This window comes from Amphiura filiformis, chromosome 18, assembly GCF_039555335.1.
Source record: "Amphiura filiformis chromosome 18, Afil_fr2py, whole genome shotgun sequence".
Taxonomy (NCBI): Eukaryota; Metazoa; Echinodermata; class Ophiuroidea; order Amphilepidida; family Amphiuridae; genus Amphiura; species Amphiura filiformis.
In genome coordinates, this window is record NC_092645.1 from 2,704,349 (window position 1) to 2,848,527 (window position 144,179).

Sequence of the window (144,179 nt, forward strand, 5' to 3'; positions counted from 1 at the left end):
CTATCATTTACAACTAACTGGATCTATTATTTTGCTAATTAATTTACCTTCCTCGATTCTTAACTTTCCGTGATGAATTAATTCAAAGCAATAATTATTGACGGCAATGAATGTTCTAAAAATGTATTTTGTGGTATTTAGAATATTTTAATTGTCGTCTGCAATCGCTATCATCATAATTAAGTAAAAATGCAAAAATGACGAGCAAGGCATTACAAACTTTGGCGATTGCCCATCGTTTTCCAAAAGCGGTGCATCGCAGTCGCTTGGCGATCGAGTATAAATTCAGCTTTTTCTACAACCAACATTGAAAGGTTTTCTGTATTCTGTTTTGTGTTTGCCGGGTAATGACTGTCCTATCCTATCGGTCAAACATTAGTGTGATCATAGTAAATTTGTGACACAGTCAAGCAAAGCCAAGTGACAGGGAGCACAAGGTTTGAACCCTAGCTGTTACAAGATGAATACATATGGTTTCCAGTCTGTACTCGCTGCGGCAAGTTTTCTGCGGGTGATTCTGTTCCCTCTTGCTCATAAAACTTGACTTTCTGCCATCATGGTAAAGTTTTAGACCAATTTACCTATTGAATGATTGATACAAGGTAGCTGTATAATGGTGCAAATAGCATGAGTAGTAAAACAAACAACCAAGTGACGACAATGTTGGGATTGTGAAATTTTGGTACTATGAGATTTGATCAAACTACCATCAGTGCATGACCTAGATTGATAAAAATGATGGTAATAATTAAAACTGGTTGGAAATCATATCATTTGATCCCTTTATCAGTTTAAACACAGTTCATAAACAACATTTCTATCAGATTAGTAAGGTGTAATGTTGTGTTATTGAAGATAAAAAGAATGATACGAGTAGTCATGTCAGTGATATAATTCATACCGTAGCAGGGATGTAAGTTTTCTGTATTTTTACAGAATTCAGGTTTTTTGTAGTCCAGATTTACGCAATTTCTTTTATTTTTAGCCTGTTTTGGGGCTTTTTAGCCCGAATTTATGCGCTTTTTTCAGGGTTTTTTCAGGTTTTCAGGTTTTTTTCTTCAGGCTTACTTACATCCCTCTTAAAGGGATATTCGTAAATAACAAACTAAACTATCCCCACACTTATGTCTTTTCTTCTTGCACAAGGAGTTTTTAGAAAATTTACTGGCCCCATCAATGAATAAGCTAGACATAGCGTGTTTACATATCAAGAGAGACCAATGTTAATTCTTTATGCCAGGGGGTAAAGAATTCCTGTGCAAATCTATCAGGGAATTCAACCCGAAATACTGATGTATCCTTTCAGTTTTCTTCATCTTAAGTCGATATTTCTGAAAAAAATTGGTTTAAGGGGTTTTTCCTCAATTTATCAACCATTTGTAAGTGACTTCAGAAAATGTTACAGATTTCTTTGGTCCCCGACGGATTTCTGAAAGTCCTTTAAAGGTCCGTAACCCGATCGACATGCATCATCCCCGATTTTTTTCATTGTTGATGAGGTTTTGGTATCACATAATAGATACTATTTTTCTCATTGCTATCCTGAAATTTGACGCTCCAAGTCGATGTATTTCGGAGAAATCATGAAACACAGCGGTTTTACAGGTTACCAGTTTGTTCGCATTTTACACGACACGGGAGTTTTGGGTAGTCATAGAATGAAATCGGAATAGATTAGGAAGACTTCACCCCAGTACCAAATCGTCCGCAAAAATACATCAAATAGGCCCCTAATGTCAAACTATAGATGGCGCTATAATGATATAAAACAAAAAACAAAAATAAAGAAATACATAAGAGGCAAAATAAATAAGGAAACATGACCTATATTGTCAAGCATGATACGAGGAATATGAAAAAAATTATGAGAGCACCTCCCCCATTAAAAAATTAGTTAAAAAAATAAAACAAAGAAAAATCATAAATATGTGAAAATGTGCATCATATAGCTAAAAATAAAGAAATAATTAAGCGAAGTAAATACAGCATGGGCTATCTTGTCAAAAATGATAATGAGCGCAGTGATATGTAATGTTTTTAAGATTAATCAGTATGAATAGAGGGTATAAAAGTGTACAGGGCGAGCCGGTTTTCAGTGCCAAGGCGAACACTTCCTGTTTCCACCGGGACATGCGCTCGGCCGTTGTTTCGGGATGCCTGACCAGAATGCAATTCACAGCGTACCAGTGTATTGGCTTGCTAATATGCTAATTATTCACATTTATGCTGAAATTGTTCCCGTTTTCTCACATAGATTGATAAAGGGGACAATATTTGACATTGTATGTAAGTTTGAAGAGAATCCATATCCTAAACCGATAGGGTTACCCCCCTTTAATTGTGATACCATTCAAGTTGATATTTTGAACTTATAATCATAAATAATGATCTCTTTATCGAAATGTGTATTTAAGATATGTGAACAAAGATCAATGTTGAGCAAACTTTGTTTGTAGTGCATACTTTTATAAACTTAGTATTACATGGTCTGGAATCCAGAATTTGTAATGTGACTTGACCAGAGAAGATGTCATACACTTCCCACAATGCAATTCTTCCATTTCCATTTTGTACTGATTTGCTATCTAGTGCAACATGGGTCGATAGTGACAAAAGTACCTCAATGAACAGATTCACATCCTGGTCTTGCAAAAAAATGGGAGAGACATTTGATGAAATGAGGGGATGCATCATGTTGCAAAGGATTCTGGGAAGAAGGGTAAGATGTCTTCTCTATGACTTGGCTGAAGTAGCACAAACTATATTTTAACTTGCACATTCTTATTTTTATTCTTAAAAAACCTTGGTGAAAAAAAATCAGCTTTAAGGTCATTTATGCAGACCTCTTGTGTCGGATCTCTCTATCTGGCTGTGTGATCTTTATAGGAAAACATGTTTTTAATGTCAGCATGTAGACTGATATTGACATAAGCTTAAAAAGTTACCTTTTCAGAGTCTGAGTAGTCTATGTCTCTGCTCTACTCAGACTCTGAAATGGTAAATTTTTATGCTTATGTTTTAATGCTTTGTCGCCTTGCACAGAAATGCCATCTTTCACTGTTAATTACCCTATATTGAGTAATCCTTTGTTTTCTCATATTTAATGCAGGCTTACACATAATTCACTACTTAAGATTTTCCCCTTATTTGCTCAATGCTGGGTCCCCATCTCTTTGGTCCCACTGAATGAAAATGTATAGTTTGTATGCATGAAGCTTGAAGCTAAAAATCTTCTTTGATTTGCCAAATCAGCAATTGAAAGACTTTAATAAAAAGGAGTATTTTGTGATCCTAGAATCCTCTTTTTATGACATTTTTCAGTAGATATCCACAAAAAAAAGCTTATTTTCAAAATTTCAGTTGATTCCGATTTTGGGTTTGCGAGTTATGCATGATTACGTGTATTACACTGCTCCATAGGCCACTGTGTGTAATTCAAATTTTACGATATTTTTGCTATACAATTTACAAATTAATCTGCAAGAATTCTTTTTACATTTACATTATGTAGCCAGAGCTCCCATGTGGTATAAAACTCTTTTTGTGAGAAAAGTAGGGAGATGAGGCTGTGGATCACAAAATGCCCCTTTAAAGGGACTATATTCACCAAATCAGAAAATTTATGAAATTCTTTGAATTTTCCTTAAGAGTATAGCAATCTACTAAGGACCCCATTTGACATTTAATTAAAGCCATATTATAGCACTCTTCTTGTACATGATTTGTTATGTACTTTAGTAAACTAATATACCCTGCAAAAATGTTGAGTTGAGGTGCTGTAGTTTTGTCAAAATCTGAGATTTTGAATAAACCGCAGGAACCGTCGCTTTATTGTTACGAAATATTAGTCGAACGTGTACATGATGTGCATAACACAGTACGTACATGGCGTGTGGGCAGTTGTGACATATCAAAAGAACCGACATGACTCGCGTTCCAATGAGTGGCTCGCATTGGCGACATATGCGGTGGTATTAAATAGCGATTCTCTTTGTATTGCCATGTCTATTTGGGCACAAATTAAAAGAGGGCACTATGTGACAGTAAAAACTAACATTTTATACCAAAAAAATACAATTCTATTTCGTATGGAAATGTTATAATATGGCTTGAATGGTGTAGTATTTGGAGTAGTCTGTCCATACAGACAGTTACAGCCCCATGCAATTGAACTTACTGATAGGGATGTCAGTTTTCAGGCAATTGCCTGATTTCAGGCCTTTTGGTACTCCAAATTTCCGCACTTTTATTTATTTTCAGCCCGTTTTGAGGCTTTATAGCCCAAATTTACGCGCTTTTCAGGTTTTTCAGGCCACTTTCATCCCTGTGATACTATTTATGAGAGGTTCATGATGGACAGCCACAATTGTGTGATATAAAATTGTTGTGTAGTCCAACTTTTAAATGAAACTTTTATCTTTATCAAAGAAAAATGTAACTATTCTTTACAATTGCAATCAACTATTTCATGCTTTGTGATAACTTTAAATTTTAGGAAATATATTTTTGTTGCAAAATGATATGTATCGTTGTCCAGGAAAAACCTGCATGTACTTTTGGCCCTTGAACATGCTTAAAACAAAACTGCCAGGTTACATATGATGTTTTGCTTTAAACATGTTCACTTTTTCCTACTATACCATTGCAATTTTAGTGTTCATATTCCATTTTGAATGTAAATCATATTTACATATTTATAATATTTTTCACCCTGATGTGGCAGTGACATCAACGTATTGAGGCAGCTGTTTCGCGTGCGCATCTATGCGGCGTCTTTAAGCGTGTGCATGTGTACGCCAGCACTTTGAGCGTCCACTAGCTACTTGAAGATGCACCCATTGAATCAATAAAAATGGTATAGTGTCCTTCTAAAATAATTACCTATTACATAATGTATCTCTTTATTACATAAAATAATGTTCCATGCGGGGTTTCGACTGCAGACAACAAGTTTCAATTTTTTTTAAATTTCAAAAATAACAGAATTGTACATTTTCATGACCATAATTTGGAATTGGCATGAATCAGCATGAAAAAATGCATTATAATGACAAGCCTAGTATTGGTTCAGTGGTTCTTCAGATAAGTCAGCTTTGGCAAGATCACATTTTGCATCTAAACTCTTGATATGGTACTTTCTCTTTCAGTTCTTATGCACCTACTATGTATTTATTGAATAAATAGAATCATGTCTTTGAAATAATGAAACTAATATGTGATTCTAGTTTGTCTATATATGTCAGTTGGTGTCATGGAATGATCATCATTTTCATCATCATTGTTATCATCATTATGTTGTGGAGGAGGCGGAGTATAATTATGCCAAGAAAAATGTTTTGTTTTCCTGTTCAAGGCTTTAAAAATAGGATGGATTTGTCAGATATTTTTCTTTTGTTGTAATAGACACGTCAGAGCAAAGAAAAGTAATACCCACGTAATGTGTGTGTTTTCATACACAGGAACAGCCCATAATATTCAGAAGATTTCACACCACCAAATAGTATATATGGTTGTGCGCCCTTGAATTTCACTTCTCAGAATTTAAGCATTAAAATGAGCAGAAATTTGCATAATTTTAGCCAAATTTGGATTGGTCATGATTAGTAATATTAATTCCTGCAAGTGTACCACAGATGGGAGAGATCGAATAACTTTTAATGATTTTAAGCAGCCTTTTCTTTACAGAAACACCGGCATGGTTTTTGCCTGAAAAATAGGAAATTCCCAGACATCGTAGACTTTGAGGGCCAGTCGTAAAAAATAATGACGGTCAACCTATATTTTTTCCCAGCCAGAGGGATCAGGCAAGGGCTGATTTCAACCATCATAGCTGTCGCTTAAAACTGAGTCGAAAAAAAAAAAAAAAAATGACGTTTTCTTAAGGCAAATGTAGCACATATCTCTATGGGACTCTGATTTGGTGGTGTGAGATCAGAAGGATCATTTGTCTGAAAAGGGATTAAGTTATTAGGGTTTAAGGTATAGGATTAGGGATAAGGATTAGGTTAGTTTTATGGATAGGGTTGGTGTAAGGGGTAGGGTCAGAGTTATGATTAGAGTCTGGGTTATGTTTAAGGTTCTGTTTAGGGTTAGGTTTAGGGCTTAGGTTAGAGGTTAGGGTGAAGGTTAGGGGAAAGATTAGGGTTTATAACTAAGTTAGTGGGTTTCACGACTTACATTCCTTACATTATTAACCGACGAGCGGGGGTAGCAGTGGCGATGGTGGCCACCCCGATATTTAGGATTTTTAGGCCTTTTTGTACTTCCCCCCCCTTAAAATTGGTCTTGCCCCCGGCCCCCTTTACCCACCATCTGAAAAAGTGCTGGCTACGCCACTGTTGAGACTTGCACTCAAATCCTTGCTAAGGGTGTTTTTATGTGTGAAATCAATTTAACAAAATGTAATGAATCCTTACTATTAAAGGGTCATATTTGGAAGTCAATTCATAGGGGTGCCCGCAGGGGTGTTTGTACATCATTTACCTACTAGGCCTACATAACATGATCGATAGGCCTAGTCATGTACAGAGTAGTAAAAATGCTCCCTGCCGCGGGGTATGGTCAGCACCATGTCCCCAAGTGTTTGTCCCTTACGGACCGATATAGGTAAACAAACAAACTTATATTCTAATATTAATAGCTTGTATATTATTTATAGGTTATATGCCCTCAAATAGCAATAGGTAAAATAAAAATCGTCTGATGTTGAGAAGTATCCTTAAATAGTACCAATTCTAAACAGACCAAACTAATATTTACATTTTCCAAAAATAATCCTACCGCCCAATTGTGCAATTTATTGCTTATTATTGAAAAATACACGTAGTAACTTTTATCAAAAACCAAACATGACCAATATACAGTAGTAAAATGATAAAATCTAAATAAACACTTCGTGCCATACGGATGTCCAGATTATTATATTAAAGGGCATATCTATTGCAAAAACAAGTTTACATCCATTCGAAGAGAATAATTATTACGTTACAAGTTGACACTCGTTGCAATATTTTCATGCGTATTTCTCCTGAAAAAAAAAATGTGTTGGTAACGTTCGGGCCCGTTCGAAGCGAAATTAATTTTCAAGGCAGCGGGCTGAATGACGTAAGTAAATGAAAAGGAAACTATAGGGGAGAGTGGGTTAATCTAATCCCGAACACCTTTTCATTTAAGCCTATTACTACACATTAAAACAACGAAGATAGAATAAACCATACCAATATCAAGAGTGGAATTATTACCCGCCGTTCCCCTATGTTCACGATAACACATGAGCCTAGAGCTCTTTTCACGTTCATTCATGTATAAATGCGCGACCTTCAATGGTCAACAAAAAGTTAGCTACCGGCCCACTGAAATTGTTTATTTGCATAATAAATACAATATTGATCACGCTCAAATTCTAAGCTCAAAATATTCTTTTATTTTCTAGTCCAAATATTTCGCATGATGAATTGTAATATCACAATTTACTAATATATAATAAAGAAACGGCTGATTTTATATTTAAAACCATTAAATTTGTAATACCAGAGAAGATGTAAGAAAAGGAGAGAGAACAAAATTATATCCTTGAGATAATCCCATAGGTTATCCTGTCGCATCTATTTATAGTCCTTTATTCTCAAGTAGTTAGACATCCACTTGAAATATCCTGTGATGTTATGTGTGTGACCGCCCACGGTTGACTGATTTGCACTCCAGAATTGGAAATATGTTCAATGTTTCTATAGAGAATTTGTTGAAAAGTATGAAACGCGTGTGTTAAAGGACCTGCTGGTTGGATGGGATACCACAAGTGGATAATACAAGAAAGAAATCAAGTGTTGTAAATTTTCCCTCAGAATCCGCCCTTTTTGGTAAATATATAAATTTCAAAAGAAGAAATTTTTAGGATTTTTTTAGAGAAGTGGTGATTGTTGATCATTTCTGTTTTATTTTTTTAATGAATTTCCTGTCATTTCCTGTAAACCTATCAAAGATATTCTGATAATTGAAAATCTTCTCTATAATAAACAATAGAAGCTGAAAGTGACAACAAGTAGCAAAAATTGTAATTTGCCATGGAACTTCAGTCATATTTTATCTGAAATCTGACTGAATGACAGGGCCTTCATGTATGGTATGAATGGCATAATGAAATGCAAGCACTGACCTATCCCTAAAAGTAGTTATCTGTAACTTGTGTATCACACATGTCAAGGGTTCAAACCCTATTGTTAAGCGGCTAAATAGGGTGATTCATCATTTACTTTGAATGGGCGGTCTCACACATATTTTATTTGAGGATAGCTGGATCAACCTCCTCTTTCTTATATCTTCTCTGGTAATACTTAATTCAGATGTTTATTCTGAGAACAACAACGGTATACGTTCTATGCATTGAGAGTGTTTACAGTCCATTCTTTCAAAGCGGGCACATTTCATTTCATGACGTCAAACTTTTTTCTAGGTCAAATCTGTCTCGTTCGAAGGAACTCACCGCTTACAAGTTACAGTTGGTTTTTGCGGAATATCAATTTTAAATGACTTATTTTCTCAAAAAAGGAGTCATTTTCATTATCCTCATAATATTAGCTTGCCAATGATGTTGTCCGAGCAATATATATGCCCTTTAAAAAGAGCACTTGCAGACCACTAGATCTCAAGTTTGGAATATAGACAGTGCAGGATTGTGGTTTGCGCTTTGCACCATTCTCAGTATAAATAGAAATGTTACTTATCAACAAAGTTCATATTAATTTACACTCATAACAATGAACGGCGAGTGCAAACTTGTAATTCCTTAGGCCAAAAAAAGTGTTAGGTTGGCGCCCACAGCTCATTTACAGGCCACTCCTACACATTTTTATTGAGATTTTTAGTTTGCACCATTCTCAGTATAAATAGAAATGTTACTTATCAACAAAGTTCATATTAATTTACACTCATAACAATGAACGGCGAGTGCAAACTTGTAATTCCTTAGGCCAAAAAAAGTGTTAGGTTGGCGCCCACAGCTCATTTACAGGTTATAAAACGAGAGTAGTTTTTTATTATTCATCGATCTTTTGGGTTGTTCCCTTATGAAGCATATCGGTATATCATTTATAGATGGTCCTGTGTCACAACCTGGGGTACCTTTGTGTTACATAGTACCTTTGTGTTACATAGTAAAAAAATGAAATGGTTCAAACATTTTACCTACACATCTCATTTGAAGTGGTTCATCCTTCTGAGCATTTTGACACCTTTTTATGGAAATCGGTTAAAAAATGAGAGAGTGCGGGCAAAAACAATCACAAAGTAGGGAGGATGTAACCCCCCTCTTTTTCCACATTTACAATCATTCTGAGCAAGTATTGGTCTTTTAAATGAACTTTTGTATTTATTCACTTGGTTTAGATGTCTGGGAGTTCATTTAGACATTTTTTTACTAGATTCAAATTTTTAAAGGGGGTTTTAAATCAAATTTACAATATGAATCCCTCCCTCCCCCTAATCCTCAGCCACCCTTGGCACATTTCATGCCAAACGTCATAAGAAAATAATTTAAAAATATTTTAAAACAGGATAAAAACATGAGTAATATAGAATAAATTAGCCTCAATTTAAGACCTAATTGAATCTTCTAAGTGAAGGAATACTCAAGAGACAGTGTTTTGAAATCCAAACTGGACATCAAAATGTAACAAAGCCACCTTTTTGTGTACCCCAGTATATGGCACAGGATCAGATATTAGTGAATTGAGTCAATTGACGCAAACTATGGTAACGGTATTTATCATTCGATACAAATTGTACACAAAGCACTTGTGGTCACTGATCAAAGATTCCACTACGCATATGTGACTTGCTACTCCCCATTCCAGAAAAATACAGCACTAATTTTGGAGGATTAAAAAATATTATCAAGTTCTGCCAAATCAAACACAGCTCAATCCTAATCATTAATTTAGTCCTTCTAAGCATTCAAAATCTTGAATATATGCCGAAATTTTGCTCTAATTTTCACTTTTTGTGTTACTTTAATTAAATGGTTGGTTATAAAAATGAAACATGACTTTTCTAAAAATTAAAATGCATGAACTGAAATTAGTCTTAGTACAAGTCTTTGGGCTTAATTGTCACAGCATACAAAACACCCTAAAAACACATGTTTTTGGCCCTTATTTCTAAAAAAATTGGCCAAATATTAAAAATTGACTTTTATTGCTAGTTAGGACTAACTAAAGGATTAGGATTTAGCTATGTTTCTTTTGGCAAAACAGGATAATATTTTTTTAATCCCAAAAAATTAGTTCTGTATTTTTCTGGAATAGGGAGTAGTCTTGGAAAAGCCGAATGGATTTGAAAACAAAATTGGAGTTGCGTTGCCCCATTAATCTATTTTTTCTCAGATATAAGAATGGGTGTACAAAGTTAGTTTTTGAACTTTATGGGCTTTATTACTGCTCGCACTTTTTGGCAACCAACCAACAAAATTATTCAGCTTAATGTTTGGTCTTCGCAGAACGCTTTCAAGACTTGGAACAATTCCATAGGAATATTATTATTATCATCCAATTACTGAAATTGGACACATATAAAACAAAACTGAGCTAAACATTGATATTAGTTATTCTATTTCAGTCCGCGTATTTAGAGGTCTACCGGTCGACTGTGCCGAATACTAAAACCATAACTATTATAAAGTATCACTTTTGTTGGCCAATACTTAGAAAATAAAATGGCATTTTGGCATTTATTTGCTGCTTTCTTCAATCTACGTCTAGTTCTCGTCACAATTCTCTCATTTATTGTGGCTTATATCTTCATAGTGAAATTTCGACGTCCCAGTAACATCCCGCCTGGTCCTTGGTGTTTTCCACTGTTAGGATACCTACCAAATATCGCCGTCTATTCTCGGTTCTATGGTCTTCCGTTACCAGCCGTTTTACTTCAACTGAGCAAGAAGTATGGATGTGTCTTCAGTTTATATTTAGGAGATCAATTGTGTGTTGTTCTGAACAGCCAAGAAGCAGTGAAAGAGGCATTTATGAACCCCAAACTTAATGATCGACCAACGGCAACACATTTCCAAAATGACGAAGGTAAGACCGCGATTTTTACGTTATATTTTTAACCTTTTACTTTTCCCTAGACTTAATGAACAAACAATCAATCCACAAATGAAAGTCAGTTGGTTCAGAGCACTGTTAAACATTAAAACAAACGAATGAAGTACATTTTGTGCCCTACTCTTTCAATTTAAATAGTGTATGCGGAGGCGGATCCAGAGAAAATCATGCAAAATCAGCCTATTTTATAGCGACTTTCAGCCTATATGCTCCCCCTAATTTGACCTTTTCAGAAACCGTTCTTGGTATGGGCTATGAGGCTATAAGCCACATATCGAACATATGCAGCGAGCACACCCAGTGCAAGAAACATTTTTGCGAGCCATTTCGGCCCTTGGCCGAAACTTTGACGATCCCTTACAAATATTTGTGGGCCTGAATTAAACTTGCTTTTTTTTTCTGATGCTAAAAAACAAGTTTAATTGATAGTGTCTATTCGTAGATTACAATTGTATATCGGCGGCAGCCACTATCTTAATATAAAAGTTCTGTCAGGCACAGAGGATGTTTTCTTCTCCTTTTTCTTTATCTCATGATGTAAGTGTTTGGTCATGACCAATGGGGTTTTCTTCCCTTTGTTCATTGGCTACACACATTTTTCATTGCATTTTCTCACACTTGTAAAAGGGTTACGTTTTAATAACGCGCAGTTGTGATTTTCGCGGGCATTTGGCCCGAGGGTCCGCTTTATTTCTGGGCACACTACTAAAGATGACTGACACCTTTATAATATTGTGTGCAATTCTGAAATGGATTTCAAAAGGTGCCTTTGATTTTATGCTAAAAATTAAATTTCCGTTATAGTCTATTAACTTTGGTTAATTTCTTGTAGTTGCGCTTAGTTACCAGTGTTTCTTGAACTCTGAGAAGGAAACTTGTCTGACCATATCTCAAGAAATTAATTAAAACGTAATTGCATAAAGTCCGACAATCCAGGTACTAGGTGGAAATGTTATTGCTGTATATAGTAAAAGATTATTAGAAAAATTTAAGACCTGACCCTTAGCTATGATAATACGATTACGTGGCACTAATTGGCATATGAAATATAGAAACTACATGTATTTGACACGAAAAACTAGGGATGCGGCTCCAATTGTGTTGGGAATAAATAAATATACAAGTTCGAAAGCGCGCAAGACAATACTCATAAGGTAAATGTGTAAAAATGTACTTTTTTTTCTTTACAGCAACTGGTATTGTAAACGCATCAGGGCCCAACTGGAAGGCACAACGCGCATTTACGCTTGGAGTTTTTCGTCGTTTTGGCGTAGGAAAAGCTGTTTTCGAAACCCAAATCTGCTCAGAACTGGAAATTCTCTTCAAGCATTTTGAAGACCAAAATGGAGCAAGTTTTGATCCAAGTTCTCTGATATTAAACACAATTTCGAACATTACAAGTCTTGATACTGTTGCACACAGATACGAATACGGGGATAAGGAATTCAAAAATCTACTTCATGTTGAAGATCGTATTGTGAAGTTAGCGGGTACAGCAGGTTTCAAAAACATTGTCAAAATTCTTCGTCTCTTACCGTCAAAGGCGAATGAAATTCTCGCGAAAACAAAGAACGAGTTCATGGCGATAGTTAACGGTAACATTATGCGACGGAAGAACAAATTTGATTCGGGAACAATCGAGTGCTTGATCGATGTTTACCTGAAAAAGTTATATGAGAAGGAAAATCTGAGTGAGTACATTAATGACGAAAGTGTTGGTAGAACGGTGGCGTCTCTGTTTATGGCGGGTACAGACACGAGCTCCTATCAGATTCTCTGGGTCTTAGTATACTTGCTGCGACATCCTAAAATCTTTAAAAAAGTACAGGACGAAATTGACGACACAGTAGGGCGGGACCGGTTGCCTACTATGGATGATCAATGTGATCTGCCGTTCACTCAGGCGGTCATAAACGAATGTATGAGACTATGTGCAACTGTTCCAATGGGAGTCATGCACGCAGCGGCAGAAGACGCGACACTTTTGGATATTCCATACCAAAGGGAACGATGTTCATGGCTAATATATGGGGTGTTCATAATGATCCAGATACGTGGCCACATCCAGATAAGTTTGATCCGGGTCGGTTTTTGGACGACAATGGACATCTGGTAGAGAATGTGGATTTGATTCCGTTTAGTGCAGGTACGTAAGAAATTTATGCAAATTAGTTGATATCAGGATATAAAGGATATCAAAACGTTTTAATACATCCAGTAATATTTCAACTTGATGCAAAACATTATAACACGTATAATGTTATTTAATGTGTTGATAAAAAATTTGCAGTTACATTTTGACAACATTTTGAAAATGCTGTTGTAGTGTTTTTTCATATAAAAGATTTAAAACGTTTTCCTGACCTTTTATATGACCCGGCATTTATGTTATTAAAACGTTTTCCTGACCTTTTATATGACCCGGCATTTATGTTAAAAACGTTTTCCTGACCTTTTATATGACCCGGCATTTATGTTATTAAAACGTTTTGACCAAAACCAAAACGCGTTTTTAACACGTTTATAACGTTTTAAAAACGATTTTGTGTTTGGGTTGTAATAATGGCCAAAATTCCAAAATGTTAAGTTCACTTACTTATTCCAGTGTAAAAATAATTGGCATTTAAAATTCTGAATTTTTGAAACGCTAGAAAATTAGCACGAGTCCGGGGCACGAGTATTAGTGAAATTTTAAAAATCACAAAATTAAAAAATTCATAAAATGTTCCTACTACATGTATCTACTGTATAGGGTCAAATGTTCGGTATTATTTCTTTGACAACCAATGAAAATTAATATGTCTAGCTTCGCAAGTTTAAGCTCATAGTGAAGAGATGTGGGAAAAGGGGAATCCCAAAACCCTTTTTCTAGACCTACAGTATTAATTTGATATTATGGCCGGGATGAATTGTGTTTTTTAGTACATTACTTGCAGCTATCGCGTCTAACCTTCCTCACCGCAATTTGTTCATCGTTACAGGTCGACGTGTTTGCCTGGGAGAGAATCTAGCACGTATGGAGATCTTCCTCTTTATAACGCATATCTTACATCAGTTTGAGCTGGGTGTCCCGGAAGGCGAGCCAGGTCCGAGTCTAGAAGGGATCTTTGCGTTCAATTACTCTACAAAGCCATTTACAATGACGGCAAAGAAGCGCGATCGTTTCTAGTAGAAGTAATGATTATGTTGACATTAAAGCCATATTATAACATTTGCTGTTGAGGACGCCCTCACTGATTTTTTACACAATTATATTGTACTTTATTAAACCAATATACCCTGCAAAAATGAAGACTCTAGGTGCTGTAGTTTTGTCAAAATCCGATATTTTATTATTACGATGGAATTATTAGTCGAACGCATACACGATGTTCATAACACACAGTGCGGGACGGTGATCTACACAACAAAGGGTCGTATCATAACATGACCGAAGGAGTGGTACGTATTGGCGACATACGCGCTGGAAGTAAATTCCAATTTTCTTTGCTTTGACGTAGTTGTTCGGCTCAAAAATAAAAGGGGATATATCTGACAGTAAAAACTAACATTTTATGTCAAAGAAATGCTAATCTATTTTGTATGATAATGTTATAATATTGCATTAAATGATTGAAATTTCTCATAATTTTGTGTGTATTGGGCTATTCAAGAAAATAGATGCACACCTCTTATAGAGGAGTTCGGATTTCCGGACTTCTTATCCAGTTGTAATTGTTGGAAATCCAGACTCGTGTCCAAAGATGAAAAAATCCAGAAGAAAAATAGCTCCAAATCGAAAATCTCTAATTTAAGAGCTCATTTTTGGAAAATTTCGTGATTTTTCATTCATTTAATTGCATTTCCAAGCCTTTTCCAGTAGAAAGGAAACTCAGATTCTACAATGAAGACGACGATGTCGCATTATTATCACCGATACCGTACTCCACGGTTGTTTGATGGGATCATGTATTAGTTTTTCAAACAAAACATCATGTACAACCAAACATTAGGCTTAAACAGCTAAATGTGATATCATGCTATTAAATACAGATGTTTTTGAATCATTCTCAACTTTAATTTCACCTCTTTTACAAAATTATTCACTTTTATAGGAATTTTTAAAGCTTTTTCGGATATAAAATGTATCTATATTAATGACAAAATTGGTGGCGCTATTTAGTTACTGGAAATTACTCTTTCAAGCTTTTAATATAAATAATTCCTTTTATTGTTTGATAAAATATGTTTACAATATTTCCTTGTTGCTTGTTTCACCTATTGCAGCTGTTTTAATGGCAGTATTATAATCACTTACCCCTTGCAAATAGAGAAATTTGATTTAGGATAAATAGCGCCATCTATAGTTTGTATTTAGTTAATAATGAAGACGTACGCAAACATGTCACCTATTGATTGTATTTTAATTGGTCGTCAAGGTATTTCTTAAGCTACTACATTAGCTTTATTTCAATAAAATCGGTGGTCGACAGACCAAGATATGGCCAATTGTGTAAAGTAGTCATAAACAGCTTGGGCCACTTTCGTGTAAAAAAAGTGACTGAATTGAGTTGAATCATGAACCATCTGGTCGGCGGTCTTCAGATTGGCAATTTAAACAATGGGGGTATTTTTAGCGGTATTTTTATTTATGATATTTTGGAATAAATATTAACTTTTTTTTATCAAATTCAATTATAAAGAGAATTGTTTGTCATTTTGATTTTGGATCCTTGGTTCTCAAATGCCACGAATCCGCGATAAGGGGTATCGGGAGGGTCAGAGGGTGTCATGGTCGGTCAAGGGTGCCATGTTCCCTGCAAACATTACTTAAAAGGGCATTTCGTGATCCACAGCCTCATCCCCCCACTTTTCTCAAAAAAAGGTTGAGATTTTTACATCACTGGAAACCTCTGGCTACATAATGTTTATGTACAAAATATTTCTTGCAGATTAATTCGTTTAGCAAAGATATCGTGAAATTTGAATTTCGTTCTGGTGCACAAGAACGAAATTACAACGTATTGTCTATGGAGCAGTGTAATACACATGATCATGCATAACTCGCGAACGCAAAATCGGAATCAACTGAAATTTTGGGAATAGGTTTTTTCGTGGATATCTAATGAAAAATGACATAAATAGAGGATGCTAGGATCACGAAATACTCCTTTAAATGGGCCAATATTGGGCCCCGTGATTGGGCCAATAAATGCTTGCACACCAACGGCGAACTGGTCCAGTACCCAATCATGACTCTCATTCGCTTTCCCCACACTGGCTGTTCACTGGCATGATCAGCCAGAAAATATAATATTGTTCAATAAATTAGCACCAGTACTGGCCCAGTTCGACGCCAGTGTGCAAACATTTATTGGTCCAATACCGGGAGGTGGACAGTATTGTACTTTATTGGCACAATTTTGGTACAGTACTGCAATGTTTGCTGGGTTGGGGCAAAAAAGTGCGTCATGGGAAATACAGATGGGTCAAGGGGTGTCATGGTGGGTCATGGGATGTCAGGATGGGTTAATGGATATCTTGGTAGGTGAATGGGTTTCATGGTGGGATAAAGGGCGCAGGACAAAGGGTGTCATTGTGGGTCATGGGGTGTCGTGGTGAATCATGGGGTATCATGGCGGGTCAAGGGGTATCATGGATCATTTAGTAGTGTCATGGTGGGTCATGAGGTGTCATGGTGAGTCAAGTGTTAAACGGTTGTTCAAGGGGTGTCATGGTAGGTCATAGAGTTTTATGGTGGGTTAATGGCGTCTAGTATTCCGGGGGGGGGGAACTCCCATATATTGACAAACGTCATGTGCCCATGAAATGACCCCGTTATTTTTGGCAAATCCTACACCCAATGACCCCGGTTTTTCAGTAGCCTACACTGAATGACCCCCTTTTTTTGAACAATTTTTTTTAGTCCATTTTGAAAAAAAAAAGAAGAGTTTTGTCTATTTTGTACTGTAAAATTGAGTAAAAAGCATTTTTTTATTGTTAATGATGTGAAATTTCGGGCGCTCTCATACAAAATCACCCCATTTTTGACATTGCAAACACCGAATGACCCCTTTTTTCTGAAAATGTCTACACTGATAGACCCCTACTTTCGTACGCTGGTGGGCACAGGTACGTCACTTTCATATTCGAGTGCCCCCCCGGGCGTCACTTATATACGTGAGCATGGATCCATTGGCACGAGGTTCATATTGGTGCGTATGCACCAAATATGTATCTTGTTTGTGACTGTATGTACAAAGTTCAACGCCAAGCACAACGACACAACTCAAAGTTCATGTGATACAGAACATTATTGAATGTAACCATATGGTCGGATTACATAGAGCAGTCTGAGTTATTAATTCCTTAATTATCACCAAATATGTATCTTGTTTGTGACTGTATGTATGTACAAAGTTCAACGCCAAGTACAACAACACAACCCAAAGCCAGCATCCTGCTTATACAGAACATTATTGAATATAACTACAGGGGCGGATTATAATTGTAGTAATTTCAGCCTGTAAGCCACTGATATCATCATTTTTGCTGAACCATGAAATGGTATCAGTTTTAGTATGTTACTTATTAACTTACAAACTTACCGCACAGGCAGGTATGTCCAGAGTTTTTTCTCTGGTGTATCTGCCTATCATGTAATGTTTCCATTTGTAAATTAATGTTTAAATGTGCTAGTGTAGACTTAGTGTAGAATGCGTAATTCTTCGTTCCCCTGTATATTGATATATTAAGAATAACGATGCTTAAAAGCATCATTAATTTGATCTCGTGCGCTAGTTGTAATGTTTGAATGTTTCCATGTTCCAGTGTATGATGCGTAAGCCTCTTCCTCTGTTTGTATGATTATATTAGGCTGGCGGGTAAGCATCATTGATATCGTACACTGGTATGTAATGTGTTGTTTGTACTGTTCACCCTTGACTGCTCATATCCATAAGTACCAGACTTGAGTCCTGTTTAGCAGGGACAGTCTGTGTAGCTCAGTGGTAGAGCGCTCGCCCGACAAGCGAGAGGTCTGGGGTTCAAGTCCCCGCACAGGCAGGTATGTCCGGAGTTTTTTCTCTGGTGTATCTGCCTATGCATGTAATGTTTCCATTTGTAAATTCATGTTTAAATGTGCTAGTGTACGATGCGTAATTCTTCTTTCCCCTGTATATTTACAAACTTACTTACTAACCTTTTGGTCTGAAATGGACATATCTTTAAATGCCACGAAGATATGAAATCAAATGAAAGTGTCAAATGAAAGAGGAAGAAGTAAAGAATATAATTAAAAAAAAATTCCCACCCGGGGTGGCACTCATAATAAGCCCTTGGTCAATATTTATATGGGTCACCCCCCCGAGTGGTGTAAAATGAAAGAGAACAAGGTTTATTCCCTAATTCGTGAACTCAACCGTGAATAAAGCATTTTCAATCCCGCCCCGCCCCTCCTTGCATACCTGCAATAAAACATTAATATACACATATATTGGGGAGCACCGAGCTTCGGTTGATAGACTGAACTGGACGTTGCTGCGGATACAAGGAATAGGTAACACTTACCCTTATCCTGCTATCTTCCTTACCCAACTTCCATCCTATCAGCATCTTCCTGAAACACTCAAAGTTGCCTGTCAAGTAGTCTCCGAGTTAGAATTTGTTCCTCTGTTCTTTCTGGCATTCCTTCCCATCTCTTCCCTTTATGAAAATCAACACGTCCGTCATCTATCGTGCGATCTCAGTCAGTGAGCACACCACCTCACTCCGCGCCTCACCACACCTCCTATACCTTGCAAAACATTCTTATGCAAATCGTTAGCTTAGCTATTGATTGAAAATATATAAATGATATAATGTAAGTAATTTCTTCTCCACCGGTGGTCACATTCCTCATAACACCTGTGTCAATATTTATATTTTGGGTCCTTTTCATATCTTGAAATGCCAAGAAGGTATGACCCTAGAGTGGTATCAAATGAAAGAAGAAAAAAAAAAGAATAGAATAAAAGTAATTTTCCTACTGGGGATGACACTCCTCGTTAGACCTAGGTTAATATTTATATTGTGGGTCCTTTTCATATCTTGTATTAAAATTATTTTCCCCACCGGGGGTGACACGTACTCCTCATAAGACCCAGGTCAGTATTCCTATTTTGGGTCCTTTTCCATATCTCGAAATCCAAAGAAAATAAGACACTCCGCGTGTTGTCAAATGAAAGACAAAAAAAGTAAAGAATAGAAAAAAGTAATTTTCCTACCGGGGTGACACTCCTCGTTAAACCTGGGTTAATATTCATATTGTGGGTCATTTTCATATCTTGAAATGTCAAGAAGATATGACCCTGAGTGGGATCAAATGTAAAAATAAAATAAAACAGAATGTAATAAAAAATTTCCCCATTGGGGTGCTACTCCTCATAAGACTGGTAAATATTCCTATTTTGGGTCTCCATCTCGAAATGGTGACAGTGGTATACCACAATATAGTGCCGAAGCCACATAGTTCAGCTATGGTGCGGTTACCGCTCTATTTTCGGAACATTCACGAGTTTATGCTCCCAGCCTCCGGGTCTCAGTCCCATGTTTCTATCCCGGGTTTCTATTAAACCTGGCTACGCCACCGCGTGTCATCCTTTGGGTCATTCTGAGCTTCCATCCACTTTGCCGCTTGTTACCATAAACCTGTCCATTTCTGTATCCCTGAGTATTAAATTCAAGTGACACTCGGTCATCTCAAAGAGTTTTAGTTTTGGTTTTGGTCACGTGGTTTCCTATTATCCTGCCTAAGTTCTTGACTGACATCATTATCGATCTCTTTGTCTGTACCCTTTGTTAACAACTTAAAATTGTAGGAAGCATTTTCGAGTTTCATTTCAGTTCGTTACATAATCGAAAAACCGCAGAATATCAGGTTTGAAGATAGCTGTCAAGTTTTTAAATTTCGCAGTGCAATATTCACGAGCAGAGAAGTCGAACAAGTCCATCTACATTTGAAAGCATGGATCGATTTCCAAATTAGTCTTAGCTTATTGTGCTGTGAATAGATATAGACGAATCCAACGAGCCAAGTCATGGTCAGGATTTTGTCGGCCATCTTTGGGTCCCCGCAACACCAAAAACCCGCTTAAAAATCGATGTTACATTCTTTTGTGTTGTAAACTGTCATCATTCTTTTGTCTACTTGTAACACGGGTGATATAATGCAGTTTAAAATGCCCTCCAAGGCCGCATTATTTCACATTTTAGGTGAAATTGAGTCGACGGGGACCAACTTGGGCAGCCAGGTATAGGACTGCGTGAAATTGGATTCGTCTATAGACCATGGAAATATTCCAACCGAGTTTATAACAGAATAGACACTTGAAGACTACTCGAGTGTCTATTAATATGCATATCGCAGATCGAGAGCACGGTGGCCGAGCGGAACGGGCTACGACTCATAATCGAAAGGTTGCGGGTTCGAGCCCCGGTGACGCCATCGTGTTCTGCCCTTGAGTAAGGCACTTTATCTCGATTACTCCTCTCCACCCAGGTGTGAAATGGGAGCTGTTATGAATACTGTCCATTGAGCGCCGCCCAAAGGTATGAGCATGCCTTGCGCATTGTATGGCAGCTGACATATTCTAACGACGGCGGAATAAATGTGAAGCGCTTTGGTACATGTTCACATGTGAAAGGCGCTGTATAAATACTAACATTTATTGCAGATTGAAGTTATATTACAGTATAGTCTATTTATTCAAGTTATTTATCTATTGTGTGTGTGTGGGGGGGTAAGGGGAGGAGAAAGAGAAACAGATGGGAGAGAGTTTTGGAAGTTGAAAGGGAGTGGAATTTGGTGTACAGAATACATGTCACATGTATTCTGTACACCAAATATGAACTTTCTACTCTAGGCAAAAAATAACAAAAATCCGTAAATAGCGTGACCATTGCCATGGAAACGGAATAGAACTCGCGGGTTACAAATTTGACAACATGCAAGCAAAGATTCTCCAGACTCTTCAGAAACCAAAAAGATTGAAAAGTGGAGCAGAACCATAACACTTTTATGCCGGGAGGACACAGTAGGGTATATAACCATAAGTATAATAGTGGTCTATTGTGCTACTTAAGGGGGTACTACACCCATTGATTTTTTTTTTTTGCATTTTTTTGCATTTTGTGAAGAAATTACAAAAAAATTGGACAAAGTGGTATGCAAAATGAAGGGGCAAATCTTCTCGTTTTATTGGTGGCATCGGTATCAATGTAGCTTACATGCTTTTGAAGATAGAAGCCAAAAGGAGGTACATCACTGATGATTTAAATTCACTTCATTTTGGAAAGCTTACTATCAACGGATTTCGTTAAAATTTTGGATATGTGTTGCTAACACATTAGGGAAATAATGTTGATATGTAAAATGGGAATAAGTGGTCCCTGATTTCTTTTATGACTTCATGAACTTGGTGCTCCACAACTATCAAAAAACGAACCGGTTAAAATGCTTCTATTTTCAATGTCGAGCTATATTTTGTATTTTGAACTTGCAACACTATGTCACTGAAACTTAATTATAATTAAGCCATAGGTAACAGGTTACCACAACCACACTACAGCAATGTTGAAAAAGATTGTATTTTTGTCACATATACCACCATATTAGGTAGTTTTCCGTAAGCTTCATTTTTGTGATTTTGGTAACTATTTTATATTTATTTGCCCAATCCAACTCAACTAGGTAATCTAAATTGTACTCACCATTTACATCCCAAGGTATTTTAGTATATCCACCTCACACATTTCCATTATATATCCAGTAACAGACAAAATATCAAAATTGATGCCTCATTATGACATGTATGATATCACAGACTATCACATGTATTAAAAATTGATGCCTGAATTTGACCTGAACCAATTGACCTATAACCTGACCTTTGATGACCTTATAGCCTTTTTAATCTCTTTTCCTAACAACATATGTGATGCGATCAAGCAAAATCAGTCGGAACTCGGCAATAATAAATTTTCAGTTTCTTACAGGATAGTAAAACACATTAACAAAGCTGGATTTTGCAGAAAACCCCATTGAAATTGAACAACCAGTTCCAAAAATATGAGGAATTAAAGGGGGTCCTCTCGCTATTCCGAAGGTCCGCCATTCCGAAGGTTCGCTATGCCGAAGGTTCGCTTTTCCGAACGTGTAATTTTACCATTCGCTATTCCGAATGTAATTAAAGGTTTGCTATTCCGAAAAAACGGTTCTCTATTCCGAAGGTTCTCTATTCCGAAAATTCCCAAAACACAAACAGGATCTCTATTCCGAAAATAGAAAGGTTCTCTATTCCGAATATGAAAAAAGGTTCTCTATTCCGAATATTCAAATATGGGTTCTCTATTCCGAAAACGAATTAAGGTTCTTTATTCCGAAACAAGTCACCGTGTTCTCTACTCCGAATATGAAAAAAGGTTCTCTATTCCGAATACCAATTCCGCTTTACCAATGTGTCATGTGTTTTTTGGTTTTTTTTTTTTTATCTTGAGTTCCTCTAATTACTTGTAAAGGTAGAGAATAGTTTGAGGTTTGTAACTGTGGAGTTTGTAATGTTTGGCACGTGAAGAACAATAGAAAATTAGCTACTTTGCATACAATTTGCATATAAGGTAGTCACCTCACCGTCATCATGCATGGTCATCAAGTATTACCAATTAGTCAAACTGAAAATTCAACATAATTTTACCATTATGTAGGCCTACATCCAGTGCCGCCGACAAAGGTGGTAACCGGGTACGTTACCCCGGGCCCCTAGGGGGCCCGTAAAAAGTGAAGAAAACATATCTTACTATGGGGCAGTAAAAGCAAAGAAAGGGGACCTCAGGGGCCCGTAAAAGTTTAAGAAAAGATACCTTGTAATAATGCATATTGTCTTTGCTTTAGGGTCTACGGGCCAACAAAGGTCTCTTTTCTTGTCCATTATTCCTAAGGTATCTCTTCTTTGCTTTTTACAGGCCCTCCAAGGTCTCTTTTTATGGGTCCATTAAGGTATCTTTTCTTTGCTTATTAAGCTGTTTTACATACTCACTAAGCTCTTTTCTTTCCTTTACGGGCCTCATTTCGGAATAAAGAACCTGTTTTATATTTTGGAATGGAGAACTCTTTTGTCATATTCGGAATAGAGAACCTTTTTTCATATTCGGAGTAGAGAACACGGTGACTAATTTCGGAATAAAGAACCTTCTTTCGTTTTCGGAATAGAGAACCCATTTTTCATATTCGGAATAGAGAACCCTTTTTCATATTCGGAACAGAGAACCTTTTCTGTTTTCGGAATAGAGAACCTTCGTAATAGAGAACCTTTTTAATTTTCGGAATAGTGAACCTTCGGAATAGCAAACCTTCGGAATAGCGAACCTTCGGAATAGCGAAGTTCATCCAATTAAAGAGTTTCCAAAACAAGAGGAAACAAAGGGAAATATTTCCTTTATTCGGCTATATCTCAAATTCAATATTTCCGAGTTCCGACTGATTTTGCTTGATCGCATCACATATTATAGAAGATACATACATGGAGTAGTATTAAATTGTCTATGTGGAAGAGATTATTTAGGCCTATTTAATTTATTCAGTGTTATAATCAGTGAGTATATTTCTATAGATAGTATAACAAAGGATTTAATATATTCTATTCATGTATTCTACTTGGACATGTTCAATAGAATAAATTATAGGTTGTTATGAAACACACATCTCAGTTACCAGGATACAGTAAACAAAAAATATATAGGGCTAAAATGATTTTCTAAAATGGTTTAAAACCACTTTGTATGTAGAGATATTTTATAACTTCAGGACATGAGATGATGAACATATTTATATACTTTATAAATTTGCAACAAAAAAAAAGAAGATGGGTACTGATGAAAATCAGGGTATTAAATCGCCTTAACATAATTCTAAGCATAATTATTATCGGATATCTATCACCGCGGGCGGTAGTTGATGCTCTATCAAATCTGATTTACTCTTACTTCAGAGACGCTTTTAACGAAGGCTGTCGTAGGTGGCCTACTTTCATGTCACCGTATAATTACACCCCAAGAATCATGCGCGTATATTGATGGGGGCTTTGTTTGTTTGTTTGTATGAAACATAAATGATGCATGGTCATATGTGACCCGGCAGCACAAACGAGCCGTAAATTCCCTAAATTGTATTCTGAGTTATGGTGTAAAATGTGTACGAAGGTCGTATTCATCGGTCACTTAAGCTGGCGCGACATCTGTCTTATTTGGATAGTCACAACACCAATCAATAATCCTATTATTGAAGTGGATAATAAGCTTCTACCTTAGATGACTATAGAACTTTTAATAGCTCTGGTCTTTCTTTGCTTTTGCTACATCCTTTTCAAGTGGTGGGTTATTTGTATAGGTATGCATAACCAACGCACTGAAGGGTCAATTGTTCTATTGTGTCCGATTTGAGCGCTGACATATTGGAAAATATTGCCAATCAATATTCATGAAGTCGTGCGATCAACACCTACAGCTGTTCAATTGGGCGACTTTATTGTTAGGTGCGTTTATTCATACATTGGGCGTATCGAGCTGTATCGGTTGGTCCGCAATTATATTTAATATAGCATTATAGGCCTACAAGTATGATTTGCTTTGCTTTATTGATTGATTCAGAAGTAGTATGGCTATATGCTTCTCGAGTTATATAGCAAATATATCACATTTGAGGTCCAGGTAGACTCCTATATACGCGATGCTCATGTAAAATAGTATGGTAGGCCTATACATAATAAAACACGATGTGGACCGCGGCTAATGGCCTTAAAAATACTACAGTAGGAGTGATATCATAATTACTTCAAATCCATTTTGTAGACCTATACGCTGGCGAAGTTACGTAATAAATCCGATTAACTACCATAGCAATAGGTGAAAACAATTTTGAACATATCGCGCTGCACTACAAGCAGATTGAACTAATCACCTGTGTATGTCTGCAATCATAGATTGAACACAATACTGGTCTTTTCAAAGATACTAATCTTACAGGTGCAAGTGATCAGCATGATATGGTTCAATGAGAGGAACCATGTGAACGTTTCAGTGCAGCGCGGTATATTCAAAAATTGTTTTCACCTATTGCTATGGTAGTTAATCCGATTATTACGTAACTTCGCCAGCGTATTGACAAACAACGTAGACAACTTACTTGTGTAGATTCTCATATCCACCACACAGAGCGCACACTTTACCTATGCTACTGAACTGTCCGTAGCGAAATGGTAGAGCAAAGCGTGTTCACTGAGTATAATCAAATGAGCGCCCAAACCAATTTGGGCGCTCCAATAGGTTTGTATTGTAGGTGAACCTCTGTTTTGTGTGCATGCGACAACTCACGCACACCCTTGGGATGGACTAGTACAAAAGGTACCTCTCGTTCGTATAGGCGCTTTCACGTGACTTTCGTTTCATCACTTATTGACAGTAGCCTGCCTATTATAGCGTTAATACGCTAGTCAGGTCAGTTACCGATTTAATGGCGGAAGCCCTTTGTCTCGAACAAAAGGTACCTCTCGATGAATAGCGTGTCGGGAACTCCAATTGGCACAAAGGAACAATAGGCGTTACATAATCTATTTCCTCTCCTTTCTATATAAGCTCCTTGTGCATAACCAACAACTAACAATGAGAGAACCTTCTTAAACCTCGTTGACTTGGGGATGATTTGAAATGACCGCCAATTATGACTGTTTGATATTTATTGCCAGCAATGTGGAAAAAGAGACACACATAGAAACCAAAAAAGCTATAATTTTGTTGAAGGAGCAAAGTTTAACTAACCATAACTCCGCTTCTGGATATCGTTTGAAGTCAAATGATATACCATTTTAAGTTTATGATGTTTATTTTTAAACACAAAATAAAACAAAATTGACCGGGGAGGAATTTACGGCTCATTCGCCGTGGACGGTCACATATTACATTTCACAATTGAGTGATCAGACTTAATTTCACAAATAATATTAGAATCTTCAACATTATCAATTAAGCCCGAAGACACTAAAATATAATCAAGTCTATAAAGAAGTGGTTTTTTTGGTGTTCGTGTAAGCTCGCAAATTTGGATGTTCGTTACGCCACACATCAGTCCCAGAACAACGCCAAATATGGATTAAAGGACCTTTGACCTTGGATGTACAACAGCATGTTATGATCTAATGGGAAACTGTGCACATCAACAAACACCATTTCTATCAAAAAGGCAACGTCTGATATAATTTGAAACCACATAAATTACTAGAGTTGGTTCTTCTCTTGGATTTGGACCAAGCTTTAGAATATCGAATGTTGCGTTTTGAAATAAAACAAACCAGAAATTTATCACCCATTGTAAAAGATATGGTACATGTACCGAATACATGTACATACATTGGCTGACCTTGTGGATTTCCTGGCCCAGCCATGCTAACTACATAAGGAGATTATACGATTAACCTAGTGCAGCTATTGTCATAGCAGGGTATTATTATGTAATACTCCTGATCCATATTTGGCGTTCTCTTGGACTGCACATGGACAAGATTGAAATCATCCATTAAGGTAACTATTGCATTCTTTGAATTGAAATTACTATGAGCGATACAAGAACTGCGATAATCAAGGGGCCTATGGCAAGATTAAAGTCTCCAGCAATTATTAAACGAGAAGCATCAACATTATCTAATTTTGAGAAGACATCAAAATTAAATTCTGGGTCATCATTATTGGGAACATAATGTTTAACCAAAATTATATAAAAACCATCAATACTAATCTCAATGGGGTGGTCACTCTTGGATTTCAAATTACACTTATAATAGTAGGGGGCTGGAATTTTGATTAAATCAAATTATAAAATTTCAGTCAATTCTATGGTATTGGTAAAGGACCCCGAGGTTGCTGTCTGAATGGTAAAGTTTGACTTCAAGCACATATTCAGATATCACGATATTTAAGTTTGCAATATATCATGTTCACGCAAAACATTATTATCATGATTATTAGCTATTATTGTGAACGTTACATGGCGGATGTTTATAAAACGCAGTCTGTATAAAGTGCACAGTGGTTGCGAACTTTTTTACATTCAAATTAAGAATAAATTCATCAGGTCTGTAGTTTATTCATATTAAAGGGGCATTTCGTGATCCACAGCCTCATCCCCCCACTTTTCTCAAAAAAAGTTGAGATTTTTATATCACTGGAAACCTCTGGCTACATAATGTTTATATACAAAATATTTCTTGCAGATTAATTCGTTTTGCAAAGATATCGTGAAATTTGAATTTCGTTCTGGTGCACCAGAACGAAATTACAACGCATTGTCTATGGAGCAGTGTAATACACACAATCATGCATAACTCGCAAACGCAAAATCGGAATGAACTGAAATTTTGGGAATAGGCTTTTTTCGTGGATATGTACTGAAAAATTATCATAAAAAGAGGATGCTAGGATCACGAAATACTCCTTTAAGAGACACGCCATTTGATTCGCGGGGGGGGTGCATGGGAGTTTAAGTTAGGCCAAGCGGATTTTTTCGCTGCCTTTGGCGACAATTTCAATGTTAATGTATACGTTTATATAGAGTTGGGTGGGGAATTTTTTTTATTCATTCGTGAGGCAATTTTTTTGCCTCTCATATAAAGCAAGACTGAAACATTGACCTCATGACTTATTGTTTTTTAGGCGGCGTATTGTTTAGAGGTCTGATTGCATCTGACTGTGCCTGATACTAGAACCATACCTATTAAGCATCACTCTTGTAGGCATATACTTAAAGAAATAAAATGGCAATTTGGCATTTCTTTGCTGCTTTCTTCAATCTACATCTAGTTCTCATCGCAATTCTCTCATTTATTGTGGCTTATATCTTCATAGTTAAATGTCGACGTCTCAGTAATATCCCGCCTGGTCCTTGGTGTTTCCCAATCGTAGGATACCTACCAAATATCGCCGTGTACTCTTGGCTCTATGATCTACCGTTACCTGCTCTTTTACGTCGACTGAGTAAGAAGTATGGATCTATCGTGAGTTTATATTTAGGAGATCAGTTATGTGTCGTACTGAACAGCCAAGAAGCAGTGAAAGAAGCATTTATGAACCCCAAACTTAATGATCGACCAACGGCAACACATTTTCAGAATAAAGAAGGTAAGAGGATTAATTATAGGTTAATCATTCTGATGTATTAACTGGTCTATTACTTGTTGAAATTGTACGCAATAATGTACGGGCACTGAGATGTTGGTGCGTCGAGAGCGAGAGCCCCGTAGCGGGAGTGCATTAGACACATCAACATCTCAGTACATTATTTTGTACAATTTCTCGAGCAACAAGTAATACACAGTTATTTCATACAAGAGAAAATATATCCCGCGATTTTTGTTATTTTTATACCAAATTTGTCAATAAAAATGTTGCAAAATAAGAGCATATATATAAATGCCTCAACCCGCAAGTGAAATGCGTCCAAAAGCAATACGCGTAGTACGCGGATTGCTCGCCAGTGCAATTATACACAACCAATACACTCCTTGCATTTTTCTAAACGTTTGCTCTGATGGTTCTCCATACCGCGGAATGTAGGCATGTTGCCAATGGGGTCGACGATAAGTAAGGTTTGCGTGAGCAAACTAAAAAATAGCGTGAAAAGCGCGAGCGTACATAAAAGAAACGCTTACCGCATCAGCTGAATTCAAGCACGCTTAGAGGGCACAGGCATGAAACATTCCAATCTATGTGTTTATTGGTCTATGGTTATCACTATCTAAGTCATTTTTTTGTAATTTTGAGAACAAAGTACAAAGTATAGTTCAAGCATGCATTGAAACATATTTATTCAACAATTTTTGCCCAAGAAAAAATGATAACGATACTATAGACAATCCGAAATAATTAGGGTGATTACCTAACTGATGCATGCTTGAACCATATTTTGTTCTTTGTTCTCAAAATTGATTTGTACACAAAGCGTTCGCGAACTGGCGCCGTGCTTTCATTGATTAGCACGAAAAACTAGCGTCGTGCTTTCATTGATTAGCACGAAAAACTAGCGCCGTGCTTTCATTGATAAGCACGAAAAACTAGCGTCGTGCTTTATTTAGATGAGAACACGGTGCAACTTTTTTTTTCAGGTTTTGGGTCACCGTTTCTTTAATTCTCAATCAATTTCAACAAAACTGGTCTTAAATCAGAGCAAAAGAGGACAGGCATCGGCTGCTTGTTTTAATTTGGACACATTTGTCATTATTTAGGATATACAGGAGTGAACACAACTGCTACCTTAATTCTTTTGCTTACTGTACATATTGTGTGCCCTACTATTTTAATTTGAATGCAAGGGGCGGATCCAAACAAAATCATATTTATTTATTCGTTATTTATTCAGGAAAATTCCATCAATACAAAAGTACTGGTCTCCCTGGGAGTACTGATAACATACATACAAATAACATTATAACAATAAAAAGAATATGAATAATTAATATACAAACATGGAAATGGAAGTTTGATAGAGAAGAATTTATATTTACAGCTTGAGATCTACCATTAAGATATGATTGAAACCAAATAAGAGCTTTACCTTTGATACCATATGAATAAGAAGGTCATGGTTAACAGTATCAAAGGCCTAAAAATCTAAATAGATTGAACCTGTAACTTTGCCTTTATTCATATTATTTAATATATGATCTGTCACATCAGATAGAGTAGTATTAGTACGTATTAGATTACGTCTAAAGCCTGATTGACATGGATTAAAAATATTGTTACATGTGAAATAATTATACAGTTGGTCATGTACAGCACGTTCTAAGATCTTAGAAATAATGGGTAAAACTGAGATAGGTCTAAAGTTGCTAATTTCACTTTTGTCACCCGCCTTGTATATAGGTGTAACCTTTGCCTTTTTCCATTCATTAGGAAAAGTGGATGTGAACATAGAAAGATTAAAAATATATGCAAGGGGATGACAAATTATCGGTGCCGCAAGTTTCAAAGGTCTAGTACTAACATTACAAATATCTGTAGACTTATTATTAGAGAAATTACAAATCTGTTTAAAAACAAGTTCTACAAAATCAAATTCAAAATCATCATGCTCATAACTCACATCAGAATTATTGTTACTATAATTAAGTACTTAAATTTATCAGCCAAGGTATTTCCAATAGACGTAAAATAATCATTAAACTGATTAGCAGTTCCTTTATCATTGCCGGTAATGCCATCATTAGTTTGAACATTAGTAACATTGGATTTGGAAACATTTTTGCGAATTAATTTTCTTATAGTACCCCAAAAGCTTTTTTGAATCATTTACATTACTATTAATTGCATCTGTACAGTAGTTTTTTTTCAAAGTCTTTATTTCGTTTATTTACTTGATTGCGAATCAAGTAAATATTAAGCTTGATTACTTAATATACTCACTTGTAATCCAATCAGGATACAAGCCTTTGACCCTCCTTTTGTTTCACTGGAAAATATAAATTGCACGCTTGATCAAACATATCTTGAAAATTGTTATAGGCATTATCTACATCATCACATTTTAGTACCTTATCCCAAATAGTCTTCTTAATTGTTTCCACAAAATTATGCTCATTGAAATGAGATGGGTAGGGCTAACCAAATGTTTATTCTTTTCACAGGTTTCCAATTGTATTTAATCGTAGAAATGTGTATGAAGTTAGGCAACCAAATTTTTTGTAATTTAAGGGGGGTAGTTTTTAACTCTTTAGCACAATACAAATTCATAAAGCAAATATGTAGTAACGCACTGTAACGGTACTTCTTTTTCTTAACACTAGCAACTGGTATTTTAAACGCATCAGGTCCCAACTGGATGGCACAACGAGCATTCACGCTTGGAGTTTTCCGTCGGTTTGGCGTAGGAAAACCTGTTTTCGAAACCCAAATCTGCTCAGAACTGAAAATTCTTTTCAAGCATTTTGAAGACCAAAATGGAGCAAGTTTTGATCCAAGTTCTCTGATACAGACGACCATTTCGAACATCACAAGTCTGGTTACTGTTGCACACAGATACGAACACGAGGATCAGGAATTCAAAACACTAATTCATGTTACAGATCGTATTGTGAAGTTAGCGGGTACGGCGGGTTTCAAAAACATTGTCAAAATTCTTCGTCTCTTACCGTCAAAAGCGAACGAATGTCTCGCGAAAGCAAAGAACGATTTCATGGCGATAGTTAACGGTAACATTATGCGACGGAAGAACAAATTTGATTCGGGAACAATGGAGTGTTTGATCGATGTTTACCTAAAAAAGTTATATGAGAAAGAAAATCTTAGTGAGTACATTAATGACGAAACTGTTGGTAAAACGGTGGCTTCTCTGTTTATGGCGGGTACAGACACGAGTTCCTTTCAGATTCTCTGGGTCATAATATACTTGCTGCGACATCCTCAAATCTTAAAAAAAGTACAAGACGAAATTGACAATACAGTAGGGCGGGACCGGTTACCTACTATGGGCGATCAATGTGATCTGCCGTTCACTCAAGCGGTCATAAACGAATGTATGAGACTATGTGCAACTAATCCAATGTGAGTCATGCACGCAGCGGCAGAAGATACGACACTTTTTGGATATGCCATACCAAAGGGAACGATGTTCATTGCTAATATATGGGGTGTTCATAATGATCCAGATACGTGGCCAAATCCAGATAAATTTGATCCGGGTCGGTTTTTGGACGGCAATGGACATCTGGTAGAGAATAAGGATTTGATTCCGTTTAGTGCAGGTACGTAAGAAATATATAAAGTAACTAGCCCCCCTTAAATAATTGCCATTATTCAAAAACGGGCGATTGTATTACAAATCTGTAAAATGGGAGCAGAATTTATTTCTGCGCATTTTGACACATCATTTGTAGCAATTATCTAAGTATTGACGCCGCAGCGTACATTTAAATCAATGTAACCCAAGATCTGAAAGTTGCAGTAAATTATATTGATATGTATTCAGTATAATGGAAGGAAATCTACTCGGCTCTCATGGGAATGTTCGTTTTGTTTCATGCATTTGGGGGTCAAAATGTTGGGAAAATCAATATCAATTGTCATTATTCTTGTCGGTGGTCAATATTCACTTAATCCCAAGTTCAAACATGAAGAGTTTTTTTTTAAATGCCCCGCCAATTATCCATTTCAACGGTTAAGTTAGATCAGGTTAAGATGGTCATCTTCGTAACGTCTCATCTTTTGAACATGCCAAGGTTACAAGAGACTTCGTCTTGATGGAGGGTAATGCAACTCCACATAGGGCTAGGATAACCAACCAGTTTCTGGAACAAGAAGGCATCAATCGTATGTTATGGCCTGCCAAATCTCTAGACCTGAACGCGTTGGAGCAATTGTGGGGACATTTAAAGTACCGGGCGGACAGGAGGATCAAACCAACAACAGCTTTGATTGGACTGGAACAAATTCTGAGACGGGATCGGGCAGCAATAGACCAGGGATGCATCAGACGTCTTTTAAACAGTATGAGGCGAAGGTGCTTGGCAGTTATTCAGACAGAATGAAGCCACACCCGATATTAACTGATATGATATTAACTGATATGATATGAAAGTGAACATTAGAACAACAGTTACAATTCTACGAACATACGATTTTCATCTAATTTTTTCCCAAATATAAAAGGAAATGACTATTTCAACCTAATTAACAAGTAAAAGGTCAGTAGCTCAAGAATTTTTACAACAGCAAAATGAAAATTATTGATTTTACTGTAGAAACAAATGGTGAGCCTCGCCACCATCCTATGGTAATCTTTGATGGCCGGTCTTACCACCGGGTAAGGGGGAACATTTTTATCACTAAGATTAGCGCAAAGGATGGATCTACAGTTATAGTCCGTATACCTTCCTCGAGTCAGTAAAGTAAAATCTAATTGTGAGATTTTCTCTTAGGTCGTTTTGGCGTAAACACGCGCGTTTTTTCAACGATGACTAAAAAATCGGGGTGGGGGAGGGGGTGGGTGGGTGGTACAACACAACCTTAGTAGTTCTAGGGTTAAAATTCTGAATGTTTTGAAACGGTGGAAAGAATTGTCAAAAAAAAATCCGAATTTCAACAGGCAACGGTTACAAATCCGGAAATATCAGAATTTCAGTGATTTATTGTTTCAATCTTTATGCGATAGCAGGAGTATTGCTAAAATTTCAAAAATTTACAAATTCTAAGATTCACAAAAATGTTCCTATTATGTACTAATGTAGTAAAGGGCATGTTTTGCTTAAACGCACACATTTACGCGTTCACGTACTCTGCGGACCCCTTCAAATGCAAAGTCAAACGTCCAACGCGTACACAATCTTGAAAACGTACGCATTCAAAAATTGCATGATTTGAATATAGAAACACCTGATATTGTGCATTTATTTTCTCAATTTTTTTCTCAGAAATTATCCCAATTTCTTATCTGGGATGTTTGTGTTTTTAGTACATTATTTGCTGCTATAATATTGGTACTTTGTAATATCATAACCTTGCTCATTGCATTTTTTTCATCTTTTTCATCGTCACACTTACAGGTCGACGTATTTGCCTGGGAGAGAATCGGCATTATTTCCGATGAAAATATCATAACGTTCCTCATCGCATTCTTTTCATTGTTGCAGGTCGACGTATTTGCCTGGGAGAGAATCTGGCACGTATTGAGATCTTCCTCTTTATAACGCATATCTTACATCAGTTTGAGCTGAGTGTCCCAGAAGGCGAGCCAGGTCCGAGTCTGGAAGGGATCTTTGCGTTCAACTACTCTACAAAGCCATTTAAAATGACGGCAAAGAAGCGTGATCGTTACTAGTAGAAGTAATAAATATGGTGACATTGAGGGGTCGGTCACCCACCTTTGCACAGTATTTTTGTGGGGCCTGAGAGCACATCAGACATGGAATTGCATTCTGAATACGAATTATGTCCCTTTGATATCAATTAATTTTGATTTTCTGAAATTCGCGATATACATGTAATGCAAATTTTATGACAAATGATTAAAAATGGATATTTTTTACATTTAACAGTAGGTATGTCACAGTGGCTGCACAATAATTCTGCTACACTGTGCATGCAAGCATAACAGTGAATTGAAAAGGGCGCGCTTCAAATTTGGCCAATTTTAGAAAACATCCATGTCGATAAATGAATTTCTTCATATGCTTCATTTATCGAAATTGTTTAAATTTTTAATATATGATGTGTGAAGCCTTTCCGAGGCTAACATCGGGTCCTCCAAAATTAAAAATTGTTTTGTGTAAGAGCTACTGCCTGTTTTTATGGATTTTTGAAGATCGCTCATAAATCAGTAAATATAGGCCTATTGGAGTAAAGGAACGACCACTATTTAGCTGAAATACTAATCTTTCTTAGCATGTAAATTAATTCCGTCGACAACAAATGAAACACTTCCCTAAAACCAGTTGAAGCAAAACATTAACCAATGTTTTTTAGGGATTAATTTTCCAAACCACAATAGCTCTAAGCCATTGTGTGTGTCCAAGGCCATACTATTTTTGTATACGCGGTACAGTAAAATTGCTGTTCACTTTACAGATTGTCCTCCCATGTTAATCCAGATGACAAAATGTTAATTTAAAGTCTCATTGCAACTGAATTTTAATTTTTACTTTTCGGACTTGGCTTTGAGTAATGGTGACACATACCATGTTTACAGTAAAAATGAAAATTATATTCTAGACACCATCAAAATGTCAAACTTTTTATTTTTTTTGTATTGTTTTTAAATAATTAACGGCAGTTCATTTATTCAACCTCATAACAGGATCATACTTAAACAAATTATGATGAATGAACAGACGTTCATTAAATATTGAAAAAAAACCCAAAATTACTCGTACTCATGCCTAATTTGCATAATAATATCATAAATACATAATTAGCTGTAATTACCTAATTTGCATAATTAATTACTTTTTGTGTATTTTTTGTTATCAATTGAAAGAACGTTGTATACATATGTGTGCAAAAAACCCGCACCTTTATATCATGTACGGTTTTCTATTGGCATCAATTATGCATATTAATTAGCTGAACTTAGTCATTTTTTGAGATTTAATTTGTCTGCAGATTGGCCGAAATTGCTAAAATAGTATATTTGGTTAATTTATTATGATTATTCAATGATGGATTTTTTAATTTTGTTTTCTGTAACGAAGTCAGGAAAGATAGGCATTTAACATGTGATATTTAAATTAACGCTGCTTTTTACAAGCAAGCGTCCAAATATACCTTCAAAATCTCGAAATGTGCCAAATTTGTCATTACAGCCATTTGTGGCAGGATTTCATTCCATCTACGAGCATCTTGAAATTGACACTACATCACAATGCATTGACCGATTTCAATTCTGTTTTTTGATTTTTGATGCTTTAATAAAGCTCAATAATGTAGGAACATTAAATAACGTGTTTCTGCTGCGATTATTTTTGAGGTGATATGCCTATTAACAGCCCTCGAAGTAAAATTTATAAATGTAATGATATTTACCTGAAGTATATGTATCTGGGAGGAAAAGCCGATCGTTTAAAAATGTTTGTATTAAAGATTTTTTTAAAGACCTTTTTTGGGAAAGAATACGAAAGGTCAATATTTTCAAATGATCGTCGGCTTTTCCTCTCAGCTTCATACAATTTAAGTACTTATCACTAGATTTATTAATTTTACTACGAGTACTGTTAAATATGAATTTTACTTGAAGTACTGTTAAATATGAAAAATGAAAAATATCAAGTTTTAACACTTTGCCATAAAATGTGTATTATATCGCCAATTTCAAAAAGTCAAAATCATTTGATATCAGACGGACATTCCTGGTATCCAGAATGCAATATCTGATGTGCTCTCATGTCCCACAAAATAATGTGCAAAAGTTGTTATCCGATCCCTTAATATTAATACATTGAAATCTCACACTATTTTGTGTACATTAAATCGAATCAGGACCGAGGGTAGACGTATATTTTATTTACTTCCACAATGAAGACTAAGATACCCCATTATTACCACCGATACCACTTCAGGAGAATAATCGCGCTTCTATTATAGGAGAATATTACTGATGAAAACATATGCTCTTATCTGTTATAATTATTGAACACATATACACTGGTTTTACCGAAAACGGGATGATATTTACTACGGTATCAAATAAAATGTGCCGTTTCCCACCATGTGGTATTTAAGTCTCGCGCCAGTGTCGAACGTGCCGATGGGATAGCTTCACGCTCTAGTGCGGGTACAGAGATGCCATAACTATTCAAAGCCTTTGTGTGTATGACGACGTCACTGTACCCTTGGAGCTGTCATATTCGTGAAGAGATAAATTACGTAACGCATTGTTCCTTTGTGCCGATTTGATTTACCGACAAGCTATTCATCGAGAGGTACCTTTTGTTCAAACCAAAAGGGTTCCGCCATTAAATCGGTAAGTAACCTGACAGCGTATTAACGCTTAACCAGGCAGGCTACTGTCAATAATTGATCACAATAATGTCATGTGAAAGCGCCCACTTGAGTCGAGTGAGAGGTACCTTTTTTTCTCATACAGCACAGCACACGGGTGTGGCCGAGTCTTCGCCAGAACACAAAGACACACTTTACCGTCGATGTACAATTATTTACCACCCACGTTAATTTAGGCGCCTCATTTGAATCAATTCAATAGAGTTGCTGATTGATTACCCGTGACAACATGCAGTGGCTGTCATGTATTATATAGGTCCAGGGAATAAATAAGGTCTATCTGTGTGACAACTTCGCAGTGTTATCATGGTTATAAGCCTATTCAACAAAGTCGAATGGGTTTCTTATTATCACGAATATCCATTTTAAAGAGCAGGGGCAAGTGAGTGAGTGAAGGAGGGGTCGAGAGGGTGAAAAGAGGAGAAGCGGATGGGTAATCGAGATTGGAGGGGAGCGGAGGAAGACAAAAAGAAAAAGAAAGGAAGAGGGGGTGAAGAGGAGGGAGAAGGAGAGCGAGGGAGTGACAGGCCCCTAAATTGTAGGCATATGAAATAATAAGTGCAGAGAAAGGAAAAGAATGGATAAAGATAATAATAATAGAAACTAAGCCTATAACAGATCTAGGCAGCCATTCAATGATGCCAAAACCGTTATGCGTTACGTAATTAAAACACTCAGTCAGATGTATTTCACACCTGCCAAACACGAGTCACCCAATTTAGATAACTGGACGTTGAATGTACACGCCTCATTTCAAATATATAGTTTTAGTTTTGGTTTTGGTCACGTGGTTTCCTATTGTCCTGCCTTACCACTTGAATCATAAGATATCGAACTCATTGTTTCTACCTTTTGTTTAAAACCGAACATTTGTGTCAGTCAGTTTCGGTTTTGGTTTCAGTTTCTTAAGCGCGCTTCAGACTCCGTATTGTACGTACAATATTGTATGTACAATACTTTTCGTGACGTCAAATAGTATTACACGTGCAATAAATAGTATGTACCGGGAAAATATATATTTTGCTACAATCATAGGTTGCTTAATTGATACGGAGTTGCCAAATTTCTAAGAGTTCTAAATTTAGTGAGTGCACGGAATGATGAACATCTTTTAATGTCTTCTTGTATTCAACCATGGTAGGTATCATAATACCTACCATGATTCAACTGTACTTGAATTATTATATAATCAATAGGCACCTTTTTAAAGTTAATAATACGTCGTATTAATACTAATATTAATAATATTAAAATTGTAATAATAATATAAATGGCACATTCAGATCTTATTTATTTATTTATAGATTTATCTATTTAGGCCTATTTATTTATTTATTTATTTATTTATTTATTTATTTATTTATTTACTTATTTATTTATTTATTTATTGATTGATTGATTGATTGATTGATTGATTGATTGATTGATTGATTGATTGATAACTGATTGATTAATTGATTTAGAGATTCCTATATTGATTTAGAAAGTTTAAAAGTATTATTTGTAGGCCTTTGTATTTATTCTGGTTCTGATTTTATTGATACTGATATTTTTGTAATTAAAGTTTTGGCATAGCATTCGTTACATTATAACACGCTGTGTTATGAATTTGCAACACCTTTTTACATATTGATATCGTTGAGGCATGTTATGATAGGCCTACTTAAGATCATCACAATACATCCATAAACGTGTTAATGCAGTCACCGTAGCGTTAGGGGCACGGAAGCCCCCCCCCCCCCATTGATCTGAAATATTAGAAAATCCCATAGGAAAACTGCCGAAAACGGCTTGTGCCCCTCCCCCCTCATCAGAACCGGATGCAACGCCTTCTATACTTTTTCATTCATTAATTATAGGCGTATTAATAGTAATGCGTTGAGGTTTTAAAAAGTAATATCCGCCTTTTTTTCTTTCTTTTTGAAATGACATACGGTACTTGTACAAAAACAAATCAGCATGGAAAACATTTTTTTTTTTTTTTAGAGGCAGATATTTGGCCTAAGCTACAAAATAGACGATCTTTTAAAATCATTTTTAAATATTTTTTTATTTATTTTTCAACCTTATTGTTTGTATTTGTAATGTTCACACAATCTGAACATGTGCTTGTAGGACAACGATTTTGAATTAAACATGTTAATTGTGATATTTTAATTCCCCTAGAACACCACAGTTAAGCGTCCAAAATTGTAAGTGGGTTTTCTTTTATTTAACCTCATTATTTCGCTAAAATTACTCGAAAACCCTCCTACGAGTTGTTGTTACTAATAAACATTTCAAAATTTTGGGCAAAGGATAGCCAAATAGTTGACCGAAATCGTATATTTGCACCAATATTTGACTGAAATTGTATATTAACATTACCGCCCCTTCGTGGCTTTATTGCAAGCCAAAGTGTGAAACGAGATTACTTGAAATATATATTTCAGAGTTGAAAGAGTTTCAACCAAGGTTTCAACCCTACGAATATATTTCTGAAATATGTCTCTCTGATTGGTTGATGGTCAAGAGGATTACGGCATCCTCAAAGCCTCTTGCTGTAATTCTCTAATCGATATCTATTATAGGACCTATCTTCTGAAATCCATACAACCGTGTCAAATGAAATAGTCTCGAATCATAATTTGTGCACGATACAACGTTGATACGTCAGATTTCGGAATTTTATTAAAAATAGGCATAAATCACATTGAACAGGTTGAATGCTGGCAAAAGTAGATAAAATAACTATGGGTCGAATTTACATTAATCAGTGTCCTGGGGCCAGGATAACATTTAGGACTCCTTCGAATTCTAAAACAATACTTCGCCAAATGTCCTTGCTTTCATTTTCTCATTTAATTTGTTTTAATTTTAATTAATTTCTTTATCCACTGGCTCTCTGGTAAATCCGGTATTGCCAAATATTTCTTGTCCATTACCCGTGTTAATCTATTTATTTATTAAAATGAACCATCTATTAAATTCCTATAATACAATGTAGGCCTATAGGCCTAGTGTATTTGATAACAAATTTGTTTTTATTTTTTGATTGGAATTTGGGTTCTATTACACGATTTCATAATAAGATATGTTTGGGCATGGCGGAATTAGTATATGATTAAAAATAGACATACTCTTAGGCCCCCTTTTTTTAATGTTTTAGGCCTACATTATTGATATCAATATTTATGTACAAAATGCAAAAGAATATATATATATTTGATTGTTTTGTAAACATTAAATTTGATGTTTACTCATAATTATGTCTGGAAAGTCAGGGAAAAACTAAGGAGTATCGGTATTTAGTTTCCTGGGAAAGTGGATCAGATGAGCAGTGAGTAAAAACATTTGCCCTAAATCTTTATTTGATTTTTATTGTTTTATGAATTTATTAGGGCTACTGGTAAAGTGCAGAAAAAACCTCCAAACGCACTCTAGGATTTTTCATCAGCAGCAGTAGAAATTTCGCTTGCATAGATTTTCTGGTGACCTCGCTTGGATTTAGCAAACAATGAACCGTCAGGGTTATAGCGCGTTATTTAATCTGATTCAACTCGTCGTGGCACGTATATTTATTGCACGTGTAATACTTTTTGACGTCACGAAAAGTATTGTACATACAATATTGTACGTACAATACGGAGTCTGAAGCTAGCCTTATAAGTGGTGTGGATCGTAAAATTATTTGATTTGAAGTTACCTACTCTAAGTATACAAAAGAAATGTTTAAATTTCGCAGTGCAATATTCACGAGGAGAGAAATCGAGCATGGTAATCTACATTGAAAGACGTGGTTTACAAAACCGAATAAGTCTAGGCTAATTCACCTGTGAAAAATATAGACCATCGAAATATTTGCATTCGACATTACAAAAGGGGTCACTATTGTAATTGTATAGGTGCTATAAACAAAATCGATTCAAGTCCTTAATCCCATGTACCAGAATCGATGGAAGGCCATTATATGACCTCTAATAACCTAATGACTTTTACTGAAGCAATTTTTACTGCAAAAAGTAGAAGATAGAGGGGAAAAGAGATTGTGTGTGGGTGTGTGTGTGTGTGTGTGTGTGGTGGTGGTGGGGGGTGGTTGGAGGGCAAGGGGGATATGGGCCGGGAGAGAGAGAAACAGATGAGAGAGAGCATTGGAAGTGAAAGAGAAGGGGGAGGAGAGCTCGAGATGAAGATATCGAATGTAGGGGAGGAGGAGGAGGGGGAAAGGGGTAATTTAGGGAAGAGGTGGTTATATAGGGAGGGAGCCCCCTCTTAAAGAGGTATGGGTTGTGCTTCCCGGGGATAATAAACTAATTCATAATCAAATCATCTCCATGCATCGTTTATGTTTCATACAAACAAATCCCCCCACCCCGCCCCATCCTTCAATATACGCGCATGTATAGGATTTCTAGGCCTAGAACTCGTGAGTGTAATATGCCACCTACCTTCGACAGAGAGCATCAACTGTCGTCTGCGGGATAGATTCCGATATCAATCATGATAATAATTATGTTAGCACAATAGGCTATTGTATACTTCTGGTTATATACCCTATACTGTGTCCTTCCAGCATAATAGTGTTATGATTGCAAACCAGATCAGCTCTACTTTTTAATCCCTTGATTTTTGGTTTCTAAACAAAAGAGAAACCAAAACTAAATATTTGAAATGAGGGACTCTCATGAACATTTTCCAATATGTCAGCGCTCAAATCGGACATAATAGAACAATAAACCCCGCAGTGCGTTGACTGTACCCACATTGAAATGTATGAAATAAAATCTAAATATCACGGGGCTGAAACAGACACGTTTTATTGGATTTTACGGTAAATGCTGTTCTGTTTTCAGCAAAAACAGTGGATATGTCAGTGTTCAATAATTATGTTTATAACATTTTAAAGAACATGTTTTCATCACTTGCATTCTCCTTTAATGAAAGAAGCAAAAATAGCAAAATGACATAGATGTGCTGCTGCAACTGTCAACATGGGCAAACTGCTTGAAACATAGAGGTTTCATCCAGGGGTAATTGGGTCGTTCATGGGAAAATACTTAGTCACGAAAGGGGATCGATACTAATATAATAATAGTCTCAAGTAAGAATATTATTGTTCTTAAAGGGGTACTACACCCCTGCCCAAATTAGTGCCTATTTGTGCATATATTTTTGCATAAAAATTATAGCGCATTGGGGACAAGTAAGATATGTATATTATAGGGGCAAGGACTACAACTACTGCAAACGACTGTTAATTTTATTTCAGCACAGACAACAGTTGTGGGGTTACAGTCAAAAATGAGGGAAAACCAATATTTGATCAATAAATCAATAACTACTTGCTTTAAGTTGCTGAATTTTCAGTACAGGGACTGAACAGATTCCAACAGTTTGTGAAGTTAGAACGAAACATGATGCAGTCATGTCTACAGTAGAATTCATCTCGACCTTTGCAGGACTTAACCCCATTAAAAGCTATTAAACCAAGATAACACTCATTGAAACAGCTCAACTGATTAAATCGGATCTTCTCTGGCTGTGCACATGTGACTGTTTTCATGTGCGATATCGCAATAAAGTTTGTAATATAGCTTCAGTTGGGTAACCGATTATAAAGGAAACGAAAGGAAACAATGGTATGTGTACTTTTGTTCACGAAATGAGACAATGGCGTGCTTTTTGTAAACCAGCATTCTTGAAAATGAGCAACATAATGATTGTTGACTTAACACGGTTTGGAAATAAATTTCTTCATATTTTTGGTGTTATCTGTCGTTTTCATATCCTTCCTAAAACACAAAAGTACGACCCTCTCCAAAGACCTAAATTAGCTAAATATTTAGGACATGTTACAAAACTATATTGTCTAGAATTTTAGAAGAGTACTTTTAATATTGGCCGGTTATTTTTCACACAGCGACGTTAACTAGGCAATGTACTATTACCTATAACATTAACTAAAACACCAAAGTACGAATATTTCCAAACATCTAAATTAGCTAAAAATTTAGGACATGTTAAAAACTATATTTTCTAGAACTTTAGAAGAGTACTTTTAATATTGGCCGGTTATTTTTCACACAGCGACGTTAACTAGTCATATCCCCATACTTTTAACGTAGGGCTATTTGTAGAGGTCACGCGTCAATGGGAAAGAGCACTGTGTATTGTGTATAGGAAAACGGACAGTAACTGCAGTATGAATGCACTATTACCAGTGACACGTCGATTGACTCGTACACTAAGACGGGTCCTGTCAAGGAGGATCTCAAACCCAGACGTTTACATTCATAATTATATTAAGGGGTACTACACCCCTGGCCAATTTTGTGCTTATTTTTGCATTTTTCTCAAAAATCATAGCGCATTGGTGACAATTAAGATATGCATGTTGTATTGGGCAAGGATTACAATTATTGCTCTGAAAATTCAGCAACTCAAGACAAGTAGTTATTGATTTATTGATCAAATACTGGTTTTCCCTCATTTTTGACTGCAACTCCACAACTGCTGTCTGTGCCGAAATAAAATTTCCAGTGCAGTAGTTGTAGTCCTTGCCCCTATAATATACATATCTTACTTGTCACCAATGCGCTATAATTTTTGAGAAAAATGCAAAAATAGGCACAAAATTGGACAGGGGTGTAGTACCCCCTTAAACATCGAAGAGAGAACGAGTGTGCGACTTAAAGCATTTAGCCTGCAAATCCATAATAATTTAAGATGGTGATTATACCTAAAATCCTCATAGATGGAGAGGGATCAATCACCCATTCTCACATTCTGTACGGAATGCCGAATTGATTAGTCTTGGCGATGAGATGATAAATAGCCCCGTTTTTGTATCATTGAGATCATATTGTTTTTCAATATCCAGCGTTTGATTTCAGGAAGGCAATTTGCAAGATTAATCTGCGCTAACTCAAAATCCTTTGGATCATAACTAACGTACAACTGGGTGTCGTCGGCATAGATGTGATACGCCACATTAATGCGTTTCAAAATATCCGTGACAGGATTTAAATGCAAAGTGAAGATCGGTGGATCCGCAACTGATCCCTGAGGAACACCTTAGTTAAGCGGATGGATGGACACTTCAGTAGTTATATAAAACACACACTACGATCTCTAAAATAAAAATTGAACCAGTTTAAAACACACACTACGATCTCTAAAATAAGAATTGAACCAGTTTAAAACACACACTACGATCTCTAAAATAAGAATTGAACCAGTTTAAAACACACACTACGATCTCTAAAATAAGAATTGAACCAGTTTAAAACACACACTACGATCTCTAAAATAAGAATTGAACCAGTTGAAAACACACACTACAATCTCTAAAATAAGAATTAAACCAGTTGAAAACACACACTACGATCTCTAAAGTAAGAATTGAACCAGTTGAAAACACACACTACGATCTCTAAAATAAGAATTGAACCAGTTGAAAACACACACTACGATCTCTAAAATAAGAATTAAACCAGTTGAAAACACACACTACGATCTCTAAAATAAGAATTGAACCAGTTTAAAACACACACTACGATCTCTAAAATAAGAATTGAACCAGTTGAAAACACACACTGCGATCTCTAAAATAAGAATTAAACCAGTTGAAAACACACACTACGATCTCTAAAATAAGAATTGAACCAGTTTAAAACACACACTACGATCTCTAAAATAAGAATTGAACCAGTTGAAAACACACACTACGATCTCTAAAATAAGAATTAAACCAGTTGAAAACACACACTACGATCTCTAAAATAAGAATTGAACCAGTTTAAAACACACACTACGATCTCTAAAATAAGAATTGAACCAGTTGAAAACACACACTACGATCTCTAAAATAAGAATTAAACCAGTTGAAAACACACACTACGATCTCTAAAATAAGAATTGAACCAGTTGAAAACACACACTGCGATCTCTAAAATAAGAATTGAACCAGTTTAAAACACATACTACGATCTCTAAAATAAGAATTAAACCAGTTTAAAACACACACTACGATCTCTAAAATAAGAATTAAACCAGTTTAAAACACACACTACGATCTCTAAAATAAGAATTGAACCAGTTTAAAACACACACTACGATCTCTAAAATAAGAATTGAACCAGTTGAAAACACACACTACGATCTCTAAAATAAGAATTAAACCAGTTTAAAACACACACTACGATCTCTAAAATAAGAATTGAACCAGTTTAAAACACACACTACGATCTCTAAAATAAGAATTGAACCAGTTTAAACACACACTACGATCTCTAAAATAAGAATTGAACCAGTTTAAAACACACACACTACGATCTCTAAAATAAGAATTGAACCAGTTTAAAACACACACTACGATCTTTAAAATAAGAATTGAACCAGTTTAAAACGCACACTACGATCTCTAAAATAAGAATTGAACCAGTTTAAAACACACACTACGATCTCTAAAATAAGAATTGAACCAGTTTCAAACGCACACTACGATCTCTAAAATAAGAATTGAACCAGTTTAAAACGCACACTACGATACCATACGCAATGTTACTTACTTCACAAAGTTTACGTACTAGAATCAAGCACTCAGGAGGGATTCGTTGTTATCAAGAAATTAAGCTATACGTAATATAATTTTTATAAAAAATATAATTTCATCACCATAAAATACCACCACAATCTATGGATGTAGTGTTTTTTAACTACTGAAACCTCATGTTTTTAGAAGAATTGGATATTCTGATAAGTAAAAACGCAATGTTTTCCAAGCGCATTTTCAGGCTGCCTTCAACAAATCATGTAAGAACAAGAAATTGAGGTCAAATCGATCAATAAAAATTGAACCGGTTTAAATCGAAACTTCCAATACCATAATTCAGGAGGGGGTTGTCGTTATCAAGTAATCAAGCTATACGTAATATAATTTTTATAAAAAATAAAATGTCATCAACATAAAATAACACCACAAACTATGGATGTAGTGTTTTTTAACACTGAAACATAATGCTTCTGGATATTCTGATATTAAAGTAAAAAAAAATTGGTATTGACCCGGTATGTATAAACTTTGACCTTGAAATTTTGGAATTGCCAAAGGATGGCTATTGTAAACCGACCAGAATATTTATTTACAGTCATAAGAGCACTTATCGGCAAAGATAGGCTCAGCTATGTTTGAGCAAAAACGAACATATATGCCCGTGAAAACCCCGTCCCTCCTTTGTTTCCAGCTGCCTATGAAATTAGATCTCTTGAATTGTGACTACCATAGGCCACATCTAGGGGCATTTCGTCATCATTGTACCAAGCATGAGCCCTGATGATTCAGTAGTTAGTAGCCCATGATCTTTAAAATCATTGTACCAAGAACCTTGAGGACGCTCTTGATTATGAAATATATTTACAGTTGGGCCTGGGGCCCACGGCTTTTGACTTCAGGGGTCGAGACTATGAAATGTATTCGTCCGTCCGAAAAGGGTTAAAGTTAGGGTTTAGGGCATTTTAGATTAGGATTAGGGTGAAGGATAAGGTTACGATTAGTGTTAGCATTGGGGTTAGGGTTAGGGATAGGGATAGGGGTAGGCTAGGGCCATGGTCAGAGTTAGGATTGGAGTCAGGGTCATTTTTGGGGTTATGGTTAGTGTTACGAATATGGCTTAGGATATAGGTTAGGGTTTGGTTAGGGTGTTACATAGGTTAGGGTTTAGGGTGAATTTTAGGGATTTTAGGTTAGGGTAAGGATTATGGTTTACAACTATTAAATTTATTGTGTTTTTGACCTAATAACCCTTCGGACCCTTCGGACTACTCTCATATGATCTGTTTTCAAAGTTGTCAAGTGGAATAATATTTGTGTTATCCGTTTGCTGATGCTCCACTGTATCACTCTCGCTTGGGAGGTAAGTTAAGTACGAGCTAGGTAGTTGTTCAGGTTGTTCTCGTCTATCTTTCCTGAAATATAACAAAAAACACAAATTTAGCAGATAAGTTCCATGAGATATTAATCTTCACCTAGCAAATATTTATTTAAACGTTATCAAAATATTTTTAAAAATGTTATACCCAGAAAAGACTATTATGATTATCTGGAAAATCCGACATGTAGCAGCATGTAGGTCGTCCGATATGAAATCGGAAAAGACTTTACGGCTAGCGGTTAAGGAATAGGACTGTGAACCCAAGGGTCAAGGGTTCGAATCCCAGGTCCGGCTCTTTGTGTCCTTGAGCAAGACACTTCACTCTACTTGCTTAGTGCTTCGGAGGGCACTTTAAGCTGTCGGTCCCGTGTACATGCATATTTTCTCACATTAATGTAGTGTGCACGTTAAAGAACGTCACAGGCTATTCGAAAAGAGCAGGGGATCATCCTGGCCATGTTGACTGTACTTCAAAATACACTCATCTACTCTAGGTTCCAGAGTAAAAAATAAGTACAGCTTGTCTGTACGCAGTGCGACAATACTCATAGATATGAGGGAGGCACTTATAAGGAAGAAGGAAGAAGAAGAAGAATGATCCGTATAATAATATTACGAGGCTTAGATTTCAAACGACGCGCATGCAGTAGGTTATGAATGGCCAAGTGGTCCAAAAAACGCGTAAGATAAACGTGTAAGATTACACGTGTATCTTATACGTGTAAGAATGAAGCGGGATTTTTAAATTAACGAATCACAGAGTAATAAATCACAAACAACCAATCATCTTACGCGTAACAAACTTCTACCAATAATATGTAAAGACGTTTTGTGATTTGTAACACCCACGACTTCTTATACGTGTAAGATTTGGATTTTAGTGATGGACGATACGTGATATTATTTGCGGCGTACCGAGGATAAGGAGAGCTCGTCACCAAAAAAGTAAACGAGGTATTTTCTTAATTTGTTTGAATGCTACAATGTCCTGTATTTTATGATGAATCTCTTCCAGGAATTGTTCCGACCGTTGGTCCGTCATGGTCACATTTCGATTTATCTCACTTTTTGCTACTTATCTGGAAATTAATACTCATAACAATTAAATTTAAAGAGGTGATGGTAAAATTATCACGTTTGCGAAAACTACCGCGGTGCAGATCGATATCGAGGCTGATATTATTCGACACTCGTCGTACCAGTCAAATCGGAATACCGTCCATCTTTATAGGCAATTCTTACGCGTATAAGATATGCTATGGCGAGATTTCATTGGTCGAAGATGAATACGCGTATAGTTGATAGGTTGTTTGGGGTTTAAATATGGGTTATTTATATATGATTCGTCAATTTAAGCATCTCGCTAGATTTTAAGACGTATAAGATGCGATCTTACACGCATAAGATGCAATCTTACACGTGTAAGATGCTATCTTACACGTGTAAGGTTACATGTATAATCTTACACGTTTTTTGGTCCACTTGGCCATTCATAGTATGTGGATGAAACAATGTTTCATTGTTAAGTGACTAACCAATATTTTGACAGGAAACATGTAATCTATAAATACATTTGGTGTACATAGATATTCTTGAAAGTCTTTTTCGTTAAAAAAAAGTGGGACAATTTGTGAATTCAGGATTAGACAAAATCTCTCTGTGTGAAAAGGAAAAATAATTCTGGGTTATTGTTAGTGATTGTTTTGTTATCACGTACGTAGCGTACCATAACCAAAATATCAAATGAAAATAGAAGTTTTCGATCGTGTCTGCGTTGATACGGTTCAACGAGGCCTAAATTGCGCTCAATTAATAAACAAATTAATAAACAAATAAAAGAGCATAATTATTTCTTTGTGGTTTTGACACGCCTAAGCAAAATTATATATATATCGACTCTCGTAAAATGCTCGTAATCACGTCTCCTAAAAATTAGCGTGAAAACGTGACCCAAAACGTAACATTAAAAATACAATTTTTGATCGTGCTTAATTATTAATCTTTCACATGCACCATAAGTTTTGTACCTGATATAAATATTTTTAGGGAAAAACACAGAGTATACATGGTAGATCCTCCAAACTTCTGGCCAAAGTTTTGCACAAGTGTCTTACCCGTTTAGGAGATAAATTTGAAGGGTACGTCGGTCGGATGTTCAATTTTTTTAATTAGAAATTTTGAAATCTCACAGGTTTGCCATTTTTCACGTTTACGAAAACTGATATTGTGTTTTCCCATTATTGAAATAACTCTGTGCTGAAATGGCAATTCATGTTTAAAGATATTTCTTTTTCAATAAAACATATTAATGTTATTGGGCTAAAAATTGAAAACAAAATAACAAAACGCGACTAGAATTTTTGGAGTTTTAAGGTCACGGCAACACAACATTGATTTCTAGCATAAAAATGCTCCTGGTTGGCATGCCTGGTAAATTAAAACCATGTAGAGCATGGCCGCTGAGGTTGCGAGTTGAAATACAACTTGGACTTTTGTAAAACATTCCATACCTTTTACATCGCAGCACAATCAAGACTATGATAACAATGATTATTACTCCGCCAACTACAACTGAAGCGATGATTGCAGTACTTGCGTGCCTGGATAGTGCCTGCCTTGCCATAGAATCATCTTGAATAAAACATATTATTAAATTCTTAATAATTGTTGTTCTGTGAAGGGCTTGGTTGCCCAGCTTTTTACAATATTTTTGCGGGACCTGGGAGCACATCAGACACACAAAATTGCATTCTGAATACGAGGAATGTCCTTCTAATTTGCGATTTAATATAAATTTTATGGCAAATTACTGAAAATTAGATTTGTTTGACATTTAAGAGAAGAGTCCTCGAAGTAAACTGTATAAATCTTATGATATGTACGTTGGTTTTGAAGATATACACAATGTTTCACAAAAGACTTAACAATTTAAGTATTTTGGGAAACCTCATGTATATCTTCCAAGACTTCCATACGAAAGGTCAACATTTTCATATCATGGTCGGCTTTTTATCCCAGCTACACACAAGTACACATTGCATTAGATTGACAAAGTTTACCTAGTTATTTCGAGGGGTGAAGAAGTTCATTGTTTTAATCCAATTGATCGCGTGCCAGGGGCGTAGCAAGCGGGTGGACAGGGTGGACGAAGTCGATGGGCCCGATGGTTCAGGGGCCCCGAGCAAAATCTAAAATGAAAGTGGGTTATGGATAGGACTGATAAAGGAGATGTTAACGGGCCTCGCACTGCTCTTTGTCCATAGGCCCCCGAAGCTCTTGCTACGCCTCTGTCGCGTGCACACTTCAAGCAAATACAATGTACAAGGTTAAAAATAATTTATGGATATGATTTCCCACCTCAGCAATCAAACCCACTGTTGGGTATCATGCTTTTAAGCATGACACCCGATGGGAGCCGCCGGTCTACCATGACAATTCACAATTGTATTGATTGGTAGTGAATGCAATGCAATATGTTTTGAAAGGCAGCATAACCTGATGAGAACCAATTATTCTGATATTGTTTGTATAGTCTTTTAGTGTAGGCCTTGCAAGTTAATTTGAATACCTCCTTGAATTTCAGGAGAACATCTCGGAATTTCACCATGCCATATACCAGTATTGGAGCAAATTAGTCTCTCGTCTCCAGTAAGGGTGAATCCTTTCCGGCAATAGACATTAATAACATCGCCAACATCGTACAAGTCCTTAACTAAATCAATCACAGCATTTTCAGGTTCAGGAAAAGGGAAACATCCTTCAATAAAAATTTTTAAAAAAAACAAGAAAATATGAGTACAATTCACAATAAAAAGATAGGCAATTTGATTTTTAAAGTTTCCTTAAGATCGTTTAATTGGTGCATACTAGTAATTAAAATTACTAGTATGCACCAATTATGCGCAACGTCGAGTTAGATTATGTGGCCATGGCGCACATATGCCGCGCGTACAGCGTTACTAGACATGCTAGATACCGTATCATCGACTATCACGTTTATTGTGACAGGAAGGAAGAAAGAACGAAAGAAAAAAAGAATAAACAATCATTCCACCATCAAAAAGCAAATTCAATGATTACCAAGGAATGGAATCAAAACTCGACCTGCGGTTGATCGCCGGTTCCTTCCGGTTCCGTCCGGTTACCATTGTAATAATAGCAACCGGACGGAACCGGACGGAAACGGCGGTCAACCGCCGTTCGATTTTTGATTTCGTCCCCAACGGCGAAGCGCCATAGGGGCACGGGGGGGGCAATCGATTGCAAAATTTAGAAAATACCATAGGAAAATTGCCACTGCTGATTACAGTACTTGCCACAGAATCACCTTTAATATAATAAATAATGATTCAAGTAACTATGATTAATACAGTGCAGATAATATATTCGCGCAAAACCAGAATAAATAGACACATATTTCTGATTAGATAATTATTAACGAATAAAAGTGTAAGGACGTCTTCATTATTGGTGATGAAGAAATTAAACTTGGTACAAACTATATCAAAATAATCATTGATTTCGGTTAAGAGGGCCATACCCAAGCTACAGATTATTTGGTTTATATGTAATGCAAAGTAGGTAATGGTACCTCCAACGGACGAGCTACAAAACACACCAAGGATCAAAGGATGATACAAGAGGATACCTAGAATATATGAAAATAGACAGATTCGAGCCAGGTATACCAACTTGGTGTGGGGAACAAAGGCAAAGACAAGATGCAGTATGTAAACCAGAATGTACACAGTCTACATAGTACATGTAGACAAGGTTAACAAAAATACAGCCGACATTTCGAGCAGATAAACTGATATTATACACAGCAAAGAATTTAATCTAGTTACAAGTGGGTAACAAGCATACAAATTATTAATCAAATCATACCAAATAATTAAACCAGGGTAGCAAGCGAAGTATCAAAACTACAGAGCCAATAATAATATAGCGTCTCTACAAGAAGAGTGCTGGCTTGCTACTAAAAGCAAAACAGGAAGTGTACTGACAAATTTAATTAATTAATTCTCGCTATTCACAATAAGGGCGCCGCCAGCGGTTTGCGATGTAATCGTGATGTATCACGGGAAAAGGTCGACATCAAGTCCGCGCAATACGAATATTACCATGCTATTACATAGGAACCCGTGCCAATATTTTTTAGTTTGTCAATATAACAGTATTACACGCAAATCGATAGAGAAAAAATTAATTGTGCACATTTCAAATCACATTAAGTATTATTGAGTATCGATAGCGTGTAACACCTTTATTTTGACAAACTACAAAAATATTGTCACGTGTTCCTATGTAATAGCATGGTAATATTCGTATTGCGCGGACTTGGATGTCGACCTTTTCCCATGATACATTACATTACATCGCAAACCGCTGGCGGCGCCCTTATTGTGAATAGCGAGAATTTGATTACCTCCTTGATTTTCAGCTGAACATCTCGGAATTTCACCATGCCATACACCGCTGTTGGAACAAACTAGTCTCTCGTCTCCAGTAAGGGCGAATCCTTGCCGACAATACACATTAATTACATCACCAAAAGCGTATAAGTCTTTAACTAAATCAACTACGGCATTTTCAGGTACAGGGAAAGGAAGACATCCTTTAAGAAAAAAAATGAAGTAAATTCACAATAATATAAATAATTAAACCCATATTGATTCTTAAGTTTCTTTAAGATCTTAATTATGCACCAATATGCGCAACGGCGAGCTAGATTCTGTGGCGCACGTATATCGCGCGTAGAACATTACCATATACAGTATCATGGACCATCGACTATGATGTTTATTGTGAAAGGAGGAAAGTAAGAACAAATGCAATGATTGCAGTAGTAGCCACAGAATCACCTTTAATATAATAATTCAATTATTGATCATTGCTGTTCTTTTATTCACATTTAATATAGTGCAGATAATATGTGGGCAGGTTATCAATTTTGAGGTTTTTACACATCTTAAAAATACAGAGATATTTTGCTCCACAACGCCGGTTATATTCCTGTCTGAAACTTTCAGACAATATTCCGATTTCATTGGGGAAAACGGCGTTGTGGAGCAAAATATCTCTATATTTAAGATATGTAAAAACCTCAAGATTAATAACCTGCTCAAAAGTCTGCATTGATTGGTAGTGGATGCCATGAAGTATTTTAAGGCAAGATCAAACCTGATGAATACCAACCACTTTGATACAGTTTGTTAAATATTGAGGGTAGGTATGCATGTTAATTCTAATACCTCCTTGATTTTCTGCTGAACATCTCGGAATTTCACCATGCCATACACCGGAATTTGTACAAATCAGTCTCTCGTCTCCAGTAAGGGCGAATCCTTTCCGGCAATACACATTAATAACATCGCCAAAAGCATATGAGTCTTTAACTAAATCAATTGAGGCATTTTCAGGTACAGGAAAAGGAAGGCATACTTTAAGAAAAAACAACAATAATGGAGTAAAATTCACAAAAATATAAAAAAATAATAGGCAAATAAATTATTTTTAACGGCTCCTTAAAGGGCATTTCGTGATCCACAGCCTCATCCCCCACTTTTCTCAAAAAAGTTGAGATTTTTATATCACTGGAAACCTCTGGCTACATAATGTTTATGTACAAAATATTTCTTGCAGATTAATTCGTTTTGCAAAGATATCGTGAAATTTGAATTTCGTTCTGGTGATTACAACGCATTGTCTATGGAGCAGTGTAATACACATAATCATGCATAACTCGCAAACGCAAAATCGGAATCAACTGAAATTTCGGGAATAGGCTTTTTTCGTGGATATGTACTGAAAAATGTCATAAAAAGAGGATACTAGGATCACGAAACACTCCTTTAAGTTCTTAATTATGCACCAATATGCGCAAAGGGTGAGCATGGTAAGTTAGATTATAAGGTCACGGCGCCAGTATGCCGCGCTTAAGACATTACCAGATAATCGTCGATCATCGACTGTTACTTAGAAAGAAAGTAAGAACGAGAGAAAAACAGAGAGAGAGAGTGAGAGAGTGACTTTAAAAGCTAAAGCAATAATTACAGTACTTGATACAGAACCATCTTTAATAAAGAAAATTCAATCCTTGATAATTGTTGTTCTTTTGATCACATTTAATATCATTAAAGTAATTGTAGGTAGACAACATTCTTCAAAATTACCAACTCTTGGCTATGGCTGTTGCCTAATTAATGAGATAATTGATTAATAAATATGGTCGTATGTGTTTTATGTCAAATAATCAGTTTCAGTCGACGTATTTGCTCCCAGCCTTGTGTGTTCTTTTATAGTGTCGTATCTTTCCATTCGCAGTTTCACATAATGACGTATTTTAGGTCATATTTGTACTTTCGTATCTTACTACATTATGTGCAATTATTGCCGTTTCACATACACGAACAAAGTGGAGCGTGTGTGACTAAGATAGCATTTATATTAACTTTATAGTCCTCTTTAGATTGGAAAAGTTTCTTAAAACTATGTTTTAAGAGTACAGAAACAATACAGTTGGCAAAGTTTCAAAGTCTTTTTTCTCGAAATTCGCACTTTGCAAATACGTCACTATGTGACACGGTCGATGAGTTGCCTCATTAATGGATACATATTTCTGATGAGGTAATTATTAACGATAGAAACGCAAGAACATCTTCATCATTGGTGATGAAAAATAAGCCTTGATTACTGATGCAAACTATGTTAAAACAAATAATTATTAATTTCGGTGAAGACGGCCATACCGAAGCTACCTGATTAGTTTATATGAAATAATTTGTCTAACAATTGCATTGATTGGTAGTGGATGCAATGTAGCATTTATGAGGCAACATCAAAACCCGATGAGTATCAACCATCGTGATACTGTTTGTACAATGTTAAATGAAGGATTTGCAAATTAATTTGAATACCTCCTTGATTTTTAGCCGAGCATCTCGGAATTTCACCATGCCATACACCGGTATTGGAACAAATCAGTCTCTCTCTCGTCTCCAGTAAGGGCGAATCCTTGTCGACAATACACATTAATGACATCACCAAAAGCGTATAAGTCTTTAACTAAATCAATTACGGCATTTTCAGGTTCAGGAAAAGCAAGGCATCCTTTAAGAAAAATATAATAAATTGATAAGTAAATTTTCCTATGCGTAAAGATAAGTTAGATTCTGAGGCCAGCCATGACGCACGTATGCCACGCATAGAACATTACCAGATAATACCATATCATCGATTATCGACTATCACGTTTATTGTTTATTAATAAAATGGAAAAAGAACTAAAGAAAAAAGGAAGAAAGAATAACCCACGCTCATAACCTAAAGCGATGATTTCAGGACTACAGTACTTACAAAAGAATCACCGTGAATAAAACAATAAATAAATTCTTGAAAATTGTTGTACCTTTGATCACATTTTATATAATTTATTACATAAACTGGGCTCAAAAAGAAACTTATAATTTTTCACAAGGTAATATCTTAAAATCCTGGCCATAGAAATGAACCAAAATTACACACAGGATTACTTACATACTCTACTCTAAACACATGTCAGTAGCCAAGCCGTTGTCCAACTCACACAACAGCAAAATGCACTGACACGGGACAGCTTCTTGTACCACATTCACAGGCGAATAATTGGCACCCAGCAAAAGAAATCTGTGAGAATACGTACAAGATCCTTATACAGGTGATAATTTCCAAAGAGTAAGTGGAATAGTGTGGAGCGGGCTGCTTCTGCTTTTCACACACTTTCTTCAAGAAACAGTTCTTGTTTCACACTATTCCACTTCCTCACAGATTTCTTGTGTTGGGTGCCAATTATTAGGCTGTGAATGTGGTCCAGGAAGCTGTTCCATGTCAGTGCATTTTGCTGTTGTGTCAGTTGGATAACTGTTTGGTTACTGAAGTAATCCTGTGTGCAATTTTGGTTAATTTTTATGGACAGGGTTTTCAGATATGACCTTGTGAAAAATTATAAGTTTCTTTTTGAGCCCAGTTTAGTATAGTATATTCTCGCAAAACCTAAATTAATAATACCGCCCTTTGGAAAAGGAGGCTGGTGTAAAAAAATGGAAAAGTGCAGAGGCCGTAAATAATTTATAAGCATCCACCGAGAACGCGCTGTTTTCATTCATTATACATGTATAACATCACATTTGGTTGTTGAAACGAAAGATATGACTCGGTTGAATTCCTAATTGTATGTTAAGGGAATTTTATTACACAGATGATCTTACAAATTGTTTGATTTTAGCCCAGCAAACACACCCACCCCTACACCCCCCACACACAAAATCATAAAACAACAATGAGATATTTTTGGCTAAATATTTTGTGAACCCTTAGATAACATAATGAATGTTATGAAAACGTTTTGTATCGTTTGTATAACCCGACAGTTAAACAATTTCTACAAAGTGTTTCGTGTTTGCTGGGTTATATAATTATTAACGAAAAGACGTGTAAGGAAAGATTCATCATTGGTGATGAAAACGGGGATGAAAAATAAGTAATTATTGATTTTGATTAGGGCTGCCACACTTAAGCTACCTGATTAGTTGGTATATGTGTAATGATTTGTCTGACCATTGCATACATTGGTAGTGGATGCAATGCAGTATTTTTAAGGCAGCATAAGAACCTGATGAGCATTAACCATTTTTATACAATTTGTACAATATTGAGTGATGCTTGTGCAAGGTAATGAATACCTCTTTGATTTTCAGCTGAACATCTCGGAATATCACCATGCCATACACCGGTGTTGGAACAAATCAGTCTCTCGTCTCCAGTAAGGGCGAATCCGTGCCGACAATACACAGTAATAACATCACCAAAAGCATATATGCCCTTAACTAAATCAATTACGGCATTTGCAGGTACAGGGAACGGAAGACATCCTGTAAGAAAAAAAAATCAAAACAGCATTCTTTAATTTGATCTTTTGCAAGTTGCAAAACACCCCCTTACTTTATTTCAGGCGCCAATCAAGCGGTAATGGGTATAAAATTAATTTAAAGAGCTTTGCCTTTACTAAGCATTTATCTACAAAAATGAGGAATTTTTGTGTTTTAGCTCGTTCTCTTTTTTTAAAAGATGAGAGTCATTACGTGCATTTGTAAAATTTGCTAAGTAACTCGTGACTGATTTGTTTTGAAACAATACTATTTTCGATGCTGTCATGGTCGCCTTGTTATAACAATTTCAATGAGGTATACTATGTTATCTAGGTAGCAATACCTGAGATATTTTGATACCTAGGTAACATAGTAACCAACCAGTCCTATTTGTTGTGTTTCCTAGGTAACCATGGTAACAAAATGTCCTAGATATTGCAAACTATTCTCTTTCTTGATTGCTATTACCTTGATCCTTTTGCTCATAACACCGGAACAATAAGTGAAGACCGGAGCGCAAGAAGACGCAAGTTACATATAGTTTCTTAGCGTTTTATAATGTTTAATACATGTTCCAGGGTGAAAACATCATGAAAGGTTGTGAAAGATTTGTTTTGGCCCTGAGCATGTATAAAACATACCAAACTATACGAAACTATACGCAACTTTAGTGTATACATGTTGAGGGGCCAAGTGGACTTACGGTCTTCTTGTGCTCAGGTCTTCAAGTCGTAGATAGGATAAACTATACATTTCATAAATTCTTATGAATTTGAGCAATTTGAAATTTTACCCCTGTATAAACGTTGACCTCGGAGTTCTGGGATTGCAAAAAGACTAACGTTTGCTAACGCATTTTGTCTAATAAGTGACCCATAAGGAGAGTATATCATCTTGAGCTCAATTGTGGCAATTGATTTGTACTACTCTATGTATCGTTACATCAAGTTTTACCTGGAATTATTGTTGTAGTCAGTGCCCTAGTTGTTGCTGCAACAGTTCCTAACTCATTGGTATTGGTAATGTCAGTCTCTGATATTCCGGATTTTGTAGCTACAATTGTGACACTTTCTTGTACCATTGTTAGGTCAGCTTTTATCTCCTCTCTTGTTGTTACACGGGCTGTTCCTTTACTGGTTCTAAGATTGGCTTCCTTTGTTTCGGTTGTCGATGCTACAATGGTTCTACCTTCTTGATTTCTTGTTTGGACAGTTTCCATAATCCCGGTTGATGTTGACTCAATTTCTCCGGTTATTGATACGTATTCATCTATAGTTGTAAGGCTAGCTTCAATTTCTTCGGTTGTTAATACGTATTCATCTATAGTTGTAAGGCTAGCTTCAATTTCTTCGGTTGTTAATACGTATTCATCTATAGTTGTAAGGCTAGCTTCCATTTCTTCGGTTGTTAATACGTATTCATCTATATGGGTAAAAATATATTTAGGGGGTACAAAGCGAAAATCAATATTCTTATCATCATTTAAGGGCTCGGATAGCGACGTTTTCACGTATTTTTGTGGGACCTGAGAGCACATCAGACATATCGAATTGCATTCTGAATACGAGGAATAATGTCCTTCTAATATCAAATATTTTAGATATTTGACATTTAACAGCCCTCAAAGTAAACTTTATAAATCTAATGATATGTACTTAAAATGTATGCAGCTGGGATGAAAAGCCGACCATCAATTGAAAATTTTGACATTTCATATTGAAGTTATACATTTTTTTGGGGAAAAGTCTATTATATTCAATACGAAACGTCAAATTTTCATACTTTCAAACTTTTTTAGACTGTATATTTTCAATCTTTTGTTCAATTGGCAAAAGCAGGTAACATATTGAAAAAATATGGAATATTGGAATATATTTAATCGGAAAATTTAAAAGAGAACGACCAGTAAAGAACTGGGAAATATAAGTAAAAATGCATTTCAAACGATAAATAATTTGCGTAGATTGGTTACTTAAAAGCAATAAAGTAAAATCACCATTGGTAGAAAGGAAGGGTAATGCTTTTGTATTTGGTAGTGGTAATGTTTTGAACTTTTACTGTGTAACTCTTATCATAACGTACATATTACTCACAGATTAATTTCTAAAACCAGTATATTTGACCAGGTATTTACTAATTATTTCTAATGTTTACTAAATGGCCCTGAATTATAGAGTTTTGGAATTAAATCTAATAGGCCTACTGGAACTTACTTTTTGCAACTATTGCTACGTTGCGTCTGGGACCACCAGACTTCATCAGGCAACTGACCCGTTGGACTGGTCACGTGATAGACGGCTAGGTATCGTCCCGATGGCCCGGGCCCATGCATGAGATAAGTTAAAGCGGAGTCCCCCTTTCTTGTTCAGTGATGGTTGCTCAATGTGTTCCCAAATGATTTCTTTAATGCCTCTCCTATGCTATTGTTCCTCCTGATGAAGAATGACAACTTCCTCGTTCTTAATTGAGTGTCCAGTGTCCTTTAAATGAAGGTAAATAGTGGAGTTTTGCGCTTCATTGGTACTTGGTCTCCTATGTTGACCAATACTATCACGTGACCAGTCCAACGGGTCAGTTGCCTGATGAAGTTTAGTGGTTCCAGACGCAACGTAGCAATAGCAAAAGTAAGTTCCAGTATTAGATTTAATTCCAAAACTCTGTTTGAAACTACTGGATGACTAAGAACATTCACTCATTTGTCCCTGAACTATGTTGATCTATTTCCCAGCTATAAGTAAATTGTTTATTTTGCCAATTCTTAAATTGTTGTTCAAAATAATAGAGACTCCGGTAGAATGACAGTTGAAAGTTGTACAAAGTAACGAACAAAAACAATAAAAACAACCAACAGACGAATTCTTCTTCTAACAGTTAAGGTGTAGATTAATTACTGCAAATTTTTTATCACAATTAATACTATTAGTTATTTTTGCAATTTCTTAAAATGAAGCAAATGTATATCTCAATTTATTCAAGTGTTTAAAATCTATTAACAAACACCTCATTCAAGACTTAAAATGTATCGGCTCAATGTGATTAATATTATTATTATTAGCAGTAGTTAGATTATTATTATTATTATTATTATTATTATTATTATTATTATTATTATTATGATTATTATTATTATTATTATTATTATTATTATTATTATTATTATTATATTATTATCATTATTTTTATTATTATCATAGAAATAATATTTAGTTAGTTGCATGTTTGTTCAAATGCACTGTTTTAATCCATATCTTACCGGTGCATGATTCCTCATCTTCATTGCCATTACAATCAGGTATGCTATCACATAGCCAAGCTTCTGGTATGCAGTCACCGTCAGAACACACGAAATTGCATGCCGAATAATATGATGAAGAAGGCCAGAGCCAGGGGGGCCAGAAAGAGTCTGTGCAAAAGGTGAAAGGTTTAAAAAAGGGGAAGCAAAACCATTTCAATAACGCAATCAGAAGACATTCAGAAAGTAGTATGAAAGCTTCGAAATGTGACGCAAAGTTATTTTCATTGTTTAAATTTTGCGAATTTCCACTTGTTAGGGACATGACCTTTGTCAAAGCATAGTTGGAAGGGACGGTTTGTATTGCATTATTATCTATTCCAAATCTTGTGACACCTCATGCATATTGCCAGAGGTAGGATGTTGACTGACCGCAGTGAGATGTGACGATTTTAAATTGTTAAAACTATGTTCCGTAGTAGAGCATGTTTAGGGCAACACATGGTTCGCTCGTGACATAGGGATAAACAATTCATAATTACACATAATGACACTTTTTAAAGTGTTAAGTGATTAAATAATAGTAACATGCAACGTTGGTCAATTGTGTGATATTGCGTAAAATGGCATCATGCAAAGGCCTTAGAAGATGCCTATAGTGGCTTACATACGATTTGAAACAGATCAAAACTACTCCTGGAGTACTAGTATATTGTTTTGACCGAAAGATAAGGGGTAATGAAACGATATAGGGATTTTATGCAAATCTGGACATGAACTAAATGTATCTCCAGTTGATTTTAGACCAGAACCCTTTTTGAACATGTGTCTCATATACATTTACAGACCTCTTAAAAGCACATGGATTTACATCAGTGAAGCGCTATCTCAAAAATATTTTAGGTCCCTCCTAAAAAGAGGGTGAATATTTTGCCCTACCCCCTTTGTATGGTCTACAAATTTTTGATCCCCTCCTTCATGTCCTAAAAGGGAAACCAAAAATATAATGTTATTAACTCATTAGCTATAAATTACAATTTGAAGTTATTACTCTTTGGAGTTATAGTGTGATATCCAGATTGTAAAGTGCGCAAATTTTGTTGATTTGAAGCTTGAGAGTACATACGGCCCTGATTTGGTAAAACGATCTAACTTGAAATTTGGAAATTTTTAGATAAATCCATATCTTGGGTAATGTGAGGGTGCTCTATCTGTTGGTGATTCGTTTTGAAGATAGCAGAACCTATCTTGACACTTTTTGTCACTATCCGTGTATATAATGTGGTAAAATTAGTTTAGATCATTTTACCTCACCAGCCAAGACAATGCATTAATGATAACACGCAAAACAATCTCAAGATAGATCATTTTACCATTATTAATGAGTTTTGTTGTGGTTATTTGTGTTACGAAGTAAATCAATGTAAAAACAATCTAACTTGGTTGTTTCAAAATTACTTAACCAAATTAGCCATTTTTGCAAGACTTATATATTTTCCAAGATATTAATGAGATTATTATTTTATTTGATGAAAAAAGAAAAACGTCGAGTAATCCAACTTTAAGGTTATTAGTTATTTTAAACTGTTGTGATTTGGTAGTTCACAGCATCTTACGAATGGTAGTAATGTTTGACAAAAACTGCATTGCTCAATTCATAGCGAGCGTGTAGAAGAATTAAAATATCACAGATATACTTTTATAGGTGCTGCGGTTCTTGAGTTACGTTGTAAAGAAGGCTGAAACAACAACACTTTTGTAAAACGTACATAACTCATTAACAACAATAAATTAAGCAAGTTTGCAAAGTATACGATTTGTAGAATGCACTTTTGCATAACATCAAGGTGTTAATTTTCAATAATATATTGATCTAGATAATGAAAATCGATTTTTAGGTTGCTTCGACCAACACTACCTCGTCTATCCTTAAAGCTCTTGGATTTTCAAGTTAAATAGATCATTTTACCATTCATGCGCGCGGAGTGAGCAAAATATTTGGAATGTGCATGCCTTGTCGTACATTTTACCTCAGACTTTTTCCTTCAAATATTTTTGATCTCCCCCCCCCCCGTATCTATGTCATTTGCATAGCAGAGTGACCCCTAATACAAAAAAACCCAGATCCGCATGTGTACAGATAAATGGGTAACTAAATTGGTATCAAATATTAATGAATTCACAGAAACATACGGGATATGATGAACCATTGACCTGACGCCATGATGACAGAATTTATTAGTCGTTTTATTCCATATACCGTATGCCAAAATCCCATTTCTTGTTTAAATTAAAATTTGCATCTTCTAATATTTTGCATCTTCAATGTGCAGTCATTATGCACAAACGAATAATTAATCTTTACGATATTAAGCTTTTTGTACAACCCATATAACATGTCACTAAAGCAGGTCATATGTGTTGACCTTCTTCTATTGTATTTGTTCATCTGTGTATGGAGAGCCAAAACTACATCGGTTTCAGTGCGTAGTTCATTGAACTCACCGGACTGCTATTGCAAGTACTTTCATATTATGCACCAATCGCTGTTTATGGATCGAGGCGATTGCATTAAAAAACTAATAAATTCACCTTTTCGGTAAATCCCATAACCCTTTGCGAGTACACCTGAGAACTCGTCATTTGACGTCACGCCGATCTGCGCCGATGCGCACATCGTTTATGGAACATCGTTAGTGCGCATTGCAAGTCGGCGTGACGTCAAATGACGAGTTCTCAGGTGTACTCGCAAAGGCTTATGGGATTTACCGAAAAGGTGAATTATTCATAACAGTTACGTAACCAGTCAATAGTGCGGACACTCTTCACTCGCAAACCTCCAAAATTCCTGATACTTTTGCGTTGGAAAAGAAACCACGTGAATAGAGTGTCCTCTCAAGAATACATACTCTTTGACTTTGCCTTCGAACGTGTTATTTTCCTAACCAGCACGTCCGACGGACTCCCTGAAACGTTTTCCCTTCTCATTTCTCTTTGTGGAATAAATTGGCACTTTGGGGGATAAAATGGACAAATATGAGGTTAATTTGGCCTACATACAGGCGTCAACATGGGGGGGGATGAGGGGTTTATCCTTCACCCCCCCAGGATCTACGCCTATAGACCCGACTTGAATATAACAGAGCCTGGACAGAGTATACATCTGTGTCAAGAAAAGCGGCATCTGCTCACTAGTCTAGAGTTAAGAAGAAAATGACAGACGAGCTCCAGACAGGATCAAACTTAGTGGTAGACTGCATACAGACTCATGGGCAAAGGAGAGTGAAATACCAGTCCTCAAATTTGATGGCAGAACCTACATAACATCAGAGGCCGAATGCTTTGCTACATTCTTCTGTGAGAAATTAACCATCCCTCATGCTGAGAACTGTAGGTCGGTCCCCTATTTTACAACCAAGACTGCTATCAAGTGTGCCACTGCCAACACTGTATTCTGGCTAAAGTAAGGCAGTGAACAGTTGAAGAAACTTTACATCAACAAAGCCTCTGGACCAGGTGGTATTCCATCCATTATGCTGAGAACCGCTGTCCCAGAGCTTGCAACCCCAATTGCTCGTCTCTTCCAACTATGCTTTGACAAAGGTCATGTCCCTAACAAGTGGAAGTTTGCCAATGTCATCCCATGCCACAAGCAAGGGGACAAATATCAATATTCTCAATACTGTCCAAAGTCATAGAGAGACTGATATACGAAGCTATGTGGTGCCACCTAGACTCACATCAGCTAATATACAAGCAGCAATTTGGCTTCAAGGCTTGCCATTTTACCGCTTATGTCCTCTTAACTGCAACCAATCTGTTGTGACCACATCATGATTGTTACGCCTTTATCCAAGAATGCCATCACTTTAGATCAAGATGCTTCTTCTTCTTTGTGGTGAGATGTATCCCTCGGTGGCCGAGTATTATCACATCCATGGAGCAAGTGCGGTGCAGAAAAACACAAAAGGTGCAGAAAATAGATGAAGGTGCTGTACAGTGCGACTAAAAACTCCAATGATGCTTAAGGGATGATGTTGGCCAGGCCTCCTCTGAATGCCTCACAGGATGGAGCGGTGACCAAGGAAGCTGGAAGAGCATTCCACATCCGGATGGTACTGGGGAAGAATGCATGTTGGTACACCAAGATGGAGGCTCGAGGATCACAAATCTTAGGTTGTGACCTCTTGTACGTGATGACAGCAGCACAAGGTGGCATGGTGGTATGTCAACAAGACCATAATAGCTCTTGTACAACATCACAAGCTTGGACGTGTCTCTGCGTTGCTGGGGAGTTGGCCAGTTAAGCTGCCTGAGCATGTTTGATACACTGCTCGTGCGGTGATAGTCCCTCATCACAAAACGGGCTGCACGCCTCTGAACTGACTCCAGCTTATTGATGTCGGATTTATAATGAGAGCCCATGCAGCTGAGGAGAATTCAAGCAATGGCCTGACAAGTGTAGTATAACATCTGGCTTTGATCTTTTGTGGGCAGCTTCTGATGTTTCGCTGAAGAAATGCTTGAGTGCTGTTGGCTTTCTTGCAGATTTTATCTACATGGGTGCCCCAAGACAGGTTGCTGGTAATGTTTACACCAAGGTATTTGGCACAGTCTGTTTTCTTGAGGGTTTCATTGTGAATGGTATATGGAAATGAGATGCAGTTTCTCTTGTTGGAGATGGTGATGACTTCGCATTTACTTGGGTTGAAATCCATCAGCCAGTCCTGTTCCCACTGCTGTAAGTTGTCTAAGTCTGCTTGCAAGGCTGCAGCATCAGAAGTATCAGAAGTATCATGAATGGTGCGATACATAAGGCAATCATCTGCAAACATTCTGGTAGTAGATGAAGCCATCGAAGGGAGGTCATTGATAAAGACCAAAAACAGCAGAGGGCCCAGGACTGTGCCCTGTGGTACACCAGAGGTAACACTTGAAGTGGTTGAAGACTGACCCTCAACCAAGACACGCTGGGTGCGGCCAGTGAGAAAGTCTCTGATCCAGTGTAGTACTTGGCCACGGATACCATAGAAATGCAGTTTCAGAAGTAGGTGTTGGTGAGGAACTCTGTCAAAAGCCTTTGAAAAGTCAAGTAGTACTGCATCAATCTGCTGTTTGGAGTTCAATCCCTTTGCAAGGTCGTTCAGAGTAAGTATGAGCTGAGTCTCGCAGGAGCGGCGCTTGCGAAAACCATGTTGGTCATCTGATAAGATCTTGTGTGTATCTAGATGGGCCATAATGCTACTATGGATGATGTGCACCTGAATTTTGCAGCATATTGATGTCAGGGAGATAGGCCTGTAGTTTGATGCAGTGCTACGATCTCCTTTCTTAAAGACAGGTGTTATCAATCCCTCCTTCCAAACAGCTGGGATGCAACCTTGATTCAGGGTTGCCTTGAAGAGAAGTGCCAGTGCAGGTGCAATCTCATCTGCCACCTCAGTCAAAAGTCTTGATGTTATGCCGTCCGGACCAGATGTTTTATGAGGATTAAGGTCTCTCAAAAGTTTGGCAACACCACAAACATGAACTTGAATGTCAGGTAGCTCTGGGCCTACCCATTACAAGTAAATGTTCACCGTTTTGGTCAAATGTATGCATGGATTACTGGTTTCTCCTCCCAAGAGATTTTAGCATTTTGAAACAGCTGCTGATTAAAAACTTCATTTCAACGAATCATTGTTTTGTACTGAATGATGGTTGCATGGTTGACTTCTTTTTGAAAGCATCATTTTTGGAAAATGTGATTATTTTTGTCCGTCTATTCACAGATTTTTGAGTTTTTCAAATCTACCAAAATGTATTTCAAGTTATGCAAAGAACTGTTTTGTAATTTTTTTTTTTTTTTTTTAACCCGTTATAACTGTGTTGTTATTTTGTATTGATTTTGCTTTGTAAATTTATGTTCTTTTTGTTCAGCGCTGTGTTCCTTGTATGGCGCTTTATATAAATGTCTTTAATTAAGTTACGTGTTGTATGGTTCTTAGTGGAAAGGTTGGTACGGGAATGTGCGACATGATATGGAGTGCATTTCCACGCTTTTTGATATAACTTTGGATCGCAAGTTTCAGAAATATGTACGATCTTGGAGGCGATTTGCCGAATTGCAGGGTTGCTGGTTTCCAGTTATGTCTTGGGTGCCATGTGCTTTTCGCCCTTTTACTCCCTCTTTGTGTTTACACTCTGGTCGCCTTGCAAGCACTATTTTAAATTATTAATGTACTCCAAACCGCTAGCTCATTCCGAGTGGTTCGGTTGGAGGTGCCCGCCCCGTTCCGATAAATGGGAGGCACACACCCACACCACTCTTCGCCATACCAGATACATACATTCTCCAAGCCACATTTCCCTAACATAATATGAAATTAGAAAAAAACCCACGCTGCACTGCGACGCTATCATGTATACAGTATCGACATATCACCAGCGTCTTAGACCGCTCGGTCACAAGGACTTGTTGGTGTCATCGTGAAAATTTAAACATATAATCGCAACTTAATTGCTTCAACATACCACGTGACAAGCAAAGACAGAAAACGTACCATATTTTTGAATGTTATCTGCTTAAAACATTAATGTGTATTATAATAGAGCTACCATTATTAATATTGTTGAATTATCAGTTCAGTTCAGTTCAGTTCTCTCCATATGGAGAGATTTTATTTCTCAGTATATATAGGCCTTCGGCCTTACAATACAATAAAGTACAGTACAATATATTTACCCATCACCAGGGGCAAAAGAGTTTGCCTGATTTTATGAGCATTAAAAATAAATTTTGATAATGAAATTATAGTTTGTTGATTTCTAGACTGAAATAGAGTAATAAAATAATTGAAATTTGGAATACACTCTGGCAATAAGCGATTTCTTTCATTAGCATAAGCAGGACATTTTAATACAAAATGATACAAATCTTCAATTTCACAAGTGTGGCAGATTTTACAAATACGTAAATTTCGAGGAACCTTAAACCATATTCCACGAACATATTCTAACTCAAGAACACCCAATCTGGCTTTGGTCAGAAGTATTTTATGAAATGGTTTCTCCAGCCACAATAAATAGTCTTCCACCACTAGATTTTCTTTGATTTGAGTATAAAATGTAAGTGATGAATATGTACTTAATGCATTTCGCCAATTTTGTATATCAATATCTTTACATCTCTGTTTGAAAACATCAATAAAATAATTTACATTGTCAACACCTTGAGCAATCCATATTTCACCAAAACCGTAAGAGTACAGAATATTTTTGATCTTCATAGCCCAGCATTCTTTACCATTCTCTGCCTTTTTGTATTGAAACTCATAACTTTGTCTTAAAAACCTGTTATTATCCAGTGATAAAATGTAAAACCAATACTTAATACAGTTAATAAGTGAATTTACCAACAGTGCATTTCTACTAAGTTCACCACGAATGGCACAGTGTGGGATAGATTTACATGATTTAGATACACCAAGAACATAACGACAAAACTTAATATGTACTCTTTCAATTATCTGGGACTCAGATGTTCCCCAAAGTTCACTACCGAAAAGGAGTATAGGTCTTATTTTTGTGTCAAAAATCTTGAATAGAACATCTACAGGGAGAGGACTATAGCTTTTCAAAATCTTTATGAGACCAAAGAAAGCTTTGTTAGCTTGCGATGCAGTGGATTTCTGTGCATTAAGCCAGTTCCCATTACTTGAAAACACATTACCTAGGTACTTGAAGGTATTGACCACTTCTATTCTTGTTCCCTTATAAAACCATTTCTCAGCACGTTTAAGAACACCACCTCGTTTAAATACCATGATTTTAGTTTTATCTATATTTACTGAAAGGCCCCATTCATGACAATATTCTGCTAGAACATCAAGTTGTTTTTGTAGACCAAAGATAGTGCCACTTATAAGAGCTAAGTCATCAGCAAATAGTAGATGACTGATAAAACATTGATTTATCTGCACTTTTTCAGTGTCGTCAGAGTTCAGTCGTGTACTCAAATCGTTTATAAAAGTTTGAATAAAAATGGTGACAGCAAAGAACCTTGCTGAACTCCAGCCTTACAAGAAAAAACATTTGTTATACTTGTAGATGTTCTGACACAAGCATTTAATTGCATATACATTGAACTCAAAACATTAAGAACATTACCAGTAATACCATATCGTTTCAGCTTAAATAATAGAGCATCATGATTTATTAAATCAAAAGCTTTACGAAAATCTACAAAGCCTATATAGACCCTTCCACGCTTCCATGAAAGATATTTATTGATAACTGTATCCAATATAAAAACATTATCTGTGGTTCTGAAACCTTTACGGAAGCCGGCCTGTTCTTGATGGAAAACATTTTCAGCCTCAGCCCAAAAGTTTAACCTTTCGAGCAAAACTTTAGAAAAAACTTTACTCATTATAGGAAGTAAAGAAATACCACGGTAATTTGCTGGATCAGTTTTATTCCCCTTTTTAAAAATAGGAATAATAAGACTGGATGCCCATTGGAGTGGAAATGATCCAGTGGTCAAGATCAGGTTGCAAAACTTCACCAAAATATCACTCAACTCATTAATTGGACTGTTTTTGAAAAATTCGGGTGGAAAACCATACAAGCGCATACAGACAATTAATACGAGGGTCCTATGATGCATATACAATACAAAAATCGATTTTGATTTCGGCCACGTGCTCTGCAGGACATCGTGTCGTTGCGAGGTATGGAGCCCAGCCAGCCTACCATTTTACTTGTAAGACAGTCTGAATTTTTGCAATTTATATGAAAAGTCCGCGTAGGTCCCAAAAGTTTCTTTCAGATATTAAAAGATTAGATTCCCATAAAGACGAAACAGTAATCTTTAGTCGGGACCTATGTAAAATTTACATAAAATTTTCACCATCAATTGAGTGCTAATTTTGACTAAATTCAAAAAATATGTTGGCGTATATAAAATTGAAATAAAATTCTCTGCCTCCTAAACCACATAAAATTTAGCACGATTGGGTATCACGAATCGTTATACATGATGTGCAGTTAATATTCACATATTCTTTTATATATAGGATGCTTCAGTTTTAACACAAAAATATTTCATTGAAAACCCTCCCACTCGGCGATTTCAAAAAGGCAACCACGCTTCCCTAGAATGTGCAATAAATTAGCTTTAAAAATGTTCTTATTTTAGCAGCATTCTAGAAACGTATGGCGGGTACTGCTGTAGAAGGCACCCCTGTGTTGGGTGTTATTGGATTAAGGGAGGGAGTTACATCAGCCAAATCATAACACTTACCGTCTTCCATGGATCCATAGCAGGTGGATGAGTCGTGGATGATCTCCAAACCATTTTCGCAAAGAGCATAATCTAGGTGATGAAAATACTTTTCATTAGAAATGTCAAAAACAAGAACAATCCCTACATAGCATTAAGTTTTAACAGTTAATTAGCTGATTATCATTCAGCATTTTGACCATTATTAAAACTAACACTGTTTGATAGTATGTTAACGTCTAACCTTTCCTCCCAGATACGTTTATAACACCTAATAATATTTCGTGCTTAGGGTTAGGCTTAAAGACTCCCAAATTGAGTTTCAAAAGCAGATGACGGTCAGACAAAAACTATCCACTATCCCACCAAGCAGGCAGCCGGACTTGACTGATCAAGAATCATGCTTCTGTGACATACTTTTGCTCTAAAGCCAAATGTTCTACCCAATAACGAAAAAGCCCGGAGACCAAATGCCTGACATATCCCCTATGTCTCTAATTTAAAGAATGAACCTCGTGCGTCTGTGATTGGGGTTTCTAGACAACTGGGACTTTCTATGTAACAGTGTCTACTCAAGGCTATTACCAGGGGCTTTCTGGTCATAGTCGTTTGGGCTAGCGAAAATAGGAAAATGGACTGAAGATATACAGACAAAAATCAAACAGTCGAAGTCTCAGCATCACCCGATAATGAGGGCCGATCGTTCAATGGAGTGTAACATACGAAACCGCTACGCACATACTACGTATTTTTAAGCAAAGATACGCAACGCTCTATCGCGTTTACGCGAAGGCATTCAACGCTGGCGTGATTGTTAGACACGCACGATCATGAATATGCGAGAATTCACAGCTTACAAAGCACGGGGACTGTTGATAAATAGTCTGTATTAGTCTAGATCTATGAATGGGACATTCTAGATAAACAATGTCTACTTGAGGCTTGCTTTCGGCAAGTTATTACTAGAGGCTTTCTGCTAAATGGGGCTAGCACTGGTTGGTCTGGACTTTCTAACTAAATATGAGGGTTCTAATCAAAAGCTATCTGTAATAAATAATAGCAAGCTTGATAAAAAAATTAAAAATTTATTCGGCTTATTTGTTTCTTACCTCCATCTTCTACATCTGTTACTAATAATGAGAATCCACGACGGTAGCCAGTTTTGTCTGTTGTGATTTCAAATAGTAAACTTTCATTAATGGCCGATATGATACTTGCGTCGACGTCAGCCGTGTAACCAGAATAAGCAAGAGCCCTGGAATTTGCCCGAGTTCCAACATACAATATTTCATCTGATTGAAGACTGATGTCCAAGAAATGCACTAGTACCCTCCTCATAGCTGATGGTGTTACTGTCCACTCACATGTAATGTTGACCGGACAATATGCAGGGTAGCCGGGTGATTGTATGGTGATAGATGTGTTTAAAGATAAATGAGTTTCCTCTTTGGGACAATCTGTGTGAAATTATAGATGAAAACATGTTATGGTTATAACAAATTCAAGTAAGTGTGTTACAAGCTTTCTTACCCCGTATTCATATTATTCTTATGTCGCCGTAGGATCAGTTGGCCTGACGATCACGGTTGTTTGATGTATATAGAAATGGCTTCATTATTAAGTAAATGCAAACTATAGGTGGCGCTATTTATCAGAAATCATATTTCTGAAATTGCAGGTAATCAATACTGCCATTAAAACAGGTGGAATAGGTGAAACAAGCAACAAAGAAATTTTATAAACATATTTCATCAAAAAATAAAAGGAATTATTTGTATTAAAAGCCAGTTTTTAGATAGCGCCACCAATCTTCACATAAATATATACCAATTGGAATTTTTGCTTGACAAAACCAGTAAGTTTTTACTTACTCTAATATTTCGTCCTACACGTCGGAGGACTTCTTCAGATGTGAAGCATCTGATCCACTTTCCCGGGAAACTGACTTCCGGTTGTGATTGGTCTTGTATCCAGTCTTTAAAAGTGGGTCATATACGTGACTTAGGAAATAAGTGCCTTCCTCTCTATTCATGGTCTTTGGCCCGCTCTTTCTGATCTCAATCGCTTCTCGTACTTCTCTGGATCTTCTGATATGCTCTCTGCCAAGTATCTTGCAGTCATCCCAGTTGACAATATGATTTTCTCTAGCAACATGATCCGATATGGCTGACGTTGTTTGTTCTTGCTCTGATGCCCTACGCTCTGACCGAGTGAACCTTTTCTCATTCGCTTTCCTAACCTCCGCTTGATGTTCTGCAAGCCTAATCCCGAACAAACGAGAGGTTTCACCAACGTAACTTAGATCGCAATTTTGGCAGCCGATCTCATAAATACAATTGCCTGTCTTTAGTTTGTCTCTCTTGTTTCCTAAGTCACGTATATGACCCACTTTTAAAGACTGGATACAAGACCAATCACAACCGGAAGTCAGTTTCCCGGGAAAGTGGATCAGATGCTTCACATCTGAAGAAGTCCTCCGACGTGTAGGACGAAATATTAGAGTAAGTAAAAACTTACTGGTTTTGTCAAGCCAAAATTCCAATTGATATGTCTCACAAACCTGATGAATCTATTCACTGAAGATAAATAGATACATTATAATATCCGAAAAAGCTTACAAAATGCTGTGAAAGTGAATAATGTTGTACATAAGGGGAAAATAAAGTTGAAAATGACTCAAAAGCATCTGCATACATTAGCATAATACCGCTTAAGCTGTTTAAGCCTAAAATTGGGTTGTGCATGATGTTTTGTTTGAAAAACTAATAAATGATCACATCAAACAACCGTGCGATACATCCATATCCACATGTATATAAATAGCACTCGTCTTCTCAAACCTATTTCGTCGCCAACTCAACCCTTCATCATCACACAAACACCTCACCTCAATTGGAACCTTCCCTTCATGCTCCACCATCTCCCCAAGAAACATAACTGCACACATGTAACACATCCTTTATAATTGTGTCGAATAATCCGGCAAAGAATCAACGCACTTAAGGCAGCTGTGTACTCTCAGACATGCATGTAGTAAAAGTGCCATAACTTTGTAATTATTCACGCAAGACATATAAAAGTATACAATTTTATAAAGGCAATACATCAATGAACCTCAATATAAATACAGATTTGGTGTAAAAACAATAATTATGAAGAAAATCACAAAATAAAGAATTTTTGGCATTTTTTGTTCGGTACATCATAACAAAAAAACAATCTTTCCCAAAAAAATTTGTTTTGTTTTTTCGTAATCTTGAGGCACCATTCTAAAAACGGTTTTTTTAGTTTTTTGATATTGGCCTTATATTTTGAGATATTGACCATATATGGCATCAAAATGAACTTTTTAAATTGACAAACGCCCATTTGCACAAAATGATGCCTAAAATGGAAAATAGACCTAAATATAAAAAAATGAGAAAACCGTTTCTTAAGCCAATCATGCTTTTTATGATGAGCATATAATTGCTTACCAGTAGATGCTGTATTTTATTGAGTTATCGTGTACCTAAATCGTCATTTTACCGAGAAAATGAACATTGAAATAAAGGCCGTTGAAGTTTAAAGTGGTCACATTTTGCACTTAGATCGAAGCTCCCAAGAGAATGCGGCAGTTCTCGTTTTTCTACTTTACATTACGTAAACATCGGGTAAATCCACAGCCCCTTGAGAAGTTTGGGCGAAATCTATTCATATCTTGATGTTTAAATCGGCGGAAAGAACTTTAAAAAATTGACATTTTATCAGCTAAAACGGAGCCCATTTGACCGCTAGGTTTTTGTGAAATCGGTGCTTCCGTTGTGCTTCCATAAGATGCGCCGCGCATGCAGATAAGCGTTGCGTATGCGTAGCGATGCGTTGTTGCGCGCGTGTACCCCGATGGTACAACAAAGATTTTCTTTCCTTTTAAATTGCGGAAACGAGTGAAATAGTGAAATAAAATCCATAAAATAGAGCAGTTGGTGTTAACAAATCCGGATTTTCTTTCCTTGTATATATTTATAAAAACATAACAAAGTAAATACATTTCAAAAAAGCTCAATTTCGCAAAAGAAACAATGTCTAGAGTACACAGCCGCGTTAAGGGTACTATTTTGTAAAGGTATTGTTGTCAAGTGTTATAAGCCGGTTGCGAAAAATGCAGGAGTTGGGCCGATCAAGCCGATGAACGGGTGACTGAACATGGATTTTCATCGAGCAGACACACATTTTGTTAGTGCATATCGCAACAGTATTTTATTTCTCAGCATATGTGCATCGGCGTGGGTCTGCGGCTTAGGTTCCGGGCACGCCGAAGAGTTAATCGGCGAGACTAAGCACCCAGGCCTAAAGAAGTATACATCGACAGCTATTTAGAGAGTTTGCGAAATGAAGTTTATTTCAACCTCTTGTTTGTTTGTTTGTTTGTTTGTTTATTTCTTCTTTATACTGGGTCCATATTCAGGGAAAATTTAAGTATTCCCTGTTCTTCCATATATGGCCCAGTTATTACATACTAAAAATACAAATAAATAATTACAAAACACTTATAGGTAAAAATAATACATAGCACACACTATATTGCATTAATTATACTACATTTTCAAATACATTGACAAAATTAATATTATTATTATTATTTCTTATTGCACTATGAGCATTTAAGTTTTAAAATGATAGAACATTATGCCAGCATAAAAATTTAAAATCAGGATTTCAAAATACAACAAACTACATTCAAATAATCAAAGGAAATTGATAAAAACTTAGTGGCTAGGATAGAACACAATAATCAAACAGCATTAATAGAAAACTCAATAAAATTTAAACAAAAGAAATTTGGCAAAAGTTGATCCTGTAACAATCATTGCAATGCCTATTATTTAAAAATACTCAACAAAAGAGCCTAAAATTTTTAAACCAATGTTTGGTGGCAAGAGATTTATTAATAGACCTACTATTTTGGATAGAATCTTGATTTAAAAACACCAGTGCTGGTTGGTAACGGAGAAATTATTGAATTGTGGAGTTGATTCCAAGCAAGAGCCCCCCTATATTGAAATGAGCGCCTGCCATATTCAAGAAAAGGCCTAATGGGTCTAATTTTCCCGTGAGCACTCGAGCGAGTATTGAGAGTGTGTGAATTCCCTACAAGTGAAAAATGATTGCACAAAGCATTTGGGACCAGCCCAGAAAGACATTTAAAAACAGCAAGATTGAGATGGTAATTTCTGCGCTTTTCCAAAGTTTCTCACCCCATCTTTTTACGAAGATACTCATTACTTGTGCGAATTGGATTCCTTAGAATAGCCCTGGCTGATCTTGTTTGGAGGCGCTCTATTCTGTCACATAAATGCTTGCTGCAGTTGCCCCATACAATATCACAGTAATCAATTCTTGGCAATAAAAGGGAATTGTGTAAAATGGTAAGAATTTCCTGAGACAGATACTTTCTTATTCTGTAGAACAACCCAATGTATTTCACCACAGATTTAATAACATTATCAACATGAACATTCCAGGATAGGGTTTGATCAAAATGTAAGCCAAGGTATTTAAAAGAGGGCACTGTTTCAATTTGATCATCTCTAATATATACACTGAGAGGGGCAGCTTTATTTAGTTTAAAATGAGACCCAAAAAGCATAGATTTTGTTTTTGATACATTCAGAGTAAGTCCATTTTCTTCCATCCAAATTGCAACTCTAGTCATTATATGCAGTGAGATTTTTAGCAATTTCAACAGCTGATTTACCGGCACAAAAAAACAGCAGTGTCATCTGCATAAAGATTGATTTTACATGGCAAAAGAGAAACCACAGCAGGCAGACTATTTATGTACAATGTGAATAGAAGAGGGCCTAGTATGGATCCCTGCGGCACCCTATAATTTACACTAGCAACATCTGAAATGGTAGTGCCAATTTGAGTAATTTGCTTTCTATTTGATAGATATGAGATGAACCAATCAAGCTCCAGACCCCCAACACTAAAACCCTGTAACTTTCTAATAAGAATAGGATGACAAACCGTATCAAACGCCTTCTTGAGGTCCAAAAATACTGCACCAACAAGATGACCAGCATCGATATTTTTCAGAATGTAGTCTGATACCTCAAGAAGGGTTGTCTGAGTCGAGTGTTTGGGTCTGAAGCCTGATTGTTCACTTGAAAACATGTTATGACTAGAGAGATATTCATAAAACTGATCATGAACTATCCACAGGAATGACAGAGATTGGTCGGTAGTTTCCAACAGAAGAACGTTGACCATCTTTAAACAACGGTGTGACCCTGCTAATTTTCCATTTGGAAGGAACAGTACCAGTTGTAACACTCAAATTAAAAATGTGGGTTAATGGAGCTGAAAGAGGCTCTGCACCAGCTTTCAGCAGGCGTGCACTAATATTGTCAAGCCCAGTTGCTTTATGGGGGTTTAATTTCTTTAGTTGTTTCAAAACCAGACATGTTGTAATATGACAAAAGTGAAAACCTGATTTACAATTATTACTACCGGAAGTGTTCACAATAGTATCATCAATGCCTTCAAATTTGCTTGCCAATTTTTGGCCAACAGTTGCAAAGAAATTATTAATAGTATTAGCAATATCAGTACCATCAGTAACTGTACCAGACTCATGGTGTAGATTATTCATCCAGTTGTTCAAAACATATTTTGTAAATTAAATCTAGTACTGGAACTAAAATTTGCAACTCACTTTGCTACGTTGCGTCAGAAAGCATCGGACTTCGTCAGGCGTCTGATTGAAGATGTTGTGATGACGTCAGATGTTGTGACGTCAGACGGCGAGGAATGTCTCGTAACGCCGGGTCCCATGCGTGTGACAACTGGAAGCGGAGTCCCCCTTTTCTGTTAATGGCGGGATCCTCCACTCTCTCCCATATGGATTCTCTGACTCCTCGCTCAAACCACTTCTCCTCCTTATCTAGAAAAACCGCTTCCTCAGGGTTGAAGAAATGTTCAGTTTTCTTGTTGCAGTGGTTGTAAACCGCGGAGTTTTGGGCTTCGCTGGAGCTAGGGCGCCTGTGTTGGTTCAGTCGCGCTCGTAGAGATTGTTTTGTCTCGCCTACATAGGAGTCACCACAGTCCGGGGCAGCACAGGTAATACCATAAACTAGATTGCACTGTTTATCTCTGGGGGGTTTGTCCTTAACATGCACGAGCTTCCCCCGTAAGATGTTGGTGGGTTTGAAACACGTAGTAATGCCGAAGGACTTGAAAGAGTTCTTGAGCCTTTCAGATAATCCAGCGATGTATGGGATGGTTACCTGTGTGCGATTGTCGTAGTTTGCCTCTACTGTTGTGGATTTAGCGGAGTCTTTGGTTTTATTCGCTTTAGTAAACGCCCAACCGGGGTATCCACAATTTCCAAGGGCTTTCTGTAGGTGATCTTTTTTCCTCCGGAATGTCCTCAGAATTGCTTATGACAGTGTCCGCACGGTATTGGAGGGTTCTGATCACGCCTAATTTGTGGATCAACGGATGGTGTGAGTCAAATTGTAAATAGTGATCGGTATGCGTGGGCTTTCTATAAACCGTTGGATTATCTGAAAGGCTCAAGAACTCTTTCAAGTCCTTCGGCATTACTACGTGTTTCAAACCCACCAACATCTTACGGGGGAAGCTCGTGCATGTTAAGGACAAACCCCCCACAGATAAACAGTGCAATCTAGTTTATGGTATTAATTGAGGAAACGGTTATTCTAGATAAGGAGGAGAAGTGGTTTGAGCGAGGAGTCAGAGAATCCATATGGGAGAGAGTGGAGGAGCCCGCCATTAACAGGAAAGGGGGACTCCGCTTCCAGTTGTCACACGCATGGGACCCGGCGTTACGAGACATTCCTCGCCGTCTGACGTCACAACATCTGACGTCATCACAACATCTTCAATCAGATGCCTGACGAAGTCCGATGCTATCGGACGCAACGTAGCAAGGTGAGTTGCAAATTTTAGTTCCAGTACTAGATTTAATTTACAAAATATGTACCAGACTCAGTTTCCAGAGAAGATATTGTACTCTGTTTTTTACCTGGCAAGAGTGTTTTCAGGTTCTTCCATAGCCCACGTGGATCGCTTTTGGAGTTTCTTATTCTGCTGTTCATATCCTGCGCCTTGAGCTTGTCAGCTAAATAATTAAGCTTATTTCTAAGTCGCTTAGCTTCAGCCCAATCCTCTGTACGAGCACTTTTTTCAGCTTTCGATCTAGATCTTTGACAATCACGCCGCAGTTTAAGATAGTCCTCATTGATCCACGTGGGTTGCCTATCTGTGACTCTGGTCTTCTTGATTGGAGCATGTATGTCACAAATGGGTACAAATATTTTAATGAATGAGTCCCAAGCAACTTCCACATCTGTGGACTCTAGAACAGGAGATCAGTCTTCATTATTTTGTCAAATCACTGGTAAACATAGTTTGATCAAACTTACGGTAAGACCTGGTTTCAATGAATGTAATTTTACTCTTAACTTTAACAGATTTACGAGCTGCATAGACTAAAGAATGGTCACTAAGAGTGCATGAAACAACCCCACTCTGCGTGTACATATGGGGATTATTTGTCCAGACATGATCAAGACAAGATTTTGAATTTTGAGTTATTCTAGTTGGTTTCTTAATTAATTGTTCCATTCGAAATAAAGTCATTGTTTTTTTCTTTTTCCCTCCATTCACCACTGTTCTTCTTCAGTGCATCATAATTAAAATCGCCGACACAGATGATCTCACATGGAGTTCTGCTCCTTCCCTGGTTAATGTCAGCAACAATACTATGTAAGGTATTTTCAAATGTTTGACAAAAGTTGGTTTCTATCTGGGATCTGTTGCGAGTTCTGCCCCCTTCTGTACATATCATAGTTAGGAATGGCCAACTCAGTTGAACAGATTGAGTCACATATTTTAGTCTCCATGAGAGCAACTACGTGGGGTCTACAGTCCTGTATGATCAGACGAAGTTCATCAAGTTTGGTGTATAATGAGTTAATATTGTGGGATATAAAGCAAATTCCTTTGGTCTGCTTCACTTCAGTAAACGGTGACGTGAAACTATCATCAATGGTGTCTTTAGTAGGACCGGGATGAGGATGTATATCCCCATATTATAGTGTGTTTTTGATGAAAGCTAAATTAAAACGAGACAGCCGTAAATATGCCAATACAATAGATTGGTCTTACAATAGTACTTGCTTGTATATATTTGTATCGGCAATTAATTTGCTCAAACTCCATAATCTTATAATTTTGTTGATTAATGGCGTCTGGATTAGTTTAGCTTTCATCAAAATCACTCTATATGCTTGTAGGCGAGGTTTTACGGTAATTGCTTTGTATTCATTGTAACATGGTTCTAGACTGATTTCGGAACAGCTGTATTCTTTAGCTCCGTATCAAATCTCATAAAAAGGGCACGGCTGGCGAGTATGTTTTATGTTCCCACACAGCTTGCGTCTACGTCTATAATGGTTTGGAAACGTTAACCTTTGACCATTATTTTGATTTATACCTGTTATCAAACCTATGTTGTGATTGACACCAAAATAAAGTATATCTTTGTATATTCAGTAAGCTGGTCAATGACTGACCTTGATATGTGCTCTTGATTGGGTACTGTTATAGCATCCAATTTACGATAATCCTACAGGGAACACAGTAGTTTGACCATGGAGTGAACATGGTGAAAGACTCATTATTGATTAGGCGCGTTTATTAAAAGCGCAGGTCCTTTGCGTGTATGGCAGAAAATTATAAATAATAGAATGTTTGGAATTTTGGAACTAAAATACTAACTGCATTCTGCATTATGTATTTATTTATGCCTATTTATTTATTTGTTTGTTTATTTACTGACTTATTTATTTATCTAATTGGTAGATGAGTAAGTAATTAGTAATATTCCATGAGTTATCGGTTTATTATTGATTGTTGATAACTTGAAAACTGAAAACTTGATTGATTGATATTGATTGATTTATTCTATTCAGCAATATCAAGGACTACTATCAAACTTCTAACAGCAAATAGTTAGTTAGCTTAGTGGTAATGCATTGAGTTTCAGAACCGAGAGGTCCAGGCTCAATTCCCAGGTCTGCCTCTTTTTTTTCAAGGCTGGGTAAAAATGTAATTTCTGAACTGCTAACTTATTTGGCGCGCGATATGAGCTAGGCCTTTTCTTAGGCCGTGTCTCTTACAGGCACACTCCCTCTTGAATCCAAACCAGGTTCCCGCCTTTTACACATCCTTTAACGTCGCCAATTTCATATTTCCATTTTACAACATTGCGTAATAAAACACAAATTCTTTATTTCTTTTTTCCTCCTTCTCAATCTCTCCCCTTCCCCTCCTGTTTCCTCCCCTTCCTTCTCCATTAATATGAAACGAATAGTGAACTTTAAAGTGATGTCTGTAGTGTCAAAACTATTAATCGTATTCGCAATATTCTGCAATTGGAAGCTTACATCTTTAATTCTTTAGGTTGTGCAAATATGTTATATTTTAATTTTCCAAAGAACATTTGAGCCAAAAATGACAATGATCAAGTGCTTACAGCTTTACGTGTGATTTTTGATACCATGCAACATTAATGTTGGAGTTTTGAAAGATTTAAACTTCGTATTATAATTTCTTGGAAATATTCCAAAAACATTAATGTGTGTGAGAAATTTTTAATCCATCTGGAATTCCTTATGCAATAATTCTTTATGCAACATTTGTGGATCAACGGATGGTGTGAGTCAAATTGTAAATAGTGATCGGTATACGTGGGCTTTCTATAAACCGTTGGATTATCTGAAAGGCTCAAGAACTCTTTCAAGTCCTTCGGCATTACTACGTGTTTCAAACCCACCAACATCTTACGGGGGAAGCTCGGGCATGTTAAGGACAAACCCCCCACAGATAAACAGTGCAATCTAGTTTATGGTATTAATTGAGGAAACGGTTATTCTAGATAAGGAGGAGAAGTGGTTTGAGCGAGAGTCAGAGAATCCATATGGGAGAGAGTGGAGAGCCCGCCATTAACAGGAAAGGGGACTCCGCTTCCAGTTGTCACACGCATGGGACCCGGCGTTACGAGACATTCCTCGCCGTCTGACGTCACAACATCTGACGTCATCACAACATCTTCAATCAGATGCCTGACGAAGTCCGATGCTATCGGACGCAACGTAGCAAGGTGAGTTGCAAATTTTAGTTCAGTACTAGATTTAATTTACAAAATATGTACCAGACTCAGTTTCCAGAGAAGATATTGTACTCTGTTTTTTACCTGGCAAGAGTGTTTTCAGGTTCTTCCATAGCCCACGTGGATCACTTTTGGAGTTACTTATTCTGCTGTTCATATCCTGCGCCTTGAGCTTGTAAGCTAAATAATTAAGCTTATTTCTAAGTCGCTTAGCTTCAGCCCAATCCTCTGTACGAGCACTTTTTTCAGCTTTCGATCTAGATCTTTGACAATCACGCCGCAGTTTAAGATAGTCCTCATTGATCCACGTGGGTTGCCTATCTGTGACTCTGGTCTTCTTGATTGGAGCATGTATGTCACAAATGGGTACAAATATTTTAATGAATGAGTCCCAAGCAACTTCCACATCTGTGGACTCTAGAACAGGAGATCAGTCTTCATTTGTCAAATCACTGGTAAACATAGTTTGATCAAACTTACGGTAAGACCTGGTTTCAATGAATGTAATTTTACTCTTAACTTTAACAGATTTACGAGCTGCATAGACTAAAGAATGGTCACTAAGAGTGCATGAAACAACCCCACTCTGCGTGTACATATGGGGATTATTTGTCCAGACATGATCAAGACAAGATTTTGAATTTTGAGTTATTCTAGTTGGTTTCTTAATTAATTGTTCCATTCGAAATAAAGTCATTGTTTTTTTCTATCTCCCTCCATTCACCACTGTTCTTCTTCAGTGCATCATAATTAAAATCGCCGACACAGATGATCTCACATGGAGTTCTGCTCCTTCCCTGGTTAATGTCAGCAACAATACTATGTAAGGTATTTTCAAATGTTTGACAAAAGTTGGTTTCTATCTGGGATCTGTTGCGAGTTCTGCCCCTTCTGTACATATCATAGTTAGGAATGGCCAACTCAGTTGAACAGATTGAGTCACATATTTTAGTCTCCATGAGAGCAACTACGTGGGGTCTACAGTCCTGTATGATCAGACGAAGTTCATCAAGTTTGGTGTATAATGAGTTAATATTGTGGGATATAAAGCAAATTCCTTTGGTCTGCTTCACTTCAGTAAACGGTGACGTGAAACTATCATCAATGGTGTCTTTAGTAGGACCGGGATGAGGATGTATATCCCCATATTATAGTGTGTTTTTGATGAAAGCTAAATTAAAACGAGACAGCCGTAAATATGCCAATACAATAGATTGGTCTTACAATAGTACTTGCTTGTATATATTTGTATCGGCAATTAATTTGCTCAAACTCCATAATCTTATAATTTTGTTGATTAATGGCGTCTGGATTAGTTTAGCTTTCATCAAAATCACTCTATATGCTTGTAGGCGAGGTTTTACGGTAATTGCTTTGTATTCATTGTAACATGGTTCTAGACTGATTTCGGAACAGCTGTATTCTTTAGCTCCGTATCAAATCTCATAAAAAGGGCACGGCTGGCGAGTATGTTTTTATGTTCCCACACGAAAGCTTGCGTCTACGTCTATAATGGTTTGGAAACGTTAACCTTTGACCATTATTTTGATTTATACCCGTTATCAAACCTATGTTGTGATTGACACCAAAATAAAGTATATCTTTGTATATTCAGTAAGCTGGTCAATGACTGACCTTGATATGTGCTCTTGATTGGGTACTGTTATAGCATCCAATTTACGATAATCCTACAGGGAACACAGTAGTTTGACCATGGAGTGAACATGGTGAAAGACTCATTATTGATTAGGCGCGTTTATTAAAAGCGCAGGTCCTTTGCGTGTATGGCAGAAAATTATAAATAATAGAATGTTTGGAATTTTGGAACTAAAATACTAACTGCATTCTGCATTATGTATTTATTTATGCCTATTTATTTATTTGTTTGTTTATTTACTGACTTATTTATTTATCTAATTGGTAGATGAGTAAGTAATTAGTAATATTCCATGAGTTATCGGTTTATTATTGATTGTTGATAACTTGAAAACTGAAAACTTGATTGATTGATATTGATTGATTTATTCTATTCAGCAATATCAAGGACTACTATCAAACTTCTAACAGCAAATAGTTAGTTAGCTTAGTGGTAATGCATTGAGTTTCAGAACCGAGAGGTCCCGGGCTCAATTCCCAGGTCTGCCTCTTTTTTTTCAAGGCTGGGTAAAAATGTAATTTCTGAACTGCTAACTTATTTGGCGCGCGATATGAGCTAGGCCTTTTCTTAGGCCGTGTCTCTTACAGGCACACTCCCTCTTGAATCCAAACCAGGTTCCCGCCTTTTACACATCCTTTAACGTCGCCAATTTCATATTTCCATTTTACAACATTGCGTAATAAAACACAAATTCTTTATTTCTTTTCCCTCCTTCTCAATCTCTCTCCCCTTCCCCCTCCTGTTTCCTCCCCTTCCTTCTCCATTAATATGAAACGAATAGTGAACTTTAAAGTGATGTCTGTAGTGTCAAAACTATTAATCGTATTCGCAATATTCTGCAATTGGAAGCTTACATCTTTAATTCTTTAGGTTGTGCAAATATGTTATATTTTAATTTTCCAAAGAACATTTGAGCCAAAAATGACAATGATCAAGTGCTTACAGCTTTACGTGTGATTTTTGATACCATGCAACATTAATGTTGGAGTTTTGAAAGATTTAAACTTCGTATTATAATTTCTTGGAAATATTCCAAAAACATTAATGTGTGTGAGAAATTTTTAATCCATCTGGAATTCCTTATGCAATAATTCTTTATGCAACATTTATATCAACATAAACGAAAAGAGATATTTACAAGTACCGAGCATCATCTTACATGCAAGCGTTCATTTTCAATATCGTGCAGGTTTTCAAATTTTAACAAAACCTAATATTTAATTAGGTTTTGCAAGAAACAGATTGTTTAAAAAGGATTTCACCAAACAAAATTTGAAGCCCATTGACAGTGTTAACCACTAGTGCGCATTGTGTTGAATGATCTTTCTTTCAAACTTGGAATGATGTGAATTGACGCATGCGTTATGTAATCGCTCATTTCTTCGTAATCAGTCAACCGATTCCAGTAAAATTAGCGTATAAATGCAGAATATAGATATTTAGATTTTTGGATTCTGATGTCTATTTCTCGACTTACGTCCAAATTCATTCGCCCGGTAATTTTTCTGGGACACCCTGTATGTGAGTTTTGTTGGTGTGAGAACTCTGATTGTGGTATAATTCGGGATGTGTCTAGTGTCATGTGGAGTGGTGTGGGTGTGCAACTGTTGTGAGTGGTTATGTGCCCTATCAGTGTGCTGTTGTGGTATGTGCTGTGCAAATGTTGTGTTCTTGTGAGTAGTCTGGGTTGGATTTCTTGGGGAGGATTGTTAACTTGTTTTACTTTTGTATGGTTTGTGCTATAGGGTTTGCTGCAATATTTTGTTTGCATTTTATCATATTCTTTATTGTGTATATATGTCTTTTAATGTAAACTATTTAGCCTGCGGGCTTCAATACATTGTGTTAATAAACCACAAATGAATGAATATGGGCATTATAGTTGTATACTTATCCGGATGGTGTCCAAATTTTGGTTCAAATATACCTTATGGTCGATACTATCGAGTGAGTCTGATATTTTTTTTTATAAATGAACTATAATGTGAATGGTAGCACACCGTAATTCACAGCCTCGATTTACTACGAAACAGTTGAAATGACGTTTTTGACCCCTATGACCCCATGAATTTCATGTGACATGTATGGTCATGGTGTAAGCATGTGAGTGCTAGAGCAAAATAATAAATAGGTCGACAGAAGAAGATCCTGTAAGAAAAAAAATACAGCCGTGACTAATGTCACGGCTGTGTAAAGAGGAAAATCATGTAAGAAAAAAAACACAGCCGTGACTTATGTCACAGTTGTGCAAAGAAGAAGATCATGTACGTTAGGTCAAAATCGGTGTAAGCATGTGAGTGCTAGAGTAAATGTAAAGGTCGGCAGAGGAAAGAAAGAAGAAGAAAGAAGAAGATCCTGTAAGAAAAAATAACAGCCGTGATTTAAGTCACGACTGTGTAAGAATTTTACTGATGAACTCTTTTCGATGAAATCCATATAACTTTATGTGTTTTTTGTAGGTTTTTTATCTGTCAAATAAATTGAAATGACAAAAAATGAGACGGGCCATTTCTTGAGAACATAATGGTATTTGTCAACTGGCAATATCATAGCAACCTCACTCTCAGGAAAGCAACGTAATGTTCTTTACTTACCGTAGCATGTGAATGACTCGTGGGGGATCTCCAAACCATTTTGGCAAAAGTTATAATCTAGTCAAATATATAAATGAATATATTATTGAAAATTTCAAAAGTAAGAAAATAGTTGCTGTTAAGCATTTAATATACTTATCGTGTTCCGTGTTTGTTGATGCCGTTCGCGCGTTCACATTCACCCACGTCCACCAATAAGTAATGCAAAATAGTTACGTGACATTCTTAGTCAGTGGGAGTGGTCTAGTTCGTAGACACATTTCTGATTGGACAATCGTATGATTTCGGGTGCCGTATATCAGGCCGTAGACGACCCCACGTCATCATGCGTCTTGATAATGCGTAACTCGCGTGTAGAGGTGCGCGTATGTATCGCGCTGGATGCGTAGACTAGTGCGGAATACGCGAACGCGCTAGCAATACGCGCAACAGAAAACAAGTCTCGTTCATTTTATAATGAGGGGAGTTTTTTTTATGACGGTAGCTTAAAAAAAAAAAAAAAATTGTTTACAGTTATTGAAATAATATTTAACTGACTAAGAATGAGAATAAACGATAGGAATTTTTATTTTGCCTATCCTCTACCTATGATAGACGACAGGCAGGTCCAATATTTTTATCGTAGTGGATACCGGCTGCGCCGGCATCCACTTCTCAAAATATTGGACCTGCCTGTCGTCTATCACACGGTAGAGGATAGGCAAAATAAAAATTCCTATCGTTTATTCTCTAACTGATGCCTATTCCGCATGCAGATATAATAGTTGTAATATTAAGTTAAATTACGATACCACGTACGTTTGTAGTCCTCAATTATATATTTTGTAAAACCAAACCTTATTATATAAACATCTTTTTTTATCGTCATACATATTTCTTACCTCCATCTTCTACGTCAGTTACTAATATTGAGAATCCGTTATAAGAATTGCTGGAATAGCTTGTTGTGAATTCAAATAATAAACCTTCGTTAATGGGGGATATGATACGTGCGTAAGACGTGGAAGTACCAAATCGACCAGAATAAGTAAGAGTCCTTGGCTGGTTGATAGTCCCAACATACAAAAAGTCGTATCTATGTTGAGTGTTGAAGTCCAAGAATTTCACTTGAATCCTCCTCATCGCTGATGGAGTCACTGTCCACACACATCCAATATCGTTTGGATAATATGAAGGATAACCAGGTGATCGTATGGTAATGGAGGCATTTAACGATAACTGAGTTTCCTCGTTTGGGCAATCTGGGTCAAATTATAGAATGAGAACATGTTATGTTAGGTCTCGGTCACCCACCTTCGCATAGTAAAGTCTGCACAAAAAGAAACTCAGCTGTTATAAACACGCCTATAGCTTCGGAACTAATAATTGTTTTCACATTATTTCAACATAAAAAGAAGGATGGTTTATTTACGCGCACTTTGATACCTAATTTGTCCAATTTTGTTGAATATTAACAATGCAGCAGTGTTTTGGAAGGAAAATAGCCGAATATAAAAGTTGCAGCTATTTGTATTGATTTTGAAGTGAGCGTGAAGATAATGGCGGGCTTTATGTGCTACCGTGCTGGCATAATAACCATTGAGGGAACCATTGATCGCTGTAAACTGCAACTTTTAAAATCGGGTATTTTTCTTTAAAAACACTACTGTGTTGTTAATATTGAACAACATTTGACAAATGTGGTATCAAAATGCGTGTAAATAATTCATCCTTCCCTCTATGTTAAAATATTGTGAAAACAATTATTAGTTCTGAAGCTATAGTCGTGTTTATAACAGCTGAGTTTCTTTTTGTGCAGACTTTATTTTTATGGGACCTGAGAGCACATCAGAAACACCAAATTGCATTATGAATACGAGGACTGTCCTTCTGATACCAAATAATTAGATTTTTTGAAATTCGCGATAAAATGCAAATTTTATGGTAAAGTATTAAAAAATTGTAATTTGATATTGAAAATTCTTCAAAGTAAACTTTATAAATCTAAAGACACGTACTTAAAGTGTATATAGCTGTGAGAAAAAGCCGGTCATCATATGAAAATTCTGATCATGCGGGTATTTTTGGGGGGGGGGCTTTCGGGGCCCCAGCCCCCCGGGGTAAAAGCAGGGGGCGGCCAAAATGAAGGGGCGGCGGAAGAAGAAGGGGCAGCAAAAACAGGGGCGGCAAAAACGAAGGGGCGGCAAAAAGAACTAGTAAATAATAAAGGGCGGAAAAATTTGATAAAAACGGTCGAGAAAAAAAATGGGTCAACCTTTTCGGGCTGTTGAGGAAGGGGCGGCAAAATTGAATTTTCTTCAGCCCATCGTCTTATCGTTTTGAAAGAATTCTCATTTTGAATTTTCCACTAGTGTATTGTACTAATCATATTTTACTTTCAACTAAAGACTTAGATTTTCTTAGCTTATGGTGTTGTGCATTCGTGTGAATTTGGGTAAAAGCTGATTTTGGCCTCGTAACAATATATAATGTATGCTTGTATGTATACATATTATATGTTAAAACTGACAGTGGACCTCTTCTTCTAGACCCTTTAAGATCAAAATGCAATTTAATTATAGTTAATTGGTGTAGAAAAGGTTTAAAATGGTAAAAGGACACATAATTTTGGAAGCCCCTTTGAACAAGAATATACTTTATGTGAGTCTGTTTATAACCCTTACTTATACTGACATATTTTGTGGTTACGCGCTGTACTAAGGGAGAATTACTATACTGAACCCCATATAAAGTTTGGTATCACAGGATAGCTATTAGTCTTCTCTATCTAGTGATACAAACATTTTCCACAAAACATACGTATTGTACAGACATGTCATTTGTAAAACACTGTTCCAGTGAATAGGGATAGGTTAATCTTGGGGACATAACTGGCAATATCGTAGCAACCTCACTTTCAGGGAAGCTGCTTTATGCCCATCACTTACCGAAACATGTGAATGACTCATGTGAGATTTCCAAACCATTTTCACAAAGGTTGTAATCTAATAATAAAAAAAAAGAAATACATGTTTCATATACAAAAACAGATAATAGTTCAGCTCATGAGCATTTTTTGGGGTAAACTTTTTAGCTTTTCAAAGTAATATAATTCGCCAATGAAAGATATTTCCCAAATTTCTAAAGCACATCATACCGGGCTATATATCATAGTTTTGTCAGAATTTTGGTTTTAATTGGACCATTTTTCACTTCCGACTGCCACTTTTTCAAAATCAACGCGTAAATATATCCATGGAAGGCGCCGAAATCAAACTCCGATGTCATAGTAATAAAACCTAGCTTGTTTGAAAATTTCAGGAAATTTGGTTGAGGTATATTCCTAGTCGTATATTGAACATGCTGAAATAATTATCTTTGTGCGTGCGCGTGACTACTCACAGGTGATGTATTTTACGGCCGATTTCCCCCAATGATAAACAAAGTTTCATTGTCAATTGTCCATTTTTTTTCAATATGAGAAACGACTTTCAACATTTTGTTACGTAACAGCAGAAGTCACGCCGGTAAAAATTACCGGAAGTGAGCGAAGTTGCTGTCGTACTGTGGGTTGGACATTTTGGCAGTCGGAATTGAAAAATGGTGAATCAAACGGATATTCCAACACAACTATATTATAGACCCATACGATGTGCCTGATAGAGTTGGGAAACATCTCTCATTAGCGAACTATATTTAGTTTTAGACGATAAAGTTCAGGTCTGTAAAATCCTACACTCAAAGACACAATTTCATGCCTAATTTGAGCGTTTTGAGTGCTATCCAACAAGTGTGATACCATCGGATTGTCTATTCTGAATTCATGCAGATTATATAAATTTATATAGTAATATCAAGTTGACTGACGATACGAAATACGTTTTGTAGCCCAAATAATACATTTAGGGATTCAATCATGTTTAACCGTTGTTCATCACCGTTTAACAACGATGCGGCCGCGTCGTCTGCGTGGTTTGCTTCGCGAGGGCAGCTGTGAAACATGATTGAATCCCTTTCAACAACGAAAAGAAGCTAAAGATCGTATAATTCACATTATTATTTCATGAGGAATGTTAGTTAATCATTGCCCCTCAGCCTTACAAAAACTTCGATGATTGCTCTGTTGATATCGGCAATAAAACTACAGAATAAAACTGCATTTTAGCCGCTGCCTGAAAAAATATTGAATTCAACTTCTAAAGCTTGAATACGCACACATGTTCCAGGCATGACGAATTTTACGCACTCTAGCGTAACGCGTAGTCTCGCTCGCGTTCTCGTATACGCTACGGTAAAAGTGTGGATTCATCATGGATCAACGGTTGGCTCCTGTACAAAGGTATAGGAAGAGTTGTTGAATGTATATTTATATGTGAGTGGACGCGGCGAATCAGCCGTAAACTCGGCAAATGTATTCTGAGTTAAAGTGTAAAATGTATGTGAAGGTCGTATTCATAGGTGTATCAATTCGTTGCGACAAGTATCTTATCAAACGCTGTTTAAATCAATCAATAATACTACTGCTGAAGAGGATAATAAGCTTTTACCTATTTCTATAGAATAGTTCTTGTCTTTGTTTGCTTTGGCTAAATCCTGTTCAAGTGGTAGATAGCAAAGCATTGTATTTTGTCTAGGTATGTATTATCAACAATGAACAATGAGAGGATATTTCTAAACCTCTTTGACTTGGGGATGATTTGAAATGACCGCCAATTATGACTGTTGGATATTTATTACCAGAACTGTAGAAAAGAGACACATATACAGCTCAACTGATCATACTTTTCCTACATTCGACCTTGCATGATTTTTGAGTTGACACAGTCATGAAAATAACTATAGATACTTGACAGACCATTAGTAGCCCAGTTCTGAACCTTTTCATTGATCATTCATAACAATGGGTATCTGATGGATCAGTGAAGATAAGAAGGGATTATAATATATCCGTAACCTTGATATTATAGTACATCTCGAGGAAAAAGTGCAATGGACATGTTTTCATTTTATGTTTCAAATATCCCGCGCATGAAAATTGAGTATTTAACCCAAAATGGAAAATGGAACAACTTATTGGAAATCTGTTTTAACAGATTTTTTTGACATCTTTTTCTGCACTGTATTATACCTAAATTAAGAAATTTGGTAAATATTCAAAGAAAATATAGGTCATCCAAAAAATTGTGATTTTTACACATTTTGGGGCAAAAAAGGAAAAATAAGCAAAAATACCAAAATCTGTTTAACAGCTTCATTCATCAAGTCATAACAAACGGCCTACATGCTTAATTTCTAATAAAATATTGAAATTGTGAAAAATATAGGTATTTATTGATGTTCATGTTTTTTTTTTTTAATATGCTAATAATAAATTATGCAAATTATGAAATTGCAAAATAAAGTTTCTACATAGCATACATCTTTCAAGTGTGATGTTCAAAATGACAGACATCAAAAAGAGATTCGATGAAATGTTAAGGTGTAGTAACAATTTTGGCATGGACTGTCTGGTTAGGCAAAGTACGGTAAGTTGAGCTGTAGAACCGATAAAAAATACAATTTTGTCAAAGGAACAGAGTTCAACAAATCACAACCCCGCTTTTGGATATTGTTTGAAGTCAAATGATATACCATTTCAAAGCTTATGGTATATATTTTCTAAACGCGAAATAAAACAAAATTGACCAGGGGCCGACTTTACGGCTGATTCGCCGCGTCCAGTCACATATATAAATCTCATTTTTCGTCTTAAACTTACTTCCATCTTCTACATCAGTTACTAATAGTGAAAATCCTTGGTATGTAGCTCTATAGCTTGATGTGAATTCAAATAATAAACCCTCGTTAATGGGGGATATAATACGTGCGTATGGCGTGTAAGTACCAAGTCGACCAGAATAAGTAAGAGCCCGCGGCTGGTTGATAGTCCCAACATACAAAAAGTCAAAATTTTTACGGATATCGAAGACCAACAATTGCACCATGACCCTCCTCGTTGCTGACGGTGTCACTGTCCACTCACATGTAATGTCATTCGGATAATCTGCAGGGTAGCCAGGTGATCGTATGGTAATAGAGGCGTCTAATGATAACCGAATTTCCTCGTTTGGGCATTCTGTGTTAAATTACAGAATGAGAATTGTATGTTTAAAAGAAATTCGAATGAGTCAAATCAATAAAATGGTACTGTATTGAATCTAATGCGACCTCTAGAAGCAAAGTTATAAGCATTTAAATGGATTAAGGTCCAATTTTGATAGTGACAATTTGGCTTATACAAGGAGAAAAGATTCCAACCAGTGCAACAAAGAGACAACACATTTTCTTAAAGTAGTAATTTTTCTTTCACTTTTTTTATTCTCTATACTTTTCACAACTTTTATTTATTTTTTAGTTCTTTTGTTTCAGTTTTCTTTACTTCCTTTTGTTTCAGTTCTTTTGCCTCCATGAATATTCGGATACTTGCTGGGCGCAGTATACTATTAGTATAGACCGCTTGACATGTGACGTCATTGCCCGGCAATATGCGCGCGAATTATGGCAATTTTCATTGTTCTTTGCCCTGCAGTGTGCGTGCGCATCGTAGTTTGCTCAGGGCACGTGCATTTTAAATCGCCCACTATATTTCATACAAGAGTACAAAGAAATCCATTGAACAGTGTAGCGGTTCGTTCAAGCATATCGATAGACCAGTCCCTCCCCTTTGTTGATAAACAATGATGTTAAGTTGTCTATACACACAGGCGGCATTGCACAATGAACACTGTAAAGGTATTCGCTGTCAAAGTGTCGTAATAATCGGATTAACTACTATAGCAATAGGGTAAAACAATTTGTGAATGTATCGCGCTGCACTACGAGCATATTGTACTCATCACCTGTGTATAGGTCTGCAATCATAGATTGAATACAATACCGCTCCTTTCAAATATACTAATCTTACAGGTGCAAGTGACCATCTTGATATGGTTCAATGCAGAGGTACCGCGTGAACGTACTAGTGAAGAGCGATATATTCAAAAATTGTTTTACCTTATTGTTATGGTAGTTAATCCGATTATTACATCACTTCGACGGCGAATAGGTAAATAACTCGCTTCCTAGCCACATGGGTTGATATAGCTCAGTGGTTAGAGCATCGCTTCAGGAACAGGAAAGGTCGTGGGTTCAAGTCCCTTTAGCAGCAAAGTTCTTTTTGCTACGCTCGCCCCATCTGTTTCAATTAATACTTCGAGGTTTGTGCTACACCAATTTCTTTCGCCTACGTGTATACTAAAAATACTTAGTCTGTCTAGCCCTTCATCATCATCATTATCATCATCATCATCATCATCATCATCATCATCATCATCATTATCATCATCGTCATCATCATGACCCTCTATATCCCACCTCTAAAAATACGACTTGTTTGTGGGTGTGGACAATCAGTTTTGGTTAATAAATAATGCGACATAATCACGCTAGTCCAGTGAATTGAGTCAGTTGTGAACATTATGGCATAACCGTCATAATCTCATTTTCAGGGAAGCTGCGCAATGTCCCTCACTTACCGTTGCAGGTGAATGATTGGCGGTTGAACTCCAAACCATTTTTGCAAAGGGTATAATCTAGTGAGAGAAATAAATGTTTCATTAGAAATTTCAAAAACTAAATTGTTCCTACTCATCGTTTTCCGTGTTTGTTGACGCCGTTCCTCCGGTGCCATTCGCTCGATCACGTTTACCAATAAGATATATATACAAAAATAAGTATGTGACACTGATGTCTTTCTTGAATGCAGATAATAGTTACTATGTTAACTAACGATACAATATCGTATATAATGCTTATAATTAGTGCCGTGCCAGGTTTGCGGAACAGCGGGAGTCACAAACTTGTGAATGTACCGACAAAAACACATGATTTCACCGAATGGGTGTTCTTGCATGTCACGTCAGCGACACCCCACCTTCAGTAGCGTCCAGTGCCGTACTGGAACTAGTGCACGTGAAGTGCGCTAATATTTGCAATCTCGATACTTAAATATGTGCCAAAATGAGGTTAATTTTTAGACTGAAACGCAGATTTGAGCCAATTCTGTTAATATGAACTGTCGGTACATACCGCCCATGATTCCTGGGGGTGGGGACCGGCCCCGCCACCGCCCCCACTAGCTAAACCACTGCTCATAAGATGTTGTAAAACCAGAGTGAATCTTGCTTTTTCGTTTGTATATATATCTCACCTCCATCTTCTACATCAGTTACTGATAATGAGAATCCTTGCCGTGAGTGGCTCCCATCTGATATGAATTCAAATAGTAAACCTTCGTTACTGGGGGATATGATTCGCGCGTCATGACGAGAGTCAAGGAAACCAGTATAAATAAGAGCCCTAGAATTGTTCATAGTTCCAACATACAAAAAGTCATCTCCATCTTCAAGTTGCAAGTATATGATTTGCACCATGACCCTCCTTGTCGCTGATGGTGTCACTGTCCATTCACATGTAATGTCGTTCGGATAATGTACAGGGTAGCCAGGTGATTGTATCGCAACGGTGTCATCTAAAGATAACTGAATGTTTTGGTTTGGGCAATCTGTGTTGAATTATAAAATGAGAACATGTTATGTTTTAAATTTTGAATGACCAAATCAAGTTGTTTGTTTGTCCGCACCCAACCGATCCATATCTTGAATTTTATTATTAATCCAAGGGATCAATTCTCACATATGGCTTATTAGATCATTTGATGTGGTCTAGGGATATACTTCAGCAGATAAATACAAATCTAGGCATTACATTAAAAATGATACATCTCTTGAAACTATAATTTCGGAAAGATGTATTTATGCAACCAGGTGAGACGCACCAAAATCCGCCTAAACATGCTAAACAAAGCGAAAGATGACCAGTTGCATGTTTATGCAACATTATATTATGGCGATGACACTGAACACAGTATATAACAGTAATAAGGCTTATACTTAATGGTTGAGAGGATTATTGAATCCACATATAAAATGAAATACACAGTTTATTTATCAACCAAAAAACTTTCAGCTGCACTTTAAAGGAGTCCATTGACAGAGCAAGCTTGACACTCAGTGGTAATCCATTTCACTTTTTGTGTCTATTTAGTGAAGGCTTTTTGGCGACTGGAAGGGAGAGAAGGGAGAAATAAAGAGAGAAAACGAACAAAGAAGTTGTTGGCTCTGGGTGGGATTCGAGTCCGAAACCCCTCGCATGCCTTCAGTAGGCCGCCGACACCTAGCCACGGGTCCTTCGCTGCCCGGGCCAGCAAATTCATGCCCATATATCACCTAGGGTGATTGCGTCATCACATGCCGTGTGATGCACGCACCCGCCGTGAAGTTGTTTGTAGTGTTTTGTAGTACTCAGGCTTGTTAGGGTTACTGACATACTTTACACGCTTTATCAATGGACCAAACCCTATAGATTTTTCAATCTGGTCTCCCAACTAAATTGCGTTATAGTCAGTTTACAAATGACCTTAAACGGATATAAGGCAGTTTAAGCAGGGTTTAGGATAGCTTAAAAATTGCGGCCTCTGTTGATAGAGTGATTCCCGTAAGATAGCTGAAATATGGGGTTCTACTGTTGGTCAATGTTACATTAAAGGAGGATTTCGTGATCCTGGCATCCTCTTTTTATGACATGTTTCAGTACATATCCACGAAAAAAGCCTATTCCCAAAATTTCAGTTGGTTCCGATTTTGCGTTTGCGAGTTATGCATGATTATGTGTATTACACTGCTCCATAGACAATGCGTTGTAATTTCGATCTGGTGCACCAGAACGAAATTCAAATTTCACGATATCTTAGCTAAACGAATTAATCTGCAAGAGATATTTTGTACATAAACATTATGTAGCCAGAGGTTTCCAGCGATACAAAAATCTCAACTTTTTTTGAGGAAAGTGGGGGGATGAGGCTGTGGATCACAAAATGCCCCTTTAAGGTTACCTTTGCTTTCTTGCCCTGCAGGGCCCTTATATTGGGGTTCCCCTTAGAGTGTTTAGTCGTCGTATTGGAGTCGCCGGCCTCGGGCTTGCCGGCTCTGCGGCTCTGCGGCCTTGATGTTTTGGGTTTTTTATACTGGGGCAAAAAATTTCATACTTAGAGATAGCCCGTAAACCATTTCATATTTTGTTCATTTTTATACTTTTACCCCATAATTTAACTCATTCGTCAGGCCCTGCCCTTTATCGGGGGCTAAATCATAGAGCTTGTTAGATATCCATATTTTGCGGTTAATGGTTTTTTGTTGCCCTACGAGGCAAAATAGTTAGATATCCACATTTCGCGGTTAGTGGTTCTTGTTTAAATGTTTGTTGGTCTGAGTCTGGGCATCATCGTTGGGTCACATTTAACAAATCAATGATATGATATAGAGGGTCTGTACCATGTAATGCGACATAAATTACCCTTGTCTAGTGAAAATTGGGATAGGTGCTCTTTCGTCGATATGACTTAAAACTTTTTAAAGTTGTGACAGTTAGTTTCTAGTTGTGAATTCATACCATATGTCATCATTGACCAGTAAACAACAGGTGGATTTGAGAATATGAACATACTAGTAATAGTTATTCCACGAGTGGCCTTCAGGCCAGGAGTGGAATAAGTAACTTGTACCAGCCCAGAGTGATACATGGCAAAAGAGACCACTGTCTGGCCAACACATGTTATTTATTACACAAAATGCTGTATGTTGACCATCTATGTTTACAAACATGCTGAGGTCATGGTTATGTCCTAAAAGTATACACTGACATGGAACCCTTGTTGTGAGGTTACATAATGTTGTCTGGAAAATTTTAATTGAAAAAAAGGACCACTCTCTGGCACACCTGTTATGAGGATGGTACAAGTAGTCTACCATCTCATGTGTTATGTCTGGAGCAGGTCATCTCTTTGGGTGGGTCTGTTTACTTTTTGAAGTATATACTAGAGGGTGGGACAGGTAATCTCCCATGTGACTAGTTATGTCTGGAGTGGGACATGGGAGTGGTACATGGGTTTTGACTCCACTCTCCAGGAGTGGTACTAGGCAGTAAAATCACCAAGTATGGTACAATGGCCACTGGTAAATTTCTAGGGTCTGGCTCTTGTCTGGGTCAGTCTTGGTTTTTGCTCCCACAGTGAAATAATTTTCGCAGAAAGCTATGTTCACTGCAAGTTTTACTATGTTCTAAACTCTGGTTATCATGGTTATATTATGTTGATGTTGGTATTTTAAATTGCTTCTTTGCACTAAACTACGACAGCTGGAATTAGCTTCGTATATTCAGATGAGGAAAATTTACGAAGTGAAACTAAGTTAAAATAAAATAGGTTACATACAGCCTGTCTCAAAAAAATTGTGCAAGTGAAAAGCGCCCTCTATGGCAATTAGAGAATACCGTTGTGACATAATGCTTACATCAACGTCACGGGCACAGTCTTAGCTCTCAAATGCCGTTTGTTCTGTTCAATTTGCTTGTTCCAATTTCGAGATATGTTTATTTAACAACGTAAGGGTAAAATCACAATTGTGCCACTTTTACTAGGGAAGAGAGCTGTACATGTAAATCAATGATTGCACTCCTCCTTTCGGGGCGCATGCATTAGACGCATCAACATCAGCACGCGTGCATTATTTTGTCTAATATCTCTCCCAACAAGTAATACGCGTTCATAACATATACAAGTGCGCAATATTTGTTTGTCTTTTAACATGTCTTAAGTGACTAAGAGAACAGCATTTACCATGATAAAATCATTGACATGCACATGTATTTAATTTTTTACAGCAGAATGTGAAATATTTATTTATCTTTTAATCTCTTTTAAGTGGAAAAAGGGAATCATCATTCCTGCATCATGAAAAAACAGTAAAATTGATGCATTCTTTTGATTTCACGAAGGAACTCTTGATAAACTTGATGCTCTCACTGTCACATGTAAAGCCCTCTTCCTCAGTAAAAGTGGCACAATTTTGATTTTACCCTTTCGTCTTTAACTAAACATGTCTCGAGATTAAAACAAGCAAATTGAACAGAACAAACGGCACTTGACAGCTAAGACTACGCCCTTGACGTTGATGTAAGCATTATGTCATAACGGTATTTTGTAATGGCTAGAGAGGGCGCTTTTTACTTGCACAATTTTTTTTGAGACAGGCTGTATATCAGTGTTAAGTGGTATAGTCAAGACTAGACATTATGAGTGATCTGACACTGAAGGCCCTCAGGTAATCTGTACCTGGCCTGGTATTAACCCCTTGCATGGAGCTGGTTCCAATGCTCAAAAATTCATCATGATTTAACATTAACCAAGGTAAAAATGTTGCAATAAAGAATAACGAGAAAGAATAACTTAATATCTTTATAAGAACAATGGCCCCTGCATGAGATGTCAATGTTGAATTTTACCACATACCAAATGTATGTGCCAGTGGCATAGAGGTTCAGGGAAGAAGGACAAGGGTTATTACACATGGCTTGGTTGCGGCTCTCTCCTGCTGACAGTGGTATGTGAAAAAAGGATCAGGAAGAGAAAATATATTATTCCCGATATCAGCTATTTGGAGGTATAATCTTTAAGGAGATGTCCACAATATCATAATGGCATTTGGTAACTGGCAATATCGATTGTAGTAACCTCACTTTCGTTGAATATGCATAGCACCCCCACCCAACCCACCCAACCCACACACACCCACACTTACTGTAGCAGGTGAATGATTCGTGGCTGATCTCAATCTCCAATCCATTTTGGCAAAGGGTATAATCTAGTCAGAAAAATAAATACTTGTTTCATTAGAATTAAAAAAAAATACTTGCCGTTAAGCAATTTTTATATGAAATTAAAATATATTTATCATGTTCATGTGTTCCGTATTATATTTACCAATAATTAATACAAATATAGTTGTTTGGCATTGATAAAGTGAAACACAATACGAAATACATTTTGTAACTATTCATAATTTATTTGTAAAACCAAACGTGATATAAATCTTTTGTTTTCGCCATATTTCTCACCTCCGTCTTCTACATCAGTTCCCAATAAAGAGAATCCTTCGTATGTGCCAATAAAGTTTGTTCTAAATTCAAATAGTAAACCTTCGTTTATGGGGGAAATGATACGTGCGAGAGGCGTTTCAAAACCAGTATAAGCAAGAGCTCTAGGATTGTTGATAGTTCCTACATACAAAAAGTCAGATCCCCTTTGAAGTCTGAAATCCAGGAATTGCACAAGTACCCTTCTCATCGCTGATGGTGTTACTGTCCATTCGCAAATAAAGTTGTCTCTATAATCTGCAGGGTAGCCAGGTGATTGTATCATGACGGACGCGTTCAAAGATAATTTCTCGTTTGGGCAATCTGTGTTAAATTATAGAATGAGAAAATGTAATGCCTTTAACAAATTCGAATGAGTCAAAAACAACTTGTTTGTTCACACCCAACTTATCTTTATCTTACAAAAAAGGACAAAAACAAACAATGTACAAAAGAAGGGACTACATTAAGCACCGACCCAAGCTAGGTATGGGTTGTGCAATGATAATTACATGTAGGGGTTATCAGAAATCATTTGATGAAAATACCACGAGTGGAACAGGCACTTATCCCGGGCACATATATACATCATCAGATGAATAATAATATAACCAGGGATACCCTGGACAGCTGTAGATTCCTTTACTAGCACACCACCAACTCACTGATTTCGCTACGTAGACGATACCTGGGTGAAGCTGACCCCCTTCTTTGAACATAATCAATCAAGTTCACCCAAGAACCCATCATTAGTTTTCCATAATTTTTCGCCCTTTTTTCCATGATATTTGTTCTTACCGCCCCATGAGCCCTACCCTTTTTTCTCTTTAATTATTCTTCTTGCCGCCCCTTTATCTTTAGTCGCCCCTTCTTTTTTGCCGCCTACTGCTTTTACCCCGGGGACGCCCTCAAAGCCCTTCCCCCAAATACCCGCATGAAAGAAGGAAAACTTGCTTTGGTGCACGTCAGAAACGACGGTAAAATTGAAACGTCAGTGTACCGGAAGGACGGGCATACTGATCAATACTTACTGCTCGACTCGTATCTTCCCCAACATTTTCATGGCAAGCTTTAGTGGGTAATTAGCTTCAGTCGTCGAACCGTGTGTGTTGCATGCATGTGTGTTCAATCAACAAAACAAAGCAAACAAGACCGGTCTAGTCTTGACTAGGCCTAGCCTACTGATGCATAGCTAGGCATCTGTCTCTTGTCCTATGTCCTTTCGAGTTTAATTGGCTAAGGTTTAGCTACCCAAGCGCCCGAATACAAAAATGCTTTTAACCAATCAGATGCCAAACAAAATGTATGAGGTGTATATAACAGATATAAACGGCTCTTTATTCGGGAGATGGTGAGAACTGTTTCCCCTTGGTAATCTTGAGACATTGGGTCTACTATTTCCCCTCGATCTGACGGCTCCCTAACTAATAATTTTATAATTGGATTCGATATTCCAGAATACCTTATAATATAGATATCAAAATAATATCAGAAAGCATGGAAATTTGTAAATTGACGGTTTTTGTCAATTTGGATGCATCATTGGCGTCCATTTTGGATTTCAAACAATTTTAACCTGGGCACCATTCATTTTTAATTTTGAGCCGAACAAGTGAGGTAAAGCAAAGAAAATTGGAATTTACTACTAGCGCTATTATATGTTACTCCGACGGTTGTAATACAGTACGATCCTCTGGCGTGTGTGTGTGTCCGCACGCCGTATACGTAGTATGTGTTATGAACATCGCATACGCGTTCGACTAATATTTCTATCGTAATAATAAAACGCCGGTTGCGGCGTTTTATTCAAAATCTCGGATTTTTACAAAATTATAGCACCTAAAGTCTTGATTTTTGCAGAGAATCTTTGTTTACTAAAGTACATTACAATCGTGTAAAAACCTGAATTTAACATTTTTTTGAGGGCGTTCTCTTAATATAATATGGCTTTAATATCATGGTAAACTCTCTTTGAGGTAAGCTGCGGCGTATAGCACCCTTCACTTACCGTAGCAGATGAATGACTCGTGGAAGATCTCCAAACCATTTGGACAAACGCTGTAATCTAGTCAAATAAACAGATATTTGTTTCATTGAAAACACATAATACTTGCTGTTAAGTATATATTAAAATATATTTATCTTGTTCCGTGCTCTCTACATGTTAGTTGAAGTCATTCGCGTGATCACATTTGCCAGTCAGTAATGCACAAATTGTTATGCGGCACTGATAAAAGAAGTATAAAGTGAAAAAAAAAACACGATAAAAAATACATTTGTAACTCTTCATGATATAATTATTTGTAAAACCAGGCTCACTGTAAATATTTGTTCTTCATAAATATTCCTTACCTCCATCGTCTACATCAGTTAGCAATAATTCGAATCCTTGAGTTCTACCACTTTCGTCTGTTCTGAATTCAAATTGTAACCCTTCGTTAACGGGGGATACGATACGTGCATGAGTCCTTTCAACACCAGAGTAAGTAAGAACCCTAGGATTTCTAATAGTTCCAATATGCAAAAATTCATTTAAAGAACCGTGACCCTCCTCGAGTTTCAGGAAGCGCAAGAGGACCCTTCTCATCGCTGATGGTGTTACTGTCCACTCACATCTAATGTTATTCTCATAAGATCCAGTGTACCAACGTGATTGTATCGTGACGGATGTATTGAAGGATAAATGAGTTTCCTCGTTTGGACAACCTGTGGTAAATCAAAGTATGAGAACTTGTTAGGTTTAAAAAAATTCGAATGATCCAAATCATGTAGTTTATTTGTCTACAAACGATCCTTATCTTCAAAATCAGGACAGTCAAAAGTTTTACTGTACAAAAGAAGGGACAGTTTAAGTTTTAAACAAACATGATTACAAGAACCAGTGACACAAGCTTGGTGTATGTTGTGCACTAATGGGGACCAAACGTCATGTAGGGATTATTAGAGGTCATTTGATACAAATGGAGCAGGGGTATACTTTATTAGATACGTACATAACAGGGAAAATAAATACATTATTATACACATAAGTCGACGAAAAAAGAAAACCCTGTTCTACGGGCCCGACCGACCTAGATTTTGAACAAATTGGGGGAAAAATTTTCCTGTACAAATGAATGCCGACCCAAATTTCGGAAATTTCAGGAACAAAATTTTTATTTTGTATCTTCTCAAATTGCAAATTATTTACAGATTTTAGTGATTTTTTGGTCATTTCAAAAAAAAAAAAAAAAAAAAGGCCGACCGACCGACCCAATTTGAAAGGTCCGTCCGCCCGTAGAACAGGATTTCTTTTTTTCGTCGCCTAATGGCATATTTCTTCAAACAGTAGGCCTATTAAAGATATAACATGATTATATTATGAAACACGCATACAACATACATGCAAGACTCACAGAAAAAACATCGTTAACAAAGAGTACCAGCCGCATGTTTCTCTAGACTATGCCATAGTCGAATTTTATTAAAAATATGTTATTATTAGTCATGATGAATCCATTTCGTTGAACTCAAAATTATACTGATGTTTATTAAATTAAAGTATTCAATAGTAAAATTAATTAATAGAAGCTCGATTATTCTCATTTGATGTTTAATTTATTTGAGTTCATTAATCATAATTTATGGCAATGATAGTTGCAAAATAGAACAGTTTGTAATCTATGATTTACAAAGTGCGCATGAAAAAATACCATATACCCTTTAACTATTTTAACCCCACAGAATGTATATAAAGAGTTAAAAAATATCAGACGATTAGTGACAATAAAAGTAATTGAATGCAACATTATCTTGCATAATTATAACAGCTAAATGCAATAACTCCATGGCAAGTGCGATTATCTTGACGAATGCATTGCACGAGTACATTATCCGTCATATACTTTGAGTGTATTAAAACAATAAGCAATATTAATTGCTGTATTCATTATATTAGTTTGAATATTAGGTAAAATATCTTAAATTTTAAAAACACCGTCAGGTCATTGACCAGGTAGCATTTACTAGTAACTGGTCAAGAAAATCAATCACTGTATAAGTTAGCTATCAATGGTATCGATTGCGCCATACCCCATACTTTAGTAACTTATTATTCACGCATGGTTTGTAACCAATTGACTTTATGTTGTGATCATTTAATATCGTGGTTCCGAACACAGAGAGCACTGAAGCAGTTGACCTGGAAACAATCGATTTTGACGTAGCACTACATGTAGTACTACGGTGAATGGAGATGAGAGAATAAACTTATATATCAATATCAACTGGACTTTATAGTTCTACAATTTGAACTTTAAAATCTACTAATATTGTTAAAACACACGACAGTGGAATTTTTCAATTTGTTCAGTATTGTAAAGCATGATCATGATATTATACGCTAGTGTGTGTTTCCCGGGCGTGTTTATGTTATCTTAGGTATAGGCCTACATGTAATTCATTTGTAAAATGCTGAATATCTGGTAATGGTGTCATCTTGTATAATTATGGTCCACCTGTTTTTAGCCCTTTTTAATTAATAGAAGCTCGATTATTCTCATTTGATGTTTAATTTATTTGAGTTCATTAATCATAATTTATGGCAATGATAGTTGCAAAATAGAACAGTTTGTAATCTATGATTTACAAAGTGCGCATGAAAAAATACCATATACCCTTTAACTATTTTAACACCACAGAATGTATATTCGTACTTTTTGGTGGTATATATATCGAACATAGTTGTATAAGTTATATAGTAATGTGAAAGTAGTATTTCTAGTATTTGAGCGTGCACGTATTATCTAAAATCTATTGTTTAGCGTGCGGGTTTTAGATAATGTATTGTTTAGCGTGCAGGTTTATATAAACCTGCACGCGAAGTAGTTGGCGAAAATAATGCACGGCAGAAGAAATCATAACGATGAATAGAAACGGGCACTAGAAGTATATGGACAGATATTAAATGCACATTATGAAAATTCATAGCTTATTTACCAAACAAGAAAGTTTTCCACTTTGACCCAAATTTGGTCACTATGATTATTTGATGGTGCAACAAGTGTCATACGATCAACTTCCGGTTAAAGTTCATCCACTTCCGGTCTATGGCCCAAAACGTGATCTTCACTAAAAATGCTACTCCTTCAACAAATTATATAGCACAATAACGTCACTTGCACACATGCATTGTTTGTAGCCAATCGGTAATCGGTAATTATCCTTGATATGAGGGGATATGACAAATATATCTGAGGTCATCCGAGGCCAAAGGTCAAATGGGGTCAAACGTTAAAATCTGACCGATTGGGCTAAGCTTGATGCAACTCATCCTTGATATGTGGGAAACATGAAACTATCCAGGTTGCCAAGGAGAATTTCAGTGTGTTGTTAAGGAAATTTAATTGGATTACGTAACACTTCCCCAAGCCAAGCACTGATGGACTAGGTCACTGCACAAAAACAACACAACTTAAAATGCTTTTTTTATCAATATGTGGCATTAAAATTTAGTGGTTTTTTTTAGTTTTGAGCAAGTCAAGCATGTCCTTTTCCGAAGATATAAAACATTTAAAAATCCGAGCACGAGAAGTGCATCTTTGGTGAAGCTTAAAATATGACCAAAATTATGCCGATTTTCATCAAAAACTAACGCAAATGACGCCTAAATTTCCTACCTTTGAAAATTTCTCACGGGTTTATACTCACAGAGTAGTTAGAGAGATATATTCCGAAATTAAATCCAAAAGTTCAAGCATGTAGTAGACCGCAAACAAAAGTGCCACAACGTTAACTGTCACCATGCAGTTTCAAAACCAGCCGCCACAAGTCCAAAATGGAAGGTTTCCAATGTTTACGAAATGGTGTCAACACAGCACGGTGGGCTGCACGCACTATCATTAAAATGCGACTATTTTATTTATCTAGATGTTCAAATCATGATAATTCTAGTAAAATTGGAGCACAAAGTGATTAAGTAGTTCATAAATACAATATTTCAATTGATATACATAAATTTATATAATGGAGAAATATATCAATTCATTTGTGGAACTTCCAAAAGTATACCGGTGGCGACCCCGGTCAGTCCCACGATGCATGCAGCACATGATGACACGCTACACGTGTGTGAGCACCCTGTGCATAGCAATGGCACTTTACACCGCTGGCTGGTACTGCTACAGTCGCAAATTTTGTTGACAAATCACGAAGTCACAGTGTCTCTTTAACTAAATTACATCAATATTATGGTAGACATTTATGATCCTTGACTTCAACCGTCAGTGTGGGCTTAGAGAATTCAAATTACCCGGGCCTGTGCATAGCGTTAATCCCCTTAGCAACCGGAAGACTGTATCAATCGGAGACCATCCGAGGTCAAACAACAAATGTTAACGTTACCCGATGGGGCTTAAACTCGGAGGTCAAAGGTCAAATGGGGTCAACTGTTCTCCCACCAAATACGGGTGCGGTAGAAATGGCTCCATAGCCTATAATGACTAGCTCTATAAGTACTATATATACAGGGTGTCCCAATTTTTTCTCCTATTTTTGAAAAGTTGATTAAATATATTTTGGTATGTAAAGAAACCTTTAATCGTTAGCTTTAATAAACCAAAACAATTATTTCAATCGGCTCACAACTTTTGAAGATATGTCCTTTTGAATAAAAGTATCCGTTTTTCACTCTGTCCACGGATAGCAAACAGAGTGGTTAGGATGGCTCATGCTGTAGAGTGGCCTGCACGATCACCAGACCTCACACCACTTTTTTCCTTTGTGGCAAAATCCAAGACCTTCGCAAACGTATTACTGAATGCATTCGCAAGTATCCGGTGCACAAGGATGGTACGCAACGCAATTGATGCAATGAGGACCAGGGCTGAAACCTGTATTCGCCAAGGAGGCAACCAGGCAGAGGGCAGAGCAGCACAGTAAACTCAGTTCAGAAGAACCAAAGACAAACCAAACAGCCTTTTAGGGCTACCTTTTACCCTAAAAAAGAAATGACTTATGTTGTAAATAAAAAAAGAAAAAACAACAAAGTAAGAAAGTAAGAAACATAATAAAAAATAAGTAATTGCAAGTAAAGCAAAAGAAGTCTCGTTCGGCATCCATATTACTCACAAATTAATGACACAATTAACAAAATCTTGCCCAAAAACCCACCGATAAAGCCCATTCCATAAATAAAGTTATTTTATAAAGTTATCATTGACGAATGTTTGATATTCATGCATGGTATGTGTACTCCTTTTCAATCTTTGAAGTAGCCAAACCTTCTCTGTGGACAGAGTCAGAAACGGGTACATTTCTTTAAAAGAGCATATCTTCAAAAGTTGTGAACCGATTAATATAATTGTTTTGGTTTATTAAAGCTAACGACTAAAGGTTTCCTTACATACCAAAATATTTTTGATTAAAATTTCAAAAACAGGAGAAAAAGAGGGCGCAATGAGTGGCCTCTTTTTTTTGGGACACCCTGTATATCCCCGCCAAATATGTCTAATTTCATGATTTACGGAAACCTATTGGACTATATGAAAAGATTCTGAAAACGATTTTTATTTTAGCAGATGAAACGATGTTCGAAAAGAATCATTAGAGATTTTGCGAAATGAAGTTTGCAAAGTTACTTCCACTTCTACGACAACTTCACATATGTGACCCGGCAGCACAAACGAGCCGTAAATTCTCTAAATTGTATTCTGTGTTACGGTGTAAAATGTGTACGAAGGTCGTATTCATCGATAACTTAAGCTGGCCCGACATCCGTCTTATTTTGATAGTCAAAAACTAACCAATAATCCTATTGTTGAAGTGGATAATAAGCTTCTACCTTAGATGGCCGGCTATAGAACTTTTAATAACTCTGGTCTTTGTTTGCTTTTGCTAAATCCTGTTCAAGTGGTGGGTTACCAGTCATTGTATTTTGTACAGGTATGCATAACCAACAATTAACAATGAGAGAACTTTCTTAAACCTCGTTGACTTGGGGATGATGAAATGACCGCCAATTATGACTGTTTGATATATATTGCCAGCAATGTGGAAAAAGAGACACATGTAAAAACGTAAAAAGCTTTAATTTTGTTGAAGGAGCAAAGTTTAACAAACCATAACCACGCTTCTGGATATCGTTTGAAGTCAAATGATATACCATTTTTAAGTTTATGATGTTTATTTTTTAAACACGAAATAAAACAAAATTGACCGGGGGAGGAATTTACGGCTCATTCGCCGTGGACGGTCACATATATCGATTGTTTTCAAAGACAGCCATGTGTAAGCGACTGCAGCAAAATGTCTTCCTTTTGTTATATCGAGTGGGTTGTTGGTCATACTCAGACACAAAAGACTACCTTAGGCGCTAAATTTAAATAATCATGAATGAACTCACTAGGTGAAGACCTTCTCAACTGGGATTATGTCAGGAGCCAGCGCCAATGCCTTATTATTATGCTATTTTTTGTGAAACGGATGTTGTAGTATGACAGGTCACCACCTTTGAGTTTAACCTGCTTACGTCACAACTTGACCGGGGCCTACAGTTCAGCGATCAGGAAGATACCTCTCAGGTTGAACTCAAAGGTGATGACCTGTAATACTACAACATCCGTTTCACATGTCAATGAACTTTTACCGCCAGATGATCAGTAGGGCTGATGATGCGTTCAGGATTGGACGTGAAAATTTCCCACTCAAAAATAGTAAGTCCAGTTGACTAGATTATAGTTCAATATTAATATTGTTTACAACCTGGATGAATGATAATCTTCACAAACGTAACGCATAACGAAGCTTGTTATAAATACGTCTATAGCTTCAAAACTAATAATTATTATCACACTATTTCAACATAGAAGGAAGGATGATTTATTTACGCACATTTTGATACCCTATTTGTCAAATGTCGTTTAATATTAACAACACAGTAGTGCTTTTAAAGAAAAATACCCGAATTTAAAAGTTGCGGTTTACATCGATCAATGGTTATTCACGGCCCTGCATTTATTATATCGCCTTGATAAGAGTTCGAAGCCCTGTCATCAACAGAGGGCGGTAATCCCACGGTATAGAATGTCCCAATGTCTGATGAACCACGCTAATGAGCTGGTCAGTAACCATAGAAAAAGCTTGTTTCCGGCAAAAATTGACAAGTAACTATCATTTCTAGATACAGTACGTTACTATATAGAAGGTCGTGCGATGGGCAATAATATTCCTCATGAATATTAATGTCATGTTGATGACATCAAAATACTCGAATTGTTGATTTTGACATTTTGAAACATTTAAAGCTAAAAAGACACATAAAATCAATCAGAAATATTTTTCTTCATTTCACATGAGTTTCCATGCCGAAATTCTAGCATCAGAGTAATCTCCTTTTCAAGATACAGCTTTTGTATTATGCACACAGATAGTGATGCCCGTTTGTGCTGTTTTATGATAGTTTTTCATATCCGACGTATGGCGTTTTCAGGTTATTGATCGCTAGATGGAAGCAAACATGATACATATTACGTAATATTCCATGCCTGTGCGGGGAGTTGAACCCTAGCGACCAGAACTATGAACACTTTGAAGTGTTAGCACTTTGCAGGGCCGTGATATTACGCAGGCATTGTGGCACCTAAAAGTCGGGTATCTGCCAGGTTTTAATGTGCATCCCCCCAGGACTCTACCAAACCAACTTTTTTAACTTCCTTTTATGGTCCTATAACACAATCAAGATGTTAACAAAAAATATTTCCCGGCACTCCGGCCATATTCAAGGTTAAAGGTCAACACAGGGGTCAAATTTCAAAGTTGCTCAAATCTGGTTAACAAGCACACCAAATTATTTCTCTCATTGCAAGGTTTCAGAAAAAGTATAGTTTGACCTACCTGCGACATACCGTTCTTGAGTTATAAGCAAAAAGGTCACATTTTGGGCGGTGGTCGGGGCCAAAAATTAAAAATGCTCCAATTTGAACGAAATTGGTCTCAAATTGCTTGTTATGTAAAAATAAGTCAAATAAGGAATAGTTGTAACCATGTAGGATGTTTCGTTACCTAGGAAACGTCACAACATAGGTTGTGGTCAATAGGCTGTAATGGGGGATTGACCTTTATGGCCAATTTGGTCAATAACGAAGCATTTTTGACAGTGTAAACAATTCCGTTTTTGACTTGCTTTTGCATGACGAGCAATTTGAGACCATTTGCGTTGAAATCGGAGCATTTTTACCTCCCTGTCCACTTCCAATGACCTCCCTCTCCTCCTCCCTACCCCCTTTCTTACAATATGCAACATATGGCATGTTCTATTTAAAATATATGCATCTGCTATACTCTTTCCAGAAGCATGCTACACAGCTAGCCCCAGTAAAAACAAAGTCATTTTTAATTCAACTCAATTCCATTGCCGTTGAAGTCGTCACAGACCGCCAGCTGATTTCTTTACGCCATGATCATACACAAAAGTATTTATCAGGCTTGACGTTTGCAGCAGAAAATTATTTTAACCTAATTCAATCACTAATTTTCAACAACATGTGGTGTGTTTTTACCCATTCCAAAAAAGATATTTATTGATATTCTTATGTCCGTTGCTCTTACCCATTTGTCCGGAAATTCTACGAGGAAACAGAAAACATAGTAAACCCACAGCGAACATGCCCAACATAAAAGGTCGCAGTCCTTCGTCGGCAGCCATCTTCTATAATTGTGACCCTTTACCTGCGGAGATCAAGCTCAAACGAATGACAAGTTGCATTTCCTATAAACTTATTTTACAACTTTTATAATACTTAAAAATATGGCAAAATATAGTTAAAATGTGCAGATGCCAAAATTGGTTTAAAGAAATACAATATAATGCCTAGATTTATTAAGAGGTTCTTAGATCAAGGCGATAATCCTTTTAAGGGTAGACGAGGTATTGTTGGTCGAAGCAACCACAAATCGATTTTCATTATCTAGATCAATATATTATTGAAAATTAACACCTTTCTGTTTTGCAAAAGTTCATTCTACAAATCATATACTTTGCAAACTTGCTTAATTTATTGTTGTTAATTAGTTATGTACGTTTTACAAAATTGTTGTTGTTTCAGCCCTCTTTACAACGTAACTCAAGAACCGCAGCACCTATAAAAGTATATATGTGATATTTGAATTCTTCTACACGCTCGCTATGAATTGAGCAATGCAGTTTTTGCCAAAGCTCACTACCATTCGTAAGATGCTGTGAACTACCAAATCGCAACAGTTTAAAATAACTAATAACCTTAAGATCAATACGAACCTAGTGTTTTTTATTTTCAAACTTAGTTTTGAACTACAGGTATAACGGCAATACATGCAGGAGAGTTATACAGTTTACACATTGAACCGTATCCTGCAAGTTAGCTTTGGACAATAGAAACTTGATGACAAGTTTTCGTCAGGTTGTAGTATCTGTATGCATACATTGGTAAAAGGACTCAGTAAACGCCCTTGCATTTAACTTCCTTCCAATCTATGCAATATTTCTAATCATGTTCATGAAACCCACAACCGAGTGCATGCTCTCAAGGAAATCTTGCCCCCCCCCCCAACTTTATATCAAGAGGGACGATGTATTTTAATGAATTACCTCAAATAGGAAAAAATTCCCGTCGAGTAATTCTCGGAGCATTCAAGCATATTCTTTTCATTCATGGCACCATTTTTAGTTCACTATCTTCGTTAAATGTTGGTATTTAAAGTGCTCCTACACAGTATGAGCATCTAATGTAATCCCAGCTGGCCTAGGTATTTTAAATGTATTTTTACTTAGTGTTTTTTTATAAAGTATAATTATACAATATTAATTTTAATGTATATGTTTTGTCTCAAACAGCTTGATTTTATTTGGCAGGGATGGGCTTCTCCAAAGGCGTTCCAGTTTCCAGAAAGCTGCCTAGGCTAGTGCTTTTCTTCTTTTTAGGTCTTCCGCACTAGAGCCCATCTTGGAACCCAAGTACTTGAAGTCTGTGACATGGTTGATGGTACTACCATGGACTTGAAGTGTTGGTTGGGCGTTACAGTTTGCAGTCATATATTCTGTCTTAGGTGCGCTGATGACAAGGCCTAGATCTGCTGCTGCAGTTGCAGTCTTAGTAAGCTGCGACTGGGCCCGGGCTGTGGAAGATTCCAACAGGGCAATATCATCAGCAAAATCTAGGTCATTCAGCCTCCCAGCAGGATACCTGCTTGACCGACGTGGGTAGGTAACAATTCCAGCGTCAATTCCAGAAGTTGATTTCTTCAGAAGGTAATCTACCAGGATAATGACCAGGAATGGTGCCAACACATCACCCTGAAGCACTCCAGTTGTTACTTGGAAAGGCTCTGCGATACTTTCATCTACCATAATGGCACTATTGGAGTCCTTGTAGAGCACCTGGATGGCATTGACCACAACCTTTGGTATTCCATAATGCCGCAGCACTGAAAACATGACGGACCTGTTGATGGAGTCGTAGGCTTTTTTGAAGTCCACAAAATTGAATGTCAAGGGAAGTTGGTACTCCTTGAAGCCTTCCATCACCCTCCTCAAAATGTGTATTTGCTGAGCATCTAAAGCCAGTCTGGCTGCTTCTCAGTATTAGGATCAATGTGAGGTCGGGTCCTGTTCAAAAGGATCTTGTTGTACACTTTTGCGGCAATGGACATAAGCGAAATACCACGGTAGTTTGTCATGAGAGAGAGTCGCCTCTCTTTGGTAGAGGAATGATTACATTTGTAACCCATTGACGTGGCGGTGTCAGCGTTGAGAATACTCATGCAGAATTCGAGAATCATATCAACCATGCTATCCCCTCCTCCCTGAAGTGCTTCAGCAGTTATAGCACAGTCCAATGCTGCTGCCTTGTTGGTCTTCATGTCTGCTATTGCTTTGACTACTTCTTCACGAGTTGGGGGCTCAGTGATGATAGGAAGATCTTCATCTTCAACAGCTGGTGCAGGAAGTTCTGAAGCTGCTGTGCCACTGTCGTTGTTAAGGAGTGAGCCAAAATATTCCTTCCATTCCTCAAGCAGTTCGTGGTAACTGGTTGGGGTTGTGCCATCCCTCTTTTTAACTTTCACCAGTTTCATTGAGTTCTTCCCAGAAAGCGAGTGTATGATTTTCCAGGTGGTGGTGTAATTTCCCATCTCGTCGGCCACCTTCAGGTCTTCCAGGCTGGTGTTCAAGTTCTTCCATCTTTCTCTAGCTTGACGAGACTTTGAAATGGAGTACCGCCTTTTGGCCTCATCCCTTTCAAGTTTAAGTCGGTTGAATCTGATACCCAACTTGGCAGTCCGCATGGCTCTTGCTTTCCAATAACTTTCTCAGCAACTTCACGAACTGCTGTTTCAAAGGTCTCATACATATCAGAGATGGGTGTGGTGTCATCCAAGTTCAATACCTGGAATCTATTTGATAGCTCCAGCTGAAATTCCTCCTTTGTATCAGGATCTTGCAACTTCTTCCAGTTGAATTTTGGTCTCTTGCAAGGTTTTTCTTTGCTTGTTCGCAGACTGGCAGCTAGACGGACGCTCTACTGAGTTGTATGCTCGACAGTTGCGGAGAGAATGTATCCACCTGCTATTTATTAGAATGTGATCTAACTGTGCATGGGTTGATCCAGCGGGATGGGTCCAAGTCCAGAGATGGTTCCTGGGTTGGGGAATCTCATCTGGGCCGGTCTGAGATTGTACTCCTGGCAAGTGTTGACCAGACGATCACCATTGTCATTGGCTGAATCATGGTAGCAGTATGGGCCAATGAACAAAATCACTGTTAATATACTGTGTAAATAATAAACGGAGGCATTATTTTTGTCTGAAATGTTTAGAGCTTGGCAAACACCCAAATGGTCACTTAAATTAGTTTTCTTTCTTTAGTAAACCTCTAGCCTTCGCAAGATTTGAAAATAAAACTTTGATTTTTCTATAGTCACAGCCCATAGCTGCTCTTGATCGATATAAGTTGCTATCCACCTGAGTCATACATAACAAAACAGTTTCTTTAAGGGTAGACAAGGTACTGTTGGTCGAAACAGCCAAAAAATATCGATTTTTATTATGTAAATCAATATATTATTGAAAAAAAACCACTTTGATGTTTTGCAAAAGTTCATTCTACAAACCATATACTTTCAAACCTTGCTTGATTTATAGTTGGTAAAGAGTTATGTACGTTTATGTAAGTGTTGCAGGTGTTTCAGCCCTCCTACAACATAACTCAAACATTACAGGACCTACAAAAGTATATATGTGTGCGATTTTTCCCAAAGCTGACTACCATTCTGCAAATGCTGTGAACTACCAAATCGCAACACTTTAAAATAGTGTCAAACCTTAATTCATGAAATATTAACGACTTCATGATGTAAAAGTATATACACATATTTAACATTACTTACCTCTCTGACAAATCAGATCCACATACAGATTCTTGATGTGCGATATTTCCAAAAACTTGCTACACATCCACTCCAACTTGTAGAGTAGGTGGGCACCTGTATTTGTCAAACTCCGAGAAGAAGTGTTTAGTGTTCCATCGAGTTGATATCTCCAAAATGATGGGCTTACCTGTATGTAAATGTCACATTTGTAGGGTAGGTGCCGGGGGTAGGTGTACACACTAGGATCCACAACATGTTCATCTATCAGGGCACAGTTCTTTAACCCCATACATTTGTATATTCATTGAATGAACTTGGAAAATTTGGGAATGACCTTAGAAAACTCATACTCTTCAACTTGAGGTCAAATTTTGCACTATAAGTGTTTAATTGAGGTTATTGAACTTTGCCGTTGGGATGAGGCCATTGTGGTAGTGTGTAATAGTTGGGTGATTGTCCATACAACTTTAACAAAGTAACAAATTCAGGTCCCTGGAGGCAACTTTGAATAGAAAATTACATCAAACAATAAGTGATAAAGATTGGTAAACTTGAATGCAATAGACCAATTTGGTAATCCCCAAAATTCTTTGCGATTGAAACCGATACTACGTCATCGTCAATGTGTTCATCGTATCACTCCCGACCAAACGGACGTGCGCCATCGATGTGACGTATTCTCGGTTTCAATCGTAAAGGCTTTCGGGATATTCCTAAAATGTGACTCCACACAAGGTCAAACCAACAATACAACATGCATGGTTGGATTGAAATTCCTTCCATGATCACGAGACTCAATATGATCACGAGCCGCACGCGTGTTTATTTTTTTGAAACCATAATAGGCCGCAATACGCAAAATCTAACCCAAACCGTAACCTTAACCCTAAACTTAACCCTAAACGCTTACCCTAACCCTAAGGGTAAATGGTAGTGCGGCCCATTATGAATTCATAAAAGAAATTAAGCACACGGTTCACAGTGACATAGTTCATGTAATATATAATATTGTGGGCATGAACAACATAGTAACATAAATGACATCCAGTAAAAACATAATTAATGACCCCAGGATTTGAACCTGGGACATTTGGAGCAATGCTCTACCAACGAGTCAGATACTCAGATGGGAAAGCTAGAACATGGACATTACTATCTAGAGGCCATGCCATCAGTTCAACACCAATCCCCACACGAGAAATTATATCGCCCATTAAACATGTTAAAGACTACTATTATATCGTCCATTAAAGACTATTATTGTATCATTGCACCACTGTGGTCCCGGGTTCAAGCCCCGGTCGTGCCCAAGAACTGTATGTACGTTTGGATTATTTGGATTATCCCAATGCTCGTATCGCAGGTTTTCTCCAGGATCTCCAGTTTCCTCCTGCTTTCAAAATCGGTGATTAGGTGTTTGGTTATGGTGGATGTTACAATCTAAGTGCGGAAAGGTTTGCGCTGGGTTCGGCTGCAACCAGCCTATTTGATGCGATCTGATTGTGATGATTCACCAGGCAGCTAAATTACAGCGCTTTAAATTCTTTGTAAAAATGCGCTATATAAATCCAAAATTTATTATATTATTATTTATTTGTTCAGTACTCCACTTGCTTGTCGAAATACTAGAAGGTAATCCAAACTTTATTTACCTGTCCTTTTTACAATAATATAACTGAAGTTAACTGAACTTTCACCTAAATTTCTACACAGAAGGTTAAAGCTTGTGAAAAAGACAATGTATTCCCGATCAAAATCGTTTCAATGTAAATTATATTCAAGCGAACTTTCCATTATGCAGACCTAAGTGGCTAAGGTTCATTGCGTCTTTATATGGTATAATACAGTTAGCAACCTGGACAACCGATTCTTTAGAAATGCTTAGTCGCGCTAAAAGTCGATCGATACATGTTAAAATCAGCACAATTCAGAGATACACCTTTTTGCTATGAAATTAATTTTCTCGGTCAAATATAAAGCAATATTTTTTTTTTTTTCAGTAATGTCAGTTAAAAACTTGGTGCTTGGATATACATTTTTTTTACAAATCCTGGTGTTAAAATTAAGCATCAAATTGTGTTTTTTAGTGTGATATTTTTGATTTTTATAGGCCTTCAGTTCGCCCACGAGCTTTTTACGGAATTCATTTTTAGCGTCTCAAACTAATATAGTTTGCTAAAGAAAGATATTTCCCACCTCTGTAAAGCACATCGTGTGGGTCTATATATTATAGTTTTGTCAGAATTTCCGTTTTTGTTTTACCCTTTTTTCCTTCATGCTCCGAACATGTCTAACTCAGTACTTTTATCTCGAGAGCAACCAGCAGAAATAGTCGATATTTCCTTTGTTGTTTATCCAGGTCAATTTTCCATTGAAAGCAAATTGCCCGACCAGCGATTTGGTAGCCCAAATCCCCAATTGAGTGCTCTGGTTAAACATGATCAGTAGAAGCGCTATAGGCCTGGGAATTTCTTTGCTATATTGAAGTTCTAGCAACACTGTAGCCATGCCGGTATTCCCAAAGAGCTTTTAAATAGAAATAGAGTCGCAATAGATTATATAATCTTTTGTTCGTTTGATGCCGATTAGAAGTTGCGACAGGCTATTCATAAAAGTGGTACCATTGTTTCGAATAAAGGGGTTCCGCCATTAAATTGGTCACTGATCCGGCATCATATTAACGCTCTACACAACAGGCGAGTATCAATAAGTGACCACACTACAGTCATGTGTAAGGGCAGTCATGTGTAAAGTGGTACCATTGTACTCAATGTATCCCAAATGTGTGCTTGTGTGGGTCTGAAGACTATAAGGAGGCTTTAGATGTCGATGCAATCATCTTTACCACCCACCTGACGATAGGTGTTTCATTTAAATAAATTGAATGCTCTTGGTGATCGATTACACATTAGAATGTATGAAGGCTGCCATTTCCAGTCCATATATCTATATTACACTATAATGGTAATCGCTATACGTATACATGTAAGTATAAGTATAGGCCTATAAAGGTTGTTTTTAAGAAATTTCCATTTAATGTTATTTTAAGAAGGAGATTGGTATAGAAATAGTGGCGTACCCAAAGAGGGTGAGGGGTTGGGGAGGGACAGATTCACCTCTGTGAGAAGTCTTGGGAGGGAGGAGGGATATGGAGAATGAGAGAGGGCTGGAGGAAGGGATAATAAAGGCAAGTAGATAAATAGAAATATAAGGAAAATGATGGGAATGAGAGAGGGAGGGTGAGAGGGGACAATGAGAGCGAGGGAGTGATAAAATGTAGGCCTAGGAAAAAATAAGTACAGAGAAGGGAAAAGAAAGGAATGGTGAATACATTTATTATTAGGCCTATATAATAACTAAACACATCACAGCACTGGGCAGCCATTGAACGATGTCAATGCCTTTATTCGTTACGTAATTAAAACGCCCAGTCAGATGTATTTCACACCTACCAAACACAACTCACCCAATTTCGCAAACTGGACGTTGAATGTACACTCTCATGAATATTGATTGGCAACATTTTCCAATATGTCAGCGCTCTAATCGGAAACAATAGAACAATAGACCCTGCAGAGCGTTGGGTATTCCTATTAAACCCAGGGATATCGATCCACAATGCTAGTATTAGCCTTAGATTTCACTCGTTGATTTTGAAAAATGGTCAGCCGGCAGTAAAAATAGTGAAATGAAAACGCAAATTCTGACAAAACTATGATATATCGCTCACGGTGATGTGCGTTAGAAAGTTGGGAAAAATCCTTCATTAGCGAACTATCTTACTTTGAAAAGCTAAAAGGTTGATCCAAAAAAAGGCTCGCGGGCAGAGTTTAAGCCTATCAAAATCGAAAATCTTACACTAAATGACTAAATTTCACGCCTAAGTTTAACACTAGAATTTGAAAAAAAAATACAGTATCAAGCACTACAATTTTTCCTGACATTTACTGAAAAAATGAAAATGATTTCTTTTCATTTGGCCGAGAAAATTAATTTTACATCGAAAAGGTGTAACTAAAAATTTAGCTCATTTCAACACCAAATTCGATCGTTTGTATTGCCTCATTAAATGACTGAGTGAGCCTTGCATAACAAAAGAATCGGTTGTCCAGGATGCTAACTGAATAATGACTTAACCTCAGCTTGGTGGGAAAACAGAAATAAATTATACTTACATAAATTATACCTACATATTTAGTGTCAACGAACACGATTTCAGAAAATAACTGCATTATAAGTGTTTCATATCAGTTTAACGGCTACTACATGGAAAATAATCACCGAAATAATGTTAGAACCTACACTACTGTTTTGGTTAAATTTAGAAAGTGTAGATTTTAGATATAGTCAGGCAAGCAGAAATTCTAAAATTATTGAAATTTCTACACATTTAGCTTTCGTCTCTACAAGCGTACTGAAATTATTAATATCAAGATGGCTGCCAACGAAGGACTGCGCATGCATATTTTATGTAATGCACGTTCGTTATAGGTTTTGTCTTTCTTCTACTTCCTCGTGGAATTTACGGACTGACTTCTTCTTCTTCTTCTTCTTCTTCTTCATCATCTTCTTCGTCTTCTTCTTCTTCTTCTTATTATTATTATTATTATTATTACCATTATTATTATTATTAACAAATACTTATATGGCGCTCTACAGATATCACAGCGCCTTAGAATAATACAAAAATACAAACAAACCAAGAAGCAAAAATAAAAAAGAAGCACAAATATAATAAAAAAATCCCTAAACTTTAGGGAATAAATGGGATTTTAGATGGTGTTTGAAGATGTGGACGGACGCCGTCTCTCTGATGCCAACAAGAAGCTGCAATCCACGAAAAAAAGGTTGGCACATTATCGCGGATTGTGGTTCAAAAGATATGGGCCAACCACGTGAAATGCTTTGTCACCAGCCGTACACCTCGAGCGTGGAACAACAAGCAGTGCCGCCGAGAGCCATTACGGGCCCGGGGGCAATGTGAACGCACGGGCCCCTTTGATCAGTGATGACGGTGCAGGACTTCATAAGTGTGTGGGTGTGGGTGTGTGTGTGTGGGGGGGCAGGGGCATAAATTTCTTTGTCACATGGGGGGGAGAGGTTGGTGTAAAATCCTTGAACATATGTTGCAGCGGAGCGAAAGTAGCATGTTTAGCTGCCAATAATCAAATATGAACATTGAAGGAGACAAATGCGCGCGAAGCGCGCACAAATTTGCAATTTGAACGGCATTTTGCTCCCAGATTAAGTTTCTCTGAACAACTTCGACGCAAAGTGCAAAACATTGGCAAATTTAAAGCCAATTTGAAGCTAAAATGATCCAAGTATGAACCGGTGAATTGGACAAATGCGCGCGAAGCGCGCCAAAATTTGTAATTCGAATTAGCAACTTTTGCTCCCAGATTGGACGTATTGAAACAAACTCCGTGCAAAGCGCGAAAAAATTGGCAATGTTAAGGTAAATGATCAAATAATAAAGTGAAGGGCACAATGCGCGCGAAGCGCGCGAAAATTTGCAATTTGTGTTCCCTCGATTAAGGTGCACTCCCCTGATTTCTCGAAGATTCATTATATCGAGGATGATCATTTTGGCAAAAGCAAAGAGTAAATCCAAGTGAAATATTTATTAGAGTGTGTGCTTCAAAGGCTATCTTGTATTTTTTTATAAAATGCATGTCTCTTTTCTTTGTTTTTAACGGGCCCGTTACTCTTGTTTGGTTTTTATGGGCCGTAAAAGAGCAAAGAAAACAGACCTTAAAATGGACCCGTAAAGGCAAAGAAAAGAGACCGTAGTGGGCCCGTAAAAAGCAAAGAAAAGATACCATAGGCCCGTGTTGAAGGAAAGAAAAGAGACCTTAGTGAGTATGTAAAAAAAGCTTAATAAGCAAAGAAAAGATATATACCTTAATGGACCCATAAAAAGAAAAAAAGAGACCTCGGAGGGCCCGTAAAAGGCAAAGAAGAGATAGGCCTACCTTAGGGCTAAGAAAAGTGACCTTTGTCGGCCCGTATAGTAAAGCAAAGAAAATATGCCTTAATTGCAAGGTATCTATTCTGAATTTTTTACGGGCCCCTGAGGGCTGTTTTCTTTGCTTTTACTGCCCCATAGAAAAGTATCTTTTCTTCATTTTTACGGGCCCCTAGGACCCCGGGCCCCGGGGTAACGCCCCCGGTTACCCCCCCCCCCCTTGTCGGCGGCACTGACAACAAGCCTGGTAACATCAGAGGAAGAACGGTGTCGACGTATAGAGTAATCATTGCCATCTGAAACATTGTACAAAACAAGATCATTGGTAAGATAGTTAGGAGCTAGATCATGAAGACATTTATAGATATATAACAGAATCTTGTACTTAATTCTGTCCTTAAAGACCCATTCTGTGAGCCCAGCGCAAGTGTAAAAAAAATAAAATTGTTTTTAAATTGTTTAAAAGTGAAGGATAAGTCATTCAAATTGTCATTTGGTATTTTTGATATGACAAATTTGGCAAAAAACAGAAACAGCAGTACTGACAAAGTTGAAGTCCCATTCAAATACATGTAGCTAATTTAGATACTGTCAGTATCTAAATTACAGATTCTTGTAAAATGTCTTATTTTGTCTTAGATACACGGCTTTCAGCTGAACCACTCGCAGGCTATGTTAGCATACTATGACAATAACAAAGGTACCAAAATCATCCGGATGAGCAAATCACTGAATGTGCCTTTAACCGGAAGCCAATGAACAGTGTTGTAGTCGAGTCCTCAATGTCCGAGTCCGAGTCCGAGTCCTTGGTGTTCGAGTCCGAGTCCGAGTCCCTGCCAATTTCCGATGTCCGAGTCCGAGTCCGAGTCCTCAATGTCCGAGTCCGAGTCCTTATGTATCAAATCCAAGCCGTAGGCTTTTCACCAATATATTAAAGGGATCAGCCGGTCATGTTATGTTTTGCCCTATTATTATTGTTTATGAATTAATAGACATACCTGGTTCGTTTAAAGTACAAAAAAATTAAGATATCTTTAAATTTCCTGGTCTCGGGCGGCCATTTTCCATCATTTCTTGACGTCACTACAGCCCAAGTATCGATACAGCGGAGTGGGCAATGCTAGTTTTTAATATGGAGGTTATCCACTACACTCATGTGTGACTTCTAACAAAAGGAACTGGTTCCCGTAGTATTCCTCAATCAAACCAATTCAATGCATGACCTCGGAGTGACCTGTATGACTTTGGCGGGCTATTTTGAAACAGTCATGGTTGCACATGTCGTCGGCCGCAACACATAGTGGCGTATGTGAAGGAAAAAATACGTCTCCGAGCAAAACGTTTTTGAAGGATATGCCACTAGTAAAGAAGTCAATACTCCTCCACTGTTATCTCTCAGTGGCCCGATTCCATTTGAAATTGAAGTTTAAGGTTCAAACTATTAAACTGTATCTTTACTAGCTAACAAGGAAGAACTATTATTGGATAATAGCTAGCTCTAAACCTATACGCCACTATGTGAAACGGAAAATTTGGAAAATCGCTCTACGCCACTATGTGTTGCGACCGACGATGTGCGTTGTTTTTAATTTTCATGTTCCGTTTCGCACTAATTTCCGTGTTGCCGATATCGCTTATCACACGACTTAAGCGCCCGCCCAATGTGTGCAATGAAACATGGCGACTTGCACTGATGACTTTAATTAATTAATTACAGTAAATAGCAAAAGTGTTTGATTCTAACAATACCGTCAATGTCGATACACCCGATTACACAGATATTTACAGCACAGCGAGTCTAGTCTCCACGCATTCTGTGTTATACTAGACGGTTGAGTGCATAGCATCATAAGAACTGTGTGAGATCTAGTGGAAAATAGACATCTGTGCCAGTGGCGTAACTAGACATTTTCATTTGGGGGGGGGGGCAAGCAGGGGAAAACATGATAAATAAGGGGTAAGGCATCGTTCATGCTGTTTGGGTTTGTAAGCGCGTCACCACCCTCGTCGCACTGAGCGACACGGGGGGAGGGGTCTGAGGGGTCTTGGGATCTGCTTGTAATGTAATGCTCGGAACAGTGGCGTAGATTTCTTTTTGACAGGGGGTGTTGGAAAATATAGTACAGTGAATCAAGCACCTTTTGGCGACAAAAGAAGTTTATGGTACAATTGCGTGCGAAGCGCACGAAACATTTTGGCATATTGAAGCTAAACTGGTGACATATGGTACAAAAGTGGAATAAATGTACACGAAGCACGCAAATATTGGTTTTTAGATTAGAATGGCCAAATATGAGGTTAATTAATAACTCTCAGAAGTAGGCCTACTTAACCTTTTTCATGGGGGGGCAAGCAGGGGCAAGGGTTCAAATGGGGGGGGCTCCTGCCTGGCCTGATTTTGCCTGTTTTGTCATAACGGTTGTAAATTCAATGAACTATGACTTTGCTAAAGAGTGCTTATATGATTCAGTGGGGGCTCCAAGAACATGGGGGTCATTATGTGTGGACACGCTAAAAAGTGGGTGTCATTGACCGTGAAAAATAAGGTACGAAATTTGTTCAAAATGCACTCAAAGATTTGGTGTAAATTTCTAAATATGGGGTCATTGGGTGTAAGCAGATAAACTCCAGGATATAATTAAACTTTCTTTGCATTTCACTATCATGTTTAAAGCAATACTAAAATGACAATATCTTTCAAATTTCAATGCCAATCGATACAACCCAAGCCGGCAAATCCACGGCCACATGGGTGTCTATTTCGCCCAAACATGTGCTAATTTTTACATAAACAGAATTGCACACACAACACTTTGGATGACATTACCATTTCATAGGGCATGTAAAAGCACCTGTGTACATTAAATTGGTGTGTATTCAAGCCAAATCGCACATGGTGTTGATTCCGTTGAACTTAAAGCTTCATGCCATTGTGACGACCATCACATATAGTAGTATACAGAAAGTTCCACACATCAGCAGGTAAAATAACTGATGAATGGATTTAATGATCAATTTAAAACCGTTTATTTTTGTAAGCACCCGACTGCTGAATTCGGTTCTACAGAAAAACCAAATTCAGGTGGAAAATGATTCAAATGAACGAAAATAAAATACCTAAAAAGACTCAATTTTGCCGGACTCGAAAAGGACTTGAGGAGGACTCGGAGCCATGTCCCGAGTCCTTGGGGTCCGAGTCCGAGTTTTTAGCTTCCGAGTCCGAGTCCTTGAAAAAAGGACTCGAGTCCTCCAACACTGCCAATGAAGAGTACACAAAAGCTGTGACGAACTTTGGCCTCGTCCACAAGCAAATACCAACCGCGCAGCCTTATTCTGCAGGCACTGACTACGCTTGAGGTCGACTTCCTTGGCGCCAAAAAGTAACGAATTGGCATAGTCTATTCGGGATAGGACCAAAGATCGTACAGCGTGATGACAGGCTTCTTGTGTAATGAACCGTAGTATTATAGTAATGGTACTAACTGTACTAATTCAGCTTCAGGAGAAACTGACATAGATATTCTCTATAGACTCTGTAATGAAATTTGGAAGGAGGAAGTCTTTGGAAGGGGTAGAGCAATTATAAATCTCATCTTTAAGAAGAAAGACACGCTTGACTGTGGCAACTACAGGGGCATAAGTCTACTGAGCCATGCAGGAAAGTATTTGCTGTAATTCTCCAACGTAGAATCATAAAGAGGACAGAAGAAATTCTGTCGGAGTCCCAGGCAGGCTTCAGACCAGGAAGATCAACAGTATATTTCGGTTATATCTATAAATGCGCTTTTATAAATGCCCACGTGTCCCATGGGCACGACATGGCTAGACCAGCAAGCGTGACCAAATCCTCATGCATTGGCCACTATACAGAAAGGGATAGGAACTCTGTAGATACATATCATCAAATTTAAGTATTAATTGAATTGCAAAGTTATTACACGACGGAAACGTTTACAATATAACCACAAAGTTGAACAAAATAGGCAATTTTGCTGCACAGCAGTCTCGTGTTGTTCCGCTTTTGCATTCAAATGTATAGAAAGACCACTCGCTATGTAGAAGGTTGCTCAAACAAGCACATACAACTTCTTCAAGCACTGTATAATCAGTCTACAAGTGCAGTTAGAGTAAACGGTACGGCGAACTGACAGAGTGGTTTAGAGCAATGGTGGATGTACGTCAGGGCTGTGTACTGTCTCCGCAACTCTTCAACATCCTTCTGGAAATTGTAAAGCTATATGCAACCCACGACATTACTACAATTGGCGTCAACATACAAGGACACCTGGTAAATAATCTTCGCTTTACATATGATATTGTACTGATAGCAGGAAATGAAAGAGATCTGCAAACATTGACCAACAAAGTGAACCTAAACAGCTCTAATTTTGGCTTGAAAATTAACATCGCTAAGACAGAGGTATAAGTTATCAGCAAGCAAGCACATGACCTAAACATCAACATCAACATGATCAATGGGGTGAAACTTCTTCAGGTAAGACAAATTCATATACCTTGGAGGTGCCATTACTCAGATGAGAACATGCTTCGAAGACATTAGGCACAGAATTGAAAAGGCGCTCGGGGAAATTCAAAGTCTCAACAAAATCTGGTATGCTAAAGAGTTATTTCATGAGTGATGACATGTGTGGGGAACCCTTCTTATTCATCAAGTTGAATCTAAAAGTATAATGATGTATATTCATACGTAGCGGTAAACGTAAATAGAAAGCAAAATAATTATTATACTTCTACGCTACTCAAATTTCACTCACCGGAGCGCTTTCACCGGGTCAACCGGCGTCTTCAGCGGATGCTATTGCTCTGAAGATTAGTTGCTGCTAGTGATGTTATTGATCACTAGCGACACTTTCCACGCTACGCTTATCTCTCGGAAACAAGTCGGATCGGTGAAAATCCAAGTATACCGCAAGCCTACTCAAACGGATCAGTATTTGAACTTTACCTCACACCATCCGCTGGAACAAAAACTGAATGTCGTGAGAACGGTGTTATAGAGAGCGGAGACGGAACGTTTGAGCAGGGCTTGGGCTTTTGATTCGGCAGGTGTCAGCACAGCTTTCAAACGGCAAAATACCCTTCGTAGATATCTTGTCTCACCCAAAAGGACAAAACTGAACAAGAAAAGCCATCTGGTGTTGTGTACAGCATCCCTTGCAAAGACTGTGACTCCCTATAAATTGGTAAATCTGGACATAAGCTCGAAAAGAGGCTAACAGAACATAAATTCAAAGCGTCCCGTCAGCGATCAAGGAACATTATCGAGAGGAGCAAAGGGCACAAGATTGACAAGGCGAACGTAAAAGTATTAGAGAGGGAATCTAAGGACTTCCCTCGCAGGTCTTGGAAGCTATCCATTTTAGATCTAAAAGACCAAGACTGAACCGTGACAACATCTTCCAGTTTGACGTCATCTACATGTGTGACATCATCTGAGGTGTCTCTATAACATCACTAGCAACAACAAATCTTCAAAGCAATAAAATCAGCTGAATACACCGGTTGACCAGGTGAAAGCGCTCCGGTGAGTGAAATTTGAGTAGCGTAAAAGTATAATTGTGCTTTCTAATTTTGGATTGTTGTGAAATCGCCTGCTCTATACAATGTTCTGTGTATTGGACCATTAGGAGAATCCCCGATATTTTAAAGTGGATATGATATCATGTTGAGAAACCCCAGGAAGTGGTATAATGAGAAAGGTTAATGTTTATAAATTAATATTGGAAATTACCAGATTGCTCATCTAAGTGCATTACGGTCCATTACCTAATAATGGTAGTTGGAAATTCCCATTTCTAAAATAAGCTGAATGTGACAGAATGGTCTATTAATAGATTGTGAGTATAAAAGGTGGAAGCAATAGTTTGCTCTTTGCAGAATATGAGGAGAGATTGTAGACTCTCTATTTGTGTGTTGGCCGTCGTTGTGCTTCAAATGGAGGTACATTTGAACCAGTTTGCATAGCCAATAATGTGCTATTTTAATACAGCAACGAAGGAGATTTTGAGTGTATGAAAGACTTGCTGGAGTCTGGTTTATAAAACAACACATCTGCCAATAAAATAGAGCAGTGCAAAAAGAAGCCTGTTTCATAGAGAAAAAGATTGGTGAAAGAAAAACCATTTTTGGAGATTGTCATATGCGCAAGGAGTTAAAAGTGTTTGGGGAACTGCACAAGGAGTCAAGTGTTTGGAGACCTGCGCAAGGAGTTTAGTGTTTGGAGAGCTGCGCAAGGATTTAAGTGTTTGGAGAAAGTAGCATCATTTATGTGTGAGAATTTTATATGCAAAGATATATAAATGCAAGTGTACATGGACTTCGCTGAACAGTGATTTTCGCAGGATAAGCACGAGTACATCAGCCAGTCAGAACACAGAACATTATAATCATTAAGAAGTTAAGTAGTGACAATTTAAAAGTGTGCTTATATTGTATGTGCATTTATTGTTCATTATGAATTCGGGTAAAAGGTGATTTTTACGGCTCGTAACACATGCGACTCATTTGGTTACTGTGTTTTGCACCAGTGAAAGGCAAGGACTAACAGGTGCAAAGCACCTCTAGGACAGTCCCACCAAAGATCAAACCAATGAGGACACCCCTCCCCTCCCAAAAAAATTGAAGAAAAAAAACCTACACAAGCCTACAATCAGAACACTTGCAACATGTAACCCAAGAGCATGTGTTGTAAGGATCAAAACTCTCCTCTACTTTATTATACCACTCGGAGAGCTGGCTCTTAAAAGAGGACATGTTGACAGTGGATCTAATTGTGATAGGAAGTTGATTCCACAGGTGGAACGATACGGTTGAAAAACGATGCCCTGTGAGATCATAGACTGAGATTCGGTTTTGCATCGTTTGGGAATCAACGCATTTCAGATGTAGGGGCATGAGGCTGTGATTCTCGGTGTGTCCTTTCCGAAATTCATTCCTACAATACAATATGCGTATTGGAATAACAAAAGAGATGTTATGCCGGGTTGTGCAATACGCCTATTACCTAGTGGAAAGGTATTTCGGTAGACTTCCGGTAGCTAGGATCCACATTTATTTCAAGTCCCTGAGTACAGTATATCTTTTTTTTTTATTGATAACCATTCCAGGCCAATATACAAATAACCGGGAAGGGGGGAGGGAATGAATTATGCTTTCATGGTCTATGATTAACTTAAAAACGGCACAATTGTGCTCTTTTAGGCCAATTTTGTCCACATAAGGACCCATGTCTAGGATTGTTTTATAAAAGATTAACTTAATGTGCTGGATGATTTTCCAAAACATGGACCACGGAATTGTATGTAAAACACAGACTCAAACCGGGCGGCAAACCCACGTATATTTCAACATTTAGGTACCCCCCTAAAATTATAACCCGCATTCTGGTCATAAAATGCTTCACGCATGCGCAAGTTTCATCGGTAGCAACACGTTATCTCGTAAACATCATCGGTATAGTTATATTGTGCTTAAACTCTTTTGATGCAATATGGAGGATTGATAATTAACCGATAAGGGCAAGTAATTTGATATAGTAAGTATTTAAACCAACAATATATTTTTTATTTACAATCATCGAAGTATCTTTAACATTACATGTACTTTTTAAGGATTTTGTGTTCCAAAGTTCGTGTTTGGTTTGGTTAAGGACCGGGGTATTCATTTATAAAAAAATATTATTTAGCCTTTTACTAGTTCAGTGTTGATGAAGCAACGTATTTCTATAAACCTTGTCATGTTTATTTTTTGTTGTTGATATTTTCTAGATTATGCTGTCAATGAAGAAAGAATCTTTTACTTTTTTTTGGGTGCGAGAAGAATTTAATATATTCATCCTCTTCCATGTAACCCTAAAAATTTACAAGCTGGATTGAAGTACCAGGTCTTCACACGCTTCTTCGCTTTAGCTAATTAGCATGAAAATGGTCAAATCTTGCCCAAAGTGTATCGATATTGGGTTAAGAGATTTATGCTGGGTTACGGGGATGTCTGTTGGGTTGAGGGTGGTCATGGTGGGTTAAGAGGTGTCAGGTTAGATTAAGGGTTAGCAGGGTGGGTTGGGGGGGGGTCAGGGTAGGTTAAGAAGTGTCAGGGGTTAGATTAAGGGTTAGCAGGGTTGGGGGGGGTCATGGTAGGTTAAGAAGTGCAAGGGTAGATTAAGGGTTAACAGGGTGGGATGGGGGTCAGGGTAGGTTAAGAAGTGCCAGGGTAGATTAAGGGTTAGCAGGGTGGGTGGGTGGGGGGATCATGGTAGGCTAAGAAGTGCCAGGTAGATTAAGGGTTAACAGGGTGGGTTGGGGGGTCAGGGTAACTCAAGAAGTGCCAGGGTAGATTAAGGGGTAACAGGGTGGGGGGGTCATGGTAGGTTAAGAAGTGCCAGGGTAGATTAAGGGGTAACAGGGTGGGTGGGGGGTCATGGTAGGTTAGAAGTGCCAGGGTAGATTAAGTGGTAACAGGGTGGGTTTAGGTGGTTAAGGGGTGTCGGGGTGGGTTATAAGGGGTGTTAGGGTGGAAGTCACAGGTATTTGTGTTTCTCAAACACAGCTCTTCTTGTTACATAATTGCATTTATTGCAAACTCATGGTGCAATCTTTACTTGATTTATTCTGCATTATTTGTACTTTCAGTTATTAAACCATGTACAACGTAAAGAACCGGTACAACGTTGTACTGATAATGCAACTGATGTGCATAGTACAAGGTAAGAAGACTTACACATACCCCCACCACCCTATACACACACACCCCTACACCCCCAGTCTACACCCTCCCCATCCTAAAAGCCCAAAGCAAGCACATGCCTCTTTGTGGCTATACTAAGCACAATATCGTTTTCGCATGTATATCCACGTTGTTACAAATGATATTTATATTCCTTTATAGATAAAATTTAAATAAATTTGATAAAAATTATAATCTTGAAAGTGTTTCAGAATTATCAATAACAGTTTATGAATAACAGTTGTTATTGTTGTTGTTTTTCTACTAAATTCATATTGGAACAAAAGCTGTCAACAAGAAATGCTTCAACCTTAAAGGAGCATTTCGTGATCCCTGCATCCCCTTTTTATGACATTTGTCAGTACATACACGAAAAATGCTTATTCCCAAAATTTCAGTTGATTCAGATTTTGTGTTATACTTTGCGATTTATGCACGAATGTGTATTACACTGCTCCACATGCCACTGTATTGTATTATCGTCTTGGTTATTCATAACGTAATGCAAATTTGACGTTTTTTTGCTACACGAATTAATCTGCAAGAAATGTTTGTACATTATGTAGCCAGAGGTTTCCAGTGGTATAAAATTCTCAACTTCGTTTGAAAAAGTGGGGAATGAGTCTGTACATCACGAAATGCCCCTTTAAGGGGGTACTACACCCCTGTGGTAAATTTGTGACTATTTTTGCATTTTTCTCAAAAACTAATACTACACTGGCAACAAAAGTTATGTATATTATTGGGGCAAGGAATCCAATTACTACACTGAAATTTCAGTGAATCAAGACAAGCGGTTCAGTAAATATGATAGGAAATGAGGTACATCCTAGCGGTACCTCATTTTCTATCACAAGTGTCGAACCGCTTGTCTTGGGTCACTGAAATTCCAGTGTAGTAATCGGATTCCTTGCCCCTATAATATACATAACTTTTGTTACCAGGGTGTTATTAGTTTTTGAGAAAAATGTAAAAATAGTCACAAATTTATTGAGGGGTGTAGTACCCCCTTAAGGGACTTGTTATTAGCGTAATGAGAAATGACTTATGTTCAACTTATTTACCAGTGTATTGTGCTTGTTCTTGTTCACGTAGCGTGGCTCCATTAGTGAAATTGGTTTTTGTTAGTTTATTTTATTATTACGAATATTCTGGTAGTCAAGGTGATGTTGTTACTAACTCATGAGTACACGACGTCCTAATAATTCAATTATTATTATTGTCATAGCACTGTGAATTGTTATTAAGAAATTGGAAATAACTTACATGCTGCATTGCAACACTCCAATATAGATGATATACAGTAAGCCAAAAAAATAAGGTACCAGTTGTATTCACCCCTGTATATCCTAAATAAAGAAAAAGGTGTCAAAATTTTAATAAGCAGCCAATACCTGTACTCTTTAGCTCTGATTTAAGACCTCGTTTGTTTATTTATTTATTATTCATTTAGGCATTTCAACAAAAATATACAGCAAAATTAGACCAGCGAGCAAGGTCTGCCAGGGCCCAACAAAAGTGGCAAATAAAGCACTGACATCTAAAAGATGAGTGGACCCCACCCTTTGCAAGCTGGTCATGAAAATAAACAAAGTATTGCACTACAAATACACATAAAAAATTACAAAGATTATTAACACATTAAAATTTCAAACATTTTTTAAAAACAGCACTATGTTAAAAGCATGAAGCCCCAAGATACAAGAGACACACCACAACATAATGAGATAGTGCCCCCCTCTCACCCTACCACCACAACAAAACATAGATGGTACCAAGGATTAAATTTCTTGAATGGACTGAAAGTAGTCTCTCAAGTGGGATTTGAAGCAGTTAAAGCTATTGCACAAATAAATATCAGTGATGTGACGGGGGGGGTCAGACCATTTTTTTGGGAAGCGTTGGATGGAATGGTAAAGAAAAGCATCAGTTTTGGCTTTGAGATGGTGGAAAATAAGGTGATCGGGATGCCTACTATTTGGACGGATTTTATTTAAAGCAGGCATAGCATTGCAGCAGTCAACATTGAGGAGGCATTTGGAAACAAATGAAATGGACATGTATTCACGTCTTTGGGACAAGTAACTGAGGTCAAGACGCTCCAAACGAACATTGTACTCCTCCTCGTGACGCTTCTGATGGAGAATAGCCCTGGTGGCTGTCTTTTGAACGCGGTCAAGAGCATTTTTGAGACGCTTTGTGTGGGGCATCCAGACAGGGGGAGCAATAGTCGAGGATGGGCAAGACCATGGTCCGATATAATTGGAGGAGAACCTTTGGGGGAGATTCCCCGGCCACATGGCGAATAAAACCAAGATTTTTGTTGCTTCTTGCTATAACATCCTTAACATGAGCATCCCAATTAAGCTTATCTGAGATGATGACACCCAAGAGGGGAAGATTATTTACCTGATCAAGATTGATGTTGTTAATACTGTACACTGATGGATATGAAGTACGTTTACGAGTGATAGATATAAATTTACATTTGGTAGGATTCAATTGAAGTGAATTACGAGACGACCATGTACCGAAAGCTTGTCAAGATCCATTTGTAAATCCCTTACATTGTAAATTGCACGATAAAGAAATGTATCATCAGCAAATTGCCCGATACCAGAGGTCAAGTGCTGGCCTAGATCATTGGCATAAATGGTGAAGAGAAGGGGGCCAAGAACAGAGCCCTGAGGAATTCCAGAAAGGACCGAGACCCAATCAGCACTCTGCCCTCTAAAGGTAATCCTCTGAACATGACCCAAGAGAAAGGAACTGATCCAGGCAAGCAGCCGACCTCTGATACCATAATTTTTTCAAGTTTAGAAATCAGAATGTTATGTGATATACAGTCAAATGCTTTGCTGTAGTCTAGAGAAATGAGGTCTACTTGAATAGATTTACTGTCCATTAATTCCAAGAGTTCATTTGTTTTATCAAGTAATAGTGTACAACATGATAAACCAGGCTTAAAGCCATGTTGACTTAATGATAAGAGATTGTTGTTACCTAGATGGACACGAAGGTTGTCAGCCACGATGCGTTCAAGCAATTTACAGCCTTTGGTCAGCCTTTGCATAAACAAAGCATGTCCGGAGAGGGTTTTGAAGGCGACTCGGAGTACCACGAATGCGAAATTTCACACCCGAGTGATAAGACTTGCCAAGCCCATCAGTGACGTCAACGTTGCAAATACGGTCCGGTCTTGATGTAAACAGCAGATCTAAGATGGTACCATCTTCGGGGTTAATGGCAGAATGGCGGGGACAAGTAACCTGATTAACAAGTTGATGGAGGTTTGCATTTGCCAAATTGGCAAGTTCAGGAAACAAAGGGTGATTGGAATTCCAGTTTATATTAAAGTCACCTACAACTAGGATACCACTGTAGGGTGTAGCAGTCAGCTCCCAGAGCATGGTTTCAAGGTCTTGGATACCATTTGTAACTTCCTTAGGGCGGTAGACTACACCACACAACCATTTTTCATTTTTGATTGTAAATGACACTCATTTGGTTTCAAGCAGGGTATCAATGAGAGGGGTGTTGATAACAATGGGATCTAATTCAGGTGACAGGGCTAGGAGGACACCGCCACCTCTGCGGTTTGGACGATCACTGCGAAAGATTGAGTAGTTCTGAAGCACAACCGAGTTTGGAATTGAGTCATTCAACCATGTCTCTGTTAAAGCACAAATTGATGGTGAGCTTGTCTGAATAAGTGTTTGAAATTCGCGGAATTCCCCAACATGTAATTGTCTGAGTGAGATAATATAGAGTTAATAGACTGAGATAACTTTGAGTCCGAAAACTCCGAAAAACTTGAACCAGAAGAATTATTGAAGAAAGAGTCCGTAAATGGTGGGAGTGGACTCGAACAAGTTACGCAAGTCCAGACGAGTGAGTTCAGACAGTGGAACTGTTGCATAGACAAACCGCTGCACCTGCGGTGGAAGTGTTCACAACATGCTGTGCACTGAACACGGTATTTATTGAATATTGGCTTATTACATGTAGAACACTCTTGCCGTGGTCCAGGATGAGGGTGGATATCGCCAGACAAGAGTAATACTTGAATTGAGGCAGTGCTGTTAGCGTAGTAGGTTACTCGCCAGTTGAGGTATCTGGTGCCATGAATTTTGTATGAAGTGTGGTGTATGCCTAAGTCTAGACCATGATGAACTGCAACAAGGTGCAGAATTCTGCAGTCAGTAGTTAAGCTTACACCAGTGTCTGAGGAGCTGGTGAAATGCAAGTCTGAAACAGTTATTGTGAGAGTCCAAACTACCAGCAGGTGTGTAAAACTGATGATAGTCATCATTAATCCAGGTGGAATCCCACAAACATGCAAAGTCAGTACAAATCCAAGATGATATTTTCAGACACAGACATGACAGCAGCTCAACCTCTGGCAGCCATTTTTTTAAAGTTGGTTGAGAATTAAAGAAACGGTAGTCTAAAACCTAATAAAGAAATTCAATCAAAAGTTGCACTTTTTTGTTCTAATCAATGAAAGCACGATGCCAGTTTTAACGTGTTAATCAATGGAAGCACAGTGATGGTTCTCTTGTTCGTGAACGCTTTGTGTGCAAATCAATAGCGCGCTCAATGGAGCAAACTGCAACTTTGAAATTGGCATCTTCCTTGGGGTTTTGGATCGTCATATCTTTATTTCTTGAACAATTTCAACAAATGAGGTCTTAAATTTGAGCTAAAAAATGCAGCTATTGGCTGCTGGTTCAAATTATGACATATCTGTCTTTGTTTAGGATATACATAACTGGTACCTTAATTGGCTTTTTTTTGGGTTACTGTATAGCATGTATAGAATAATTGTGTAAAATACAAAACAACGACAGCTACTTTTGTCCAAGTAATTTATTTCTTTTCTAAAATGTTTTATGACAATTAATTGTGAATGCATTGAACATTCTTTACAACATTTATAATACCTGTAGTTTAAGAATAAGACAGTATTGTATTATCTGTCATTATCAAGTAATAATTTATCCAATTGATAAAAAATATTTTAAAATACATTAAAAGACTAGACTTCTCGGTAGTCCACTTGCCCATTTTGTATACTCTGGCTATTACATTGAAGCATAAAACGCTGTTTTGTATTAATGTGTGTGCAATTGATAGATTTTTACATCTGATATTTTCAGTCACCATACTCCCTCTGTTAGCTTCCCATCGCGATCAATAAACTGGTAGATTCCAAAATCAGAATTGTTTAGTATTTAAGTGAGCCATTATAATTATGCAAGATATGTTGCATTCAATAACTTTTATTGTCACTAAAAATCTAATTATATAAACTCTTTATGACCATTTTACCATTGAGCACTTTAATTTTAACATGTTTAATAAACATCAGTATGTTAAATTTTGAATTCAACGGAACGCGTTCATCATGATAACATTTTTTATCAAAATTCGACTGTGGCATAGTATATTAAAAGACATGAGTAGACTCGTTGTCTCCCTTTCATTATTCATTATAAAGTTTGCATTATTTGACATACTCTCATACGCACGTCACTGGTACCAGAGGATGATTTAAGGAAGCCCCATCGTACACTGCAAACGTGTTAGAGTTTCAACTGCCACTTTACTTTTCAAATCCCATTGAATTCTGTGCAACAGATGTTGTTTAAGAATTGTGCGTGTGTCATTATTACTTGGTCGATTTCAGAACAAAAGTGATGTATGCATAAAGGATAATTCACACCTTCTGTAGGTAACATAAAATGTGAAATCGATTAGCATTTTGAATGCGTTTTTATTGTAAATATATCAGTCCAAATTTAACCATGCCCGTCAATGCAATGTGCGAGCAGTGGTGTCATGTTCACTCACACAGCTGTGCTAACCGCAAGTCAACACAGTGGCGTGGTGGGAAGTGCTTAAATCATCCTCTGCACTGGTACTAAACAGCTGTATTACTGCATAAAACATCTTCAGAAGCATCTTATCTTTGCAAAATTATTACATTCTGTTCGACATATTACTAACTCTGTGAGCACCAAGGAACCTGGTAATGGATTGCTCAATATTCGGTATTAACCATACGAGGGGTATCCAATAAGTTTCCGCAACCATTGTGTATTGCGTGACACAAGTAACATTTATTTACAATATTAACAACTATATACCTTACGTCCTTTATCTTTCAAAACACACAACAGGTTACTATTAGAGTACCTTGAATTACATACATTGCCTCATTTGCATAAAGTCATTGCTATATGTACACTAATAATTGACAACATTGGCGGGAAATTTGAATTGCAGTTAAGGAACATGTAATAAAAAGAAGCAGAAGCGCACACAAGGTAGACACAAGAATCAAAATTACCTCCAAAATGAAACAATGATTATTGGTATTGTGTGAGATAATAGTCAGGACAATAGAAATTGTTGCAATAAGAAGATGCAAAAGAAACAAAATGTGCAAACATGTATTTCTGTTCATTACAAACATTCATTCCATTGATATTTTTGTATCATCATGGTGTATTTGGGTATTTTTGACGCCATCTTGAAAATTTGCTTAGTCCTTAGTCCAAATTTCTTATCCAAACTTTTTTTAAGTCTTGGCTTAATATATAACATGAAAATGCATGGTAAGTCTTTGAAAGAATCATGTTCACGAACTCCCCCAAGAGCCTAGAGTAGATTAACAATTTATATAATTTATTCCTTAGAATTTATTCCATTAAAATATTGAAAGTTTTGGCGCAAATTTTGTTCCGGTCGAGAACGGGAACCAATGATGATCTGTGATGTGCAAAATGAAATGCTTTCTTCTAGAAATGTGATGATTGATGTCAGTGTTACCAAAAACCTTTCAAATTAACTCTCAGTTTTAAACTTTTTTTGTATTGTCCACTGTCAGAAAGCCAATCTCATGTTCGCGCCCACGGTGGTCAAGTTGGTCAAGGAAAAGATACAAACATTGCGTGGCGATGGACTCTGTCTCCTAAAGATCCATGTCGTTCTACAAGCGTGAGGATTGGGGGTTCTAAATTAGACACTCCGGTGTTAGTTGACAACTCATTGGTTGGTAGCAACGACTTGAATTGCATTGGTAAGTAAATTTAGTTTATTTTGAAACTAAACTGGATCCGAGTTACGTTTGTCACGCTGAGGATCAAAAAAGAATCGCAAGAGCTGTAGCTTTGAGGAGCCAAGTTTGTTTGACCTTTTGATCGATCACCGAGGCTTGGCCGATCCTTATTATTTATAAAATCAATTAAGTGACTTTTGCTAATTGTGATTAGATATGAATCAATTTGTGCAAGTAATGATATTGATACAAATTTACCATTAATTCTGACTAATTAGTTGATATTTCATTAAGAACAAGCATTAAAGCAGCATCGACGGTCGATCCAAAGATCAATGAAATTTGATTCTTAGGCAACGGAGTCAAATTAGTTCGATCTTTCGATCAGCCCTCGATGCTTAGTCGAGTCTTATTATCTATGGAATATCAATATAATGACATGAATGTTATTAATTGTGATAACATCTTTGTATAATGAATTGTCCAATACAGTTTTGCTATTAATTATGATTAATTAGTTGATTGATAACAAGCATCGATGGTCGATCCGAGAACAAAGGAAGAAAGCAAAAAGAAAGATAGATAGAAATAAAATTAAAATAAAAAAAGGAAAAAGATAGAAATATAAGAAAGAAAGAAAAAAAGAAAGAAAGAATGAATGAAACCATTAAATTAAACAATTAATCAATCAATCAATCAATGTACATACAAATTGTTGAAACGTCGTGTAATATTTATCCAAAATTGGGACAGCTATAAACAACAAAAGGTATATGGGACAATTCAACTTTGCGGCTCAAATATTGGATAAAAACAAATCATTGGAAATATTACATAAAAACAACCAGTTGATGAGTTTGTTCATAGTTGACCTAGAAATGAAAAATCCAATTGAAATCAATACACCTAGTCACGTCATGCATGTCAGACATGATCTTCCGCACAAAGAGTGTAAATTTCTAATGGAGTTACCTGAATGAGTATGTCATTCATATGGGGTGTATGATTTCAAATGGAAAACCTCAATTATCTAGCATTTTACATAGTACTCATTTTTAACTTTATACCAGATAATGAAGCACCCGAATTTGAGCATTGTCCTGCAAGTCTGATAACAAGAAACACGGACCCAGGCCAACCCACTGCCATGATTAACTGGGGCAACCCTATTGCCATTGATAATTCGGATGGAATTCCCACCATTACGTGTAATTACCAATCAGGAGCAAACTTTACCATTGGAGAGACAGCAGTTAATTGTGTAGCAGTTGATGCAAACGGGAATAGCAAAGAGTGTCAATTCAGAGTTAGAGTTACGGGTAAGAATGCTGATAATAACCAAATGGTCATGACCAAAGAGCTTTCAATAGTCATAGAGTAGCAATTATGATTAATTAGTTGATAGGTCAACAGGTCATTAAAACAAGCATCGAAAAACAGAAAGAAAAAATGAAGAAAGGGGGAGAGCGGGAAAAAGAAAGAAAGAAAGAAAGAACTTTTTGAAATATTATTTGGCGACAATATAACCATTTCTAAGAAAAATGTTCAAAAACAAACAGCTCAATAGATGAGTTTTTTCATAATTTGCCTAGAAAGGGGTAATTCCAAGTTAAATCCATACACCCCCTACACAGGGAGTATGAATGTCTTATAGAATTATACTTGAATGAGTGACTCAGTATGAAATCTACCCTCCTGTGTTGGAGATTTAGGACATACCGTCTATTAGGGGGTGTATGGATTTCAAATGGAAGTACCCAAATATTTTCAACTCGACTCTCTCACTAGATAATGAAGTACCCGAATTTGAACACTGTCCCGCAAGTCTAATAACAAGAAACACGGACCCAGGCCAACCCACTGCCATGATTAACTGGGGCAACCCTATTGCCATTGATAATTCGGGTGGAATTCCCACCATTACGTGCAATTACCAATCAGGAGCAATGTTTACCATTGGAGACGCAGCAGTTAATTGTGTAGCAGTTGATGCAAGCGGGAATAGCAAAGAGTGTCAAATCAGAATTAGAGTTACGGGTAAGAATGCTGATAATAACAAAATGGTCATGACTATGACTCATTATACATCTAAATCAATCTTTCACCAATTTTTAAAACTCTTTTAAAATCGTTTCATAAAATCTTGAAAATGTCAACATGTTCCGTTAAGGTGGTACTACACCCCCTGATAAATTTTGTGATTAATTTTGCATTTTTCTCAAAAAATAAATACACACATACTCACTGAAATTCCAGTGTAGTAACTGGATTCATTGCCCCTATAATATACATAACTTTTGCTACCAGTGTGTTATTATTTTTGAATAAAATGCAAAAGAATGTAAAAGAGTGTAAGCTGCATGTAAATTTGCAACTATTATAGAAAATAATACGGAACTATCACATATTTGGCTCCGATTGCGTGCTTTTAACACCAGAACGTGCAGGTGTAGTAACGAATTTCCGCCATGGTTGCATTTCAATGAGCAGTCAGACACCAGAGCCAAATTTGTTTGATCTTGGGATCGACCGTCGATCATAATTTTCAATCCTAGACCTTCACAATACCAACAGCTATCACACTTATATACATATTATATTGTTTAGCTATTTTTTAATTAGATTTTCTTTTCTTTATCAAATTATTCATTATATTGCTGCCTTTTTGTGGTAATTTTTATTCGTTAAACTGTATTTGTGTGCAAATTGAGGGCGCTATTTACATACAATTTAGATTTAATTTTCCTTGCTCGGTGTTTTTATGTTTTATTGTCATTATACAATTATCTAACCATTGTAATGATACAAACAAGATTTAAGATAAATAGCGCCATCAGTGTTCAACTTTGCTCAAAGATGAATACAGTTCTACATGCCATCAAACAACCGTAGTCAGTACATAACATAAAAGGATAAATGTTATCATTATAAGCAATAGTTTCTTAATTAATATTTTATAATATCGACCAAGTATCGATGGTCGATCAAAATAGCAAACGAAGTTGACTCTATTGCCTTAGGTATCCACTACAAAAGTTATGTAGTCATATGCAACGAACTTTCTCAGAGTCAGCTTACTTAAAGCCATATTATAACATTTTCAAACAAAATAGATTAGCATTTCTTTGCCATAAAATGTTAGCTTTTACTATGAGATATATCCCCTTTTATTTTTGAGACGAACAACTACGGCAAAGCAAAGAAAATTGGAATTTACTACCAGCGCACATGTCGCCAATACGTACCACTCCTTCGGTCATGTTGTGGTACGACCCTTTGTTGTGTATATCACCGTCCCGCACGCCGTGTACGTCCTGTGTGTTATGAACATCGTGTATGCGTTCGACTAATAATTCCATCGTAATAATAAAGCGCCGGTTCCGGCGTTTTATTCAAAATCTCGGATTTTGACAAAACTATAGCACCTAGAGTCTTGATTTTTGCAGGGTATATTGGTTTAATAAAGTACAATTTAATCGTGTAAAAAGGAATTTTAAAAATTCAATGAGGGCGTCTTCCTCAGCAAATGTTATAATATGGCTTTAACTCTGCAACAAGTCAAATTAATGAATATAATTAACATTATATTTTAGATAATTGCCTAAAAGCAAAGACAACGGCCAATCAACGTTTAACAACATTTAGGTTTTCTATTTATGCAGACGTAGAACCACCAGTGGTTATGTCATGTCCTGCACACCAAGAAATGGTGACTGTCCCAGGTCAAACCACCGCTATGGTTGTATACCAGACTCCAACTTCTACCGATAACTCTGGTGACGCGTTGAACGTAACGTGTGATCCACCATCTGATTCGGAGATTCCCATTGGACAAACAAAGGTCACGTGTGTAGTACAAGACCGCAGTGGGAATAACGGAACTTGTGACTTTCATATCGATGTAATATTAAAAGGCATGTATAATTGATTACTCAATGTTGTATATAGGCTTTAGATAATGGACTTAGTTTTGTGCAATGTAGTTATATTGATTTTTTCTGAAGTAAATCGCCCATTGTAGCTTGCTGCATACAGATAGGCCTAATCACAAAGTAAACATGACCATGACCTGCCTACCTAGCTTTGATTAACCAATCAGTTATGTGTATTGTCAGCATGTGATGGCTATAAGCCAATTGCAAACATGTTTATAAAAAAAGGCTAAACATTTCCTACACTAAAGAGACTCACTGCCATGCAGATTTAAGGGTTAATTTGGTCCTTGTCTTGTACTATGTGGAACAGGATTAGATATAAGGCATACAAACTAGGGTATGAGATATTAGGAATTATTTCCTAGCCTCTTAACCACAGGGTTGGTGGGCTACAATACCTATTCAAGACACAGGATAATGGATATGTTAGGGATAAACTGTGCATATGAGATGTGGGGGCAAGTGGCATCATTTCACTGCCGTGGAAAAACGTTTTGACTGGGGTACCACCTGCCTCGGAGAGTAAATTTCATTATTGTACATCAATCGGCATGATTAACTGCACGTGTGACGTGGTTTTCAAGACAGTCTGACATTCCACACGAACAAACCATTAAAAACAAAAATTCCCAGCAAACACAAAAACGTTTTAAAAACGTTTTGGATAAGTTATAGGCCTATTTTGGCTTTTGGTTTAGGTAAAAACGTTTTAATAACATTAAAATGTCGGATTATATAAAGGTCATGAAAACGTTTTAAAACGTTTTGTATGAAAACACACTACAACAATATTTTTACAATGATTTCAAAATTTTATTCTAAACTATTTTTGCAAACATTTTTTGCCAAATATTTTGTCAACACTTGAATAACATTATGTTAAAATATTTGAACCCAGCAAACACAGAAATGTTCTTAAAATGTGTTTTTCAAAACGTTTTAGTAACATTTAAATGTCGGGTTATATAAAGTTAAAAAAAACGTTTTTAAAACGTTATTGCAAATATTTTGGGCAAACATTTTTCGCAAAATATTTTTTCAACCCCCAAATAACATTCTGTTTAGAATGTTTTGTATCTAGTTTAAAAAATGTTTTTGGAATGATATTAAAACGTTTTATACCATTTATATAACCCGACATTTAAACGTTTTTTGTAAAACATTTTGTTTTTGCTGGGCAGTAATTATCAAAAAAATGTTTTTTAATGTTATGAAAACGTTTTATACGCTCAATATACCCTGTATATAACCCGACATTTAAACGTTTTCGGACAACCTTTTGTAACCTTTTGCGAATGATGTCGAAAACGTTTTGTGTTTGCTGGGTTGCTACAACACGGCGCTCTATGGGAGGAAATTTCATAAAATTACGTTTTTCTCCCCACCCCACCCCCCCCCCCCAAAAAAAAAAAAGGAACAGTCTGTGTTTACTGGGTTACGCACCCATATCGACGTAAATTATGTATTTCACTTCAGGCGAATGCTACTCTGACGTCATTGCCAGAGACTACCGTGGTGTAGTATCAACCACTAAAACTGGCAGAACATGTCAAAAGTGGACATTACAGGAGCCACATGAGCACACAAAAACAGAAACCTTCCCAGGAAGTGGCCTAGGAGATCACAACTACTGCAGAAACCCTGATAATGAACTGGGAGGAGCTTGGTGCTACACCACTGACGCAGGATTACGTTGGGACTATTGTGACATTGGGGATTCTCGAACTTGTGACAGTAAGTATCATACGTAGGAATTTTCACAAGTGTATCAAAGGTGACACTTGCCATTTCCGGTGTATCAAATCTTATTGATTTTGAAGTCACCTACAAAATATACATTTGCTCTCATTTCTAGTACATTCCAATATGCCGAGTTTGAAGAAGCTACCATTTACAGGAGAGGGGGGTAGAACGTATTGAATGACCCTCGTATGAGATTTCACACCACCAAATAGAATTATATGGCTGTGCGCCCTTAATTTCACTTATAAGAACGTTTTATTAACGTTTTAATAACATTAAAATGTCGGGTTATATAAAGGTCATGAAAACGTTTTAAAACGTTTTGTATGAAAACACACTACAACAATATTTTTACAATGATTTCAAAATTTTATTCTAAACTATTTTTTTTTTTTTTTTTTGCCAAATATTTTGTCAACACTTGAATAACATTATGTTAAAATATTTGAACCCAGCAAACACAGAAATGTTCTTAAAATGTGTTTTTCAAAACGTTTTAGTAACATTTAAATGTCGGGTTATATAAAGTTCAAAAAACGTTTTTAAAACGTTATTGCAAATATTTTGGGCAAACATTTTTCGCAAAATATTTTTCAACTCCCCAAATAACATTCTGTTTAGAATGTTTTTATCTAGTTTTCAAAAATGTTTTTGGAATGATATTAAAACGTTTTATACCATTTATATAACCCGACATTTAAACGTTTTTTGTAAAACATTTTGTTTTGCTGGGCAGTAATTATCAAAAAATGTTTTTAATGTTATGAAAACGTTTTATACGCTCAATATACCCTGTATATAACCCGACATTTAAACGTTTTCGGACAACCTTTTGTAACCTTTTGCGAATGATGTCGAAAACGTTTTGTGTTTGCTGGGTTGCTACAACACGGCGCTCTATGGGAGGAAATTTCATAAAATTACGTTTTTCTCCCCACCCCACCCCCCCCTAAAAAAAAGGAACAGTCTGTGTTTACTGGGTTACGCACCCATATCGACGTAAATTATGTATTTCACTTCAGGCGAATGCTACTCTGACGTCATTGCCAGAGACTACCGTGGTGTAGTATCAACCACTATAACCGGCAAAACATGTCAAAAGTGGACATTACAGGAGCCACATGAGCACACAAAAAAAGAAGAAAACTTCCCAGGAACTGGCCTAGGAGATCACAACTACTGCAGAAACCCTGATAATGAACTGGGAGGAGCTTGGTGCTACACCACTGACGCAGGATTACGTTGGGACTATTGTGACATTGGGGATTCTCGAACTTGTGACAGTAAGTATCATACGTAGGAATTTTCACAAGTGTATCAAAGGTCACACTTGCCATACGATTTTACCGGTGTATCAAATCTTATTGATTTTGAAGTCACCTACAAAATATACATTTGCTCTCATTTCTAGTACATTCCAATATGCCGAGTTTGAAGAAGCTACCATTTACAGGAGAGGGGGGGGGGGGTAGAACGTATTGAATGACCCTCGTATGAGATTTCACACCACCAAATAGAATTATATGGTTGTGCGCCCTTAATTTCACTTCAAGAGAACAACCCATGCATTCTCAATTTAAGCATTAAAATTAGCAGAAATTTGCATAAATTTAGCCAAATTTGGATTGGTCATGATTAGTAATATTAATTCCTGCAATTGTACCACAGATGGGAGAGATCGAATAACTTTTAATGATTTTCAGCAGCGTTTTCTTTACAGAAACACTGGCATGGTTTTGCCTGAAAAATAGGAAATTCCCGGACATCGTAGACTTTGAGGGCCAGTCGTAAAAAATAATGACGGTCAACCTATATTTTTCCCAGCCAGAGGGATCAGGCAAGGGCTGATGTCAACCATCATAGCTGTCGCTTAAAACTGAGTCGCTCCTGTGAAGAAAAAATGACGTTTTCTTAAGGCAAATTTAGCACATATGGTGTGAGATCATGATACACTATTGTGGTTACAAACTACACGTGTATGCACCTTGACCAAGACTGATATATAGCTATTTTGGTACAAAAATAAGACAGGTAGAGATATGGGGGGGGGGGCCTCCGTCACTCAGAAGGCTCACTGTTCAGAATACCCGTCATCCATAAGGTCCGCTGTTCAGAATTCTGAATAGCGGCTTGTTTTCATTTAAAATGACCCGCTAACAGAAGACCCGCTAATCAGAATACCCGTTAATCAGAAGGCCCCCAACTCAGAAAATATTTTTTGAGTAGCGGGCCTTCTGATTAACGGGCCTTTTGCAGAATTTACATTTACCGACACTTATATAGCGCCTTTACCGCTGGATTCAAAGCGCAATAAAAATAAAAACAAAGAAGCAAAAATCAAGAAAACTAGACATAGGAAATCTGAAACAGATGAGTTTTGAGAGCAGATTTGAAGGCTTCAACTGTTGGAGAATTGCGAATGTGATTTGGGAGATTATTCCAAGCTCTGGGGCCAGCCACTGAGAAGACCCTGTCGCCAGCACATTTATGTGTCTTAGGGACCTCAAGGTTCATGTTGTGACAAGAACGGGTGGTTACTGACCCAAGACGAGGTTTTTTCACCACCAGACAGTCTTTCATGTACTGGGGACAGAGTCCATTCAGTGACTTATACACACAGAGGAGAAGTTTGAACTTGATGCGGTCATCAATACGGAGCCAGTGCAAGTCAGTGAGCAAGGGGGTGATATGGCAAGATTTTGGTTGTTGGTAAATCAGCCGGGCACATTTGTTTTGGAGCTTCTGCAAACGATTCAAATCTTTTTGTTTGATACCATTTAACAGAAGATTGCAGTAGTCTAGACGGGAGATGATGAGAGATCTAACAATATTAGCACAAGTATCAAAATCTATGAATCTGCGAATCCTGTAAATATTGCGAATCACACCCTCTAGACTATTTAGACAACCGCCACTCAGAAAACCCACCAGTTCACAGGGTTAGGGTTAGGGTTAGAGTTAGGGTTAGGGCTGGGGCTAGGGTTAGGGCTAGTGTTAGGGTTAGGGCTAACTCAGTTCTTTCAAATGATTAAAACAGCCCACTAGTCAGAATTCTGAATAGTGGGCATTCTGAGTAGCGTGTCTTCTGGATAACGGATACAGCCCGCTAGCCAGAAAACCCGCTGGAAAAAACTTTTACATAAAATACAACAAAAACCCCACAATACAACAAAAACCCCACAACAAAAAATCTTCGGATACCGTGTTAGAAATTGATGAATATCTCCCGTAAATGATTTCGTCTCAAGAAACCAGATCTGGTCTCATACACTTGAAAATACGTGTTAAACAGATATGATAGTCGTTAGTTTGCGCTTTGAGAAACGGCCGTGAGTCTTGTACTCAAAATCTGACCAAAATCGCTAATTTTATATTGCGTTGGTCCTGTATGGACTACAGCGCGCAGTGTAGGCAGTATGACCATTGACCGCAATGTCGTATACAAGCTTACTCACACAGCGAGAAATCAATTACCCCGGCTATTGTCAGTAGCCTTAGTCAGGTCACTTGGCTAATTATACGCGTCTCATAAGGTCGGAATAAAATGACCTTTCGTGGCTGTGGATTCAACCTACCATGGCGATTTCTACCATGGAGATATCGGGGCGATGACACTGTGTACCGTGCCCTCGATACATCATGTTATAAGTTCAGTCTACAAACCCAATCACCGTGTCGTACAGAAACTTTTATATACAAAAACCTGATATGCTGCGTTTAAATTTTTCACAATGTAGGCGTTTGTTCTTATGAATGGAATGGAAATTGCTACAATTATGTTAAAATTTCTAAATCATGGTCGGATGCTGAAATGTACTGCAGTAGCCAGTATGGAGCCCATCTTGTGAGCATTCATTCCTCTGAAGAAAACACGTTTGTCAAGGGACTTGATGGATCGGCAGATGTAAGTGAAAAGGTTCAAATTAAAGGGTAATAAAAACGGGGTGTCGCTTAAATTAGCTTTGGTTAAAGCAAAAACACATGAAAATGACGACGCTGGGATTTTGATTAAATATCAAGGAGCATTTCCTGAAAAGACATGAGATAAAAGGACAAGGTCATATCATAATAATTGTAGACGATTTCCTTAAAACACTAAAACAGTACACGCTAATCACCTTTAATATAAAATTTTAAAAATACAACGTATTTGTATTATTAAAGGATATGTCTCCGGCAATCACAACATTATCCCTTATATGTTAGAAAAATAATTATCAAGCATGAATCATGAGGTTTTATACCCATATTAACCATAAAAACGAATAAAAACAACCGGCTGTCAAAATTCCCGCGCCGAAATTGTCTAGTGCAATGACGTCACGGTTATTTGTGCTCAATTGTTTTTAGGATATTAAGACAAATGAGGGATACAAATTTGTAAAACAAAACTGGGCTTATTTGTGCTGTTAAGTTTAAAATTGAGTTATTTTTTGATTTTGAGTTATTATCTCATAATAAAGGGGGGGTAATTACTTTATGTGATGTGTTAGCATTGTACTCACAGACACTAGGATCCACAACATGCTCATCTATCAGGGCACAGTTCTTTAACCCCAATACATTTGTGCATTCATTGAATAACCTTTGAAGATTACAAATACTTTGCAACTTGAGGTAAAATTTTGCACTATGATTATGTAATTGAGTTTATTGGACTATGCCATTGGGATGAGGCTATTGTGGTCTATAGTGAGAACTTGCCAACATGTTATTTCACACGCTTGATACAATTGGAAAATAAGTAACAACAAAGTATGATTACTTTTTGGTAATATCATGATGCATGGCATTTTGTGTTGTTACCCATTTTACATTACCATGTTTATTAGTAACTGAATATATTCAGTATTCTTTCCCTTTATTTTTTTGCAGCCGTGGATTGGTTTGAGTAACCTGACTACTGCAGGTATATACGAGTGGAGTGATGG

At 37.1% G+C, this 144,179-nt stretch overlaps 4 protein-coding genes across 4 annotated transcripts; 2 read left to right on the forward strand and 2 right to left on the reverse strand.

Annotated features, from left to right (window-relative positions):
* Positions 1-10,591: 10,591 nt before the first annotated feature.
* Positions 10,592-16,544, forward strand: LOC140139746 (cytochrome P450 18a1-like). Its single transcript, XM_072161454.1, has 3 exons — positions 10,592-11,072; positions 12,290-13,245; positions 14,081-16,544. The coding sequence occupies exons 1-2, from the start codon at positions 10,709-10,711 to the stop codon at positions 13,213-13,215; spliced, it is 1,290 nt and encodes a 429-aa protein (XP_072017555.1). The 5' UTR covers positions 10,592-10,708; the 3' UTR covers positions 13,216-13,245; positions 14,081-16,544.
* A 14,913-nt stretch (positions 16,545-31,457) lies between these two features.
* Positions 31,458-34,032, forward strand: LOC140139344 (cytochrome P450 2U1-like). Its single transcript, XM_072161123.1, has 2 exons — positions 31,458-31,900; positions 33,785-34,032. Exons 1-2 carry the CDS (start codon positions 31,708-31,710, stop codon positions 33,970-33,972), a joined length of 381 nt encoding a protein of 126 aa, XP_072017224.1. The 5' UTR covers positions 31,458-31,707; the 3' UTR covers positions 33,973-34,032.
* An 11,073-nt stretch (positions 34,033-45,105) lies between these two features.
* Positions 45,106-54,423, reverse strand: LOC140139561 (coagulation factor XIII B chain-like). The gene is made up of 6 exons (XM_072161268.1): positions 54,351-54,423; positions 52,813-53,001; positions 51,987-52,175; positions 50,127-50,315; positions 49,069-49,189; positions 45,106-46,592 (listed from the first exon to the last, which is right to left on the reverse strand). Exons 1-6 carry the CDS (start codon positions 54,421-54,423, stop codon positions 46,421-46,423), a joined length of 933 nt encoding a protein of 310 aa, XP_072017369.1. The 3' UTR covers positions 45,106-46,420.
* Positions 52,904-112,073, reverse strand: LOC140139750 (CUB and sushi domain-containing protein 3-like). Its single transcript, XM_072161457.1, has 19 exons — positions 111,816-112,073; positions 108,004-108,123; positions 99,772-100,125; positions 99,428-99,484; positions 97,402-97,743; positions 97,086-97,148; positions 92,600-92,953; positions 91,926-91,982; positions 90,395-90,487; positions 87,321-87,377; positions 85,275-85,634; positions 84,394-84,450; positions 70,070-70,417; positions 68,982-69,053; positions 59,720-59,869; positions 57,421-57,888; positions 56,281-56,469; positions 54,478-54,670; positions 52,904-53,001 (listed from the first exon to the last, which is right to left on the reverse strand). The coding sequence occupies exons 2-18, from the start codon at positions 108,098-108,100 to the stop codon at positions 54,510-54,512; spliced, it is 3,279 nt and encodes a 1,092-aa protein (XP_072017558.1). The 5' UTR covers positions 108,101-108,123; positions 111,816-112,073; the 3' UTR covers positions 52,904-53,001; positions 54,478-54,509.
* Between the last annotated feature and the right edge of the window lie 32,106 nt (positions 112,074-144,179).

What these genes read in the sequence shown, in the direction of transcription:
- LOC140139561 (XM_072161268.1), bottom strand. Translation starts at nt 54,423, where the DNA reads ATGGTTGATACTCATCGGGTTTTGATGTTGCCTCATAAATGCTACATT. An exon ending in TTCAGCTGAAAATCAAGGAG is followed by an intron (nt 50,316 to 51,986) that starts GTAATCAAATTC and finishes TTTTTATTGAAG; the next exon opens with GATGTTTCCCTTTTCCTGAA. An exon ending in TTCTCCTGAAATTCAAGGAG is followed by an intron (nt 49,190 to 50,126) that starts GTATTCAAATTA and finishes GTTTTATTCAAG; the next exon opens with ATGATTCTATGGCAAGGCAG.
- LOC140139746 (XM_072161454.1), top strand. Translation starts at nt 10,709, where the DNA reads ATGGCATTTTGGCATTTATTTGCTGCTTTCTTCAATCTACGTCTAGTT. An exon ending in ACATTTCCAAAATGACGAAG is followed by an intron (nt 11,073 to 12,289) that starts GTAAGACCGCGA and finishes TTTTCTTTACAG; the next exon opens with CAACTGGTATTGTAAACGCA.
- LOC140139750 (XM_072161457.1), bottom strand. Translation starts at nt 108,100, where the DNA reads ATGGCTGCCGACGAAGGACTGCGACCTTTTATGTTGGGCATGTTCGCT. An exon ending in AACTGATGTAGAAGACGGAG is followed by an intron (nt 97,149 to 97,401) that starts GTGAGAAATATG and finishes TTTTCTGACTAG; the next exon opens with ATTATACCCTTTGCCAAAAT. An exon ending in CCAATCATTCACCTGCAACG is followed by an intron (nt 90,488 to 91,925) that starts GTAAGTGAGGGA and finishes AATTTAACACAG; the next exon opens with AATGCCCAAACGAGGAAATT.
- LOC140139344 (XM_072161123.1), top strand. Translation starts at nt 31,708, where the DNA reads ATGCACGCAGCGGCAGAAGATACGACACTTTTTGGATATGCCATACCA. An exon ending in TTTGATTCCGTTTAGTGCAG is followed by an intron (nt 31,901 to 33,784) that starts GTACGTAAGAAA and finishes TCATTGTTGCAG; the next exon opens with GTCGACGTATTTGCCTGGGA.